Genomic DNA, 144179 nt, shown 5'->3' on the forward strand with positions numbered 1-144179 from the left:
CTGGCGCAGGAGGAAAGCCTGGGTGATCCTGTGGTTGTTGTGGTGCATAACTCTGTCCATGCCAACTGTACTGAGGAGTGGACTGATTATAGGTGGGAGGGGCTTCTTGAGGGGGGTATTCCTGGTCAGGATAACCTGCAAGTAAATTAATCACATGAGTATAGGTCGAAGGAGCTTCTTGAGGGGGTACTCTGGGTCAGGATAACCTGTAAATAAAAATAATCACATGATTTTATGATGGAGGGTCTTCTTGAGGGGTATTACAAGTCAGGATTACCTGCAAATATATTAATCACATGATTATAGGCAGTCATGGCAATAGGTGCTTCCTAAGGGGATAATCCTGGTCAGGATAACCTGCAAATAAAAATAATCACATGATTATAGGCTGGAGGGGTTTCTTGAGGGTGTATTTCTTGTCATTGCTTGTCAGGATAACCTGCTAATAAATCAATCACATGATTTAGGCAGTAGGGGCTTCTTAAGGTATTAATCCTGGTCAGGATAAAGTGAAAGTAAAAATAAGCACATCATTATACAAAGTATCATGTAGGCTGGAGGAGCCTTTTCAGGGGGTATTCCTGGTCAGGATAACCAACAAATAAAAAAAATCACATAAGTAAATCCTAGTACTGCTTCTTCATGTTCTTGAGGGGATATTCCTGGGCAGTATAACCTGCAAATAAAAATAATGGATAGTACATGTTGTAGGCCAGAGGGGATTCTAGAGGGATATTCTTGGTCAGGATTCTTTTTTTCGGGATGTCAGGATTTAAATTTATTTAAATTTGAGACCTCAGGATATTGTGTTTTAAGCCTGGGATTTTGGGATCAGGACCCCTCCTTCTCCCCCCTAACTTACAAATAAAAATAATCACCAGTAGTCAAGACTCTTTAAGCATGTTAAGTATGCTTTAAGCATGTTAAGTCTGATGCACAATCTGAAGTAGACTCATTTCTTTTTGGGGGATTTTTTCATTATTTCAATTGTGGCCATTGCCATTGGGCCAGGGAAAAGAATACTAAGCTTAAACATGTTAAACAGTGTTAAATATTTATTTCTGCAAAATCATTGAAACAAAACAGGAACTAATCATGCTAATGAATTTCTAATGGTGTATTTTTTATTTTGAAAGTGTCGACCATTTGTGTAGTTTAATTTGAACATGTACTATGTACATTTTTGTACATGTACGGTATTACACTGGTAAAAAAGTCATTTAATACAGTCGTGTTTTCCTTGTCGGAAGTAGTTAAGTTGCCATTTGGTTTCATGAGGTTTGATACTGCTGATTTTGATTTCACTTTACTTTTGACATATGTCCAAAAATGTTTTGGCTCAGTTTTAGCTTTTGATGCCACTAACTTCTCATATTCCTTTTTTGCTTTTCGAACGTTCTCATTTGCCCTGTTTCTAGCAACTTTATAAAAATCAAAATCTACTGCTCGTCTAGTAGCCAAGTATCTTGACCATGCCTTTTGTTTGCGTTTTATATTGCTCAGACAATCAAATGTTAGCCATAATGGTTTAGGTTGACAACCCGGTTTAGGATTAGTTTTCGGTACATACGTTTCTACACATTTTTTATATTTTTCAGAAAATATTTTCCACATCTCGCTTATGTTTTTATCTTCAAAAGAACTATCCCAATCAAAATTGCTAAAGTCTTCAGAAAATTTTTCAAAGTCACATTTGGAATACTTATATTTCGATTTACCAGTTTCATATTCATTGAAAGAGTACAAAAAGTCAAATGTAATGGTAGCATGATCACTAAGTCCCAATGGAGCATCAATATTAATATTGTCAATATTGCTTTCATCTTTTGTAATAACTAAATCTAGAGTTCTACACATCTGATTTTCCCTAAATCTTGTAGGTTTATCTATATGTTGATATAGAAAATTGTCGCGTAAAGCTTCAATAAAAGTATGTTCGTAATGGTCTTCAGAGTGAGGTGTAGTCCAAAAGTTCCAATCAATATCACGCATATTAAAGTCTCCCGTTATTAAAATATTGTTATACAATCGAGCTGCTTCATTCAAAAGTCCAATAATATTTAAACATGAGTTTTGATTTGATGGGCTTCTGTATATTGAGCCTATCAACACAGTCTTATTGTCTTTTACCCAATTACACCATGAGGCATCATCATAAAGCGAATTCATATATTCATTTGGTGAGACACAGAAATGACTTTTTGCATAAATAATAACTCCCCGTCCTGTATTTTTACTCGGATAAGCTATAAAGCCTTCAATGTTAAATAATGGAGAAATGCAATCTATATCAATATTTGTTTTTGGCAAAACTTCTGTTATAAAAATAAAATCTGGTTTCACGACCTGTATTTGTGCTTCAAGTTCATCAATTTTATTACGTAATTGATCAGCATTGGTGTACATACACTTTACTGTGTTTACAATTAAAGGGTTAATATTTCGATCTAAATCATCAATATTATTTTGCCTGTTATTTTCTGTACTTTCGGAAGTACTATCACTTATCACACTACCATCATTGCTTATATCATCAGAATCACTTGCATTGTCATTTTCTGCATTATCAAAATTATTAAAAAATGCATTATCTTGCATACTATCTTTAGCACTCTCAGATGTACTGTATCTTATTTCACCACCCTTTTCGCATATATCATCAGATTCACTTGCTGAATCAACATTAGATGTACTTGCATTGTCATTTTCTGCATTATCAAAGTTATTAAAAAAATTAACTGTAACATTTGAACTGTAACAAAAACCAACTGGAATTAACATATTTACATGTTGTTTGATCTTTTCTATAGAAAGTCTACGGTCGAAAATTGGCAGTCTGACCTGAACCGCCACTTTCAACACCACTAGCTGTATTTGTCATAATAGACTGACCAGAAATGTCTTTTCTTTCAACGATTTTCCCCCGGAAAATTACCAAGTTTGCATTGTTTGTTGCTTTTTTCTTCCTCTCTAGCTCTTTTCTCAGCTCAGTGTTAATATCTCTCTCCTCTTTTGTCAAGTCAGGGGTAATATAAATATTGTTCCATTTATGTACAGTATACCCATCACTGTTTTTCCTTCTTAACAATTTAGAGTTCCCTAGAACTTTATGCTTATTAACAACAGTTACTTTCATCAGTCTTGGTTTACTCTCATTTGGTTTACCCAATCTTATAAATGATTTAATTTCAACTTCATCACTCTGAACAGTGTGCAATATATCTTTCAATGAAAGTTCATCATCTCTTTTCTTATTATCAGTACTACAATCTGGTTCTGGGACATTGTGAATTATTAAATTACATTTTCTTTCTTCTCTGTCCCTAAACGACTCAAAGGCTCTTTCAACTCTTTGGTCAATTTTAACATCCATGCTGGATTCAACTACTTTCAATTTAGTATCAAGTTCTTCAAAAAGTACCCTTTGTCTCTCAATGTGTAACCCTAACTCATTTAATTTTGGTAATACACGGACACATCCATCACAGTTAAATGGCAAATTAGGGGTCGACTCGGTTTTCAGTAACTCATATAATTTTGCTGAAACGTGGCTACACTCTATGCAGAACCAATATCGGCATATATTACAGTTCATACATTTTTGATTTTTCTTAAATGTTTCTTCACATTGGGCACAAGATTTGTTGTTAATTGAGGTCGGCGTGGTGCCTGTCTTTGGAGTTGCTGTTTTACTCATTATGTTTTTTCTGAATGAAATGTTAGTTAAAAAGATATGTCAATGTTGTGTTTAAGATAGCAATGCTGTAACATGATAACATGTAAAGAACTGTATAATAATACAATGTAACTGTATAAACATCTTTTTGTATTTTTTTCTTCTTTAGAAAACGGTATATTTACGGACACAAATTACATGTTTACCTCTTTTTTCATACGACATAGTTCTTGCTTGAGCCTTGGCTTGTTGACAAAATGTAAGTCAAGAAAGACAACTCTTAAATTAATATAACCAATCACCAAACACCAGGAAGAAGATAACAAACAGAAACGACACTTAGTCTGGTAAGAGCTAGTATGCAAACATCCTAATCTCTGTATTGATTGATGTTCACCAGAAGAATTGACGAATATTGCCGTCTTTACACAAGTAAATTTATTGCAAGTAACGACAACCTACGCACCTAGAAAAGGTTAAAAGACATGCAAGATATTGGAAAATGCAATTACCGTCGATAAAAAAAATCTTTTAGAAATCTGAGACTACTATAACACATAGTTATATTAGTCTCAGTAGAAATTAAAAAAAAAAAGATTTTTATTTGTTTTAAACCTGCAGCTTTGTTGTTATTGTCTGAGTTCACTATATAAACATGGCAAAGACTCTCTGAGGATAAAAAGTCTCAGTTATCGCATTTTAGAATTAGTAGCTCTGTACCTGTATATTCCAAAGTGATCGATGAGCCGGGGCGTCAGAGGCGGATTTAGGGGGGGGGGGGGGCGGGCCCCCCTTTTTGTGAAAAAATTTGGTTGCTTATATAGGGAATCATTGAAGCGTGACTGGAGCGGGCCCCCTCTTAGGTCAGTCAGTGGGCCCCCACTTATGAAAATTTCTGGATCCGCAACTGGGCGTGACATTTATCATATGTATATATATACCAGAGACATCTGTGTATAAATCATGGTATCTCTGGTTTATATACACACAAAGCAGAACGTATTGATTTTTTTTAGAAAAAAGAACAACATTTAAATGAAGTATAAAATGTTCATATAACCCAAACCTTAATATTGGTCTTCATATTATAAATCATGTAGACCATAAATTACCGTCACAACAATCATCGTTAACTAACAAAGTATATCAATTCACGTTTCGTCTAACATTTAGACATTTCAGTGATAATATGGTTCCGTAAATACATGTAGGACGTACAGAAAAAAAATCGGTTCAAGACGTTGAGACTACTATAACACATAATGTTGTAATAAAATAATTCGTATCTATGTATGTTGCATTGGTGTCTGGATTTTGTCGCACTTCAGTGTTTCTGTGTGATAGTAGTCTAATGTTGAAACCAAAGTTGTGAATGTGTTAATAAAACCTTAAAATTATATATAAAGCCGAAATTGGAAGTTGTAAAGTAACGGTTGCAAATTATATTAAACACATATTTTAAAAAACATTATGATTCCAATATACTGTTTGAATATGATATAAAGAATAAAAGAAATGACTGACAGTAAGAACAGAGTACAGCAGAGAAACCATTAAACATGTTAAATGCTTACTGGCATTGTAGCATGGCAGTAAAATTTATAATGCAATGAAGCATTTAACATTTTAAAAGGTTAGTTCTTTTTGCACCAGTGTATACCAACTAACTTTTCTCCGCTGAATTTATTTTGCGCAACGATACTTATAAAAATATATATTCGAATACCTCAGTGTCTATATAACCTGCGGCTTTAAGTATGATAGTCCCAGCTAATAGTTTCAAAGTGAAATGATACAATCTGAAAAACTGTCCCTAAAAGAAATAAAATGTCCTTTTACAGTTTAAGACTTAGGTGTATAGTGAGAAAATCGTTTGCGCCAAAAATGCGTCGATTTGCGCCACAAGTTTTCAAAATCATCTAATTTCATTTAGGCAACAAATGGTATACGATTGTGTATTTTTTTTTTAAAGTTGCCTCAGTTTACAAGATAAGATTTGAAGTTATTGACTAAAAGCACATATAAAGTCATTCAGTCAATTTACTACCAGGCAGCATAATTCACGACACAAACACATGTATACAGCCAACATATACGGCCGAGTTCTCTTCTTGTAGAATTCTGGTATTTTACAATTCGGGAAATGTTTCTGTTAATTGCTGTATTAGTATTACCAATTCAAATAAGTTGTGGCGTTGAATTCAATTCACAGCATCTTCTATAAATGCAAAAAAAGGATAGGTGCGAAGAAATGTTGTGCGTTTGCAATGCCTCTGGTCCAAATGCTATCTAAAAGTGAAATGATTGCCTTCTCACGGAATGTTGTTATTTTCTTATCATGATGCTTTATTGTCCGGATACATTTGTACTTTACCGAACCACATACGTAGTTTCAATAAGCTTTAACTTCCTCTGGTTTTCTGAGTTTTACACAAACCAACTGTTTATCTGCGATGATATTTTGTTATATCTTTTGAAATATTTATTTATTTATCTCTTCATTTTTTTATTTAAAGTCATATGAAACGAGTGACCGGTGAAAAATAATGTTATTCCAATTCTTGAACCAATGCATACAAACATCATAAACTTAATAGTCTTCTGTGCACGATTTTAATATCATTTTTTTCGCATCAATTTCGTATTATCGTCAATTTTTTTTCAATCAGTCAGTGTTGTTGTAAAAATATGGCAGGTAATTAAAGTTCGTGTTTTGAAGCCGAAGTTTAACGACTGTCACCTGTTTGTCAACAATCAACAAAAAGTCAACAAAAAAGCATGGCTATTGAGCACGTGTTTAACATGTAAATTCAGATAATAGTTTATTTTAAGGACATCCATGCGTATTGCGATCACCGGATTTTTACGAGATGGTTCACACTGAGGTCACTTTTCATACGGAAAATATGTTGAATGAATTGCTTCCGGAAGGAAGCAATTTAAATAAAGTAAACTTCTTCTAAATATGAATAAATTAAGAATTTTCTTCAGAAAAAAGTATATGTACATAAGTTTTATAATGAAAACTATCCATTGAGTTATAAAAAAACATATGCATTATTTTTTTTAATATAGAGGTTTCTTATGACTTTAATTTATATATCATTTTAAAATGAATAAATTACAGAATGTCAAACATCATTTATCCCCATTTTTTTTTTCTCTCAACTACTTTAGACATTTAAATACGTACACTTTCCCCATGAATGTATCTTTAATTTCCACTTACTGCCTTGAATATACATGTAATCATCATGTTTATGGCATAATAAAACACGATTTTACTCTATAAATATTTGATTTGATCCGTCTACACGCACACATTGGTTTTACGAGTCTACAAAAGTGCATTAGATTGATATGTGTGTGAATCTATAAGTTAAAAACTGACGAGTTCGACAGTTTGTACATATTTGGATTATTCTTTTAAAAGAACTGACTTTCGGAAGTCGCCTCAAGAGTTATCTGTGCCAAACCAAAGGTTTCAAGGTAAGAAGACCTAAGAAGGACAATTTTACAATCCATCCTTGGATATTTCAACTTATCATATCATTTAATTAGGTCTTTCCACTTTTCTGTGGAAAAACCTATTGTTTTTCTTCTGATTATTAAGTCTTTCCAATTTTCTGTGGAAAGACTTATTGTTTTTCTTCTTCTGATTATTTTTTTTTTCTCCGCCACATTCTGAAATTTTTGTTTCGCAATATGTCGCTTAGATATTTTGTATATTGTATCGTATAGTTTATACGGTTTTAAATCTCACCCTGCTAAGACGAACAATTTTCTTTGTAAGAGTAATCTCCCTATTCACTGTTTATCATCTGTGTGCATCTCCTTCGTAACAAAAAAAGATATCGACAGAATTCTTTTTACAAATTGTTCGTTACATCCTCAGTAAATTTTGGCTAATTTGGATCGAGCAATTCGATGAACTTTTATAGGAGTTATCTACCTTTACAGAATAAATTTGTCGGTATGTTTTTTTAACTCATAAACAGTTAACAGTATAACCCTTGAATGTTTTAATTTGCGACTCCTAGGTCAGAACTAAGAAAATGAGGTCAAGGTCAAGTTCTCAATTGTGACTTTTGCTTGTTTTTGCATTTTCTCCGACACTTTGAGAGATACATATAAAAGAACAAGTGCAAAATGTCTGCTTTATTGTAATGAAGATATGCTACATTTAGTCTTATACAATTAAATGGCATCTTATAGGAGTTGGTGCCCCTGAAATGTCTTGATATGACGTTATTTGATTATAACTTCAATTTCATTATAACGACATTTGACCTGATACAAAAGGTTAAGTGACAAATGACCTTGAAAAATGGCTACCGGAAGTGACCTTGAGAAAACCGGAAGTAGTTTTTTTTGCAATTTTTTCACATATAAGTACTCAGAATCCATATAATTTGTCATATCGATACATAAACTGATTACTGAAGACTAAAAATGACTTCCAGCAAACCGGAAGTGGCCAATTATCTCCCATTCTACATACAAAAGTATATAGAAAATATATATTTTTGGAATCAGTGTGAAAGAAGCTATCATATGAGACTGGAAGTAGCATATTATCTCCATTATATCACTCAAAAATATAATTAAACCATCATTTATCGCATCAGTATGAAGAAACTACCTACTTATCCAAATTTCTTTGATGTGGAAAGACTTTCAATTGTTCTCTGAACAATTGGTTTTTAATTTTTTGTTTTTTTTTCTTCCGCCAAATTTTGTTCTTGCGATAAACATTTGTTTCGCAATATGTCGCTTAGATATTTGGTATATGATATCGAACAGTTTATGCGCTTTTGAAATTTACCCTGGGTAACCGAATACTTTTCTTTGTAGGAGTAATCTCCCCAAACACTGTTTTCCTTGTGTCCACAACTCCTTCGCAACCGTAAAAGATTACGACAAATTTATTTTATAAAATTGCTCGTTATATCCTTCGCATTTCCAATTTCGACCGAAGCAATATGATCGCTCCATATGAGAGATATTTCCCTTTTTGTATTTAAAATTTTAAAATGTATTTTAAACTGGAACACCATAAGTGATAGAGACCTTGGATCTTTTGATTTGAGGTCCTTGGTCCAAAAAAAATGAAAATTAGGTCAAGGTCAAAGGTCAAGGTCATATTCTAATTTTTGAATTTGTCTTATTTTCACTCATTTTCATTAACCTTATAAGATATCGACAAATTATTTTGTATAAATTGTTAGTTGCAACATGTTGTAACTAAATAATTTTAGTTTTAAAGGGTGCATAAACAATGAATGGGAGTTTTAGCCCCTATCATATCTTAAATTATGTTTAAAGTGATATAACTTATTAACCATACATGTTAGAGACTAGGGTCTTTTGATTTGAAATCCTCAGTTTGTGACCTTGAAATTGAGGTCAGGGTCATAGGTTAATTTGACGTTCTAGATTTTGACCTTTGCTTTAAATTCATATCTATACATCATAAAGCCATATGAACTGACATTTTAAACTGATTATTTATATTTTAATATCAAAATAGATATTAACTGGTGGAAAGACCTTCAATTGTTCTCTGAACAATTGGTTTTTAATTTTTTTTTTTTTTCTTCCGCCTAATTTTGTTCTTGCGATAAATATTTGTTTCCCAATATGTCCCTTAGATATTTGGTATATGATATCGAACAGTTTATGCGCTTTTGAAATTTACCCTGCGTAACCGAATACTTTTCTTTGTAGGAGTTATCTCCCCAAACACTTTTTTTTTTTGTGTCCACGACTCCTTCGCAACCGTAAAAGATTATGACAAATCTATTTTATAAAATTGCTCGTTATATCCTTCGCATGATTTGTCTAATTTCAACCGAAGCAATATGAACGCTCCATATGAGAGTTATTTCCCTTTTTGTATTTGAAATTTTGAAATGTATTTTAAACTGGAACACCATAAGTGATAGAGACCTAGGATCTTTTGATTTGAGGTCCTTAGTCCAAAAAAATGAAAAATAGGTCAAGGTCAAAGGTCAAGGTCATATTCTAATTTTTGAATTTGTCTTATTAGGTCTTTCCACTTTTCTGTGGAAAGACCTCTTGTTTTTCTTCTGATTATTTTTTTTTTCTTCCGCCTAATTTTGTTCTTGCGATAAATATTTGATTCGCAATATGTCGCTTAGATATTTGGTATATGGTATCGAACAGTTTATGCGCTTTTGAAATTTACCCTGGGTAACCGAATACTTTTCTTTGTAGGAGTTATCTCCCCAAACACTGTTTTCCTTGTGATCACAACTCCTTCGCAACCGTAAGAGATTACGACAAATTTATTTTATAAAATTGCTCGTTATATCCTTCGCATGATTTGTCCAATTTCGACCGAAGCAATATAAACGCTCCATATGAGAGTTATTTCCCCTTTTGTATTTGAAATTTTGAAATATTTTAAACTGGAACACCATAAGTGATAGAGACCTAGGATCTTTTGATTTGAGGTTCTTGGTCCCAAAAAATGAAAATCAGATCAAGGTCAAAGGTCAAGGTCATATTCTAATTTTTGAATTAGGCTTATTTCCACTCAATTCCAGAAACCGTATAAGATATCGACAAATTATTTTGACTAAATTGTTAGTTGTAACATGTTGTAATATAATAATTTTAGTTGAAAGGGTGCGTAGACAATGAATTGGAGTTTTTGCCCCTATCATATCTAAAATTATGTGTAAAGTGATATAACTTATTAACCATACGTATTAGAGACCTAGGGTCTTTTGATTTGATATCCTCAGTTTGTGACCTTCAAATTGAGGTCAAGGTCATAGGTTAATTTGACGTTCTAGATTTTGACCTTTGCTTTAAATTTATATCAGATATTAACTGGTGGAAAGACCTTCAATTGTTCTCTGAACAATTGGTTTTTAATTTTATTAATTTTTTCTTAATGTTTTTGAGAGAGAAAACAATTGTTACACATTCACTCTTGTGACAATATAATTTTTTTTTATACATATATTTCTTTTTTTTCATTACTTCTTAAAACTCGTTCATCATGACGAAAATGCACCCTCTTTCTGTCTGATCGTTTTTTAAACTACGAATAATTACAATGTTTGTCTTTCATGTACATGTACATGTATATGCTGACCATCAATACATGTACACGTATTGAAATGTTGAGTTAAATTTTAATAAATGTATCATAATAAGAGTTGATTGATAACAATTAAATTACCAAAATTTACGACTGTCGATATGTACATGTATGTTTAGTTGAACTATATATATACACTTATATAATAATGATACAGTGAATAAACACAGTTTAAATGTTCTACCGTTGGAAATCAACTTTTTATTGGTTGATTATTTACTTCGTCATTTGTTTGATAACTGAGGGTGTAGATGAGCTTGTACATAATACAAAAATATAAAGAATAGAGAAAAGGGACGCCAAAGAAATGTGAATAGAGAATAACGAGGTGCTAAAATATAAAGAATATAGAATAATGTTCTAAAAAGTCAACGAATACAGTAATGAAAGATACCCATATCCAGAACTCATTACTTTCTGCAATTTAGACTAAAACAACACCGTTTGAAATGACACAATTTTCCTCATTTGTTAGCTGCGTAACAGAAGCTCTCGGTCCTTGAGTTCTTTTTTTTTTGACTATTTGCGGAATAGCACAAGGACTTAAAAGAGCTACGTTTCCGCAACTTCTCATTTGTCTGAGAGTTATCTTATTTTTCATTGTATGAAAGGCAATGTCATAGAAGAAGGCAACAGAAAAGCGTTAAATTTTTTAAAGAAGATCTTAAAGTTTCTGTATTTTGAAGTAGAAAAAACAAGCATCACAATGAAGTAGCCAGTTTCAAAGGACAGGTTTATCTTTTAAGTCTGTATTTTTCTATGGTTTTCACGGCTTTCTCTCGACATATGAGTTTTGGAAATCCCTTTGAAATTTACTGCCTCAATTATTTTTCATGTATAAGAACATTTTAAAATTATTCTAAGTCTAAATAAAAAATCGAATCACACAGATTTTTATAAATCTGCATAATTCATATAGTGTAATTTTTAAACTGCAAAGGAATATCACTAATGGATATGAGTTTCATATCATTAATATGCTATGAGCCTCGGTTTACAAAATATGTACAATTCATACAGGACAATTATGAAACGAATAGATTCATATATATTCATAATTATATTTTAGCTTTCAATAATTTGTAATACCTTTGTGCATCAAGTATTTGTAAAATGTCTACAAGACAATTTTGCCTGATCCAGTCAAGATGTCCATAATAAGGTATGGCCATTTTTTCATAATAAAATAAAGTGATAAATAACGATGATTAATAATAAATGACAAAATTATAACAACCATTTATGATTCCAATAATGTTCTTGAGCTTGAATTTCACTGTTCAATGTCTTGAAAACCGAAACGTCTTTAAGATAATTCATCCTATAATGATAATGTTACGAGACTCAGCTGTGTAAATATTCATTATTTTCTATGTGAAAATAAATCATTTAGTTCCTTTTATTGGAACTATATGTAATAAAGGTTGTTTTTACAGAATTTATTGATTTGTAAAGTCAGCCTTCCAGACTTAATTCTTATCGAGGTTGACAATCATATTAGGAATATCCGTTCTTCACACTAAAATGGGCTGCAGTCAATGCTTTTACAACCTAATACAACTGGGTCCTCAATGCTTTTCAACTTTGTACTTGTTTGGCTTTATAACTATTTAGATCGGAGCGTCGCTGATGAGTCTTATAAAGACAAAACGCGCTTGGCATATTAGATTATAATCCTGGTACTTTTGATAACTAGTATATTCAATTGTTAAAATAACTGTTATGCTAAAACACTGAAAATACGAGTTAAATCTAGTCATTCGTTTCCGATTGTCGTTACTACAAACCCGTTCCCTTTTCAACGATGTGATCTACCGAGTAAGACTTATCACCGGGTTTGTACTAACATGAACAACACGATGGGAACCGTATTCCCCATACCTCCTTTTCAAGTGACAGCCTGGATTCCCTCATTCCAATGAGATCTGTCTTCTTTAAAGAACCCATTCATATATTACTGATTCGCTCTCTTCCTGAATATCTGAGTATGCATGAAATGTTTGCAACTGGACGTTCAACAAACTACAATTAAACATTCAAAACAAGTTTCAAGAAAATCGTATCAATAAATGTTTGATTTTGACAGTTAATGAAAATGATACCCAATGCAAAAAGCCAGCAACATAACTGAATAAAAATAGAAAGAAAATAAACGTCGTCTTGGTAAACGAAAAACAGATAACATGTGACTAGGAACAAAGTGACAATCTAAATTTGCTTGTATTCATCCTGACTTAAATTCAATAGTAAATAGTTCAACATTATATTTAATTTTGCTATTTCAAACAATTTAATTCATTACCTTAAGATAAATTAAGTTTCCTTAATTTGCTTTTAAATTATTTGTCGTTAGATTAAAAGTTTTGGCACTCCAGTAAGAAATGTTTTTAAAGTGGATTTTCATTTAAGAATAAGTTATATTTTAACCAAATTACGTTAGGTTCTTTTGTCTTCCTGCAAAACGTGTTTGTTCTAGATACTATATAAAAAAATCAATGGTTCCAGGAAACATTCACTTCGGTTAAACCTGATTACTGGCATAAAATACACGACAATATATTATTTAACACAAATATTGAATGTTTCACATCACTTCGTACGTTAAATATTCCAATTGTTATGCTGAACAATACACACCGGTCAACAAATTTGAATAATTCATTAACCTATATTGGTTAAAAGTTGAGATATTCAAGGATATGAATACTTTTTTTGGTAAGTCTTCTTTATTTTTCATTATCTTGGTATGGGAAGATTGGTTGATTGTTACTCGCTCTATGAAGCACCAAAGGAACATGTTTACAAAGGATTTAAAATGGCCCTAAGAATTTGATGATTATGGATAGAAATAATTGTGATACGAATATCGTATAGTAACAAAATATGTTTTAAAAGAGGGACGAAAGATACCAAAGGGACAGTCAAACTCATAAATCTAAAACAAATTTAAAGTGCATCACATTGGAAATGACGAAGATATTACCCCTTAATGCATTTTTTGTTTGTGTTGTAATGTCAGTAATGGTCAAAATTTCAATGATTCTTAACAGTTTTTAACATAGTTCACTTTGGCCGCCACCAAGGATCAACTTTTGTGTGTTTCTAGGGATTCAATATCATCCTTTGCAACTTGTGGCTGCAGAACATTTGAGGGCATACATGGTGGTTGCGGCCAATGATTTCAATGCACAAGCTTGGAGGTCAAATTATGGTAATTTTGATATTTTATGAGAAAGTTGAATATCAAGACCATATTTGCCATTAAATGAACCTTGTCTGTAATGTTTCTTAAATAAACATGCTGCATTTAGGATTATAAGAAAAAAGTTTTCGGCCCGAAGTCCGAATAGAATTATATAGTGATGACTCGCGTATTTCTGAGGATTGTTAGCTTTTGAACTAGCACGATAAAAATATAAGCGTGTTGGTTCAGTATAAAGCACTGTTAACGTTTAAATATGCCGATGATTTATCTTGACCCTCAACGGTAAATCACTATATATTTCCTTATATCCATATTCTCAAAACTACAAAATAACTCGTTAAGATAATTTAGGACGCGTAAACAGAACTGCCATTTCTATATTCACTATCTAATACTATTTTATTTGTATTATTTTCAAATGCAAGTTCTTGTCTATTATTATTATTATTTTTTTTTGCAAATCACCAACCGCCCATACATCTCTAGCTGCTGAACTGTGTATGTTTAACATATGCTACACTATTTATATTTCATTATATTCTTTCTAAACCAGGAGCCTGTTATATTTGTGAGGAGTCTTAACAACACACTAATACTTCTTTTGAATTCTAGCAATATACAATTTATACACAAACAGAATAAACGAAATATTAACCAACTATATTGCACATTACATCAGACAACATCAACACTAAAACCCAACTCTTACAATAAATAATAACTAATTCAGCAGTTAAGATTAACAAGTGGCACTTTAAATAATTATAAATGTGTATAATATCCAAATTGATTTAAAAAAAAAACAACAACACACACATCACTTATATCAGGATTAAAATTTAGTTCTGCATACGCGCGTTTCATCTAGAAATGACTCGTCAGTGATACTCAAATGAAAAAAGGTCAAATAAAAAAAGAAATTTAAGGAGGGACGAAAGATACCAAAGGGACAGTCAAACTCATAAATCTAAAACAAACTGACAACGCCATGGCTAAAAATGAAAAAGACAAACAGAAAAACAATAGTACACATGACACAACAAAGAAAACTAAAGAATAAACAACACGAACCATTTAAGGGACAAATTTCTTAAAGTTTTTAAAAATACATCTGAGGTAATCTATTCCTTTGGTAGTAAATCTTTAGGATTTCGTAAAATTCAAGGATTTGTTATCATTTAATCTATAATTATAATGACTATACTAGTAATACAGCTTCACATTATCCAAACACATACCAATTTAATCAGTATGATAATGATGTTAGGAAGATATTTTCGATTTAAAATGTGTACTGTCCTTTTTCTTGAAAATGTCTTATAATAGTTATCAAAGGTACCACAATTGTAGTTTAGTACGACAGACGCGCATTTCGTCTACATAAGACTCATCAGTGACGCTCAGATCAAAATAGTTATAAAGCCAAAAAAAAAAAAAGTACAAAGTTGAAGAGCATAAACGGTGTTTGATTTTTACAACCGATAAAAAGGATATACAATGTAATAGCATACAATATATATAGTTATAATCACCGAAAAAACATCGTACATTTTCTCCATCAACGATGATTGTATTCTTTTTATTTGTCAAAAGTAGGATACGATTATAGCTGTTATATCAAACTTTGCTCATTATCGCAAACTTCATCTAAAATCGCCTCAGTTTAACGTTTACGTAATGTTTAATGCATAAACGACTGACCAAATCTTGACTTCCATCGCAAGACACAACTTATTACTAGTACTCATTTATGCTCTTATATATGATCGTTTAAATGTATTAACTCCTAGTCGTGAAAAATGACCAGATAAATATTTAATTTATTTTTCCTTCTTTCATTTGATCATAGTGGCAATAGCAGAATGTATGGACGTTCGTCACGAATGATAGAGCGATACATGCTATTGAAAATGAATTTTCCAACCGATATTTGGATACTTTTATCGCATCTTATATACTATCATAGTGTCTCTGATATATTTTTCAAATCACATATTAAACAATGTATTTTAAACCAATGATATATGTTAAGTACGTCCATGTAAAAAGTAAAATCACACAAATACTGAACTTAGAGGAAAATCAATTTGGAAAGTCCATAATCACATGGCAATTTCAAATAACAAAACGCATCAAAACGAATGGACAAGAACTGTCATATTCCTGACTTGGTACAGGCATTTTTTAAATGTAGAAAATGGTGGATTAAACCTGGTTTTATAGCGCTAACCCTCTCACTAATAAAGGATCGATTGTTGTAGTATTATAGTATTATAGTATATCTAAAATCGTTAAAGTTTGAAGTTGACGTGCTGTTGATTTAAAAGATCAATCAAAATAACATGAATAGTAAAATTAAAACCCTAAGTAAACTTTTGTCATGTTTTTAAAAACAAAATCTAAAATATCCTTGCACATATTACATGTGAAATCAATTCTCAATCTTTATGCAAAATCGCAGCCCTGCACTGTATATCAAGATGAATCCTTATACTCAAATGAAAAATTACAAGAATAAGTTATTACAATGGTACATGAAGTTCAAATATTGGATTCATTCCATATTCAAACGTGACACCCAGAAGAAAATGATCATTATGTTTTATATTTATAGTTCTGAATACATTATGTGTTCTTCTCGGTAAACCAGTTTTGTCATTCGAAACCAGGTTCATGTATAATATATACGCATTGTGTTCTGATTGTCCTACTTTTTGAACGTATACTGTAATATCAAACTCGATACTGATTTAGAAAGATCGAATGACGATCGGTATATTCCTAAATTAAACACATATTGTTCTCGATAATTTAAACAAAAAACACGCACTAAATTTAAAAAAAGAACGGCTACTCATTAAAGAAGTTCAATGACAGATCAAAGGAATTAGGATGTTTGAATTGACAAGAATTATCAATGTATAAGTGCTTTAAACTTTTTTAACTAGTATGTCAATAATTGTGGTCAAGTGGTATCGAACACGGACCGGATACGAAAACACACAAACAATATGTAAGTCATTTATTTTTTTTAAAGAAAAAAAATCGTACTACTAAGTCCAAAGTTAGATTTTAATGTTTTATACTGTTTTCTATGTAAACCTAGGACGTACCTGTTAAAGATTATTCCAAAAACACCTGTTATACCTGGTTATACATATATATCGTTCCATTTAAGGATTTTTGTGAATTTAAAAGAGTATCCCGTAAAAAGCCGGGAGGTTTTCATCTCAATTTGGATTTTTGAATATTAACAGGGAAAACAGCAGATGTATTTGTAATTTTGTAAAAATCAACTAGGCCTCTTTATTACACCTCGAGCTCGTTTCGTGTGCAGCACTCTTTGTCAAATTGAAAAAAAAACAAAAAACAATTACACTTTTTTCATCATGTTCTAACACTTTTATATATCGACTTTTTTTTGTATTTTAACTTTGTTTTGTTGATAATAAATGTTTCATGAAATTAATTGAAATTTTGACTAAGTGTAATCGACAACTAAATTCGGGTTTATTTTGATTTTAGGGTTTGGTAATTCATCACTTTGATCTTTGAGGTGATTAATTATAGAGAACATTAAAAATGCTATTTTTATTGTGTGTTTCGAACAAGCAAACATGTCTTTTCAGATTAAACATTCCTTTTGTATCTTCCGCCTCTCTTTTAGGTTCGTATATATTAAGGTGGTACCAAACACTTTCACTAAAATTAATTTGGCTCGTTTAATTTTCATAAAATTTTGTCAAAGTATTTACTTTGAGACTTTAATAAAAATATATGAATTTAAAAGTTTTTGAACCAACCGTTTTGTCAGAAAAATTACACTGGTTATATAGCAATTTGACAAACACCAATTTTGATCATTGAGAAGTCTAATATTCCTTTTACAACACAACGTAATTAAAACGTTTAGATGACTTCACAGAGTTATCTCCCTGTAGTGTTAGGTACCACCTTAAGCAATGGATATTCCAGAGTAATGATCATTGATTGTTTTGCAACGTTAAAAGTTAATGATATTGATATTCTAAAGGAATGTATTGGACTACTGACCAGAGGTTAATATTTATAAATATCACCTATGCTGTCTAAGTGTAGTTAAGATTATTGATTGTTTAGAAAAAAAATAAGAATATGTTGTTTTCTGTAACCATCTGGCTATATGCTTTTCATTGATCTTGTGGTATCACCCCAGTTAATCATTAAATCATTATGCAACTAAATCATCAAAACTCCATGTTTATTATTGTCTAAAAGGGAAAATACCAAAAATATCTATATGGTGTATAAATCCATGGCCTTCATTACAACAACTGCAATTTGACTCTCTCTCCAAATGGTTATACGTTTTATGACGTTGTTCATTGAGATCAGCTCCATGTAACATCGCCAATAGTTCTGTGTAGGACAGTCTTAGAACGTTGAGGTTATAGTTTCTAATGATTACTTATCACTGGAAATAAATTAACTGGATTTTTTAAAAATTCTAATCAATGCTCTCGTCAAACACTGTTCCAATATAAATCGCAATAAAATCATAGTTTTTGGTGATAAATAATTGATCAAAAACCAATTCTAAACAACTTCTACGGCTCTGTTTTCTTGGTGAATGGATCATTGCTCATTACTACACTCCAAAATTAATAAAGGTACCAAGCTTATAATTTTCTGGATCAGACTGTTGCTAGCATTAAGCTATACGGGTAGTTTGAAAAATAAATAAAAACGAAAGTTTTGATTTAAGATCTATTGCAATATTTCAATTTTAAATGTTATATATTAATACTCATAATTAGAATACTTAAATAACAGAATGAAAATATATTAATCAAAACAAGCAAATATTTGATATAAATTTTTTTTTTGTTATATTGAAAATGATAAATGATGCATTAATATATCCGGCAAAAATACATAATTTGGACCTCTTAATTATTCCATAAATATTTTACTCAGTTTTGTAAAATTCAATATTTACTGCTATCATGGCCATCTTTTGTATTAAACTTTGTCGTGAAAGGTCAATATACAAATTGTAAAAAACATCAAATTCATAATTAATTGAATTCACGGAAGGATTCAAACAATGAGGTATATAACAGTGCTTTCAATATTAAAGTCAATTAAACAAACAGGCAAACAATGTTCTGTACATGTAACATCCAGTTGTAAAACGGTAATGTATAGTTCGTTTAAATGCTTTATTGTCATCTATAATGAACAAAATCAAGTAGGTGTATCAGTTTGAAAAATGATGAATATACTAAATAATTTAGAGCTTTACTTTTAATATCAATTTTATTTCAAACAACTATGGCAAATTCGGTGATCCCTCTACTCCCCCTTAATTGTTACAGTTTTATCTAGAAAACCTGCTTCAATAATGCTTGTATAAAACCTTAAATTGATTTCACTTTCATTATATCAAAACATTTAATCGAACTACGTTTCAATAGATAGCATCTTAAATGTTATTTTAATTGTTTGATTATCGTAAGAACCACCAGTTCAGTAGACAATTGTTCAACTTCTACTCGGTGACATTGTTATTATAGATAATTGCTCTATTGACAAGAATTCGATTAGTTGTAGTTTTTTCTCCATGTAGCAATTTAGTTTTCTTTGTTACCTAAATTTATAAGAATCGTGAGGGGATGAAATGAACATTTATCTGATGAATAATTCAAAAATCAGAATGCCAACATTGTTAACATTTCTCTCTATATGTATATCGATCATGTTATTTCCCTTCCCTTTCATGAATGTGACCTACCGAATTATACTATTTACCGCATTTGGTATCACATAAGCAACACGACGGGTGCAGGATCTACTTACCATTCCGGAGCACCTGAGATCACCCCTAGTTTTTGGTGGGGTTTGTGTTGCTTATTCTTTAGTTTTCTATGTTGTGACATGTGTACTATTGTTTGTCTGTTTGTCTTTTTCATTTTTAGCCATGGCGTTGTCAGTTTATTTTCGATTTATGAGTTTGACTGTCCCTCTGGTTTCTTTCGTCCCTCTCTTATCCCTGTTAACAAATGGTGTTCCAGGTTAAGGTTATATATATTTTTTTTAAATCAGACAGGAAAGTTATGTTTGGTTCGAGATACAAGCTGTACCAAGTTTTTTTAACTGTATACTTAGTATAATATCCATCATAAAAACATCTTCATTTTCCAACATAAACTTTCATGATAGTTCAAAATAATATTTTACCATTTTCAACCGTGATTATTAAAATTGGAACTAATAGGAAGATTCCATATACATATATATATATAACTCGTTAAAAAATCAACCAATCAATGTTAGATCTGTAAATTTGCTTTCGCAAATTTTTGGTTCTTCCCTCGCCGGGATTCGAACCCATGCTACTGTGATATCGTGACACCAAATCGCCTGCACTGCAGCCTTCCCGCTAGACCACACGACCACATGGGCTCTCAAAAAAAGAGCTTTCGCTGGCCGTGTGTTACATTTCCTCGTCAGTTTTAATCTAGCGGCGTACTACAGTACATGATATATAAGACATGAAGATGTTATTGTTACAGATCAGCTAAATTATCTATAGTAAAGGATCCTACAAATTAATGTAATATACAGTCACAGAAAATAATTATATTTATAAGTACGTCAGAGTCAGTGACAACTCTACAACAGATGTATCCATCGGATCGCCATCAATGATGGTGATACATGGCTGTGTACATAATGTATATACCACTCGTCTAAACATCAACCCAACAATGTTAGATCTGTAAATTTGCTTTCGCAAATGTTTGGTTCTTCCCTCGCCGGGATTCGAACCCATGCTACTGTGATATCGTGACACCAAATTGCCTGCACTGCAGCCGTCCCGCTAGACCACACGACCACCTTGGCTCTCAAAAAAAAGAGCTTTCGCTGGCCGTGTGTTACCTTTCCTCGTCAGTTTTAATCTAGCGGCGTACTACAGTACATGATATATAAGACATGAAGAGGTTATTGTTACAGATCAGCTAAATTATCTATAGTAAAGGATCCTACAAATTAATGTAGTATACAGTCACAGAAAATAATTATATTTATAAGTACGTCTGAGTCAGTGACAACTCTTCAACAGATGTATCCATCGGATCGCCATCAATGATGGTGATACATGGCTGTGTACATAATGTATATACAACTCGTCTAAACATCAACCCAACAATGTTAGATCTGTAAATTTGCTTTCGCAAATTTTTGGTTCTTCCCTCGCCGGGATTCGAACCCATGCTACTGTGATATCGTGACACCAAATCGCCTGCACTGCAGCCGTCCCGCTAGACCACACGACCACCTGGGCTCTCAAAAAAGAGCTTTCGCTGGCCGTGTGTTACCTTTCCTCGTCAGTTTTAATCTAGCGGCGTACTACAGTACATGATATATAAGGCATGAAGATGTTATTGTTACAGATCAGCTAAATTATCTATAGTAAAGGATCCTACAAAAAGGTAACACGGCCAGCGAAAGCTCTTTTTTGAGAGCCCAGGTGGTCGTGTGGTCTAGCGGGACGGCTGAAGTGCAGGCGATTTGGTGTCACGATATCACAGTAGCATGGGTTCGAATCCCGGCGAGGGAAGAACCAAAAATTTGCGAAAGCAAATTTACAGATCTAACATTGTTGGGTTGATGTTTAGACGAGTTGTGTGTATATATATATAGCTACTTGTGCGAAGAAGCATGCAATTTTAACAATGATTGTATATAAATAAATGACGAGGTTACAGCTAAAGACCATAGAATAGGGATCGTAAATCTTAGGATCTTAGAACCAACGTAAAAATCATCAAAGAGACAAGAAACTGCATTAAGTACACCACACGCATGTCTTGATATAATTGATGGAAATGTTGAAATCTTCCAATTTTGAAAGATGTTGTAAAAATCAATGATATTATTCCTGGTTGTTATAGTATATCTCAATTACAAGAAAAATGTTTGATAAAGATTAGAAAGGACTGGTGTAAAAAATGTTATGATATAATTACTGGTTTCAAATTGAGAACATATAAACGTTTTAAATATATTTTAAACACTGAACAATATCTGCTACCGATAATACAACACCAGCCCAGTAGTCATGTGTTGACATGAATTATCATTGAATCAGATATGGTCATAGTTGTAGATAAACCGTTTACAAAACTTTGGATGTTTTTAATAATAAGGCTTTTATACCTCAGCAATAGATAACTTTAGCTTCATTTGGCAAAACTTTTAGTTACTTTTGGTCCTCAATGCTCTTCAACATCGTACACTATTTAGCCTTTTTAACTTTGTTTTGTATTCCAGGGTCACTGTTAAGTCTTTTATTGACGAAACGCGCGTCTGGCGCAAATACAAATTTTTAATCCTGTTATCTAAGACGAGATTATTAATCTTTTACGTCATCATAGTGCTTTTTATAAGATTTAGATGTGACGAATCACAATTGAAAATTAGAATTAATCTATAAAAAGTGGAAAATGTACTATTGAATCTGAATCTAAGTGCATTAATCATCTGATAGAAAGTATAATTGCATAACAAAACTCAAACAAACAATCAACTATTGTCATTTATGAATGACTAATAACATGTATTATTTATCAGAATTTAAGTGCGAAACATCTATGATCTTTCTGAATGGGGAGAGTTTTATATATAACGTTAGTAAGATAATCATGGTTTTAGAAATTTAATTGAGAATCTAATCAATAATTTATCGTTCTTATTCTATTTTACAATAATTCTATTAGCAATAGCTCAATAATAGATCACATGAAATAGAAAACTAGTATGAAGTATTGCAGTTTTCATCTCAAACAGTTTAGTAACAAATTGCAAATTTACCTTTAATACAAAAGTCGGCTCTAGAAATATAGATTTTGAGTATATTGGTGATTGAACTGTGATATGCAAAATAATGGTAAAAAGGGTATATAAAAAATACCGAACTCAAATATAAATTCATTAAGCTGAAGCCCATAAACAATGAAAGAATCAAACATTGGACTAAACCAACAACCGGAACGAACTGAAAATTCTGTCATATTCCTGACTTGGTGCCGGCATTTCCCGTAGAAATGTCGGTTTAATCGACTGTTTTTTTTTTACATTAAAAAAATGCTTGAACCAAGTCAGGATTTTTATTTATTTGTTTGAGCTTTTGATCGTGTCATATGATTATATATAGGGACTTTCCGTTTTAAGTTTTCCTCGGAGTTCCGTATTTTTGTGATTTTACTTTTAATAACCTGGTTTAGAAGTAGTTTAACCTTTCACTTGTATTACAAATGTAAATTGTTCCGTGAGAAAATTGCGACTCCTGTGTCATCGATTGTTTTAAAAAGCACGAGGAAAACTAATGTAGTAATCAGCTAGTTGTCCTAGACAATTTACAATACAGGGGAGTCCTAGGTAATTATTTGTTTTACCAAAACTGTCAACTAAATATGTTAAAAGACATAGCCAGTACACAAAGAGAATAAACCAACATAACAAACAACAGTCAGTGCACAGCAAAGAACTATACAAATACTTTGCCGTCTTTGTACACAATTTCTAATTTCAAAGTGTCGACAAGACTACATGTGCATGTACGTAGTATTCTTAAAAACCTTATATTAGTGATACGAATATGTTTTTAGTTTTCTAACTTGCAAGAAATAAATTAAAAGACATTCGGTATTTCACAGCTTCCTGTATTTTGTTAGTCTAAACTTTAAGTTTTTTATCTTTTTTTCTGGAATTTTCTATATTTATTAATGCAGATTGTAATTGTACCTTTATACTAAGTATTGCATCTTTAATAATGGGATTGAACAGATTACAATAATGCATTATTATTTGATACGGAATACATCAACATTTTTTATGATTAATTTCCGGCTTGTGTCTGTACTGGAGGTTGCATTCATTTTCTGTTCTTTACTATATATTTATCAGCTTTATCCAAAAAAGTGAAATAACAACAATACCATACTCCGAGAAAATTTCAAAACGCAAAGTCCGTTATCGAAAGGCAAAATCAAAAGCCTTAACACATCAAACGTATGAAAGATTACTCCCTTAAATATGTTGGCTAGTACTTTTTGATATGCAATGACTGTCATATGTCTGTGCACTATTTTGGTCGCCACAGCATCATCGGCTGTTACTGTTTACTTGACGACCTGTCACATTGATATCTAATTTTACAAAACATTTAACTCATGATAATTTATCCATATTGTTTCGAAGAACAAATCGCTTGGGGAATTTTCCATATAATTACTGTCTTTATTGATGTTGATGATATTTTCTATTCACGCCATAAAATACAATATAAACTACATAGGTGATTCAAACGTTGGATGTTGGGTATTTAATACCAATTCCAATCTTACAGTCATTTCTTTTACATCATGATGAGCCAACATTCATTGATATTGTGTTCAACAAAGAAACCATTAATTTCTTAATTATCAAAATGGATTAAAATTGGAGATGTTCTTCATATGTCATCACTATTAAATCATTTGGTAAGTTTTTTGTACTTGTGAATTATGCTTATGTACTTGTTGGGCACAATTTATTACAATAGTAAAGCCGATATGGATGGTGATTTTTCTTTATTCGGTTAACGATTGTCCCATAAATAATTAAGAATACGATGTTCGTTGTAGAAACTGGTACACACTTTACCTGTAAGGTGAGAAAAGCTGTTTTATGTGGATTTTTTTCACAAACTGCAATAGAAGATGTTAATATATATTTGTTGTCTATTAATTTAATGACCGTTCTACAAATTATTAAGGATCCGATGCCCTATACAAAAACTAGTACAAAATATACCTGTAAGATAGATTCCAATAAAAAAACATTATTGACCGATATATATATACGATTTGTGTTTGTTTTGTGTAATCAACGATAAAACTCAAAATATCACAGCTTGTTAAATATAGAAGTTCCAATGATGCATTGAAATAGCACTACAATAGGGATCCATAATGATCCGCTTTGTAGGACAAATGTCAAGATTCATATTCCTATAAATATCAATGTCGAAGTTTTTTCTCTCATGTGTATGGGTATTATTGAAATGTTAAGAATATCCTTGTAAATATATAAAACAAGTGAATCTTTATTTACTAATTCATTGAGGTATTACGAGATTTAAATGTAACCATATCGTTGTATCAAATAAGTAGGCTATAGTTTGAAGTGTAGATTTCCTGTCAATGAAAACATTGATTTTCATTTACTCGTTTAAACTATTTAAGAAAACAGGACAATTTAACAGACAGGTTAAAGAACAACATTGTATACAGATTATGATTTCCATATGTAAACATAAAGATTGCTTGTTTTTTTTCTTCACCCAATTTAAAAACAATAAAGGTAAGTTAGGTTAAAAAACCAATACACATTATTTATTTAAGGCTTATATCTATGATTATAATAATATAATTTAATTTGATAAGTCTCAAAAAGGGGTTTTCAAATGAAGTCTCTTAACTTAGAATAACCATCACAGAAAATATGTTAAAATGATCCTTTTTCCTATTTGTTATCTTTTTGACTCAGCACACAATATATTTATTCTGGAATAAAGATTCTTAAGGTTTGTTGTTTTCAAACTATGTGAGAGGGTAAAAAATGTGTCGTCTGTTCAAGAATTCTTCCAAGAAACACAATAATGAAGACTGTAACTACTACCGAGAAACTTAAATATGAACTCCAGTTTTCAGAGTATTTCCCATAAAGTGCTTAAAACTCCCACATTAGGAAGCGGTTCGGGGATTTTCGAGGAAGGCATTTACTCGGTAAACAAAGAAAGATGTTGTGTTTTGATGTTTCAAATATTTCTAATAACTTACGTTTTGACTATTTGTTCATAAGGTTTTTTTCTTTTCAAACTTTCTTTTCCTTTTTTTCTAATGGGGCATGCAGCGAAGATAACTGATTTAATTTGACCAATTAGTATACTTGCATTTGTCATAACAGCAAAGAAAAGTGCAATAAAGATATTATTTTAGGGGGGGGATAAAAAGTATACTTGCTTTATTTATTGGATGACTTTCTAATTTCCAATTTCTTTTAAGTGGTGCTACTCCATTTGTCTTGTATTTGATATAAGTCCAGAATCGTTATGGTGGTCTGACTATATTTTCTGTCATGTCTGTATATTTTTATCAGGCTTGTCAGTTGTTTAAATGTTTTTTTATGTTAATATAATAATAAACAAAGTGCATTGCTATTTCAGTAATTATAATAGTTTGTTATTTAGGTAAAAGGATGTATCCACACATATTTACTTGTACACGATACTTATAAAAACTAGAAAGTCAAACAAAATAGATAAAACAACCTTATTACGGTGATAAGCTGTCATACTTAATTTCTTTGATATTTCTTTTAAAAATACTTTAAAGTTCCGTTGAGTTAAATGTCTAGCTCCAATAGTAGAAAGGCTTGGATTTTAAAATCATTCAGGTTTCTCTTCAAACTGCTGATCACTTTATACTAATTTCACATTCATTACTAGAACCGGAAATTTGTGATCATATGGTTTTTCATTGTTTATGAGATCGATGAAGCTTAGTTAATTATATCAATGTTTAGTCACACTTACAAGACTTGTTGTACCATAATCAATAATACTAAAGAAGATGCAACAGTATCGATCGGTTACGGTGAGTACCATTTGCTTGATAAATAAATATTTTGATAAATACAGAGCTGTATAATTGTATATATTTAAGTTTTTAATTCGTAAAAATATAATATTGTTTCAATAAGATTGATTTCAATTATCTAATTTAATAAACATTTTCGAGATGCAATAGAGAAAATGGAAGCCAATCTCAGAGGTTTTTGTCCATCGTTAATAATTTTTATAATAGATTACTTCTATAAAAACAGCTATCACACAAGGCCATGGTGGTAAATCTTTACACAATTATACGGGTCACTGTGCAGTATTCTAAATGGGTTTTATTTAACTGTGTTTAAATTTGTCATATATCATACCGTAATTTTGAGAGAAGTGTTCTTATTGTACGTAAAATATTGTACTATTCTTTATTGCAATGACCGAGATTAATTAGGGGGATGCACTCTAAACAACCTAATTATCCTGGCAAAATAGTCTTATGCACCTCCATAGTCAGAATAAACAATCTGTGTTTCCAAGTAATAAAATTGAGAAAGGAAATGGGGAATGTGTCAAAGCGACAACAAGCCGACCACAGAGCAGACAACAGCTGAGGTCCACCAATGGGTCTTCAATACAGCGATAAAACTCCAGCACCCGGAGGCGTCACTCAGCTGGCCCCTTAGAAATATGTATACTAGTACAGTGATAATGGACGTCATACTAAACTCCGAATTATACACAAGAAACTAAAATTAAAAATCATACAAGACTAACAAAGGCCAGAGGCTCCTGACTTAGGACAGGCGCAAAATTGCGGCGGGGTTAAACATGTTTATGAGATCTCAACCCTTCCCCTATACCTCTAGCCAATGTAGAAAAGTTAACGCATAACAATACGCGCATTAATTCAGTTCAAGTGAAGTCCGAGTCCGATGTCAAAAGATGTAACAAAAGAAAATAAATAAAATGGCAATAATACATAAATAACAACAGACTACTAGCGGTTAACTGACCTGCCAGCTCCAGACCTCAATTAAACTGATTGAAAGATTATGTCGTCATCATATGAATATCAGGCACAATCCCTCCCGTTAGGGGTTTAGTATCATACTATCATAAGATATATGAGAAGAACATAACCCGTGTCATGCCAATAACTGTTTTTTTTTTTAAATAAATGTGTTTAGTTCCGATGCAAAGACCCTATAAGTGAATCAATATTAAAGCCAAAATATGCAATCTTTAATGACCTGACAACAGTATCGTAACTATATCCTTTCTTAATAAGTCTGTTTAAAGGTTTTGTAAGCTTTTGAGGTGACTATATCTTAGTTATCGTTATTTTGGAAATCTGGGTAAAAGCATATACTATAGCATATATGTAGTATTTTGATTACTTAACTCACCACTTTTCTAGATTCGGGACGATTTGAGCTCAACATATTGTCATGACATTTGTGTATAACTGTTGAAGACCATTTACTGGCCATAAGATATATTGATGTGATTTTGTATTTTGTGTCGTTTGGCTTCCATCTCATTTGCACATACCCTTCGTCTATTTTTTTCATATGTAAGGGAAACTAAAATATATGACAGAAAATAAGAAAACAGTAGATACATGTAGTGGTAACCGCTAGATAACAGACACAGACAATTGTGTTAGTGCTCACCAAGCAGATACCTAGAGACAAGGTATTACAGCAGAATTAAAAGAAAACCTCTGAAAACTGTTCTAACCGTAAAAAGAAATACTAAAACTGGTTTCTAAATGCACTTTTAGGCCTGAAGTTAAAATAGAGATGTCAAAAACAAAATAAACACAATGAGTTAACTTTTCAGAAACCTGCATAAAAAACATCAAATACTCAATGAAACTGTTAATGCGTTTGTGTTGTATACTAACCATGGAATCACTTATACATTCACGTACAAAATGTATGTCATGTATTTACCCATTGCATATTATCTAGAACAAATACTGGTATGTATCACAATATTTTGTAAATCAATAAATCCTTCGACTGGTTTGGAAGCAATTAATGGGTTTTGAAAGATGTTTCTTTGTTTTATCTATTTAATTAATGATCCAGTAATGAGTTCGATTAAATCACAGACATACATAATACTGCAGTCTATTGTGATTGACGCTTTTACCGATTTAGAAAAAATAAATGACGAAGTCTTTGTAAAAAAAAATTAAGAAGACCCATGCAGGCAGGTAACTGAACAGATATTTCTTTACATTTTATAAAATAACAGTGAAGAAATACTGAATAGTCATCATTGTCTTAAAAATAATTTTTATTATTCTCGACAAAAAAGTTTCTTTGGAAATTTTATTTTCCAAACCGGCAGTTCAGTAGATATAAGTGTTACCTTCTCACGTCACTGTTGAGACAAAACCGTGTGGCCGCGATTAAGGAGTGGAGTTTTTTTTTTTGGGGGGGGGGGGGGGTAAAGGGGTTGAGGGTGTGATACAGAAGAAATCTACTTGTAAATGAAAATTCTATTTCTATACGTTTGATTTTACTAGCTCATATCCGTACAAATTGAGATGAGCATGAATATGATAGTTTTAAGATGAACAGAAAAGTAGTCTTAGTTACACAGTGTGCTAGGTTTCTTATACAATATTAAAAAACGGTACAAGTAAATTTCATATGTGAAGAGAGCATGCAAAGCTCGAGCACTCTATGGAGTTTACTGACCCGTATATATAGTATAAGGTTAATAGATCAATGTGTAACGATCAAACATAAATATAAATAGACAAACAAGCACGATCAATCGCATGATGACCCTTTTCCAGGTCTAGTTTGATTTATAATAATATAATAATAGATTTAAAAAATGTGTAAATTACCGTGTACCCTTTATAAAAATGAATTTAGTAAACTGAAATGTTCCTTCTGTTTTCATTATTTAATGTAAATATCATTCTTTTTATGAATAACTGAATATGCATAACCCATCACCAGATAAATGTGAACTTAAAGGTTGCCTAAAAATTAATACAAATTAGGTTATATTACTGATAACATATAATGATACATCCGCAATGATTTTAAGCATATTAATATGACAAAATTGAACCAAACAGCTAAAACAGTAAAATATTATTTCAACATTCCATTTTAACGAAATCAATGTTTGAAACAAACAAAAATATGTTTCAATTTGTACCTAAATCGTAGATAATATCCTTTTAACAAAAGAAAAAACACAAATGAAATCATAATCAAAAGTTATATATAAAATGAACTGTAAAAAGGAAATTGTATTTCACATCGATCAAACATTGACTAAATGTAACATGGCATATCAAATAACATACGATTTTAGTTAAGTCATTATTTATAGCATTCTCACATTGACTTTAACAACAATACTTTTGTTTGTTCAAAACTTCAAAAGTTTGTTTTAATCATATTTCACAATAATACAGTACCGAAATTTGCCACTGAAAAGAGTACTACAATTATAAAATTTACATGTATAATACATGATGCAAATATAAACAACCGTTCATCTAAAATAAGTTAAGCTACATACACCGGATTTCCGTCTTTTTTTAAATATATCAATCTATTCACAATCAGCTATTCTATGTAAAGTGTCTTCATTAAGGAGTTAATGTACTGATTAATGCATGGTAGTGTAGTTTTAAAACCGTTATTTGATACAAAGGGATAAGATGACAGGTAAGTTATAGTGTTTCACTATTACTACATCCGCAATGTTCTTCAACTACTTTATTTGGCTATTTCATTAACTTTTAATTCGAGCGTCACTGAAGAGTCTTTTGTAGACGAAACGTGCGTCTGGCACAAACACAAAATTGCAATCCTTGTATCTATATGATGAGTTTATTTACCATATACAAAATATCTATAAGATACGTAAGAAAGACGGCGGGTAGGGACATTCAGCTGTAAAACACATTTTTTTCCTAAAGAAGTTTCATCCATCTCTGCAAATAGCTTTTTTTTTCTAGCGTATTGAATTCTTTAAAAAAGATATTTAAGGACAGTTATGTTTCACAACAATGATAGATTGTGAACAACACCTGTCGGGCGTCCATCCTTTTACTATGAGAATGTTTTGAAGCTTGCATGTACCACTTACTGATTTTGACGTTACTTTACGTTTTTTTTTCTATTTCATATAAGTAGAATTGGAAAACGGTTGTCGATTTTGAAGAAAGTGAAACTTTTTTTAAATATAAAACATGAACGTGTTCGTGGTCTGTCTTGGCTGACCCAAACTTATTATGAATCGACTACTTAGGTAAAGATTAAAAATGATTGAAAACTGCTTCATATATTTGTTGTCTGAGGGTGAGTTAGGGTAATCGGCTTTACTTAAAATCTACAATTTGCTGGTTTATTACTTTTATATCGTTGTTGAAATACAGAAATTAAGAACTATAATCATACAATATATATTACAATTTGTACAAAGTTAAAATACAAATTATAATTTGTACGATCTTTTTGTACAAATTATAATTTGTACAAAATGATAACTTGTACACAACATATATAATATAATATACAATTAATGATATAATCAAGTTGAATACAGTAGTAGATCTGATTAATCAACAATTTATGGAGAAGAATATGAAAGGACAGTTATCGTACAACAAATTGCTTTATATAACACATTCTGTTAATAAGTCGCATCTTAAATTTTAAAATGGAAATGATATTATTTAATATTCTACTACATATACATATTTAGGTTTAGTTTTAAGTTAACTTTTATATTATTATGTAGTTGCTAAAGCTGTGGCAGCTTCTGCAAATAGTCTAAGAGCACTTGACCGTGTTCTAGCTAAGTTAAAATGTTCGGTTGTGCTTCTCATAATGTCTTTTTAAATTTATATGAGAGTTTAGTGCTTCCAATTGTTGAATATGGTGCTGGTACTTCGGGTTGAAATTTTTTTCTTTTATTTATGCCATACATAATAGAGCTTCAAATGTTGTCTTGGGGTTGGTAAATATACTCCAAATGCTGCAGTTGCAGGGGGTATGGAGTGGATACCTTTATTACAAAAACAATGTCAATGCTTCATTCGACTATGGTGCCCTTTGAACAATATGAGTTCTCATCGTTATAAACAGAAAAAACTCATATGGGCAGACATTATGAGTAAAAAAATAAGTGTATACAAAAATTGGAACTTTTATGTGAGGAAAACATTTTCTGAGTGTAATGCAAAACATTTGTGTATCATTACAGTATATGTTGATAGTACCTCAGTTGCCAATTATTGTAAATTTTTAATGCCATTTTTGCAAAGGAGTACTTTTGACAAATTTCGATGTTGTGTAGCACCGCTAAGAATCGAAACGAGGAGATTTGAAAAAATACTTTTAAAAGATCGAGTTTGTGATAATTGTATGAATATTTTAGAAGATGAAACCCATGTTATAATATCGTGTCCTTTTTATGACTATTTTAGAAAATAGTTATATGATGAAGCAACACAATTTTATAGTGGTTTTGTGTCTTTTGATGATGAACGGAAATTAGTGTTTTTTTTATTTACAGATACTTATATGATTCGTAGCTGAGCCAAAGCATGTACTCTTATTTTAAATAGACGTAGCAATGTTTTATACTGTAAATAATGTTCTTATAAATATGTTTTATAATAGATGAATTATTAATGTAATATTTTTAATGTTATAGTCTCTTATAGTTCTGTAAAAAATTTCTTTCTTTCTATATCTATATATGTTTCCACTAAATGTAAAGTTGTTTTATATGTTATTGAGAGATGAGACTTTAATCAAATATTGAATTGAATTGAATTGAAATACAAGAGATTTGATAAAAATTACATCATATCCAATTTTTTGGTACATACATGTGAAAAGGGTTAATGCAGAACTTTGGGATAGGAGGGGATAGGAATTTCTTTTAAAATGTATCTAGGAAGGTAAAAGTCCTGCGCAAAAATGAGGTAAAACTAATATAGGAACGCCTCTAGGAAAAAACAGTTTTCAAAGTGAGAAACATCGTCGGATTCTAGTTTAATTTCGTTGTCCCTAACTCCTAAATCTAAATGATCCTTTCTTCACCTTAAATGATTATTACTGATTTATAATCTAACTAAACTGACAAGAAGATTAGTAAAGGGGAATATTGGAATAAATATTTTTTTTTAAAACCAGTAATTTTGAAAAAGATGATTTGTAATGTATATAATTGTGTTTTTGTTGTTTTTGTTGTTTGTTTAAATGTGTTTTCATGGCCCTTTTTATTCTTTTTGAGTATTTTTTTTTATTGTCGTACAAATATTAGTAAACATTACCTGCTATTGTTTTCTTGTATATTGTCTTCTTTTCTTCATTGTGGTTAAATGGCATATTGTTTATATTTAAAGGATACATGTCTTCTATTTTATTTTTCCTATTTGTTTCTTTTTATTTTAGGCATGTAATCAAAACAAAATGTACCTTTTAATAACTATGCGACTATCAGTTTTGTTCGTGCTGTAGCACAGATACGTTCAACAAGAAAACTATCTTAGTCTACGATAGATCGAGTGCATCTTTATATTTCTGTTAGTGATTCCTTTAATTATTTTTTTGTCCCATCTACTATAGTAGAGGAGCATTATGATTTCTGGTCTGTGCGTTCGTTCGTCTGTTCGTCCCGCTTCGAGTTAAAGATCAAGGTAGTTTTTGATAAAGTCCAATCAAATTGAAACTTAGTATACATGTTCCCTATGCTATGATCTCTCTTATTTAAATGCCAAAGTTAGAGTTTTTAACCCCAATTCACGGTCCACTGAACATAGAAAATGATAGTGCAGTGGCGCATCCATGTACAATGGACACATTCTTGTTAAAAAAATTAAATAGATAGTGGTGTTAACGACATATGTATCCAAGAAAGCATAACACATGGCGTTTTATCTTACTCAAAGGAGTGAGTCCTTTATTAACTATTGAATATTCAGGGGTGGATCATGCCATTTTTAAAGAGTTGTTCAACCATATGTCACCATTCAATGCTTTGATCGTCAAAAAAAGGGGGTTCCAATCCCCGAACCCCCTGGATCCGTCATTGATAGTGTCGAATAAATAAGGGGATGTATGAAGCAATTGAAATGTCGTTAACACAACAGTTTATGGCTATGTTGAGAGATTTCATGTACGATTTTGTAATCTGCCTACAAGTAAACCATGATGCTCTTAAAACCTAAAAGCATACCTAGTAAACTTTCCTGGTGTTGAATTTAATGAATATTAAAAGACGTTTAAAAAAAAAGGCCATATGTCGAATAAATTCCTGGAAATTAGCACTACCACCTTGCCAAAATCTAATAAAATTGTATATCAGATACATCGGTCTAGCTTTAAAATTGTGTTATAACAGCCTGAAATCCCCCATATTAGTTTAAGAACCTCAAAGAAAAGTCACGAAGCTGTTCTACAAAACAGAATGATGTACATAAATGAAAAAAAAACATATCTCAAAAACAAATTACAACCGTTGCGTAAATCTTGGAACAGTATATCTGTCAATCTGTAATTGTTATCCTCTTGTAGCACAATACGTATTTCTGAGTTTTAATGAATTGTTTTGTTTTGTCTTGTCTTGTCAAAATATGTTCCTACTTAAAAATTTCGTTTAATATTACGAATTGTACGATTTTTCTTTTTCTCATTGGTTTATATAAATACGTGTTTTCCGATATACATTGTATGTTTTATTTTCTCTCTCGCTATTTTGACATATTGACTCAACGTTACTATATTATGAAATGATATTGACTCCATGTTACTAAAAATAGTAACATAAAGTCATTATTATTTCCAAACTTACACCATTTGCATATATTATATAGATTAAGAACTGTCACTCAATCATTATAGGCGTTAGCTTATTGACTAGGATTTAAGCTTAATGCCTAATTTCGCTTATTGCCGCTAACAAATATACGGACCTGTTAGATTATATCTTTGTCCTGGGTCAATATAATTTGAACAGATTCATATATAACGTATCCACGTCCATAGTTGATAAACTTTTTAAAATCAACCGCTCGACATAAACGTTTACATTGTGTCTCGCGCTCGCGGATGATATTTTAATATATCAATGGCAAAACAGTTTAATTACGTGTTACAGTGCTCTGTTTATTTGTGTTTATATATTTGTAACATTAATTGTTTCGTCCGCTTTTGGCGTGGTTGTTTCGTCCACTTTTGGCGTGGTTGTGTCGTCCACTTTTGGCGTGGTTCAGTATGTAAACATCCCACCATTGTGCTACTGTGCAAAGGCCACTTATATATCCTTGTCTTTCATGTTTTGCTTATGTTCTTAATTCATATACGCCATTTTGATTTTTGTTTGTTGAAAGATTTATTTATTTTAAAAGTTATTACGATTATAACACAATGGTGACTGCTTGAATCCAATTTTTGAGATTTTTACCTATTATATGTCTATTAGTCTTGCTCACACATTGTTGCCAATATAATGAAATATCCATGTACAAGTGAGAGGTATATCTAGCTATAAAACCTGGTTTAAATCCACCATTTTACATGTACTAAGTGACAAATGTGACAGTTGTTTTGCATTCGTTGGAAGTGTTTGAGCTTTTGGTTTTGCCATTTGATAAAGGACTTTTCGTTTTGAGTTTAACTTGGAGTTTCGTATTTTTGTTATTTTACTTTTTTTCCAATATTCTATGCTTTAAGTGAAGATTTAGTTTTTTTGAAAATTGTCCGTTAGTGTAATAGATTTTGGAGATATTCCTCTTTCCATAAAATTCAAAATGACCAATACAATCTTCTTATTTTGTTTAAGTTGTATTTAATGGCTATATATGGGTCATTTACAAAAAATGTCGAATTTTTAGCACACCCATGCTACAATTTTTATTTCTAATGGAAATTTCAGTTGTAATGGTTTAAATGAAAGCTTGTCGGATTTGTGATTCAGAACATTAATAATAAACACACCTTACATCTATTTTGATAAGATTAAACTGAATTTAAGTCCTATTTTGGGGTATTTGTGTGCTTACAGTGTCAGAAAAACACATTTCAAGTGATTTTTTCCGATTTTCTGATCGCCTTGATATCTGCAAAAGGGACTTTTTAAGAACGTTAATTATTATTCTAAGGAAAATCGTAGCTTCTTTATCATTGTGTGTAACAGATTATCTACAAACTAAATTCAATCAGCGTACGGGAGGTTCATGTCTATCCTGTTACCGCTACTTAAATCAGTCGTTAAATTATTCTCCCTATGAATATTGAATCAGTCAGTGTTGATATCAAAAGTGCAAAGTAATCTTTACATTTAAAACGCCTCGTTTCTTGAACAACAGTGTAGAGAAAAAATAGAGTGTACTTTTTTCGATGTCTATGCGGTTACCATGCAACCATTTTGATTATTACACTAACAGTATTGTTGTAAAAAATTTGGAAACCAAATTCAAAATAGAAAACCATAATCACCTCACCAAAGGGAGTTGTTATTTCACAACAGCATTCAAAAACGACGAAATTTTTCTATCCTATTATGTTCATCCTGTTACTATGGTTTGCCATGGTTACAGTAACAGGATAGACAATTGTAGACAAAAACGTCGTTAAATTTTTTATCTGAAAATATAGGTAGAAAACGAATGAAATATTTCATTGTTTCAACTCATTTTAAGGTTATGACGTTTTAATCTTCCCAATTAAGCATTTGCAGGTGCAATACTGATATCGGTAACAGGATAGACAAAAAGGTAACCGGATAGACTTTCATATAGTGATATATCAGAAACGTACGTTCCTGTTACCAACGAAATAAAGAGAAAAGTAAACAAACTTATGAAATAAAGAGAAAAGTAAACTAACTTATGAGGGATTTACTTGATGTTGGGTTTATTTGAAAGGGTGAAAAAATGCCGAACAATATAAATTGCGGTCTTAGACTTGCATTACTGGTGGTAATTTTTACAACCTTTGAAAACCAATTTTTAGTCGTATGTGACGTCATTTTCATAATTTACTGCGTTAGGACTGGACTGAGTCGGGTGTGTCTATTCTGTGTTGGTCATTCATTATGTATTCGTGTTTGTTTTATGTAATGAGTTAATACTTCAGTTTCATTATGTATATCTGTTATATTCATTTGATAAAATTTAATGTTTGCAATAGCATTAATTGTTCTAAATAATTAGGATGTTCTTATCCCAAGCATACAAACTTAGCCGTATTTGACACAACCTTTTTCAACTTTTGATCTTCAGTGCTGTACAACTTTGTACTTTTTTTCGCTTTCGATCTTTCATATCTGGGCATCACTGGTGAGTCTTGTGTGGATGAGGCGCGTTTTTGGCATATTCAATTTTTAAACCTGATGCTTTTTGTTATTCATTAATCATATGTTTCTTTGTCTAATGCGTTTTCCTATTTGTTTGTATTGTAGTCCTGTAATATTGTGTTGTCATATCTATGTTATATTTAACATTGCCATTAAAGTGCGAGGTTTGGCATGCCACAAAACCAGGTTCAACCCACCATTTTTTCCTTTAAAAATGTCCTGTACCAAGTCAGGAATATGGCCATTGTTATATTATAGTTCGTTTCTGTGTGTGTTACAATTTAACGTTGTGTCGTTTGTTTTCTCTTATTTTGAGTGTAAATTGACATTGCGATAAGACGTGTCACGGTACTTGTCTATCCCAAATTCATGTATTTGGTTTTGATGTTATATTTGTTGTTCTCGTGGGATTTTGTCTGATGCTTGGTCCGTTTCTGTGTGTGTTAGTTACATTGTAGTGTTGTGTCGTTGTTCTCCTCTTGTATTTATGCGTTTCCGTCGGTTTTAGTTTGTTGCCCCGGTTTTGTTTTTTGTCCATGGATTTGTGAGTTTGAACGGCGGTGTACTGCTGTTGCCTTTATTTAGAGCCATTTTTCAGTACAACCTAGAAAATTGGCATACGTAAAACAAGCTTAACATTTCACCTAAACCTTTTCTTAATAACCCAAAATTTCTTTTGAAAATGGTAACAGGATAGACAAAATATTGTACCACCGATCAAAAAATGTTTCAAGATATTCTTTTATGACATCATTAAGATTGCATCTTTTAATATGTTGTTCTTAACGTACTGTTTGTTTTGATTTGCTTATGTAGAGGGTTGTTTGAATTAGTAACTTTTATAACTTTTTCAATTTCAAAATTCGATATGATTTGAAAATGACCCATATATATATAATTAGACATTGTTTAGAAATACACGAAATACTGAATCAATAACAAACATTATTATGATCCCACATGTTGCATAATGAAAGAGGGACGAAAGATACCACAGGGACAGTCAAACTCATAAATCGAAAATAAACTGACAACGCCATGGCTAAAAATGAAAAGGACACACACACAAACAATAGTACATATGACACAACATAGAAAACTAAAGAATAAACAACACGAACCCCACCAAGTTATGAAATACAGGACTACAGCAACAATATGTTAATTCTATTAATTATTCAAAAATCATGCATCTTAATTAACTATTTTTAACAGTTTTTAAATATTTGATTTATGTACTCTTTCCATTTATAACTACAACAAAAAATATATGGAAATGCTTTAAAAAATAACACAAAAAGTCAAGGTGTGCATTAATTTTGGTTTTATGATAGAAAATCATTTGGGAGTTTTGAGAAACTCGCCAAGTCAGACCGTATGTTGCTATGCCAAATAAATGCCCCTCTTACTTCTTGTGTGTAATACCAGACAGAAAAAGATAACACGATCAAAACTATATACCACAATCGACATTACATTCTACTTTCCACAACAATTACAATTTAAAACGAGACACACAAATAAGAGGGTCAAATAAGGGCTTTAATAATTGTGCACAGTATGATATGCCCCCAATATTAATATCAATAACTTCGTTTTTTCCCTGTATTTCTATCCTCTGGGATACATCAAAACTATGAGACTCAGAAGAATCTTAAACATCAATTATAACAACTCATGACTTTAAAATATGGAGATGTTGTATAATAGTAAATGAGATAACTGTACACACCATTTAAATAAAGTTTATTTTACCTAAATTTGACCCGGAACGAATTGGGTCATCAATTTTAAAACTTTAAAAATTCATACAAATAGACGAAATTGTATCACGAATGGTTGATTTTTTTTGTTATTGAGGAAGAAATTAACACAAATTTGTGTGGATTGATAATGTTTCTACGTAAAAAGACCTAGTTTATTACATAATGGATTCAGACAAATAATGTCGTTGCTAGCACATCTTATATCAATTATGAATGATTTCTGCGGAAGAATTTTGGATAAACAACGTTTCATTGCTAAAGGTAAATACCTTCAGACAAACCTTCAGACTGATAGATAATGAATTATACTTTGGTTATTGTTCATTGATTTGACACGTTTGTGTAAACGAGCATATTTTTAAAGTACTTTCGTTATGTATGGAAATAATGTACTATACAAAAAATTAGACAGTAACACATATTTAACATTCTTGTCCACGGTTCAATTACAAAAGTATACACCTATCTATACCAGAGTTACAATCGTAATTTAGATTTTTGACCTCATGGGTTGTGTCTGGTGCATATAAATTGTCACGCGAGTTCTCCGATTCGTCCATAAAAGCTATGTTACATGAAACAAGAAGCGTACGTTTGGCTGTGTGTCATGTATAAATACGAAGCCAAGTTTGACCAGAATGGGACCGACCGTGCAAGGGCTGTATAGCCAGTCAAGGTCGTTAAAAACATCCATCTTCGTCGTCAGCATTGGAATTTACAAACCAAAGGCTTTTATATAAAGAGTGCCACGCTCCTACATGTACACATTAAAACATCTTTGCACCATTTATTCAGGTAGGTCGGTATGATTCTTAGCGTTTACCTTTTTATCCTATAGGAATCTCAATTTTTAAAAATCCTATTGGAGAAAAATATTATGCTGCCGTATGTTTGCACTATTTTTACTCGTTTGTATTGCTGGGCGTGTTACGTTTACGCATTTTTAGTTAAAATTCCAATTTCACGTTTCCGCATTTTTTTGTTGCCTTACTTTTTTACCTGTATTTCACCTGTAACAAATGGTAATAATGATTTCGGCTGTTTCACAATATTTTTAACACAGCCTTAACAATTTTTGTTTTATGGATGAATTGCCATGAAAATAAGTCTGTGTAGGTTAAAAAATGATGGAAACATAATGTCTGTTGAAGCTTGAAGCTTTACAATGATATATGATACTCTATGTCGAGATTCATATTAGAAAATTGATATTGTAAGCACTCAAACCATGGGGAGGGGGGGGGGGGGGGGTAACTCCCTATTATTGGGTATACGGGGATGTACCAAAAATATGGGTCATAATTTTGCAAGATTTTATATAAAAATTACCCTCCTTTTTAATGACATCCTATATTAAAATGCATTTACGTTTGATAACTGTATATTGATTTGGGGTATGATCTACATATCATATATAAATATGCTATTGAGAACCTTACATTATTAATGGTCAATTGTTATATTAAATTAAATCAATTCATTTGAAAGTTCACCTTTCAAATAAGTTCCCATATGAGTGATGATGAGTTATTGCTTATATAAGCATGGGTCATATTTTAAATGTTGTATATAAATATAGGTAATTCATTCTTAAATATTTATATAACTATAGGTACTGAATTTCAGTGAATGTTATATTAAAATGGGTACGTTTTTTGAGGCAAAAATGGCACACCCCTACCAAAAAAATATCGAAGTTACCCCCTCCCCACCCCCCCCCCCCCGTGACTCAAACAGGGGATTTTTTGACGTTATGCTGTAACATTATAAAAAGAGGTAACTTTAAATTGTTTTATATATATAAAGTGATAACAAAATGTCAGGTATCAAAAGTTTCACAAATATCTATTAGACTCGGCTTAATTTTGCACTTTGCCAAAATAAAATTGCACAAAAATTGGCAAAATTATGAATAAATGAAGTGATCGACACCTTCGTTATGCTTATTATAAATAACACACCATCTCTTGCTTAATAGACAAAACAAAAATTGTTCATCATATTTCCATCAAATAACTATTTAATATATCAAGTAATTTATATGTACACGTTAAAAAAAGTTTTTTTCAAGGTTGTTGTGGGGATGCTTTTTTGTAGTGTCCGCAACGTTGTGAAATCTCAGAATCTATTGTAGCAGTAAAACTGATGTTTTGATTAGCTTGTTTTTTAACATTGCTTTTCCTCATTTTCAGCCAAAATTGATTGAATACATCTCTACAGATTTAACAAGAATATTATAATGCTTGAGACAGTGGCGATTCTGAAAAATAATCATTGTCACAAACTTTAAATCCACCCATTTATGCACAATAAATGTGTAGTGGCATAGGTTCATGAGTGTATCTCAAAACAAACAATCAGACTTGTTATAATAGTTTAATGGTTATCCTTTTCAAAAGGTGATACTGACAGTCAATATAAAAAAGAAGGTATGCTTGCCAATGAGACAACTCTCCACAAGAGACAAAATGACACAGAAATTAACAACTATAGGTCACCGTACGGCCTTCAACAATGAGCAAAGCCCATACCGCATAGTAGTCTTTCTACTGTGATAAATGTAGTAGTTCTTTTTTATGTTCTTTAGTTCCAGTAGTCATCTGACTAATTTGCGCTGCTTTAATATTTATTATTGTTTTAAGTCTTGAAATGTGATTTTACTGTACATGTTTTTTTCTATATATATATATATATATTAATTAATGTGAAAGTTGTCACTCATGGCTACGAACACTGTGGTTGCCATATAATTCTAATAAGAATGATTGTAAAAAGAAAACAAAAAAAAACCATATATATATAAATATGGTGTTCAATCTCTATAGGTTTCAGACTGTTGAACTGTCTGTTCAGGCATCAGTATTTCAATATTTACATGTACACCGTCTTCTCTGATAATAAATAGCCCAAGGGAACCGGCATCAATTTCGAAATAACCTTTAAAACTAAGCAGAGCCAATGGATCCCCAAAACTGTATTTTCAAAATAGGCCGTAATATTATGCTATTAAGCCCCCGCATGGTATGGAATTGTACTATTAAAAAAGTACATGTAATGTTCTTTAGAACTGCAACATACTGTTAGGTAAACTTTGATTAGATGCGTGTACATGTATGTAAGTAATTGCCATGTAATGGAACACAATAATCAACATAATATTATATAATACTAGAACGCATCCGTGATATCACAGGTCCGTGACTGAATTAAAGTAAATAACTATGCGTAAGCCTTATTTTAGTATTGGTATTGTCATCTGATAAAGTCATGCCGATTATAAGATATACAGTTTTCTCTGCTATCAAAATCTTTCTGTTTGAACCCGTCGACCTGGAACTTATCAATTATTGGTAATATTAATTATTTGGAAAACAAAAGGTCCTGGAATGGAGTATTTTTTAATCAACAGCATTGTCCTATATTAGTTATAAATAAAGTTGAATTATTTTATTCGCTGTTTTACGTCATGCCCACTAACAAATTGAAAACTGTATCTATACATAAAGTTGAATTCTTTTAATCGCTGTTTTACGTCATGCCAATTAACAAATTGAAAACTGTACCTATACGCCTTATTTTAAGTCCAGATTTTTAGTATTCGTATTGTTATCTTAGAAAGTCTTACTGGTTAAAATACTACAATAGGGAACAATTTGACAATGATTGAATTTAGTAGTGTCAACCCTGTGATTATGACTTGTGTATATAGCAAGATCCTAAATACACCGTTTGGTGAATGTTGGTGCGCCCGTCAGATGCGGAACGTACAGATAAGGTAATAAATAGGTAACTGTTACAGGTGAATATATTACTATCGGTATCGGTATCGGATTCGACCCGGAACTTGTTAATTATTGGCAATTTTAATTATATGGAAAACAAAAGGGTCTGGAGTGGTGTAATTTTTAATCTACACCATTGTGTTTGTGTCCTATATTAGCTATATATAAAGTTGAATTCTTTGATTTGTCTTTTTCATCCCATGACGGCTGACAAATTGGACCTCGTTATTTTAGTATTATAGATAAGTCATTTACCTTACTTTTTAAACACTTTGAAATAATAAGTACTCTTGAATTACTTAAAATGTCGCGTTGTTTAAAATATATTTGTTTTGTACACACGTTTTATGTAAGACGAATTTCTGGGCGGTTGATATTAATGAAAAGCATGTAAATTAAAAGGTTTTAATTAAATACTTAGAACGAAACAAACTCCTCGGGATATATCAGGGGATGTCTCCTAAGGGTACAAGAATTATCTTCTTATTTACCAATACTTGTACATGTTTTTTATAAATTTTAGCCCACGCCCTTCTCATATCACGAATCTACTTTAACACTCATTGTTAAAATGAAACCTTTTTCTTTATTTAAACTTCTTCAGAAAAAATCTCACTTAAATTGAATTTCCCCAAAACTAAGGCTCAATTTATTTCAGTATCACGATTGGTGCTTGGGCCATTTTTGCTTTTCACATGCTGCATGTGAAATAAAATTTATCAAATTTACATGATTGCCATTGGGGCCGGTTGAACTATCCATCAAAGTTCAAATAAAATGGATTTAAAACAATAATATAAGAAACTGTATGACCTTCAACAATGAGTAGACCAATACTAAATATTCGGCTATAAAAAACTCGGACAGAAAAAATGTAAACTAATTTACTGAGAAAAACTAATGGCGATTAAAATACCTAACTGTAAAACAACACTATTTACCTAAAACAAAAATGACAGATATGAACCAACAACAATCACTGAACTATATGCTCATAACTTGGGACATATACATGTAGCGGGGTTGAACTAGTTTAAATAACTTGATAACAATTTAGCTTCGATCATCTGTAACTATTAAAGTTAAAATAAATATAGGTAGTCACACGTACTCTGTTATCATAATTTTCAGTATTAAATGCTGTGAAAATTAAGAGGCCAAAAATGTCTTCATTTATGGTGAAACCGTGATTAATGGCAGACAGCAATCAACGAAAACCATTCGGTAACATTCTCTCAACTTTGGAAATTGACTTAAATAATGTGGTGGGGTTAAACATGTTTGTGAGTGTTCGAGTCTCCTCTAGCCTGAGATTTTGGTGTGACGACTCATCATAATACTAAACTGGTGAAATTCAGTTTGAAAAGACTTGACCCTTGATGTTGCTAATTAGCATCAAACAGAATGACAATGGGTGAAAAGTACCAATCTCAAAAAGTACTCTTGGGTTTCTGAAATCATAGATGTAAAATGAATATAATACTTCCATGCTGAAACTAGTTCAAATGCCTATCTTTACTAATGAATAAACCATGTTTTCCCAGACTATAAATGTTTCATTAGTACCAGTGTTTCGTGAGACCTGAGATGAATTATTTACAAACCCTTTGAGAAATAACAGGATGTTGTGAGATATATTGTAACAACGCAATAACCGCTATGATAAAGATACATGTACATATTCAATCTCTTATTAAGAAGGTGAAAATATCGATAATTGAATAGTTGAACATTTATTTTATTTTTACACCAATAAGTCAATGAACATTTTGTATTGTTTCAGTCCTCATTTGTATCTTTTAGATATACATGGATATTGTATGTTTAGTCATGAATATAAAATATCGTGCAGTCTATAGGGAAAACCTCAATCTTATTATTGATATTTGATTTAATAGAATTAAGCTTCAATCAATCTAATGAACCACCGATTCCGAAGAACAAAAGAAAAACAAGTAAATTAATTGTTTTTATTTCATAACACGGATATAATGATTTTCATCATGTTTTCAATGTTCGTTAATTTTAATTTCATCATGTTTTTAATGTTCGTTAATTTTAATTTCAAATGTAAACTAATACTGAGTGTAATATGGTGCTATTAAATGCTCAGAAAACCCATTACAGATTACAGAAAACAACATTTTAATCATGTTATTGAATTTCCAAATCCAGTTGCACAATAAAAAAAAAAGTCTTGTTGGTTAATGTATCATGTATGACATTTCAAATTGTGTATTATACAGTTCAGAACTGTCTTCACATATCAATAAGCTACAATTGATTATAATTTCATCTAAAATTATACCAAACATTCGTAGTCCAATTGTTGAAAAGGTCAAGTATTATGCAATTTACTAAAACTAATATGTCAACTAAAACAGGGTAGATTTAGTAACGTTATGTAAATTTACACAAATTATAATTAAACTAGAGAGTCCTCCTGAATAAATGTGTATTGCTTATTTTGTATATAAAAATAAAATTGAAAATGGAGATCGGAAATTTGTCAAAGAGACAGCAACCCGACCAAAGGGCAAAAAAAAACAGTTGGAGGCCACCAATGGGTCTTCAACACAGCGAGAAAATAAGCACCCGAAAGCAGGCTTCAGCTGGCCTTTAATATATAATACAATACAATACAATATATTATTAACGTCTCACCTTTTACAAAGCAATACATAATACATTAATTAAAACAAATTACGCATATGTAAAAAGCCATTCATATAGATGAGAGACGATTATTTACACATTAGAAACAAATTTTTCACCCCTTCAAACATATTTTTTTTATATATATACATATATATTAAAAAACAAGCAAATACAAAACTATCCACATGTGTATAAAAATCTACGTCTCCTATCTTAAATGTCTCTGCAGGTTTTGGCACACAAACTGATATTGCCTACACCACCTAGAATTACAGATAGCTTATCTTGACTAGAAAAATTATCAAAACCATCAATATTTAAATTATTAAAACAACTGTCCCTAATATCATCATACAGTGGGCAAAATAAAAGTACATGTTTTTCGTTTTCAATGGAGTCAGGACAGCAAAAAGTTTGTTCTAGCAATTTTAAAATACTCGTATCTCCCGGTCTCGACGCGGACTGGCGCTACTCCACACCTAAACCTGGCGTGAGCACTTCTGTACGATGTTGGCCTGTTCACTTAAAGGGATGACTCAGTCTCAAAAGTGTTTTTAAACTGTCTGTAGATTCGTAGCTTGTTTTGTCCGTTTCATCTAACAGCGCCAATTCTGTTTAAATCTTCATGCCATTTGGAAATAATTATTTTCATTTAAAACAGAATGACAAAAAGTGTCTTTTATTTCGCAAAAGTGTAGGTTTTCAACATTTATATTGTAACGCTCTAAAATTCCACACGTTTTAAATTTGTCTTATATTTTAAAATTTTAATATTAATATTAATATGAATATAAAATTAATATACCGTTTATAACTTTTGGGGTCCTTTATAGCTTGCTGTTTGGTGTGAGCCAATGCTCCGTGTTAAAGGCCTCAGCTTGACCTATATTGGTTTACTTTTATAAATTGTTATTTGGATGGAGAGTCGTCTCATTGGCACTCATACCACATCTTCCTATATCTATTCATAGAGTTTGAGTACCGCTTTTGTTACTTTGTTTCGAAAATGCAAACTTACCTGGAAATTTATACCGAGGTCGACTATGCTGATGCCCGAGATCAATATTACGCCTGTATTGCAGATTGAACCAGCCTGAGGGAAGAAAAAAAACCCCACCCAAACAACACAATACAATACAACACAAATACAAAACATCACATGTAAAAGTAAATACTGAACAACACGAACCACACCAAAAACCGGGGATTGATCTGAGGAGCTTCGGTAGGGTTAGCAGATCCTGCTCCTTATGTACAAATGTAGCACCCGTCGAGTTGCTCATGTAAGAACATACCCATTCATAAGTTTAAATCGGTAGGTAAAATTCAAGGAAAAGGAGGGCGGGAATTTGGTTACGATAATGTGAACATAAAGCAAATGTAGTATGGAGGACATTCAGGCGTGTTGGCAATACATTTAAAAAACGATTCAACCATAAATTTCTATTTCTATTTCTAGTTATCAACGTAAAGAAAGACAGATTCTGTTACATGTATTGAGTGCGACATCAATAAAATAATAAGATTTGTTGTGATTACTCTACTTTTAAGGTGGTAAGTATCTTAAACGAAAAACGACAGAAACTACAACCAAATTAATTTAGTTAAATCTCACGGAAACACGCAAGTTTACTTGGATAAAAAATAGCACCCATCAATACATTATATAGAATCCGTTAATATTAATAGTCAGTGCTTTCTTAATCTTACTTGCATCTACGAACTCATCTTTCGACAATTTCATTTATATATCGAATCAATATCTTTTAAGCTTATCAAACGATCATTTAAAAGTTTTTTAGAATTTTGCGCTCAAATATAATTTGTATTTTTTTATTTATTTAAAAAAAAAAAAAAGATATACAGCTTTGATGTATGGGACACGGTACGTTCTATGAAGTAGATACAATGGATACGCATTGGGTAGTTGAAAGGATACCACAAACTCGGAGGGTGGGTGTTATTCACTTATCTTCTCAACAATGCAACGATTGTCCATTGTGTGTATTAAATGTAACTTTTTTCTTTGAGACATCTTTTCAAAATTATAGTTCGTGCACAATCTTAGTATGTTTTTGTGTTTTGTTAGATTGTTCCTTTTAAAATTGTTATATGATGATGACTGATGTACCCATATTTTGACTATTATATTTATTGTGTCTGTTTATTTAACGCATCAATGTAAATATGTCAGAAATTAATGAGACTGTCATTAAAGTGAGAGGGTTAGCGCTATAGAAACAGGTTTAATCCACCATTTTCTACATTTGAAAATGCCTGTACCAAGTCAGGAATATGACAGTTCTTGTCCATTCGTTTTTGATGCGTTTTGTTGTTTGATTTTGCCATGTGATTATGGACTTTCCGAATTGATTTTCCTTTAAGTTCAGTATTTTTATGTGATTTTACTTTTAGCCCTGTAACCAGTGAGTTCAAACCATCCCTTTTTTTCTTGATATAAGAAGATGTGGTATGAGTGGCAACTCTCCATCCCAGTCAAAATTTGTAAAAGTAAATAAATGTCAAAGTACGGCCTTCATCTTGCTCACACCAAACAGCAAGCTATAAAGGGTCCCCAAAATGACTAGTCAAAATCCATTTAAACAAGATTCAAAAGAAACAACCAGTAATTAGAAGTATACGGGTAGGGGATTCAAATTATACAATAATTAAAAGAAAAACGCATTTACTTTCAGTATACTTTATACTGAATTTCCAATGAGTTATTATGAATCTGAATATACATCCATAATTTACAAAATAAGATAAGAAAAAAAAGGTCAAAGGGAATGTTATCATTTTCTTTTGAAAACGTGAAATAGGCAATGATAAAGCAAACATCAAACTAAACCATCGTTTTAATTGCAATAATATCAACAAAAGCATACAAAATAATAATTAAAAACTAAAATTAAGAAAGGAAAAATCTTTTGTTTTCTATGTGCTCTCTTAATTCGTATTTTATTTGGCCTAATTTAACTGCTTTTATTAGTGTAAATAATGAGAACTGTGGTCGAAACGCGCGTCTGTCGTACGAAACAGTATCTTTCATGACTGTTTTGTTGTGTTCATCTTTTCGTCGTTTTTTTTCTGTCATTTCTTGTTGCTGCTTGAACATGACGAATATTTATTTGTGCAAGTTTTGAAATTATTCACATTTGAATATGTATTACTTATCGTCCTGGAATAGTAAATCGACCATTATTTATTTCCGGTTTTAGTGTAGTTCATTTTTAAAAATGGTATAGTAATTGTTTGCCGCGTTAATCGTTCAGGTAACGACCTTTTTACCTCAGGGGGATGATTTTTCTTAAACAATATATACTGATCCCTATTTTGATAAAAAAAAAAAAAAAAAAAAAAAAAAAAAAAAATATTGTGGTCAAGCAGATGGCCAAAAAAATCATGAATCCAGATTTCCCCCCATATCTTATAATGTTTAAACTTTTGTAGAGAAAAAGATTGGTAGAAAAAAATATTCTAACTCATTCAAAACAACATTACCCCTCCCTCTTTTTCCTCTTTTGAAGTTAAGGATTACTCCTTTACCCTTTTCCATCACAATCATGACTGCAAAATTGATGTTTGAACTGTGAGAATACAATCAATTTTAAGATCAGAACAAGGACGTCTGGCAGACAAATGTTAAAGTGGAAAATGGACAAATTTTGATTTTGAGACATTTTGGATATTTTGTAAGAGATTTTGTAAAATCATTGTTTTCTCGTATTTGAAATGATTGAAATTTCGTATTCAATACTATAATCGGCGATATTTTACTTTGTTCTATTGTTAATTGTTATCTAAGTGATATTTTTTTTCTGTAATCCGTTAATTGAATTTGTCACTCATTTAGAAAAAATATTTGTCAAGTCTATTTAAGTAATTTTTGGTTTAATTGTTTATAATTTCGATATGACAAATTGGATTTAGTACTACACTGAGCAGGTCAAACTCTGTACAATTGTATTCCATGCATGCTGAACTATTAAGTTATACATCGCTCTAACCAGAGTGGTCTTTGGTTGCAAAAGTTAGTCTCCGAGTCAAAGTCGGTACAGACTCGAAGTATTGTTAGTATTGTATGTGTGGTTCCAGGCCTACACAAAACCAGTCTCATGATACACCCAGTTATGGGTGGATTTTACATAGATAAATAAAATCGTATAATATAAGCAAAATGAGGATGATAAATTTGATGTATAACTGTTTGTGCTTCTTCGTTACATTTGTTGTTTTATAGTGATTAAGATGATAACACAATGTTGACTGCTGTACCCCTATTTTTGACATTTTTACCTATTGTGTCTGTTTGTTTTGTTCACGCATCGTTGACAATGTAATGGAATTTGATGCGACTGTCATACAAGTGAGAGGTTTAGCTAGATACCAGGTTCAATCCACCATTTTCTACATAAGAAAATTCCTGTTCCAAGTCAGGAATATGACAGTTGTTATCCATTCGTTTGATGTGTTTGAACTTTTGAATTTGCCATTTGATTTGGGACTTTCCCTTTTGATTTTTCCTCGGAGTACAATATTTTTGTGTTTTTACTTTTTATTATTTGTGACACAGAGAACATGGCAACATGATAAAAATCTCGTATTTAATAACTAAATGGATACCGAAGAAATTATTCCCCACAGATTCCAATTGATACGTAATAATGATTGGTGACATTGTCGATTATTGAAGAATTTAAATATTGATAATCACGATATATAATCAGGGTAGTAACTATTAAAGCATCTTTTTCAGCGTGACTTCTCATCAGGTAGGATTTTATTTATTTCATTGAAAGTCGTGTAATTCCCCCTTCTCTCCGAATTATTTTACCTGAATGTTGTAGATCGATAAAAAAAAAAACATTAAGAAAATGTAGTTTTAAGATAGACACTTTATACATCAATGATATATGTAACTTTTTTTTTTCTGGAGTAACATATGTGTTAAAAACCTATTCATTTGATGAACGCAGGCGGTAATCTAGGTGTTCATTTAACTGCTTCTTACTACTTTATTGCAGACACAAAATGCGAATATTGCCTCGTGGTAGGAGAAGAGAATCGTTTATCCTATTTTTGAGTACATGTAGTGTAATAGGATTTATAAAACTAAACAGTGTTATAGATGGATACCCACATACGTCTATAAACCTTGAAGGTCAGTTTAAATGTCAGTAATTTATTTTTAGATGATATATTTTCAAAACATAGGTGTCTGAACATTATGCTTATTATACAATTTATACATGTTACAGCAGTCTATTCCTCTAGCTTTAATAGTTCGACTGATAATTATTTATCTTTAACTATTGCTTATTCCAATCCAACGTGTAGTTATTCCACTTTAACTGTTTATCTTATACCTTTTTAACTGTTCATTATACCTCTTTGACTGTTCATTTTACCTCTTTGACTGTTGATTGTTGCTCTTTCACTGTTGATTGTTACTCTTTCACTGTTGATTGTTACTTTTTCACTGTTGATTGTTGCTCTTTCACTGTTGATTGTTGCTCTTTCACTGTTGATTGTTGCTCTTTCACTGTTGATTGTTGCTCTTTCACGGTTGATTGTTACTTTTTCACTGTTGATTGTTGCTCTTTCACTGTTGATTGTTGCTCTTTCACTGTTGATTGTTACTCTTTGACTGTTGATTGTTGCTCTTTTACTGTTGATTGTTGCTCTTTCACTGTTAATTGTTACTCTTTGACTGTTGATTGTTACTCTTTTACTGTTGATTGTTGCTCTTTCACTGTTGATTGTTACTCTTTGACTGTTGATTGTTGCTTTTTCACTGTTGATTGTTACTCTTTCACTGTTGATTGTTACTCTTTGACTGTTGATTGTTACTCTTTCACTGTTGATTGTTACTCTTTGACTGTTGATTGTTACTCTTTGACTGTTGATTGTTGCTCTTTCACTGTTGATTGTTACTCTTTGACTGTTGATTGTTACTCTTTTACTGTTGATTGTTGCTCTTTCACTGTTGATTGTTACTCTTTGACTGTTGATTGTTGCTTTTTCACTGTTGATTGTTACTCTTTCACTGTTGATTGTTACTCTTTGACTGTTGATTGTTACTCTTTCACTGTTGATTGTTACTCTTTGACTGTTGATTGTTACTCTTTGACTGTTGATTGTTGCTCTTTGACTGTTGATTGTTGCTCTTTCACTGTTGATTGTTACTCTTTCACTGTTGATTGTTGCTCTTTCACTGTTGATTGTTGCTCTTTCACTGTTGATTGTTGCTCTTTCACTGTTGATTGTTACTCTTTGACTGTTGATTGTTGCTCTTTTACTGTTGATTGTTGCTCTTTCACTGTTGATTGTTACTCTTTGACTGTTGATTGTTACTCTTTTACTGTTGATTGTTGCTCTTTCACTGTTGATTGTTACTCTTTGACTGTTGATTGTTGCTTTTTCACTGTTGATTGTTACTCTTTCACTGTTGATTGTTACTCTTTGACTGTTGATTGTTACTCTTTCACTGTTGATTGTTACTCTTTGACTGTTGATTGTTACTCTTTGACTGTTGATTGTTGCTCTTTCACTGTTGATTGTTGCTCTTTCACTATTGATTGTTGCTCTTTCACTGTTGATTGTTACTCTTTGACTGTTGATTGTTGCTCTTTCACTGTTGATTGTTACTCTTTGACTGTTGATTGTTGCTCTTTCACTGTTGATTGTTACTCTTTGACTGTTGATTGTTGCTCTTTCACTGTTGATTGTTACTTTTTCACTGTTGATTGTTGCTCTTTCACTGTTGATTGTTACTTTTTCACTGTTGATTGTTGCTCTTTCACTGTTGATTGTTACTCTTTCGCTGTTGATTGTTGCTCTTTCACTGTTGATTGTTGCTCTTTCACTGTTGATTGTTACTCTTTGACTGTTGATTGTTGCTCTTTCACTGTTGATTGTTACTCTTTGACTGTTGATTGTTGCTCTTTCACTGTTGATTGTTACTCTTTGACTGTTGATTGTTACTCTTTGACTGTTGATTGTTACTCTTTGACTGTTGATTGTTACTCTTTCACTGTTGATTGTTACTCTTTGACTGTTGATTGTTACTCTTTGACTGTTGATTGTTACTCTTTGACTGTTGATTGTTACTCTTTCACTGTTGATTGTTACTCTGACTGTTGATTGTTACTCTTTCACTGTTGATTGTTACTCTTTGACTGTTGATTGTTGCTCTTTCACTGTTGATTGTACTCTTTGACTGTTGATTGTTGCTCTTTCACTGTTGATTGTTACTCTTTGACTGTTGATTGTTACTCTTTCACTGTTGCTCTTTGACTGTTGATTGTTGCTCTTTCACTGTTGATTGTTACTCTGACTGTTGATTGTTACTCTTTGACTGTTGATTGTTGCTCTTTCACTGTTGATTGTTGCTCTTTCACTGTTGATTGTTACTCTTTCACTGTTGATTGTTACTCTTTTACTGATTATCCTGGTTATTCCTTTTCAAATTGTGATTGTTCTGGTTATTAATCTTTAAACTTATTTTCCTCTTTAACTTTTGGTTATTCCACTTCAAATGTTGACTATACATTTTTTTGTACCTGCATTAATGTTGATTATTCTAATTATTTTTGTTATTCCTCTTTATCTTTTAATTTTGTGTGTTTCCTCTTTACCTTTTGATTATTCCTCTTTAACTTGTAATCCTATACTTTCCTCTTTACCTTTTTATTATTCCTCTTTAACTTGTAATCCTATACTTTCCTCTTTACCTTTTGATTATTCCTCTTTAACTTGTTATCCTATACTTTCCTGTTTACCTTTTGGTTATTCCACTACAACTGTTGACTACACATGAATTACTGTTGATTATTCAACTTTTATTGCTAATTATTCTGGTTATTCCTCTTTAACTGATTATTCTTGTTATTACTATTTCTATTTAACTGTCGATTATCTGTTATTTTTGTTTTTACATTTCATTTACAGTACGTAACATTAATAACGTACTCAAACCCTGTGCCATTGAGGTCGAATTACAACACACCTTCTCCGTAGTCTCGACCTCGTTTTGATTGCGTGAGGTCGTCTGTTCGAACGCCGATCGGGTCAAATGAAAAACTTCAAATTAGAACTTGCTTCTCCTCTTAGCACTCGTTGTGTAAAAGTAAGAGCAAAGACTGGTCGGTACGGAGTAAGTGTTAAAATGTGTCTGGTCAGGTGACTGGTCTAGAGCTTCTTCTGGTCTTTTACGTTGGGAACTCGCTCTTTTAAGATATGGCTCAGTGTGTCAGTCTTGTATACAAACAACAGAATTAATGTTCATGTCATATTTTATAATTCCGTCCTGAATATGCATTCAACTTTCTACTTGACGTTCAACAGCCACCCGTCATCGTCATCGAAATAGAACTCATCAACAATTTCGCCTCAAAAGAGAGATAGAAAAACCATAATCGCATCTCGATATCAAACATGTTTCAACATTCTTTACATACATGTACCTCGTGATAGACATAAACGACTTTTCTAACCAAAAGACACTTAACGTCAGGGTACCCAAATTGCACCTATTTTGACAGTTTTTTAACCTACGTTCATTTATACTTCAGACAAAAGTTTTCATTCTACGTTTATTTTGTAGATGTATCATTATTCATTATATGGTTTCACAAATTTAATTTTGAATCCATATGGAGTCATAGAAAAATTGGTCTAAACTGACCTCCATACCATCAATGATTCAGAAATGAGGAGTACCCAAATTGCATCCATGCTTAAATTCGCATCGTCAAAAGTATAATAACAGAGCTTTTGTTTAATTAGGGCCCCGCCAAAGGCGGGTCGCCCTATAGTGACCAGTCTGTCCGTCCGTCCGTCCATCCGTCCGTAACACTTTGTAATAACTTTGTGTCCGCTCCATATCTAGAGAACCATTATGATTTCTTACTTTATACTTACATGTTTATTAACCACCACCAGAGGGTGTGTCATGATGTATGTACAACTTCCTAGGTCAAAGGTCAAGGTAAAAAAACTTTGGTTTCAGTTGACAACCCTGTGTCCTGTGGTGAAGATCGTGTCCGCTCTATATCTTGAGAACCGTTATGATTTCAAAGTTTATACTTGACATGTATATGAACCAACACCAGAGGGTGTGTCATAATTTATGAACGACTGCCTAGGGCAAAGTTCAAGGTCAAAAACTTTGGTTTCAGTTGACAACCCCATGTCCTATGGTAAAGATCGTGTCCGCTCTACATCTTAAGAACAGTTATCATTTCAAAGTTTATACTTGACATGTATATAAACCAACACCATAGGGTGTGTCATTATTTATGTGCAACTTCCTAGGTCAAAGGTCAAGGTCAAAAACTTTGGTTTCAGTTGACAACCCCATGTCCTATGGTAAAGATCGTGTCCGCTCTACATCTTGAAAACCGTTATCATTTCAAAGTTTATACTTGACATGTATATAAACCAACACCAAAGGGTGTGTCATAATTTATGTGCAACTTCCTAGGTCAAAGGTCAAGGTCAAAAACTTTGGTTTCAGTTGACAACCCCGTGTCCTATGGTAAAGATCATGTCCGCTCTATATCTTGAGAACCGTTATCATTTCAAAGTTTATACTTGACATGTTTATAAAACAACACCAAAGGGTGTGTCATAATTTATTTACAACTTCCTAGGTCAAAGGTCAAGGTCAAAAACTTTGATTTCAGTTGACAAACCCATGTCCTATGGTAAAGATACAATTTTTTAATGCACATTATTCACAGTGGGTCCCACAGAGATGGCTCCCATCTCAATGATATCTAGTTTTTTCAAATATTTTGAACAATTGGATATTAGTCCATGCTTACTCTTCGTTTTTTAAGAAAATGATACTTGTAACATATTGTATTTGCTCATTTTAAAAAGATGACGTTTTGATGACGTCGCATGGTGATTTTTCAGTAGATTTTGCTTTTTCAGTAAACACTTCATTTGTTGATAAATACTTTGAACAATTTGTGCATATCTAAATATTTTTATCTATGTTGAAAGATGTGCATAGTATCAAATTATAAAAATACAAATTGTTTAGTCTCTAGGAAATCTTGTAAGATTTCCGCTTCTTAAATACAATGCAAGTATTTCCTGTCTAAGAAACATTAATGTATTAACATTTTACCAAACATACTACATTATGTTTATTTTGTTGATCCATTTTCATTATTGTCTTAATTTAATAATGTATTGAAATTTATATTTAGCCTTTTAAGAAGGAGATTATTTTTGAAAAGTACAAGTCGAAATAATTCAATATATAAAATAAAGTTTTTTAGTCTGCACACTGATTAATACAACAAAACTGTTTTTTTTTTCTCAGGCACAAGATTGCATGTATGTTTCATTTTTCTTATTCATTTATTTTGGAGTAGGGGTTTATATCATAACACGTTTATTTTAACACCAAACGCAATAGAACGGTTTATTATGCATACCTTAAAGAAACATTTCCTAAGATCAGTTCATCTACAAAATGTCCCAATAATGTTAGAAATTTCTATAGTTAGTTATATACTATACTCTAAAAACTAAAGTTAATCCAATATGCACATCTTTATTGGTACTTCACTCAAGTTTCTTTACACTGCACCAGTAGCCTTATATCTCCTACTTCACTAGAAAAAACACACAAGTTAAGTTAGGGAGAAAATCAGTAGCTTACATAATAGTTACTTTATCGCCTATTTGGGACAAAATTTTTATTATCCTAGTATAATTTCCTTATACCTTAATAGAAAAATAATTTCTTAACTTAATAGAACAACTTAGCCATTTTTATCAACCCTTAAGTTTCCTTTACAAACTTAAATATAAGTATTTCTGCAAAAAATATCAGAACACAAGGCTTACTTAACATTAAATTATCATATTAAACCTTAAACTTTTGATTAATAGTAACTTAACAAATTTATTTATTTTATTTTAAACTATTTAATGATTTTAAATGACTTTAAATGATATCCAATTAAAATAAATAGAAAAACGTAAACAGAGAGAACGTATGTTTTCCGGATTTTATTGTTATGCAGATTTTTTTGTAAACTATATAGATTGTAATAATATATTAACCACTTTTGAAACTTATAACAAGTTTATCTTGTGAATCCCCTGGTTCATTTGATAATTCACACACAGGGATAAACCTATCTGGGATAGTTGTACCTTTTAGGGTATTTGTTAACAACCAATAGTGCAATAAACTGAATAATTATTAAAAAAAAAAAAAACTGAAAAAAAATATTAAAAAAAAACCATGTTAAAGTTGACTTTATACAATCATAACAGACTATATGCGTAAAAACTGTCGTATTTATTATGGGAGTAAATACGCACACAATAATAGACGTCAACCCCAATCCCAGTGACTAACTAAAATGTATATGTTTTAAATTGTGTTTTTTTTTCAGGTGAAAATAAAGATGTCTTGCTGAATAAGGTACGAATTAAACCCCAGCATTTAAAAACATTTTTACTTGTGCATTCACCATAATTCTGAAGTAAAAAAGAAATATTTGCTACTACATTATAGTTTTTTTGGGGCTTAATTCTGATACATGTCAAGTTGGAATTTATAATGAAACTTATACCTTTTTCTGTAAATATGAAAAGCTTTTTTTGAAACCTGTACTGTATTAAGACATCGAAAATAACCATTATGACTATCGAGTTGAATTATGACTTTGTCTTTATTATTAAAAAGCATTGTATTTAAAATACTTTAATAAAATATCAAGTTCGAAATGGATCTCTGTATATAAAGACAACAGTAGTATACCACTGTTTGAAACCCTGCAATGATATCAAGGTTCAAATGACGACTAAACTTCCGGTAGAAATTGAATCGGTACAAATCAGTGACATACAATCGTACTACAGACGTTCATATATATACATTGTAAGAAGATGTGGTATGAGTGCAAATACACGAGATAACTCTCCATCCAAGTCACACTTTGTAAGAAAAGGCAAATCATTATATGTCAAAGTACGGTTTTCAACACGGAGCCTTGGCTCCCATCGCACAGGAAGCCATTAAGGGCCACAAGAATGACAACTGTAAAATAATTCAAACGAGAAAACAAATAGCCGAATCTATATAAAAACGAAAAACGCTTATAAAACACATCAATAAACAACAACCATCAAGTTCCTGATTTAAGACAGGTGCAAACAAATGCGTTTTTATAGGTACCAACCTTCACCCTTACCTGACACAATAGTATATTAAATAGTTATCAAAGGTACCAGGGTTATAATTTAATACGCCAGACGCGCGTTTCGTCTACATAAGACTCATCAGTGACGCTCATATCAAAACAGTTAAATAGCCAAACAAGTACAAAGTTGAAGAGCATTGAGGACAAATTGATGAACTAAGGTCAAACTTAATGTATTACACCTGCTGGTACCAGCATTTATCTGATAGCCTCTAAAATTTAATATAAAACGTGTCAAATATATACCTGTGATAACTATATATATACAAAGCTACCGTTTTTTTACAGAATTACACAGCTATAGTGATTCAGAACAGTACTAAAAGAATGAAAACAAGTATAAATGTAACCAGTCAAAGTACAACAAGCAAAGCACTATTACAATTGGTTACAAAATCGCCTCATTCTGAAACATTGGTAATGTATACAAGTTTTAAATATTTATGTCATATATCCATAATTTGTTAAAATTGCAAATTACACTTTAATGTATAACTGTACTATACTTTGAAAGAGTCAAATGCACATTTTCATCTTCATTATTTCTAGTATGTACACAAATGATTTATTATTAATTTATAGAATTAATTATATCCCTTATAGTTCCTAATGTAATATGTTTTACAAGAATGCATGAATGCGTCAGGTAGATTGATCGTAACATAAACCAATCTCTGAATAAAGGCAACAGTAGTATACCGCTGTTCGAAAGTCATAAATCGATTGAGAGAAAACAAATCCGGGTAACAAACTAAAACTGAGGTAAACACATCAATTATAAGAGGAAAACAACGAAACACCAGACACACTGAATTTCAACAAAAAAAACAACACGACAATGCAACACACACAGATAAGATAACAACTGCTATCTAATGCATTAAATAGTATTAAGAGGAGATAGTACAAAACATGCTGTTTTATTCTTCCTATTATTTTAAATGTTGACAGAAAACAACTATACTAACTCCGGGATCCACAGAGTTCACGTTAAATTTCAGTGTTAGTGCATCATTACAGTATGGTCATTTCAGACCACAAAAAGGTATGTACATATTATGTAGTTCTGAAATCTTAGGGTCCTGTATACGATTCGTTTCTTTGTACATGTATGTCAAAGAATTGTGTTTACACAAAATGAATGATCTAATTATGTTTTTGAACCCCATTGAAAGAAATAAACTTTCATATGAATTTGAGATTTAAACTGAAAATGCTCATTAGGACCCAACCTTCTGTTTAACACCAGAAAAAGACAGAACAAAGGTATGACTATTCGGCACTTATAACATTATTTAACAAAATTAGAAACTAAAAAATGCCAACCTGCTGAAACTTGCAGTTTAATAAACGAATTCCAAATCCAGAGTTCAGCTGATAAATGAACCAATAGAGCAACTTTTTAAAAATATTACACCTTTTACATTTTTTTTAAATTTAAAAAAAAAAAACATTTTCCATTCTGACCACTATCCAATCTTTCTCAATGATGTCAAGTATCTGAATTTGCTTGTATTGAATACACAAAGTGAGTTATTTGAACATTACCAAATATGTTATGATAAAATTGAGAATGGAAATGGGGAATGTTTCAAAGAGACCACAACCCGACCGTAGAACAGACAACAGCCGAAGGCGATCAATGGGACATTCAGTTTCAACATATAGGTGGATGTTAAGCTATTTGCTAAACTCAACTTTGATTTAATATTATTATGGTTCAACCTACCTTTCTTTTTTATTTTTTTGCACTGACACCATTAATCATTTGAAAACTTTTGTAGGTTTCCTTACGATTGCCATCCCATCAGTAAAAAGAGAAAGATATAACTACATCCATAAAACGATCGACTCGTTATTAGCGAATTCGTCACCAAAAGATAAGGAAACGGTTACTATAGTGATAATGTTTAACGATGATGATACTGAATGGAACAATGAACGAGCATTAAACGTTTCAGAAACGTATGATGAATACATACAATCTGGACATATTCAGGTCATAACTTTACCGCCACAACAATATCCGGATTTTAATATAATGCCAACGACGTATAACGATAGCGTCGAACGTCTAAAGTGGAGAAGTAAACAAAATATTCACTATGCATTTTTATTTAAATATTGTCATAATATCTCAGACTTTTACATGCATTTAGAAGATGATGTTGTTGCAGCCAAAAATTATATTCAAGACATTAGGAAATATAAACGAATTTTTATGAACAATTGGTTTTTAATTAGATTTTCAAATATGGGATTTATCGGAATATTTTTTAAATCATCTAACTTATTGACAATTTCTGATTTCTTTCTATTGTTTTATGCCGTACAACCTTGCGACTTTTTAATGAACATAATTGCAAAAATAAAACTGCAAGAAAAAGAAATACGATATCGTCCAAGTTTGTTTCAACATCATGGTATAATCTCATCTTTAAAGAATAAAAAGCAGCTCATTGTAGACCGTTATTTCAAAGGATCAAAAATTACAAGACGCAAAAAGTATTACAATTTGAATCCACCAGCAGAAGTGGACACGACTATGGTAGTATACGAGACATATACAGCTGATAAAGCTTATCTTATAAATGATAAATATTTTTGGGCAGTAAGTCCTCAAAAAGGACAAACATATACAGTCGTACTGAAGGAGCAACAGACTTTAAAGGCTCTCGTTATTGTTGGAGCCTATCCAACAAAAAAGACAGATTATATTCAAAATGGAGAAGTGCAGATATCCTCATCCCAGCACTGTTCTGATTGGATAAAGCTTGGAGAGTTGACAAAAGGATCGTTTGATAGTGCAAAGGTAAAAAATCCAGACATTCCAGTTCTGTTGAGGAACATAACTTGTATTCAAATCGAGGTCACAAAATCGCAGAATGAATGGGCCATTATAAGTGAACTAGCATTGAAACTAGACGAATAGACGACGTAAATATGAATAAAAATAAATAATTGTTTTTATTTCTTATGACATTTACGATATCAATTTTTCAGTTTTATGAAAATGCAAATTACCTCTGCTGGTTTTTATGCTTTATATACACATGGTTTAATCGGTGCTTAAAGCTTACTTAAGCATGAAATAACATGACGGGTGGTGCTTTCTTAGCAGGATATGATAACCGGGTTTCGTCCCATTTGCATCGGTCTCTGTTTGCTACCTTAATTGACAGGTAAAAGAAATTCCAAATAAAAGAACAATTCTGGAACAATAGTAAAAGCATTTTATACTTTGTGTAATCTAACTTAAAGTTTCTATAGGAACTTTTGTAATGATGAACACATATACATAAACGTTAACAGTGTTTTTACGATCAGCTTTGAGTGTTCAAATTAAAAGTTATAACAAAATTGGTAAAAAAGAACATTTTTTCACTTGTGCTATTCAAATTCATAGATATCAGTTTAATTTTTAAACACAATTTGATATCATAAACAGAATTAATCTCTGTAAACTTCAAAATGATCAGATTTCACACAATTTGATATGCAGGTACAATATGATATCGTCAACTGATTTCTTGTGTCAAAACGTATCGTCAGCTTGTACGACCTTTAAAATTGCGAAAACCCCATCCCATAGGTAAAATGTAAACGAAAAGAAAAACGAGAAATAATTCAACTGGTTCTGAAATGCATCCTGATAAAATTATGTTGCCTGTAATAACAGCACATGACTTTTTATAGCTGACTTTGCGGTATTGAATCACTGTTGAAGGCCATACGAGTTTTTTGGAAAACTGACTACAGACTTTTCCATGGTAAATTTTTGTATTTTATGGGTGGATCAAAACGTATTGGACACATTACAGATGACTTGTTAGAGCGCAGAATAGCCGATCCCCAAGGCGCAGGAATCCAGGTATTCTTTATCCTGTATTGAATATGTTACGTAACCAATACAATGATGAGTTTATGTTATGTGCTGACGGAAAAAAAGATAACAGAAACGGTAGATGGCAAGAAACGAGATGTTGATTATGTTCGGTTTTGAAGATTTAAGGAAAGCAAACACTACTAGTAAACCAAATAAATATTTTGAATGAAATTACTAACTTTTTATAAGGCAAACTATTATTTGGTACTGTTTTTGGAACTTTCTCTTTGTAAAAGGGTACATGCAGACCTTATGTTGAAGGTCTACGACTGAAAGACTGTGAAGAGCTCGCCATACGCCAGAAATTGTGTCTTCAAAAGTTTGAAAGAATGGCAGGTGACAATTGGCGTTAATCGAGATTTGTTTTTGGATTACAGGCGTCATTGTGTCAGCTAACGAAACTTGTGGGAAATGGCCTTTCTTGTATCAATTCGATTCTTTCTAGTGCAAGTGCAAGTGACATATTTGGAACACATTCACATTATGTTAATGAAAGCACAGTAGACATACATCTCGTATCGGGGAAACCATGTGTTTCAACGTTAGAACCAAGATATCTAAAGCAGAGGTCAGACTTTTGGATATCAAGGTTCAATAGCGATGAAGTCTGATAGTATATTTTGCCTTGGAATTGCAATATTAATTCCTGCGTCTTGGGGCTCGGCCATTCCGCGCTTACACAAGTTTTTTGTAATGTGTCTAATAGGTTTTTTGTCCACCCATAAAATATAAAAATTTACCGTGAAAAAGTCTGTAGCAAGTTTTCCAAAATCTCTTTGTTGTTTCCCGATACCACATTTCCGATGCTATTCTTTTGGACATAAATCTGACCGTCTCCAGGAAAAGAAGAAGAGAAATATTATCTAAACATTTTTATTTTTATTTTATTTTACCATTTGGATAAAATAAGAATAGTAGTGTCATCGTCTTCAGGTCTCCTTGATGATAAAGATGCCGGTGAGTGTTTCATTAGAGAGAGTAATCAAAATTGCTTATGAGTAAGTATTTTTTGTGGCGTGCAAAAATACTTTTGAGAGGAACCTGATGATGAACGTTGATGGAGTTTGACTGGTGGCTTCAGACAAATCTTATATGGAGCTTTGCTCTATGTTTCTGTGCCTTGAGCCACAGTCCTGACTTTTTTCTGACCACGATAGTGACTAAAATGGAAACGAAATCATTTTCCACGTTTAAAAACATTTACTTTTTATGAAATCAAAAGCAAAATCTGACACCCCGAGCAACACTTTGTATTTTGATGAAAAATTAGTTTTAAAACCAATTAATTTAAAGTAAAAAGCTAGTACATTGTATTTGGTTAAATTCCATGATATGAATTCTATTCTATATAAATGATACGTGGGGAACTCGTCTAAAGTAGTTTTTATCCTGAAATTTGCATATGAAGCCTCAAAATCTGCAACACGGAAAAGTATGTATTTCAGAAAACAGAGCATAAAAATAACTGTTTCTGCTTGCAGGCAATAAATTATGCTTCAGTTCCTAATAAAGAAATAGTGACTGATTTCATGTATATTTTTATAGTAACGCACCAATTACTTACATGCTAACTAAAAAGTGAAATACTGAACTTTGAGGAAATTTAAAACGGAAAGTCCCTTATAAAATGGCAAAATCAAATGATAAAGCACATCAAACGAATGGACTAGAACTGTCATATTCCTGACCTGGTACAGGCATTCTCAAATGTAGAAAATGGTGGATTGAACCTGGTTTTATAGCGCTAAAACTCTCACTTATATGACAGTCGCAATATTTGCCCACCCAAAATCAAAATGCAGAAATCGATGGGTCTCTGTGAAAACTGTTAAAATATGGAAAAATAAAGGTTGGCAGGTAGGTGAAACTTACATAAATGAAGAGATAAATGAAAAATACACAGATTGATGCCCGATTTATATAAATCCAAGGCCCTCAATCGGCACCAGAAGCGACGAAGCAGCGCATCTATTTTGGGTGGGCAAATATCAACTTTTTGATATGGGACGAGCTCTGACGTCCCACGACCCCAGCTTGTCTGGCAAAACAGCCGTTGGACGTCAGAGTAATCTCGGACTATCTTCAACAGTACAGAAAATAAATAATTTGTCCTCTTAGTTAAAAAAATAAATAAATAACCGATCTAAAACAAATCCTCTCCCCCCCCTTCCCAATTTTTTTTTTAATTAAATGGTCCTCCCCTTGTGTAAGTAGTTACTACTAGCCAGTCGACACTTAGGTTGTGAGTACGACCCGCTCGTTCGGGTGCACTCGATTACAATCTCAATTAAATATGATTGTCAACTTGATTTTCATATCGAAGGTCTGTGGTTTTCATCGGGCACTGGGGATTCCTCCACCAATAAAAACTGGCCGCCACGAAATAGCGCAAAAGTGGCGTTTAAACACAAAAAATCAAAAACTTTTTTTTTTCAATACACAGTCTCCAATGTTAAAAATTTGGTGTTTTTTTTTTTGTTTTTTTTTTTTTAAAGTAAACAGTGTGTTTGGTTCGGCAATGAGGTATTTTAAGTGCCGATCTATATAATTTTGACAGTTAATCTGTAAACAGAAAATATCCGATTGTTTTTTATTCACATATTTTATTAGATATAAAAAAAATGTAGTATGATTGCCAATGAGACAACTCTCCACAAGAGACCAAATGACACAGAAATTAACAACTATATGTCACCGTACGGCTTAAAAAAAAGCAACGCCCGTACCGCATAGTCGACTATAAAAGGCCCCGAATTGACAAATTTAAAACAATTCAAACGAGAAAACTAACAGCCTAATTTATATAAAAAAAAATGAACGAAAAACAAATATGTACATGCACATGAACAAACGACAACCACTGAATTACAGGTTTCTTACTTGGGACAGGTACATACCTATACAGAATGTAATGGTGTTAAACGTGTTTTTGGGATCCCAGAATCCACCTGTCTTGTTGAAGACTGTTGCCCTGCAATTTATCTGTCTTTTGAGGAAGACTGTTGCCCTCCAATCAACTTTTCGTTATTTTTTTTGCTTGGTTAATTTGTCACTGACGTATTCCCTACATTCCCATTTATAAATATAGGTTTTTAAACCATGTAAAAACGTAGGATCAGCTTTTTCTGAGTGCACGGCAAGTCTTTATTAAACCACTTAAACGAGCATAAGACCAATATAGGTAAACCAGCTTACATACAACAGTTGATAATAAAACGAAAAGTTTGAAGTAGAAAGAATCATTGGCTAAAAAAAGAAAAAAGGCAAACAGACAAAAATAGTACACAAAACACAACATAGAAAACCAAAGATTAAGCAACACGATCCCTACAAAAACAAAGGTTGATCACAGGGCGAGCAGATCCTGCTCCACATGTGGCATCCGTCGTGTTTCTCATGTAAGTACAAACCCGGAAACAAGTCTAATTCGGTAGGTGACATTCGTGAAAAGGGAACAGGATTGTAGTGAAGACATTAGGAACATATCCGCTATCATCTGTAAAACTGATATTTCATAAACCGTGATGTAGCTATATATATTCATAAGCTGAAAATGACAGTTAACTGCAATTGAATCATACCAATACCGGAGCACTTGTATTCGGTCTATGAAATCCTTTAGGACTGGTAATATACACGAACAACAGTACTGCAGATTTCCATCTTTTTTCATTTAGTTTGGTAGAGACAAAGAGTTTAAAAATTTATCAGCCTATTACATTTGATAGCTCAAACATGAAAAAATCTAATGAAAACAGCCAAAATAAACTTTTACTGAAACACTTTCGTCCTTAGATTGAGTACACCTATATCATTCATGAACTTAACATTAACAGTCAAATGTATTTTGAACCTGCCAGTATAGTAATAAGCCATTGTGTAAGTCAATGTGCAAATAGCTAGTTGCCTCTTTAATGATTGATTTATTGATGGTTGCTAAACATCCAGCGGCAATAACTTCATGCTTGTTTAGGACGAGAACAAATTGAAAATAATTCAAATATGTAGTTCCTTTAATAGAGGTCGTGAAGGATGCATGTCGGGAACATGTTGACATGAATATCAATTGCATGGTCATCTTTATAAATTTACTGTTTGCCAAAAAAAATGATTATTCGAAATACCGAGGATTTTCCCATCCAGGCATGATAGATTACCTTAGCCGTATTGGCCCAACTTTTTTGGAATTTTGGCTCCTAAATGCTCTTCAACGTGTTTGATTTTCTATCTATTTGGATCTGAGCGTCACTGATGATCATGAGTCTTATGTAGACGAAACGCGTGTCTGGCGTATTAAATTATAAGCCTGGTAACTTTGATAACTATATAGACTGACACTGGCAAATTATGGTATATTAGATGTGGACAGAAATTTTGCCTTGCAACAGGTCTTCTACGGACCCATCGTTAAAGTTGTTACAACGTGCAGAGCGTGGCACACTGTCTTCAGAAAACATCGGAATTAACGTCCCTACTCTGACCCGACGTGGATGTGTACTTGTACATCCCGCATGTCCAGAAGGACACACTTCGGGAAGAGTTATATAGCCAGACGAAAGAAGATCTATTGTTACCATATTTCTATTTCTATGAAAATAGCCAGTCAGACCCCATTTATAATAACAAATGATTCCTATAACGTGGAGTTTAGGTATAGATATTTTAAATTTCATACAATTTAGTCTTAGTACATGTATGGCATTTACAACCTGATATTTGTGGGAAAGCATATATTTTCGTTCATGTATCAATTCGTTGTTCACACTTACAAATCTTTAAAAAAAACATCTACAACAATTGTATGCATTTATTTCTTAAAACGAGGATTTTAAAACCTATTTTTTGCACTTTTGTTTATTTTATTTCCAACATTTACCGTTTAGTAAAAATAGATATTTCTTGAATGATCATCCATATCGCTTGTGTTCTAGTCACTTCTATTGTTACACATTGTAATTTACTTGGCCAATTCGAATAACTTCTATCCAGATTTATGACACTTTGATGTCCATGAATACTCTTAATGTATTTCCAGTTTTCACAATTTTGTGAAACTTTTAGCTTTCCTTCTGATAATATATCATCCGGTTGTTCTGGCAATCCAAATTTTATATATATTCCTGTAACTTGTTCGGGTTTATGAAATTTTATGGTGAATACGTCACCCTGCTTGGGGGAAATACCCCAGAAATATTCGTCCGTGAGGCCATACGGATTCTTCGGGAAATGTTTCTCGAATGTTTCAATCTTTGTTTCAATATCTGCTGGCGGATTGTCATTATAGAATCGTTTTTTAGAAGATTTCTTTTTTAATGTACCATCTTGCAAAAATTGTCTTTTACCTCTGAGTGATGATACAACACCAACATGTTGAAATAACGACGGTTTGTGTCTTATGTCTTTAAATTGTGTTTTTACGTGCTTAAGATATCCCAGCAAGTTGTCACCTGGTTGGTCGTTAAAAAACATTAACAGAAACTTTGCCAGAACTAATAATTCATCATTACGTACTAGTTTTCCAACGAATCCAAGATTACAGAAATCTAGACAAAACCATTTGATGCGTTTTTTATTCATCGTTGAAATAAAACTTTTTATTTTATAGAAATAATTTGGAATGGCTTGTATATCATCTTCCAACTGAATATAATATTCAGATATATTGTGGCTGTACATAAACATGTAAGCATAATCTATATTTTGCTTGCTTCTCCAAATAACTCGTTCGGTAGCATCGTTAAATGTACGATATAAACTGTTGAAGTCAGGATATATTTGTTCGTGGTAGTGAAATATATGTAAAAATCCTGAATCAAAATGCTTTTGGTATTTTTTCTTGAGATCGTTTGCTGTATATTCTACCCATGTTTGATTTTCGTCTGCCATATATAATGCAATCACGATTTCCAATCGTTCCTGCTCGCTTGTCAACATTATAAGGGATTCTAAAGTATTCTCCAAATAACTAATTCCTGGTCTTTGCATTGTCGGTATACCAATAGTAAGAAAACCTTAACAAAGATAAAAAAAAAAACACAGAAAATATAACATATAAAATCACAAAAGCAGATTGTATTTGTTTTGTAGTTATTGAAACACAACTGATGAGCTTTGTTTTGTTAAAAAAAAAACCTATCTTTTATGTCTCTTATTTAATTTGTTTGAGTTGGCATCTTGTCAAAATGATAGTTCTTTTCGAAACAAGAAGAACTCTGTAATTTGTGGGATCAAATAACCACCTACCATTGATTGGGAATTGTATACAGATATGAAATTTAATCATGAATAAATGCATTTAAACAAACTCTTACAATATTGCACGCACTATTAATATGCATTACTGTTAAGAAGAAATTGTATTGTACACAATAGGTTAAATCCCAAAATCGTTTTCACATATTAGAGGATTGAATACCCTTTTTTTATGTTTTTATTGATGTGTATACTGGGGAGATTTAGCTCAAACACTGCATAAAAGTTCGAGAGTTTGTGAGTGAGCAGCCCAGTTTACATCACTCCTAAAATATGAGAAAGTGTCCTATCTTCATCCACAAATATTATATGTTTTTCTTCTTCATCAATTAATACATGTGCATTTATGTAAGTAAATCACATTTGAAAGCCAGGGTGTATCAATACGTTTTGATATATGCTACATGTGTTTGGGTATGATAAACATGATATGATATACTGCAAAATACACATTTACTACCCGATACATTGATTATTGTATCAGATTTTCATCATATTTACGTAACTATATTGTAAAATATCCGTTGCTGGACACATGATTAAACCTCTTTTTGGCGTGTTCGTTGCGCTCAGTTCACAAAAAGTTTCATATGGTGACTCGCAGCGGACATTTAACAATATAAATAAGCAGACAACCTGATAATCGGTACATTGTATTTATCATTCGAGGGGTAAAAATGTGATAGCTTTCTCTACATACAACCCTCCTTAACATGCCTTTTTTTTTTTTTTTTTAATAAATGTATTGTTTCTGATATTTAACACGTTTTTCATTATATGAGTTATTTGTGTATATATATTAGTGGAATTTTCCTGAATAATTAGGATTATTTATTTTGTAATTCTCACCAGCATTGGAAGTCCGATAGCAAATGTCTTTTAAATGACTAAAATCCACGGTTTATAAGTTTGTGTGTGAATTTTTAAAGATCGTCTTATGTTATATCACATTTCTTTAGATTAAATAAGTGACAATAAATAATAAAACAAATGAAAAAATATTGAATTATAGTAAAGTTTAATGTTGAGCAACACAGGCAAACTTTGAGTATTTACATTCAAATGAATAATAATGAACAGTACTCACAAGAACAAAAATAGTATTAACCACTTGCAATGTTTTTAAATGGTTTTCATTCAAAGCATCTTTTAGTAATACATGTATTGTCAATAAATCAAACAAAAGTAAGAATTCCTCTCTTGGTATTTCGTTTTGGATAAATAGATATATAATTGATTAGAAAAGTAATACTTTTGTTTTCACATCGTTGAAGAAAATATCAATTCCCTTATTTATACTTTTGAAGACTTAATTTATTTAGTATTTTTCACATTTTGTCATACAGACCACTTTTTTGTTTTCTGTTTCTTTCCAAACTGATAAAATATAATGTCAGACAGTGTAAGGAGAAGGTACTTACTAGGTATATTTTCAGTTTGCTTAACTTGAAGTTTCTACCATATGAATTTAAAAATATGCAGAAATTATGGCAGAGGTTTCAAAGCAACACCACAAAAAAAAATTGTTAGTTTTATAAATAGTATTAGGGAAAAACTCAGTTGTGGACAACCACAATAAATTCTCGATTTTTCTCTTTCTTTATTTTAGTAAACGATTTAAGAATTTATGATATGTATAGATACAGTGGTAAATGTATGAATATTACGTTCAATGCGAGTTTTGTTCCTCTATTTCTTTTTTTCTTCCAGTGAATGTTTGAGTATCCGCACCGTTAATACCATCACATAATACTATCTTTTGCCTTAATCAAAATAATAATTCATTTCATTTCAAAATTGTTTTCATTCCCATGTGCTCACTTTAGAAACAGAGAATATCTATTTTGTATGACAGGTCAATGGGCATATATATTTTTTTAATTTTTTGTTTAATAGTAGCTCAAAACTAAGCACATTCTGTATGTATGTGCTTGTTGTTAAAAAAAGCTGACTATGCGATATGCGCTTTGCTCATTGTTGAAGACCGTACGGTGATCTATAGCTGTTTATTTATGTGTCAATTGGTCTCTTGTTGATAGTTGTCTCACTGGCAATGATACCGTATCTTTTGTAACTGTTCCGGACCATACGAGTATTTGGACCATACGCGTATGGTCATGACCATGTACGTATACACACAAAAGTTATACACGTAAGCTCTTTAATATTATTTAGTTAAAGTTCCATGTCTTCCCGATAATTATTGATTGATGTACTGTGGATTCATTATTGTTCGTGGAGTACCATTTTTTATTTTATTTCGTGGACATTGATTAACCATGAAATTCAATACAAATGAAGTACACACTTTTTACAGGCTTGTATGCAGACTGGTAAATTAAAACCTTGCAATCAAATATACACGATTGTAAGTTACACATGTCATTACGTTTTAATTTATTTTCACATTCAATCGTCTTTGTGACGCTGACCTCGGTTTATTATAAAGGTCGGTGAAGCATATGAAATGTAGATTATACTCAAACCGATGTAAGGAAACTTCACAGGGGAAATTAACTTCGTGTTCTGTATTTTGAACTCTTATAGTTCCCGATGTAAAGAAAATTCAAAAGAAAGTTAAACATCGTCTTCTTTATTTGTAATATTTCATGAACTCTATTAGTTCCCGGCTCAGTAGTAAATAAGTGTTTTGACTTACTAATTACTTAATATTTATAAATTTAAAGACTTTCAACTTGGTTATGAATGACATACTTCTTTGTTTAGTTAATTCAAATATTCGTTTAAACAAATTTAACCCTTATTAATATCGAATTAAAAAAAATGGCAAAAGATTTAATTAGCTTCTAGTAAAACGCTTTATAGATTATTAATTCAAAGCTTTCGTTAAGGGCATACGATACAGTTTTGAACCTGTATTTACAAGGTGATGAAAATTTGCATATAGGCTATTTTTTACCTCATTAAATCAAATATGTAATAAAAAATATAACATTATGTGCTACTTTTTGAGTAAAATGAGGTCGAAATTTTGTATATTTGCTCAAAATTCAGATTTGTGTCCGTATTTTCTATTTCGAAAGAAAGACATAACTTTTTTGTTTTAAAAGATAAACACAAAATGGTTTTTCTTAAATAATCGGTACTTTCTGTATTTTATAAGTATCATTAAAAATTATGCAATTTTGATTCCGAAATAACTCTATATTTATCAAATGTTCATGAATAGAGGTTACAAGGAAGTAATTATTTACATAGGCGACAATGGTAGCCTTATTTGGTCCTGCCTTTTCACTATCAAAGATCCATTAAAAAAATTTCGAATTCTGAATTATCAACACCTTTGGGTGTAATTGCAATGGTCAAACACATATGGTGCCGCAGCTTTTTTGATAGAAAAATGGCATTTTTTAAGGGTACTCAACGGTTCCGGAATTTTCGAAATAGTATGAATGAAGAACACCCCTTGCTTAATTTGGCACAGAAAATCTTGCTAGTCTTAGAGAGTTTTCTCTAAATTTCTCGCTATTTCTACACCAATGGCCAACACTCATTTCTCACTATTTCAATTTTAATTTCTAATTACCAAGGCAGCAGAAAATAAATTTACTTCTACCTATCATCTTGGATGTAAAATCTAGGTGGCGCCAGCGATCTATATTTACTTCCTTTTAACCTATAGGAGAACACGTCATTTTTTGCTGCATGTTTATCAAAATTTATAAACAAAATGCGCTGTTTACAGTTTTATAAAATTTGGGTCACATAATCTCCTTGCAAAATGAAACAAATTGCTGTTTTAAAAAATAGGGGTCCATGCACTCGTTTTCAAATTAAATCAGTTTGAATGATAAAAATCAGTCGAAAAATATATCTTTTCCCGATATGTCAGAGTTTGACGTCGCGAAAATAACATTTTACGTTAGCAACGTCATTACCTTCCCTGTAACTGTATCGTATGCCCTTAACAGAAATACGATAGTTATTTTTTAGCTTGTGTCATATTATTTTAAATAGACGTGTTATATACTGTAAATTAAATGTAAATATACGAATTTTCTTTAGTGTCTTAATATCGTAATATTACATATTCTCTTGTAATTTTGTACAGAATGGCTCTCTTTTTATTTTTATATATTTTTACACCTAATTATATTGTATTGTCATATATTATTAAAAGAGATAAAAATTGAATTGGAAAATTGGCATTGAATTACATAATTGAAATACTAGAAAATTCCTATAAAAAATTACTAAGATTGCCGTAAATGTTTTATAATTTATTTACATCTTTATCAAAAATTCCTATAAAAAATTACTAAGATTGCCGTAAATGTTTTATAATTTATTTACATCTTTATCAAAAATTCCAATGAAATATCAAGTTTTTGTAATTCAATCCTGAGGAAGTCGTAAAATTTAAAATTATCAATTAAATGCATGTTATAAATTAACATAATATGTAAAGCAAATCTTCAAAACAAATTATTTCTGATAACTCCTTCTAGGGCGTCCGTTTTATTTTTCATAGAAGCTTATCATTATCTTTAATAACTATTAATTTTATTAAACATAAACAAATTTTAAAATCTTATGTCATGCACATTTCCGAACATTTGATCGTGATTGATGTATATTTTACAGGCTCCACTCGAGTTAAAACATTGTTTATACATTTTACCAAGAACGATTTATACTGTGTATGTACCAAATTAACCTTATACTGACCTTGAAATGTGTTACGGTTTTTGTGTTGTTCGGATTATCTTATTGATGTTCACCAACCATCTCTTTACATTCACTTCAATCATATGAATAAAAGTAAACTGGACTTTTACTTACTTTTAGTTTTTCTAAAGTGACCGTAAATTAATGCGTCATCTCTGTTGACTTTGAGCTGGAATCCAACTGCAGTATCTGATTGTGTGTTAGCTGTATCCAAACGCTCTATTTTTGTTGCATTAGACTGTGATGTAAGAAAAAAGTTAGGAAACGGTTGTTTAAAATACTAGTAGGTTGTAATAAAATTGAGAACGGAAATGGGGAATAATGATGTCAAGCAAAACAACGATCCGGCAAAATAGCTGATCACAGCCGATGGCCGCCAATGGGCCTTCAACACAGTGAGAAAACCCTAATGAGGTGGTCCTACTGCCCAGCCACCCCCCCCCCCCCCCCCCCCCCCCAAAATGTGTACCATTTCAGTGAAAATGGACGTCGCACTAAACTCCAAAATCATACAAATGAACTAAAATTAAAAAAAAAAACAATATGCAAGACTGACAAATGCCAGAGGCTCCTGATTTAGGACGGGCGCAAAAATGTGACGGGGTTAAACATGTTTTGTCCGATTCCCCCCCCCCCCCCCCCTTTTATACCTATAGCTAAATGTACAATAAAGAAACACACACACTACGCCCAGTAAAACTCAGTTTAAAGAGGTCAGAGTCCGATGTGAAAATAACTTAGTGTCCTTTATATTTTGCTGTTCGGTGTGATCCAAAGCTCCGTGTTGAACGTCGTACCTTGACCTATAATGGTTAACTTTAATAAATTGTTACTTAGATGGAGAGTTGTCTCATTGGCACTCACACCACATCTTCCTATATCTATAAGATTAAGAATTCGCAGTTGAAATTGACTAAGAGATCCCGCGTCATCGTTTCGCTTAGACGTTAAGCACGTTATTGCGTCAATACCGTGTAATCAACCAGTCCGCACTAATAAACAGTTTTTCTATAAAATCATAACTGTTAAGTTATATAAAATTTATATCCATAGACTAGTCAGGTAAGTACTATTCCGAAAAATACTACAAATTGTTTTATCATATTTAACAGTAGTATAAAATATGGACAACATATTGACAAAACGTCAAAAATATGCGTGTCAGACGTAACAGACTATACACATAATAACCTTAGCAGGGGTGTTTGTGTTCTTCAAAACAGTGGTATATCCGCGAAAATTCGAATGAATTATATGCTTTATATATAGAGTATTACAATATTACTGAATATGCGTTCCTGTAACGACCAACGCTATATTTTGGCAAAAACAAATAGTTTTTCTTATGGTCAGATTTAGGAAAACGTTAAGCTATCAAAATTCATAGGTTAAAAAATATAAGATTATATGATATTTCGTTTGTGTAAATTATGCTCATAAAAGTATATAGATAGACCAAATCAAAATCGAATTTTTGCAGCACTCACACATGGCCAACTATTGTCCTCAGTGTAAGCCAGTACGAGTTATCGCGCATGATTTTGATTTCATATCCGTCTGATCAGTCTTTTCTACTGTTATATCTACTTTACGTGAGTCTGCATTTATGTATGCCGTCATACGACAAAATTATTTTTATGTCTACCTGTGCGAATTTCAAACGCGCAATTTTACACCAGTAATGAAAACCTTCTTTCATTTATGGGTAGACTTTACATAGATAAATTCAGCCGTATAAGAAAAGCAAAATGAGAATGTTAAATTTGATGTATGCCTTTTTGTGCTACTTTGTTACATTTGTTGTTTATGTAGTGATATTAAGATGATAACACAATATTGACTGTTGTACCCCTATTTTTGACATTTTTACTCTTTGAGTATGTTTGTTTTGTTCATGCATCGTTGACAATGTAATGGAATTTGATGCGACTGTCATACAAGTGAGAGGTTTAGCTAGCTATAAAACCAGGTTCAATCCACCATTTTCTACATTAGAAAATGCCTGTACCAAGTCAGGAATATGACAGTTGTTATCCATTCGTTTGATGTGTTTGGACTTTTGATTTTGCCTTTTGATTTTTGATTTTCCTTTTTGAATTTTCCTCGGAGTTCAGTATTTTTGTGTTTTTACTTTTTTCTGTGTGTGATATCTTATCAAGACAACATGCTGAGTTTGTAAAGACAATGTTGACACTCGTAAATAATTTGACTACCCTAAGTAAACAATATTATAAATATATGACACTGTAGCATGCTAGGTTCCGCGGCATGAATACGAGTTGTATAAAGATTATAAACTGACTTTATTTCCCGAAAGATATACAATTCGATTATACCGAATATCAAACCATGCAATACAAAATAAAAAGTAGAAAAAGGACAAATATGAGATCATGATTACCAAACATATATATATATATCTTTCGACGTAAACCCGAATATGAGACAGCGTAGAATTTGAATACTAGTATACATACACAAACACAAACTCATTGCAACATTTTGCTTTTTTATTTAAAGAATAAATTCAGTCTTTACTAAAAGAATAAATTCAGTCTCAGTTACCTCCCAGAATTGTTTGTTTATTAATATTTGCTCTAACTTTTCAGCCATGATTTCTGAGAGAAAAATTGGCCTCCAACACTAAATGCTTAATAGTACGTTTGCCCGCGACGATGCAGTTTTAATAGTACTTTTGCCCGCGACGATGCAGTTTGTTTATAAATCACAATGGAAAACACGCTACAGTACATCAACGTATTGTCCTTTAAATAGCTTTAATTTTGCTATGTGAAAAAAAAGACAAATGTCGTATTAATAATGAATAAGTATAAATGTACAGCTAAATTTTCAGATTTCTTTAAAAATGTCTTCAGTTACGACAAACTGTTTAACGATTTGAAAAGCAGCGTCTTCTAAGTAAAATAAGATTGCAGATTTTGGCACTTCTATCACATTCACTGGCTACCTATAAAACAATAGACAATTTTTCAAATTGGATTGTTTTTTTAAAGTTTGGATGTTCCGAAGTGACAAAGTTTTTCTATAAAAGATCAGTTTGCAGGTGATCTTAGAATGGACACTATATCAATACATATTTCTCAGTTTCAACAATATTTATACACGCTTCACATGTTCGTTGATGGATGGAAAGGTCTCTCACTTACAATAATGATATAGTCTTAGATTACTTTTTTTTAATATAAATATAAGCCAATCGAAGCACATACTAATGAATTTATATACTGATATTCTCAAATTTTCCTAAAACCGTAAAGAAAGTCCCACAGAAAAAGTGTTTACAATAATGTTCCGAGTATAATATATAAAAAAAGGGGGAGGGGGTACCTACCCGGAAAATAATATTACTGATATGTATAGGAAAGTTTAAACCACGGATTTGACTGAACTTGACAGTGTTATCTGAAATTCACAACAGGTGATCAAATGAATGATGAAATTTGTGAACTTCACACGGATATCTTTAGAAAACATGCTAATCGAAACAACAGGGGTCGCAGGCATCTGTTTGCATGTATAATACTAAGTTTTAACGATTCCAACTATCTCATTCATTCGATAAATAAATAAATGAAAAATTATGCAAATAAAAGTAAACTTTACCTTAACAGAACAATAATTATAATAAGTTTCCTTTTTAATACAAATTTTACATAAATGTTCAAGTATAAAATTAAATATATTTCCCGATAGAAACTTCTGAAAGGAGAGAGACAAATTAAAATTAATTTTATTTTGTTCTATGCGATTTATTTTTCTCAGTAACAGTTAAAATGATAAAAGGAGAATGTACATCAAACAAGCAATAGACTAGTATACATCACATGTACATAGTACAGCGATTCATATTGCCAACCAAAAGCAGTGAAAAGGTATAAAATTGATGAAAGAAAATTTGACGTTTAAAGATTTCATTCCAAATCAATACAAAAGATCTTCTGAAAGTGTTACTGCATCTGAAAAATTTAAGATAATGACACTTTTCCTGTTTCATCAAAACTTAATTATTGGTCTTTTTAGAACATGAAAATAATATATATAAAATATGTATCCATTACTTCTATGTAAATCAGATGAGCATGTTTAAGTATCAAAATTGTTTAGTTACGGTCGCCTAACTTATTTAAGGTGGTACCTAACAATACAGGGAGATAACTCTGTAAAATCACCAAAACGTTTTAATTACGTTGTGTTGTTAAGGGAATATTAAGCTTTTCAATGATCAAAATAAGTGTTTGTCAAACTGCTATATAACCAGTGTAATTTTTCTGATTAAACGATTGGTTCAAATTTAAAAAAAAATATATATTTTTGTCAAAGGGTCAAAGTAAATACTTTGTCAAATTTTTATGAAAATTAAACGAGCCAAATTAATTTTAGTTAAGGTGTTGGGTACCACCTTAAAAAAAACTTTTAAAAAGATATGTAAGAAAATTGCAAAAAAAAAAAAAAAAAATCATTTTAGATGGGATTTCAATTTTTTTAATACGCTTCACGAAAAACATCCAAAAGTCTGAGTTAATGTAGTAGTGAATGATTTTATATTATCAAAAATAAAGAAAACTGACGGCTGGACAAAAATATTCTTTTAAATTAAAAGTTACACTTCTTTTACTTTATTTACTAAATTTTTAAATTCATGATATAAAACATTGTATTAAATGTATAAATATTTTATGTGCAAATAGATTAAACTTTGTTTTGTGACTTGTGATCGAGCGATTTACTTGGTAGGACCATGGAAGTACTACATCAATATAATACTTCCATGGACTTAGAATTTTTCTCGCAATTTTCAAACAATGACAATAACTCCAGTTTTGGATAAAAAAGGCCCCGATTCATTAAATTTTCTAAAATATCAAATATATATCATTGGAAAGATTATAAAGCAAAGAATATATATTTATGCCAATGAATTTATTTCTAAAAATAGTGAAAGATGTAATCATATATGAAAACTCCTTTGCAAACGTTTTTGATTTTTAATTGTATGAAGTAATAGGGAATGAACCACTTTTTAAAAAATGAAAATGGCCGTAACTTCTGCTATCCCGATTCAATTATAAAATATGTCATTAGAAAGCTAAGAAAATGTATTTTCTAATGTGATGCCAATGAAAAAGGTATTTATTTTTGTTTACTGTCAGCTAACCAAAATTCAATATTTCCTTTAATAATCTATAGTAAATTTATCGATATCGATTGCGATCAAATTTAGCGCATGCGCACTGCGGGTGCTGATAATAGTTGCGTATGCCTCATATAAATATACAACGGTTTCTGGCAAATGCCTTGCAAGATGTCCAATGTTGGATTTCGCCTCTTTTTACAAATAAACTGTCATTTGCGACGTCATTTATTGAAATTTCAGATTTGTTGCATGCTAAATAGTGCTTTTCCGTAATTGTACTTGAACTCTAGATAACAGCTACATATATTTTGATAATTTGCGTAGACAAAATGACTTCGGTTTGAAAGAAATGAAATGTCTTGCAAGTTTGTCCACTGGACGATTTTCATACGTTTTCAACGTTGTCGATTCGGGACGCTATTTATATATGGTGAACCATCTGAATATATTTCCTCAGATAGAATTTTCTTGATAGTCAAATAATATCAACAAGACCATAAAGTATTAAAAAAAATCCGATGACTGGGGTTGTTCGTTTAGATGAGGTTCTTAAGTTTTGAAAAGGTTGTGTATTACGATAGATAAAAAATCATCTTTTTTTCAAATTTTCCAATTTGGGAAGCGTAAAACTGCGATTTTTTTTTCTCTACAACAAGATTCATATGTATAGAAAACTTGAAAGGGAAAATAAAATTGTGCCTGACGCGTGGCTATATACCTCTCCTTATCAGTTATCATACAAAGCTTATAAACATATGAGATGAATGAATATATAACTAACTTTTTTTTCTGACAATCCTTTCATTTCTTAATTTAATCGTACCGTTTTTAAAGAAAGTAAAGTGAATTTTATGACAAGACCCTTCTAACTTGTAATTCCTGTCAAACTTTTTCAATTAAAGCAAAATATATATCTTCTTTCTTTTCGGATTTAATTTGGAAACGTTTTATGTCAATTGGTCTTTAGGCCACACCAATTTATTTTCTTGTTCTACGGATTTTTGGACTCCAAAATTTGGGGCGAGCGAGCGATTTGAAAATTTTAATAAAAAATATTTAATTTGCAAATTTTTTAGGCGAAGCTTGAAAAGTAAAGGCGAGCGATTATAATTTTTTTTTATAAACATAAAATAGGAGGTTTTGACAATATTAAAACTTGATTTATCACTTGTACTTCTTTAATTTCTGAAGTATTTTTTCCCTGTTCACTTAGAAATGATTAAGTCTGGTCTATTTTTGTGTGACTGACAATGAGACAATTCTCCATTTAAGTCATAATCATAATTACTGCTGAACGACAGGCCCCTGAATCAATCAGGACAGGTGCATAAACAAGCAGCGTCTATGGATAGTTTTGTTTCGCCAGCATACAATATAATTGCAGGTTGAAGGCAAATCCTTCAGAATATCTTTGTACTTTATTTTTTGATAGGGAATATAAGTAAGGGGGAAAGAAACCATTTTTTTGTTCTTTACAGGTATTTCCGCTGTTATAAATTTATATCGGAGCACTCCTACTTTGGATAAATAGGTTTCATGCTGAAACAAATATTCTCACAGATATTTACACAGTGTGGTGGTATGCTTTTATGTTTAAAATCGTTATATACAGGTTAGACTGTGATTTAAAAAACAAATGTTGATGTTGTTTTTATAATATTTACCAAAAAAAAAATCGGGAAAAGGACATGATTACATTTCCGCATGCGGGAAGCGGGACTATAAAAAAAATAAAAAAAATTCTGTTTTGAAAAAAATAGGTGCGGGCGGGTCCGTCGAACATGAATCAAATTGGTGTTGCCTTAGTAGAGAGTTGTCTCATTGGTACAATGTACTCATCATACCGTATATATCTTATAATTTCATATAGACTTATGCATTACATAATTACGATATATTTTGTTGTTTGTTGCTTACGTTACTTTCAGTAGGAATATTTCATGCATATTCAGTAGAACCAAACATTAAGAAATATCCATATTGATGTGCAAAACAAAAATACCAAGCGAAATAAAAACATATTCCCGCAATAATCATTAATCGCCGTAAAACGTAAACATTTACGTTACCATTTGAGATATCGTGCGTAACGTCTTAACAAACCAAGGGAACCCAAAAGGTGTTTATAAACAGAGAGTAAAACGTAGCGTCAGATCCTTGTGGGCTAAATATGAAACAATAATCTATGATATAATCAGATTGTATTTGACTGATTTATATAAAATAAAAATGAGTTTTGAAAAAGTACAATGCTGAAATCAAACGTCACATAGAATTATTAGTGGTGTTATACAGAGATTCAAGATTTTGCCTTATTAACTTTTATTGTATGACATTTCGACTTACCAATAGCATATTCTGGTATAGTTTGTAATAATTTCTATCTTGAAAAACTGAAACAAAAACAATATCATCAGATATAGGATATTATCGAACTTAAAAGTTATAAAGTAAATGTTAAAATGACTAATTTTAGCCTTTTTCAAAAAGTAAGTCTGAAATCAAGTATAGGACAAAAGTTTAAATAGCATGTTTAGCCTGTTATGTAATTTCTATATAAGTCTAAGATTTAATTAGATTGTAACAGTTAATAGTATTTTACAGTTGACACGAATTTGAAGTTTAACTAATTTGTTTAACATAGAAACCAATGATTTTTCTAAAAAGGTTATCAATGAAAATAACGGTAAAAAAAAAATCCCAATTAATAGCATTTCTTGTTTAACTTGAATGTCCTTGTCAAATGTTCTATAATTATTGTCATAAATTAAAACAATAAAAAATTAGAAGTTTTTTCGATATCATAGTACTACATGTATACCTTGACCTATAATGGTTTACTTTTATAAATTGTTACTTGTATGGAGAGTTGTCTCATGACAATCATACAACATCTTCTTATATCTATATATGATATGATAAACTATATGTTTCTGACCTCTATTTGACTTTTTAGGGGGTTCAATAAATTCACTTACCTTTGGTTGAATTAACAGTCAAATGCATGTAGGTGAAAATAACCGTAATCTGCAGCATTAGCAATATAACAGCTCCTTTAATCACTTTTTGACCGTAAGAATAACAATAATTTCGCTTTGAACATTTCATTCTCAATTATTATGCAGTAGACATCCACAATATTACGATTCCAGCCCAACATAGGGAATACAGTTAATTTATTTTAGTATCATGGTACAGCGATTTTCATATCGACTGGGTTGATAAATATTTCATTCAAAGCAGATCATATTCATATCATGACAAATGATTCACTTTCGTAATTAATTTTTTTAAAGTTCACGGTCAATATCACAGGTAAGTTACATAATTCATTAGTCGAATAAAACTGTGACCGGGAGACTGGCTACTACTACTAGTAATCTACTAGCTCGGCGATGAAAACGAGAGGCTACAAGGCTGGTTGAAGGCTAACGATAGACTAGTCACTTGCCTGAGAATACCCACTTTAACTCCACTGGTAGAATTAGATACACCTCCTATGCAGTAGTTAACAGTAAAATGCTTTCAGGGTAGAATATACATGTAGTTTAAAAAATGGAGGAAGTTGTCAGTACGACTGCCTGACTCATTGTAGTAAAAACTTCAGAAAACATATTTAGTTACAAAAATTGCTTGATGACAATCTCATAATACAAAAGAGGTTATCGAACGTCAATTACATTGTAAATTATATAATAAGAATTTAAAGATTAACAAAAGAATGTAACAAAGATATGTCGCTTAAGTATTAGGCTGAATAAGCGCTAATTGAAATGATAAAAGAATTATTTGATTATCAGAACTATATTTAAAGCTGTGATGTTATTATCTATTATTTATCAAAATTATCATCTAGACAAACTGTCCCGCAAGCTTAAGGCTGTATATGTCGAACACGAGAACAAAATGGAACTTGTCCTCAATACATTGAGCGTATACTTTGCACAAAATGTAATACCACCAATCACGAAAATAGGTCTAAAATATTTCCTTCAATTTGACAGTAACATTTTAAATTAGGTAATTAATCCTACATTTAATAGCAAGAAAACATTTCTGGGTCATACACATATATCTTGGATATTTCAAAACACCATTATTATTTTTATTTGGGGTTTCTATAGAATATTTTGAAAACTTGAGTACACAGGTTAAATAAGGGGGGGAGGGGCATTTGATTGGTCAACTTCCAGATATACTTATTTTCGTATATGCAAATCAAAATGTCATTTGAATTTTTTTCTTTAGTACTGGCAGAATAAAACTTCACTCATGCCAAGTATTTCTTTACTTGAAACAAAGATAAATTCTGCAAAAGTTTTTGAAAAGTGCAATTTAACAAAGACTAATAGGGAAAATCAATCAATTATTGTAATATTACACCTAAAGCCCCGGTCACAACAATTGTACGATTTTTTTGTCGTGGAAGATCTATAAAATAGTTGTGCAAAATGTCAAAAACATATTTCAGCTACGACATGTTCACGAAAGATAAAAAAGGATTGTAATTGTACTGTCGTGGGTCTGTCGCAAGTCGTTCGTGCAACAGTCGTATAATAATCGTAAGTTGTTTTGGGCTATTTTTCAGGTTTTTACTTCATGGAATGCGCGTGTTACTGTCGTGTCACTGTCGTGCCACTATCGTACGCCTGTCGCACAGCAGTCGTGGGTCACTTGCGCGTTTGCATCCGACCTACATTTGTACTTGTGTATGAAGAAGGCCCGATTTATTGCGTGTCATTTTCCATTTGTTTTCAATATTGTTCATTGTCAATATAAGTTCGGTCCAAGTAAACGACGTTTTTTTTCGTTTTCGTTTAAATTATAATTGTTTAGCGATTTTTAAACAAGGATGATTTAAGGATGCCCCCGAAAAGAAAATTTACAAAAGAAACGTGATAGCAGTAAACGTGGATGATGTTGACCAGACGGATGACCCACTACCACAAGCTGGAACATATTAAGATTCTGAATCTACTGGAGACGTCAGGGACGAAAATATATGGGGCACGGCGAATGTACAACTGTCGTTCGACAGACAATAAATGTTGTGCGAGTAAGTTGTATCGTACGAAATTTGGTATTCGTGAGACAATCGTGCAACTTTATTACGAGTGTCTTGCGATAGTCGTGAGATTGTCGTACGACAGTCGTACGATTGTTAACTCATTACATTTACTGCTTGATAAAAGAATTAGGTATTGACAATTCACTTGGAAACTCAACATATACCCTCACGACACTTACCAAAGAGGAAATCCTGGATAATCATAGGTCTGTTCTATGTTCCTTTGGAATTTCAACCAAAGATGAAGAACTGGATCTTCCATCACTGTATTGGATACCTAAACTACCTAAGTGTCCATACAAACAACGGTATATTGCTGGGTCTTCCAAGTTCTCCACGAAACCTCTTTCTAAATTATGAAACTATGAAGTCCAACAAAATACTGGGCATAACATTTTTGAATTTCTGAAACGAAGATAGATTTGGAAATTAGTATGGCGTTCATTATTTAACATCTATTTTATCAGCAATCAAAGACGGGCTTCAAAATTATTGTGAAACTGCCTATTCTAAAGGTGGCGTGAATCAGATGTGGACTTAAAAATTCCAAGAGTACATACAATCTCACTCCCTTTCATCTGGTTACAGTATTAAAACATTTGACTTTTCTACTCTTTACACAAGTATTCCACATTCCAAACTAAAAGACAAATTGAAAGAGTTGGATGCTTGATTTCTTGATTGAGAACATATTTGTAACGTTCGAAGGACGTGTTTTTCAACAGACTGTCGGTATTCCAATGGGAACAAACTGTGCCACTCTTCTTGAAGACTTGTTTCTTTATTATTATGAGGCTGACTTCATGCAGGAACTTCTTAGGAAGAAAGACAAATAGTTAGCAATATCCTTTTACTCTACTTTCTGCTATATAGATGATGTTCTGTCACTAAATCATTCAAAATTTGATGACTGTGTGGAACGCATCTATCCCATCGAACTTGAGATAAAGGATACTACTGATACCGCTAAGTCGGACTCATATCTTGACTTGCATCTAGAAATTGACAATGAGGGTCGGTTGAAAACAAAACTTTACGACAAAAGAGATGATTTCAGATTTCCTATTGTGAATTTTCCATTTCTAAGTAGCAACATTCCAGCAGCACCTGCATACGGGATATATATCTCCCAATTGATACGATATTCCTGTGCTTGCATTTCCTATCATGATTTTCTTAATAGAGGGTTGCTGCTCACAAGGAAGCTATTATACCAACAGTTCCAAATGGTGAAGTTGAAATCATTCCTTCGTAAATTTTACGGACGCCATCACGAGTTGGTTGACCGTTATGGAATAACCGTTTCACAAATGATATCGGATATGCTCCTTACGTCGTAACTACAATCTCCTTCCCTTTCATGAATGTGACCTACCGATTTAGACCATTCACCGGATTTGTTATCACATAAGCAACACGACGGGTGCCACATGTGGAGCCGGATCTGCCTACCCTTCCGAAGCACCTGAGATCACCCCTAGATTTTGGTGGGGTTCGTGTTGTTTATTCTTTAGTTTTCTATGTTGTGTCATGTGTACTATTGTTTGTTTGTCTTTTTCATTTTTAGCCATGGCGTTGTCAGTTTATTTTATTTTGAGTTTGACTGTCCCTTTGGTATTTTTCGTCCCTCTTTTAAATATTAAAATGGTTTATGTTGGTACCCACAACAATGTGTTTATCGCACGACAGTCGCACTGCTGTGTTAAAACAATCTCACGACAGCCACAAGACAGTGACACGACAAAAAAATCGTAGAGCAAAAAAGGTGCATGTACAATTTTCGTCCCAAGACACACGACAGCGCCACGATGCTCAGAATATCGTGCGACCGTCGTACGACGATCACAGATGACCAACGATTTGACAAAATTTCATGTCGTAGCGCTGCATAGATGTGCCGTGGGTTCGTTGTAACCATGGCTTAAAAGATCGACTACAGGTATAACATATGAAAAACGACTAGTCTTTAATGAAGGCGAAGATAGTCTTTAATTTTTAATAGTGTTCCGAAATAAAGGAGGAATAAAGCTAGTTAAGTAATATTGTAAATCTAGGTTTGTGATTATATATGTCTGTAAATAGCACATATTTGCTACTGTTTTCCAGCAAAGAATATATATGTCTTGTGGTTTTCTGTTTTATCAATGACATTTAAAGGTATTTTCAAATGTCAGTCCAGTCTGTCGTGGCCACATTTCACCAATTCCGATGTTGTATAATTCATCCTTATTTAGTTTTATCTTATTCATCGACCTAAGAATATTTGGTAATTGGACAAGAAGCTCTAAAATCCTCGTAGACACCTTTCAGAATACCGTTATTAGTATTCAAATAAACTCATCATATATACGCCAGACGCGCGTTTCGTCTACAAAAGACTTATCAGTGACGCTCGAATTAAAAAATGTTTGAAAGGCCAAATAAAGTACGAAGTTGAAGCACATTGAGGACCAAAATTGCTGAAACTTTTGCCAGACACAGCTAAGGTAATCTATTCCCGAGGTAGAAAAGCCTTAGTTTTTCAAAAATTCAAAGTTTTGTTAACAGTTAATTTATAATTATGAATTCGAACATATCAATGATAACTCAAGTCAACACAGAAGTGCCGACTACTGGGCTGGTGCTACCCTCGGGGAAATAAATCTCTACCAGCAGTGGCATCGACCCAGTAGTTGCAAATAAATTCATCCTAAGATTGAGCCAAAATTTAAACATCTGCAGTGAACGTTTCACTGTAAAGGGAGTATGTCTTAGCTCAAAATACACCATAACAGTATTGGGACTGCTCCACTCTGAGTCATTTTTTACAATTACAGAAATGGACTTCGATTTCGTCTGCTTTCAAAAATCCCAAGAGTCTTCACAGTCATAATTTAAAACACTACCAACGTAAATATAAGAAAGTGCCAAGAGAGTTAAATACGTTCAGTTGACAGTTGCTGCAATTAAAAAGGAGTGTAAACATTTTTTTTGTTCAGCAGGTTTCTTTTGTGCATTTGTTAATTTAAGTTTACTCACAAATACTTATAACACAAAAGAATTTATAATTAAGAATCGGTACATGTTAATAAAATTACGTTGACGGACAAATATTTGATTTGCAATAATTGTCCGTAGTAGTCTAGAAATTAATTTGGTACAATATCGACCTTTTCTTTTGAAGTTTAAGTTTACTAACACGTAATTGTTACTTTTAACACAAAAACGCTTTATAAGGAATGAATCGTTATAATAATTTATGTTAATAAAATTTCTTTAACGAACATAAATTGCAAATCAAAAGATTTCGATAAGATATACTATTTTACAACCCATCATGCAGGACTTGAACAGCAAGTCCTACTACTCAATAAACATAGATGAAACAACAGACATTGCTGTTATCAAGCAGATACCACTCACGGCAAGATTCATCACACCAACATGGGACTCAAGACAACTTTCCTACAACTCATTGATTTACCAGACGATTGAGCAGATACGATCATGACAGCACACAGTATTTTCCTTATAACTCCCCAACTAGAACAAGCTCATTTATTTTGGTTCTGATGGGGCAATCAGGGGTAATATTTGTTGATCTAAAAATAAAATTAAAGACTCTATTAAATCTGAAAACAAATATAAATATATATTTAACATAAAATTTTATAATTTCAATATACAAAGATGTGTTATAAGTGCCAATGAGACAACTCTCCATCATTAATGTATACATATTTTGAAATTATATAAATAATGTCTTCCAGGTTGTTACCAGTTGAAAGCAGTCAACCATAGTTGGTCAATATACAATGCAATGCACACAGACTAGTCAAGCCAGTACCAACATCCAGTACCTGACGAAGGCAAAAGACATCATGATGCAGCTTTTCTTCTTCCACCAGAATTCAGCTGTCCAAAAACATGTTGTAAAAGAGATAGAGGTATACTCCTTTAAATTTCATTAAATGTTAAATTATAAACTGATACATGTATATCAGGTTTAACAATAATAAATATTTTTCATTTTATTTGTCAAATAAAGTTAAGTATTTGTGTTACAAAATGTATCCATCATATCAATGAAATTAATTTTCTTTAACCATTACAGACCATCCTTGGTGACAAAGTTGTAAAACTTAAGGACATTTGTTACACCAGATGCATCTAACACCTCCACTCAGTAGAGGCAGTCAAGCGTTTCCACACAACATTCATTTCCACACTCGCTATTAAGATATTTATATATCTATTACCTTAGCTGTATTTGGCAAAACTTTTATGAATTTTGGTCCTCAATGCTCTTCGTACTTTATTTGGCCTTTTAAACTTTTTTGGATTCGAGCGTCACTGATGAGTCTTTTGTAGACGAAACGCGCGTCTGGCGTATATACAAAATTTAGTCCTGGTATCTATGATGAGTTTATTTCTTATATCTATTGACAAATATAATGCTTACCCATGTTAAAATGAGCATAGACCATGGCATGAAAGAATTATTTCTTAACTGAAATTGAGAATTGAAATGGGAAATGTGTCAGAGACAAAAACCCGACCAACGAGCAGAAAACAATCGAAGGCCACCAACGCGTCTTCAATACAGCGAGAAAATCACGCACCAAAAGGCGTGCTTCAGCTGGCCCTAAACAAAAATGTATACTAGTTCATTGATAAGGGACGTCATACTAAACCCCGAACTATATACAATAAACTAGAATAAGAAATAACACAAGACTAACAAAGGCCAGTGGCTCCTGACTTTGGATAGGCGCAATAATGCGGCGGGTTAAACGTGTTTGTTTTTTTTTATCTCAACTCGCCTCTATATACCTCTAGCCAGTTTAGAAAAAAAATAAACACACAACAATACGCTTAGTAACACTCAGTTTAAAAGAAGTCCGAGTCCGATGTCAGAATACGTAACAAAAGAATCTAAACAAACTTGATGACAATGTTACATAAATTAAGGGGGTTCGCGGGTCTAAATCATTTATATAGGATTTCTCTATATTTTTCTATAAATGAACTTTATCTTATAGTTATTCGAAAAATAAAATAAAAAAATGGGGTCACCGTTCATTTGCGCTCACAATCTGCCTTCGAAAGAAGCATAAAAGTGGTTTTTGTCTGTTGAACTAATAGGAGAAATAAAGGTAATATCGAAATAAAAAAAGAAATTTATTACAGAAATCGCTCAAATTTTACAATAATTTTGTTTTAAGTACAGCATATATCAAAATTATATTAAAAAATATAGGTCACCGATGAGTTAAAAGAGATATTTCAATGTTAAAGCCAAAAAATGGCATTATTCCACCAAAGGGAGATAATTTGGAACTTTGTCTATGATGTTTACATTTTAAAAGTCATCTGGGGCCAACAAGAGTTTATTTTGTTGAATGTTTTTTGTACCATATGATAAAGTAACAACTACAAAAGGTAATAAATAAAACTGGTAATGAAAAACAAATGTTTAATTTTTTTTCTGAAATTTTTATACCCTCGAGCCTCCTTAACAAGGACTACTAGCAGTTACTGACATGCCAGAAGCTCCAACCCTCAATTAAACTGATTGAAAGATTGAGTCTTCGTCCTATGGATATCAAGCACACTTCATCTCGTTAGGGGTTTAGTATCATACCACCATATAGTATATGTAAAGAACATAACCCGTATCATGCCAACAACTGGATTTAGAATAAATGTGTTTATTTCCGATGTAAAGATCCTATAAGTGAATCAATACTAAAGCCAAAATATTACATGACCTGACAACAGTATCGTAACTATATCCCTTCTTTAAAGTCTGTTTAAAAGTTTTTTTAGCTTCTGAGGCGAATGCCGACATTTTTGTGCTTCAAAAGAAATATTTATACTATAAAAATTGGACGTGAAATACCCGGACGTATAAGATGTCTTAATGTTAACTTATATTTACATGTACGAATGATTAAGTTTAGTTTATGTTTTGACCAGTTTGTGATGACGAAAACCCTAGTGTTGTAATATATTTTCTGTAATACATAAATTTCTCTCAAAAATTCATAATAAAGTTCATCGAAATTCCAAAATGAGTCTGTTCTTTTCGGTTTTGTATTTTGCACTCAATTTTAATATCCGATCCTTCATACATTTTTGTATTATTCAGAATTGTCAGTCGATATGTGTTTTACAAGGATCACCAGTCCTTCACCTTTCATTTGATACCTTAATAACTAAAATATGTTCTACAAAGATTTATATTAACACCTATCCGTGGGAACTTCCCTTTTTTTAATATGTACTATTTTCGTATATGTTATTTCGTCGCCGGGTCAGAATTATGAGTGGGTCTATACCTCCTGGTAGTCTAGTTATAAATAAAAGAATTTACACACAAACGATTTTCTACGAAATTAACGCAGACATTCTTGCACGCTCTATGTTAGTTCTACTAATTTTTGGAGACACATTCAACTAAGCAGTCACTTAACGAGAGGAAATTAAAAGAGAAAAAACCACACCTTTTGATATGAGCAATAATCAGACTCTTTTTGAAAGTTTTCGTGGCTCTTACAAGGCCTGTTTTCATATATGCAATTTTGTTTGTTCTGTAATAACCTGTCTGAGTGTAATAAATTTTAACCGCTTCTTCGTCTGACAGTCTGTAAAGAAAAAGATAAAAAAAAAAAATACACTTCTTGTTTAGTGATTAACTGCTACATTGTATGTTATTTTCGTTTAATGTACTGTGTTGTTTTGCTTTAATTTCAAAGTTGTTGTGGATGACGCCTTTTTTTTTTATTTCGGCATATTGATTAATTTTTTTTTAATATACTGTAGACAAAACAACACAACTTTGAGAAATGTAGTTTTCAATTTGTAGTGTATAGGTATTTAAAATGCATGTTCAACAATATTAAGTTCCCTTTTGTTCAATTGATATAAAACATTTTTGAATTGAACACCATTTTATGAACTTTAATTTTCTCTTTTAATCATGTGTTAATGATGCTTTTTCTTTTTATACTGAATATTCATCATTCTATTTCGGGGAATTCGATTAATATTTCTTCTGATTTGATCTGGATGCTGATTCGCTTGTTTGAAATTGTTCGCAGCAGGAAATCTCTGTTGAATTGCGGGCATTCCTTGAAATAGTTTGTTATTCCGACCACCTGTTTTCCGAAAAATTTCTTCTTGAAATTGCATTGCATTAAAATGCATTTTTTGCATCTGCTGTGCATAAATCGGATTATTTTGCATGCGGTTTCTTAACTCTTGAGCTACAAACTGTACTTTGTCGAAATTTTTGTTTGAAGAATGTGACGGGTTTTCGATCACAACGTCTCCTTTTCTGAAGACAGATATTTCTCTTATGACAACCCAGTTACTTTGATTGGCTGTCACATTCAAAATAATACATTTTACATTGGCTGGAAGATATATCTTTTGGTCGTCTGTGTCAAACAAATTCCCATTTGCCTTCCCAATTATAGACCAATCTTTGCAGTTTTGGGATATTTTGACATCGCAATTATAAAAAATATCATTTGATCGTTGTGGAAGACCAAATCCTATATATAGACGAGTGATATTCTCTAGATTTAAAAATTTGATGAAATATTGGTCTCCTTTCTTTGGAGACATTCCCCAAAAGTAATCATCTGAAAGATCGTAGGCTTTCTCTGGTGTATGATCTTCAAACGTTTCTATATTGGTTGAGACATCGGCTCGAGGATTTAGATTGTAGAATCGTTTCCTAGAAAATGAACGTTTTGCAGAAGAATCCTGTAAAAACTGATGTTTCCCAGTAAGGGATGAAATCACACCTTTGTGTTGGAAAAGAGACGGTCTTCGCCTTATATCAGTAAATTGTGTTTTTATTTGTTTTAGATAATTGAACAAATTGTCGGCAGGTTGGTCCCAGTAAAACATCAGTAAGAAATTTGCTATTTCTTGTAGGTCACTGCTACGAACTAATTTACCAAGAAATCCTAAATTTGAAAATTCCAAACAAAACCATTCTTTTTGTAAGTTTGCATTTGATATGAAAAATTTCATATTTGCAAAGTAATCAGGAGAGGCTTCAACGTCATCCTCGAGCTGCATATAATAATATGATATATTTTTACAATACATGAACATAAACGCATAGTCGATATTCTGCTTGCTCCGCCATTTAACTCTGTCTTGTGTGTCGTTAAACGTTCTAGGCAGAGACTTAAAATCTGGAAAAAGGTTTTCACGATAATGAAATACTTGCATAAAGCCTGATTTCAAATGATTTGCATACTTGTGCTTTAAACGGTATGCTGTTTTTCTTATCCATGTTTGGTTTTGATCTGCCAAATATATAGCTAATACAATTTCTTGTCTTTCATTTTCATGGGTGTTCTTTATTAGTGAAGATAATGTTCCGTCCAAGTAACTGACGCCTTTCCTCCAAACAGTTGGTATCCCGATTGTTAAATAACCTGCAAAAATTTTAAAAAAAATACGTAACATGCAACATATTATTTTTAATTGGTCAATAAGTTCTTTATTTTTTTACTGCATGAACTGGAATATGTTTCACTTGACTACTGTTTATTTAATGCACGAGTATGACCATGCTTAACGAACACACAGTTTCTTCGTATATCCGTTTTTAAGTAAAAAAAAGTGATCGTTATACAAATAAAACCCTCAAAACCAAGAGGGTACATGTAAAATAATGTAGAAACAAAAGCATAACAAAACGTTTTAGGTCATCTTTGTCCTGGGGAGTTACTGTTTTAAGTAGTGTTGGTACATGTAGGATTATTGCATAGGTTTAATGAAGATTTAGATAGAAGTACATCATTGAGAGTACTGTTTTGTGCGCGCATATAACTTTTGAGAACTAATTGTCAACCAGCACCTTGATAGCGTTTTTACAATGCGAGAATATGCTTTTGAGTAACCGTATTAGACCTCCTACAGTACCCCTTAAACGATTGTTTCAAGGTTTTTTTGAGTGCAGATACCTTAGCAATCTCTCTTTACAATGGATTTAATGTCCCCATTCTAAACGGACGTGGCTGCGTACTTGTACATCCCGCAAAGTTGACCGGACGCTCTTCTTTGGAAAGGGGTTTATTGACGATCTGACAAAAACCTTCAGTGATCATATTTCTATATCCAAGTCACCCCTGTGGGTGTTTAGATGGTGACATCCGATACTTTGAGTCGGAGAAACATGTCTCATAGAAAAAAATATAATCTTTTAGAATGATAGCAAATCAAACTACTTAACTGGAAATATAGCAAACTGGCAAACTGTTACAAATGATAGGATTTTATCATTTACTATAATACATATAATATTTTACTTTTGTTTTGTCTGAAATGGCCGAGTATCAAAGCCGTTTTTCTGTTGACTTGTAGTTGAAAGTAGTTGACACTTTCCAAATCAGTGTTGTTTACCTGAAATGAAATGAAGACGAAGATTTTCACTGTAGTGCTTCCTTTCACTACTTAAGATATGTAGAAACGAGTTTGGAAATAAAGGACGACTGTGTTATGTAATTTTATTCATTAATTGCAAACATTCGTCTAGTGGTTCGTGACCTCAGTAGCCGAGTGGTCTATGTTGTCTTACTACTATCAATATATTGCCAACGCTGAGGTTGTCAGTTCGGATCTCGCATATGGCAGGTGCATTCGACTCCTATCTTAATTGACTAGGATTGTCGGTTTTCCTACCGCAATACAGTTGTTTTCTCCACCAAGAAAAAACTGAGCGTCACGAAATAGCACATTAGTGCTGAAAAATGCGTTTAACACCAGCCAATCAACCAATCAATCTATTGTTTCTTTTTTATTGCAGTCTCTTTCTCTTCTATGGTGTGTCTTCTGTACTATTATTTTTCTGTTTGTCTTTTTATTTTTAGCCATGGCGTTGTCAGTTTATTTTCTATCTATGAAATTGACTGTCCCTCTGGTATCATTCGTCCCTCTTTCACATATACTAATGGTTTTTTTCTGTATTCAATATATACAAAAATGGTCTCAAGGGAAACGAGAATTGTTACATGTCATAGACGTTTGATCCTCGCTATTCAGATATAAAAAGATTCTCTAAATGATCTTTTAAATACTTTCCCCGTGTTGTTTCCCTTTGATTGAACCTGATTCTTTCACTAGTTTATTTATTTTTTACAATGTACACATCGACTGTGTACTAATATATTTATTTTATCGGTTTCCACATTCGATTTCTTTTGGTGCATGGCTATATGAATTATATGTCCATATAAGGATTTAATTAAAACCTACTTCATTGTCTTCTTCATACACGTGACCATATCCTTTGCATTGTATCACTAAAAGATAATAAAACACATAAATCGTAAGCTGAGACTATTATATATAAGTATAATAGTCTACGGTCATAAATTTATTAACTAACTTAAAATTTATCTGAGAGTTTGCTTTAAAAGTTGATAATGGTCCCGTTGTTATAAAATGGAACTAGCCAGAATATAAACTCTGGGTTTGACAAGACATAAATATTGCTGAAAATATGATAGCTGAAATTCATGTAGTCTAGCTAGTATTCAAGATTAAAGTTAATTATGTCCACCCTCTAAAATTGTATATGAATTATGTCCACCCTCTAAAATTGTATATGAATTGTGTCCACCATCTTAGATTTAATATGAATTACATCCACCCTCTAAAATTTGTATATGAATCTGTTATCTCCTAGATGGGACATTGGTAGTTGGTATGCTGCAAATTCGGAAAATAAAGATATCTGACATTTTTGAAGAAATAATTAACATTTATGATCTAATGACATGGTTTATCACAAAAGCTTGCTGAACATTAGTTGTTCTTGAAATGTATTGTTTAATGTAACACATGAAAATGTATTGATATTTGTTTTCCCATAATGATTGCTGTTCTGTTTTTTATGTGGTTTAAGTTTTACGTAACGTTTTGAGAGCGTACCAAAAGATCATAGCCAATCGCGGATGGTTATATACACAGTGAAACTGTACAGTTGTTTAACAAGTTACTATGATGTACACACTACCCGATGTTTAATAAATCGTCCTGATCATGCATGAAATATTTGCTACTGGAAGTGAAGTAATCAACAATCAATCAATCAATAAGTTATACAACTGGGCCTAGATTGATCACTGTGAGAGTTTATACAATTCCTACATTATTATTGAAGTATGGATTGTGACCGTTTCATGATAAACTTACCTTTACTAGATGTTTCAAGTAAATACACGTATAGCAAAGAGTTTAAAATCTGCAGTACGAAAAAAATAACAGCAACAGTTATTATCCCTTGTCGGCATTTTTTGAATGGCTGCCATTTCGAACTTCTCATTTTATTCTTTCCTTTTCACTGAACCCTTCAAATGGAAATAACACTTTAAAGAATATATATGTCGTGTACAAGTTGCAATTTTGTACAGGTTATAACATGTACAAAAATATTGTACATGTTATAATTTGTACAATGCCAAAATACAAGTTATAACATGTACAAAAGTACCTCGTACATGTTATAACATGTACAAAATATTGCTTAAAAATGGTTTTAACCTGTACAAAATTTAAAATAATAATAAAGCATAATATACATTCCCGATTGAAATTATCAAATATTAAAGAACAATAATCAAATGCAAAAAAAGGTGCATTATCTACAGCATGCATAAAATACCTAATTTTCATACATTTTAGAAACAAGTTTGTTTCTATTTGTTGCTACAAAGCAGAGAAATGTGACACCTTTAAGTTGCACAAAACTTTCATTCTTTTACATTTACACATACCAGACATATAACTACCTTTCTTACCCTCACACTCATATCACTCGTTGGGATTTCAGACACATTTAAAGTTGTATTTGCAAGAAATTAAACCGGGTTTCTACTCAAGTATCCCTTTATTTGTCCAACTAAGTCTTTAGTTCCAATTTTATAGTTGCCATGTTCATTCATATTCATCACAACGCCTGTTCTGTTTTTCTCATCGGCAGGACCCATATTAATGGACGGAATAGGAATGCTTACGTTATCACCTTGGGAAATAACAGTTAATCAAGTTTTTCAGTTTTTATCAAGGCATCAGCTTGTACCTGCTGGCCAGATAGGTCCCTCGTTCGTGATCACTTGATGTCAATATTTACAATTTCAAATAAAACCCTCACTGGTATTGACAGCAACAATATCCCCACCAGGAAGTGCCCTCTTTCGGGGTAGTTTACCAGTAGATGTCATGCTGAAACCTCCTCACCGACCATGTAAGCGTCACATCATTTCATTCAATTACCATTGTTTCTGTTTCTTACTCAATTGTTGTTCATTGCTGTCTGCTGAATCATGACCATTTGTTTCACCATCAGTTTTAGTGATTGTGTCAGTATTAATGTCCGTCTCTGACCTTATCTTGTCAGTTTCAATTTCAGTGTCGGTATTATGTTCTGTCTTGGTAAAATGGTCTTCACGATCATTATTATTGAATACAGAACTTGCTTCAAATATTGCTTTTAAGTCTCCTTCTGTTTAAATGCCAGGTAAGAATACCGAATAATGTTTATTGACTACATGTGTATTTTTAAAGTCTTTAAGGTATGAAGTAATTATAAAAATACCCTATTAAACTGGTCATTAACTGTATCAAAAAGGTATCAGACTAACACGAATGGACAATATATAAAACAAAAAAAATGATTGAATAGCATTGATGTTAATGGCATGTGTTGTAATAAAAAAAAACATATTTTTTGTTTCAAATTTTGTACAAGTTAAAACCATTTTCAAGCAATATTTTGTACATGTTACAACATGTATGAGGCACTTTTGTACATGTTATAACTTGTATTTTTGCATTGTACAAATTATAACATGTACAAAATTTTTGTACATGTTATAACCTGTACAAAATTGCAACTTGTACACGACATATATATTAAATATAATGTACAAATGTATAGATACATGTATAATTATCGCTAAATTTGTGATTTAAAATTACATAGCTTGAAGTGTTTCTTTGTAGTCGTGATTTTGTGGAATGTTATGAATACAAGAGACAAGATTTATACCGATGCGAAGTTTAAAAGAGGGACGAAAGATAACAAAGGGACAGTCAAACTCATAAATCTAAAACAAACTGACAACGCCATGGCTAAAAATGAAAAAGATAAACAGAAAAACTATCGTACAAATGACACAACATAGAAAACTAAAGAATAAACAACACGAACCCCACCAAAAACTAGGGGTGATCTCAGGTGCTCCGGAAGGGTAAGCAGATCCTGCTCCACATGTGGCACCCGTCGTGTTGCTTATGTGATTACAAACCCGGTAAATAGTCTAATTTAAAAGAATACGAGACCTATTTTCGAGGAAGTGGGGAATCAAGAGTAGAGGTCTGCATTAAGTCTGGACTTTTTTAAACCCTTTTACGAGATTTATTCAAGTAAAAATCGTGAAAAATGAGACTTGAAACCTCCATTTCGTATTGATGTCAGTTTAACATCCAGCGGCAAGTATTTCATACTAATTTAGGAGGAGAATAAATTAACAAATTGAATTATTCATGCGTCAGATATTTCCATGTCATAGCGGATCGTCAATCCCGAAAAGAATGTAACTATCAGATTTTGCATGTTTTATGCAGCAAGAACTCAATGAAATGTACACATACTGTCAGTTGTTAACGTGTGTCACACTTTACCAATTAGTGTTAACTGTCAAAACAAAATTAGATTGATCGTCCAGTAAAACGTCATGAAAATCGAAAGGGAAAATAAATGAGTTGTGGACGAGATTATTAAAATTTATCACAATGGGAAATTCATGTAAATCACCATCATCTACACCATTAAATGTAACATCAGTTGTTAGTTCGATCTAAAATGTACTTTGAATTGAATACATGTCGATATACTCCAATTACTTTATGAATGAAAGGCCAAATGGGGTATGCCAAAAGCAACGACCAAATGCAAAAAAATAATTTAAATCAATCTATAGTCCAGCATAGTACAGTCGTCAAGAAAAGACATGTATCTTTATAATATATCAAACTCTAAATCATGCCTGTTTCTCCATAGAAGGAAAAGTATTGCTATGACCAGGGAACAATTACCACGTAGGGTCTTTTCCAGTATTAAGGTATACACAGACGGCACGGCTGGAATGCGTCCCGTTTTGATACTTTGAAAAGTATCGATGGGTTGCAATGCAATGCGTCCCTTTTTTCTATACTTCAAAAATATCAATGGGTTGCAATTTCACAAATATGTGATAACTACATGTAAGAAATATGTGAATGCTTATTGATTATGCGATGAAGTCAATGTTTATTTATGGGTCTTAATACTAAAAACTTAATGATTACTGTGAGTTTTGGTCTGTTTTAAATGGTTCTTTTTTCAGTAACAGGCTTTAAAAAGATAATTTGTAAGCCCAACGCAGCTCATTTGTGTTCCTGATGCCAACATACGTTTTGACAATTTGACAAAATAGAAATAAGAAGATGTGATTTGAGTGACAAAGAGACAACTCTCCACACAAGTCACAGTGTGTTAAAGGTACAAAAATGTAAACACCTGTTCAAATGAAGTGGATGTAAGCTATTATAAGCAAACGTACGGTCTTCGACAATGAGAAAAACCATAACCTGCAGTGGTTTTTATTAAGCAATAACTGTTGTATTATAAAGAAATATACCAAGAGAATATATTTGTAACAGTATATTGAGATGATAGAAACGTACATTGAAGTAATAAATTTAATATCTTTAAATTTGAAGACTTCTTTGGTTACGGTTATAATGACATACATCCAGTCGACAAAAATATAAAGGACTTTACTATATAGTAAATGAAAATGTTATTTAGAAAAAGTATAAAATTTCAATATGTCAGTAGTTTAATTGTCTTTATCATTTAAATAGTTCAAATAGGTCACGCATAGTTTACCTACTTATTTATATATATCAACAATTAGTGACGTATACTAATAATGTGTACATTAATAATAACCTCCAATAGTTCATATATTTGAAAGTTAAATGACGAACACAGCAAATATGTAGAAAAAGAGTAGAACGACATGCTATTTTATATGGTAGACAAACAACTTTGAAGACTTAACCGTTTTATGTAAATACATGTAGATAATTGGCATTTTGCCTATGTCGTAAAAAAAATAAATGGAAATGATTTTGGGCTTAAAGTTTTTATTTCTGCTTTGAAAAAAAATACACAAAGGTCTCCTTCTAACTTTATACATGTACATACCTACACAACTCAAATTCATTCCATTCAAAATATACTTAACCATCCAATGTTGATGTATAATACACGAAATATGAAGAAATAAATTTCCTAACAGTTTAAAACTACTAGGGGGTCTTAGCGACCTTGAATGGCCATTGTTCCGCACGGTCGACCAATTGTTCAGTTGTTTGAAAGTAGACGTTATATGCTCCAATTCAGATTTCTTCTAAAAATACACTTAATTGTTATTTTTAAAAGTTAAGTGACCACCCTTTATTTAAATCGCGAAACAGGTGGTCTTTAAAAGTCTGTTGTTGATATTTTCTTTAAGGCCAAATATATACTACAAAATAAACTGTGTCAAATATCATGGATATAATGTCTTTAAAAAGAAGTCAAGTATTTTTTTTTATAGATTTCTAGCTATTTTAGTAAAGAAAAGACGAGAAAACGGTCTTTTTATTATTAAAGTGTATTAATGTACGTTTTTTGATTGAGTTAAGCCGGCCAATTGATATTTTACCGTGATTTTTTCTATTTTGTGATGTTATGCTATTGTTTCAGACAAAGGGCGAAGGTTTGGATGCATTAAAACGTTTAATCCCGCTGCAAATGTTTGCACCTGTCCTAAGTCAAGAATCTGATGTACAGTAGTTGTCGTTTGTTTATGTAATTTATACGTGTTTCTCGTTTCTGTTTTTTTTTAATTTTATGTAGATTATACCGTTGGTTTTCCCGTTTGAATGGTTTTACACTAGTAATTTTGGGGCCCTTTATAGCTTGTTGTTCGGTGTGAGCCAAGGCTCCGTGTTGAAGGCCGTACATTGACCTGTAATGGTTTACTTTTTTTAAATTGTTATTTTGATGGAGAGTTGTCTCATTGGCACTCACACCACATCTTCCTATATCTATTTATATTATTACAAATATCATTAAAAAAAAACACGTGTTGACAAAGTTACTCAGTTGAAAGTTAAATTTAATTAAGGAGGGAGTCCATTAAACCTAACACATTCAAACGTTAATCTTTGTCAACAAATAGAATGAACGACAACTGTCATATTCCTGACTTGGAACAGGCATTTTCGGAAAATAAAATGTCTGGTCGAACCTGGTTTTAATACCAAGCTAAACCTTCTACCTGTCTCACAGTTGCTTACATTTGCGTTATATTGATAAAAAGCGTTATATTGATACAAAAGCATCACTTAATAACAAAGGATTGAGTTTTATGTGACAAAAAATAAAATTCTCCGTGAATATTTTAGATAATAAAATGGGCTATCAGAAGGTGCCATTCCGGCCGATCTGAAAATTATTTTGAGAGTACAAATAAAAATGATAAAGTTCCAGATATAATCAATTTTAATGATAAATTTGGAAGCCGAGTAGTTTATTACGAAAGTTATACAAGAACGAAAAGACATTGGACCACTGTGCAAGTTTAAGGTTCAGACCAATTTAGACGAATGTTGTTTTTTTTTTAAATATAAAATAACAAAATACCGATCTCCAAAGATAATAAAAACATGAAGTCCCTCATCAAATGGAAGAATCAAAATCTCAAAAAAACTAAACGAATGAATAACAACTTTCATATTCCTGACTTGGTACAAGTTTTTCCTTATAATAAGCAGAGAAATGTTGGATCAATCCTAGTTTTAAAGCTAGCTTACATTTTACGAAATTTGCATAAAATTCAGACAAAAAAAGGTAAAAAGGTAAAATAACGGGGAACAGCAGTCAACATCGTATTATCATCGTATTTAAATCACTAAAAAATACTATGTCAAAAAGAAAAACTAAATGGATTATAGACAAAGCACATAAGCAAAATTGAAAGACAAGAATACAATAAATGACTAGAGCACTATGATACAACGTTTGGACGAATATGAACCGAGTCACTACAAAACCATTACAAAAACGCAAGCTCTCATAGATCAGTAAAAGAACTTAGTAAAGGGTTTTAGAAATTTCTAACTTAATTATTTACCAGTTTTGTCTCAACCGAAAACGTCATTTGAATCTAAAACGAGTCTGCAGACCGTCTCGAGAATAAGTTCCGAAATATACAGAAAAGGGAGAAGGGTCATACCGTCCTAACATCAGCAACAGAAAACAATTATTCATGTCTATTGGCCAAAATGTTGGTCACTTGTGAAACTCAAAGATACAAAATGTTATGTTATAAAAGGGTTACATTAGTGCTCATAGGGAAACCGAGCGAGCTTACAATTTATTTAAAGTACATTTCTTTAACCTGAACTGTTTTTATTTGATTTTTTATCCATGTATTCATTTCATTATTTTATTACTAAGCCTTCTAATACACAAGCACTTTCCATGAAATCACTAACTAAAATACAATTATTTTTAGTATTCAAGTTCAAGTGTATTTTTTTCACATCAACTTGTGACATTTCAAAATAATATTTTCACTATAATAACATATTGTCATCACTGGTAATGTCACCATCCAATAATTCTTGAGTTTCTTCAATCTCTATGAGACGAGAGTTTTGTTCTTCGGACCCTCTATGTCTGTTAGTTGCAACACCCGACTCGTGCAAAACGAGACGTGGATTGTTTCCATGAGCCTCTCTATCAGAACCAGAAAAATCGACGGTACATTTGAAATTAGCTTTGTAAAATTCAGGTATGAACGTCAGAGGATAAAGTGTCACTAGAAATACAAATATCCACTCCATGATAGCTGCATTTTTCCTCATTGTCATATCCTGCAACAACTAATGTTATTAAAACAAGAATCTATTTTTTTCATTGTCCCTAATTTGATGGTTGTAATTGTTATTTCGGTGTAAAAGCAGAATTTTGCAAAACTTAAAAAAAAAAAATGGTTTTCAAGTAATTTATTCAGCCTGCCAGATTTTTACATTCAAGTGTACTTTTTTGGCTTTTAAAGACGAAATGACGACACAACGGTGCGTATTACTTACTCTTGGGTTGATATTTTGTGTAGTTGTCTTAATGCTCGTTGTGAGCGTGCTTCGTGTTAATCTGATGAATTGAAACTTAAAGGTTTTGTAGTTGATTCTAACTTATATTTCGCTGTTACACCGCTGTCCCAGGCTAGGGGAGGGATGCTGCCTGTTACACCGCTGTCCCAGGTTAGGGGAGGGATGCTGTCTGTTACACCGCTGTCCCAGGCTAGGGGAGGGATGCTGCCTGTTACACCGCTGTCCCAGGCTAGGAGAGGGATGCTGCCTGTTACACCGTTGTCCCAGGCTAGGGGAGTGATGCTGCCTGTTACACCGCTGTCCCAGGCTAGGGAGGTATGCTGCTTGTTACACCGCTGTCCCAGGCTAGGGGAGGGATGCTGCCTGTTACACCGCTGTCCCAGGCTAGGGGGGATGCTGCCTGTCGTATTGGTTTTCGTTAATTCTTTTTTTCTTTTCCTATATTATTGTTTATTAATTTCGGTTGAATAGTTTCATAAGTTGACATTTTGGGACAGCATAATTCGGGTTTGGTTTTAATCATTATCGGAAGCCGTACGCTGACCAATGGTGGACTAAATCTACTTTACTTGTTTCTTTATTATTATAAGGCTGACTTCATGCAGGAACTTCTTAGGAAGAACGATAAGAAGTTAGCAATATCCTTTAACTCTACTTTTCGCTATATAGATGATGTTCTTTCACTAAATAATTCAACATTTGGTGACTTTGTGGAACGCATCTATCCAATCGAGCTACAGTTAAAGGATACTACAGATACAGTTAAGTCGGTCTCATATCTTGACTTCTAGAAATTGACAATGAGGGTCGGTTGAAAACAAAACTTTACGACAAAAGAGATGGTTTCAGATTTCCAGTTGTGAACTTTCCATTTCTAAGTAGCAACATTCCAGCGGCACCTGCATACGGGGTATATATCTCACAACTGATACGATATTCCCGTGCTTGCATTTCCTATCATGATTTTCTTGATAGAGGGTTGCTGCTCACAAGGAAGCTATTGAACCAAGAGTTCCAAATGGTGAAGTTGAAATCATCCCTTCGTAAATTGACGGACGCCATCACGAGTTAGTTGACCGTAAGGAATAACCGTTTCACAAATGATATCGGATATGTTCCTTGCGTCGTAACTACAATCACCTTCCCTTTCATGAATGTGACCTACCGAATTATACTATTTACCGGATTTGTTATCACATAAGCAACACGACGGGTGCCGCATATGGAGCATGATCTGCTTACCCTTCCGGAGCACCTGAGATCACCCCTAGTTTTTTGGTGGTGTTCGTGTTATTTATTCTTTAGTTTTCTATGTTGTGTCGTGTGTGCTGTTGTTTGTTTGTCTTTTTCATTTTTAGCCACAGCGTTGTCAGTTTGTTTTAGATTTATGAGTTTGACTGTCCCTTTGGTATCTTTTGTCCCTCTTTTAGTTGTGCTCTGTCAGCGGTATTTTTCTTATTGCCAGTCATACCAAACAATAATATATAAATAAGCTTGGTACCTTTGATAAATTTTACAATACTATTATATACAATTATTTAACACCGATAACATGGAATCTGAGATGTATGACGTGTTTCGTATAAGCCTGCTTATTATTAGATGTTCGCAAACATATGATGGAACTAGAATGTGTCCTTAGTACACGGATGCTCCATCCGCACTATCATTTTCTATGTTCAGTGGACCGTGAAAATTTAGCATTAAAATTAGAAAGATCATATCATAGCGAACATGTGTACTAAGTTTCAAGTTGATTTGACTTCAACTTCATCAAAAATTACCTCGACCAAAAACTTTAACCTTAAGAGGGACAGACGGACGGACGGACGACCGGACACACAGACCAGAAAACATAATGTTCATAAATGGGGCATACAAACCCAAAGTGGAATACTTACAAATGTGTTCGTATAGTTCTGCAACAGGACCATGACTGCATGACATTAAGGAACGTATTGCTTTGGATCAGGTACTGAAGTGTTACATTGAATAATTATGTCAGTATTCTAGAACTTAGTTTACAACATCCTGTCTCAAAGTAGACCTTGGACTTTTTTTAGCTTTACATTGCTTTATAGAAAACTTAAGAACGATATCATAGTTCAAGTAAATACTCAAATATAATTTTCATTCTATTTTTTTTGCTTTTGCAACATAACATAAAATGAACTTTGCTTGAATGATTTAATTTCAAATGGCGAAAAATACATTCCCTGTATGCATATTAGATGAAACCTTTATAACTTTAACAAATGCATTTGCTTCATTTGCATTATATCTGATATACACATTGATAGCCATCTTATAAAAGGCTATTTTTATTCCTTTGAGAAAAAAGATTCTAAAACCCTTATAAATTCTTGTCACTTTACGACAGCATGACATAACACTGCATAATTGCTCGCTCCTCTCTCCTAAACACACACATAACAGATCATTGGATCGTGGTATTTGACAACTTGCATATCAAATATGTGTACCTTGAAACAGAAGTTTCTGTACTTATAACTAAAGGATACATGCAGCTAAAAATGCAAAATGCAGACTCGAAAATATTCCTCTGCAAATGTTGACAGCAAGTGTTCTGCCAGGAACCTCCTTCCAGAAAAATGAGAATATTGTCTGTAGCAAAAAGTATATTGTTCCCAATGCAAATCCTATCACCGAACCTGCATTATGTACTTTCATGAGTTCTTCGGGTGCAGTTTTCTGTAAAGATATTTATTGAGATGAAAATGATAGATACCTCGCACAGAGATTTGTAAAGCCTTTGATAAAGTGCTTCACGTTAGTATCATGTTGAAATTGTTAGAGGAAAATATTGATGTTTTTTTTCTATAGAATTCTTAAAAGTATGTATAACAATGACATACTCTGTGTGAGGGTAGATAATAAAATAACTGATTTTTTTTAGTTCAAAAGTTGGAGTCCGTCAAGGGGATGTTTTTAAGTCCAAACCTGTTTCAATTTTTCACAAACGATTTGCCCAAAGCTTTAGAGAACAACTGTGACTGTTTACAATTAAATAATTAATGTGCACATTGCCTTCTCTATGCGGATGACCTGGTGTTATTTTCAGATAATAAAAAGGGGTTACAAACCTAACTTAATATTTTATACCAATATTGTAATGACTGGTGTCTTAAAAATTAAAAAAACACAAAGAAAACACAAATTATAATCTTTTTTTTTTAATAAAAATGGGAGACTACTGTCAGATGAATTTAATATAGATGCAAACAGAATAGAGTGTGTGAAATTCTATAAATACTTGGGATTAGTTCTTACTAATACTGGAAAATTTAATGCAGCTAGAAAAAACCTATATGACAAAGGACTAAAGGCTTCTTTTAAATTTAAAAAAAAACATCAAGTTATGTTCTCCATCTGTTAAGACTTTACTTCATATATTCTAGTACTATATACTTTAAATGGCTGTGAAATATGGGGTATATTAAATTTGAATCCAAAAAGAAAAGCCATGCATCTTTTTGAAATCTTCAAAGATTAGGAACCTGATAAATTAAATCTTATATTTTGCAAGTATGTTCTTGGTGGCTCCAAGAATTGCATAAATATTGGAGTTATATCAGAGCTAGGTAGATTTCCTTTATATATTAACATAGTAATTCAAATGTTTATGTATTGGCACAGCCTTGAAAACTCGCCCACTCATCTCTTAAGTGATGCTTATATTGAAAGCTCCTCTGATAAAGCTGTGGCTAATCAATCGTGGTATGCAAACATAAAGCTTTTTAGTGAAAAACTTGGTTTAAATTTATCACTTTGTATAAAACTCAGTAAAAATAAATTCAAAATTTTACTTAGAAAATGTATCAAAACTGACTTTTATACGCCCGTCGTCTTTTAGACGGGACGTATTATGGGACCGTTGTCCGTCCGTCTGTCCGTCCGTCCGTCCGTCGTCCACACTTCGGACAATAACTCAAAATTTCCATGAAACTTAAATGAATTGTTTATATCTATTGACGTAAGCTCCCTTTCGTTTTTTTTTTTAATTTCAGATTTTAAGTTTTGGATTTATGGGGCTTTATTCATAAAAAAGGGGGGATTTTCAACACTTCGGACAATAACTCAAAAAAGCTTTCACCAATGTCCATAAAACTTTGGTAAATTGTTAATATCTATTGATGTTAGCTCCCTTTCAATTTTTATAAATTTCAGATTTTAAGTTTTGGATTTATGGGGCTTTATTCATAAAAAAAGGGGGATTTTCAACACTTCGGACAATAACTCAAAAAGGCTATCACCAATGTCCATGAAACTTTGGTGAATTGTTTATATCTATTGATGTAAGCTCCCTTTCAATTTTTATAAATTTCAGATTTTAAGTTTTGGATTTATGGGGCTTTATTCATAAAAAAGGGGGATTTTCAACACTTCGGACAATAACTCAAAAAGGCTTTCACCAATGTCCATGAAACTTTGGTGAATTGTTTATATCTATTGATGTAAGCTCCCTTTCAATTTTTATAAATTTTAGATTTTACATTTCCGTGTTATGAATTTTTATGCTTAAAAAAGGGGTGATTTTCCAATTTGGGACAATAACTAACACTTTCACAAAATTTTATGCAACTTTGATAAATTGTTTATATCTATTGACATAAGCTCCCTTTCCATTTTTATAAATTTTAGATTTTGTATGTATATTTCTAGTTGATCATATAAATTCATTTAAAGCATAAAATACAAGTTAAAAGAGCAACGGGCGTATCATGCGCTAAAAGCGCAGCCCTTTATTTTAACATATTGGAGCCATCAAAAAGACTTAATAAAAAAGATAGTAAATTGAGCAACTACTTTAAATTTAAACATAATTTCACTTTTGAAGATTACTTCAATATTAAGAACAGGGATAAGAGAGTTCTACTAACTAGGTTTAGAATTAGCAATCATTGTCCCCGCATAGAGAGAGGCCGTAACGAACAAAAAAATTGATGAACATGGTAACAATATAACACTGCCAAGATCAGAGATAACATGCCAGTTTTGTTCAATGAACTCGGTTGAAGACGAAGAACATTTATTATTTAAATGTGCCCTTTATAATAAGGAAAGAAAAACCTTTCTGGATGAACTCTTTACAAAATACCCATATTTATCCCAAATATCCGATAGTAATCTGCTTATTGGGTTCATGTCAAACGATAGCCTTGATTTAACTCTAAATTATGTGAATTGCTATCCTCATTTTACACATTTATTAAACTTTAAACCAAGAATAATTTGCATAAGGTTATATCTTACATTTTGTATTTTGATGTAAATGTAATATTCAGTTTAAATAGTTAAAACTTAGTCGTGTTCGGAATTTTTAAAGACCTACAATAAAAATATTCCATCACTCGAAGTGGTTTGCGGATGATACATTTGGTTAACTCGCATCAAATTTGAACTTAACTATCTCTTTAATACGTATGCTTTCTGTGTCATTATTTATTTAAAGTTTTATATGCATGCATATAAACCTGCATATAAACCAAGCAAGACCTACACATCATTTCGGACGACCTATATTTGCGTGGAGAAATGGCAAAACGTTTGCGCGATCCATTTCATTATCTTATATAATCCGTGTACTTGGTTTCAAACTTACATTAAAACTTTTATCATAAAAACCTTTAATTTGATAAATTAATTTAATCGTTTACTTTTTCAATTAATTTACCTCTCTAAAGTTTGCTAGCAACCAAACACCTGCACAAGCTAGCATTCCGATACAGTATGTGACTGTGTTAACAGCATGTAAACATTTGTGACTCCTGTTGCTATATACTGCCTTAATCTGCTCAAATCTCAGTGTTAAAATTATGAAAACTGCAAAAGTTAAAAGAACACAAAAATGCAAGATATAAGGGACTTTCAGTAATGAAATTGAACTATTATAATGACAAACTAAAATGCTGTTTTAAGTCACAATGTAAAAGATCTGCAAGGAAAGAATATATTCTTTGCTTGCATGTTTTCGTCCACATCGCGATAGATATTTTAAATTATTCAACTAACTACCATAGTCCAAATGAAGTGCATGGATGCAAGAAATTATACGCCATCATACGTCTTCAACAATATTTATAATCTAAGCTAACTTTATGTAAAACGAAATCAAAGTTCGAAAAACATGTTGGTTCAGAGGCCAGATACAAATGAAAGAAAACAAGACCGGTGATGGATTCAATAAAATAAGATGCATACATAAACGATAGGTGATAAACAAACTAAAGCTCGACTCCCTTTAAGCCGGGAGCAGTTTGCAAAATTGGATGCTCCGAAAGAATTTCAACATAGCTTTTTTGCATGCACATTGTTGTACATGTACTTGTCAGTGGTGGAATTTGGTACAAGAATTTAAGGTATATAAGGTTAAAATCAAAGCAAATCGTAATAGCGACTGGACAAGCTTAGTGACGTAACCGAGTTATATTATATTGAGCGGGTGCTATATATGAAGGTAAGTATGCTACTGCACGAAATTCTCTGAAATAGACAAAAGGCGGCTCAGTTGAAAACAGGAAATTATGTTCCATACGCAAATAAACAAATCATACAAATCAAATGATACGTATGTGTTACATAATTATTTACGTCAACTTAATACCAGTCACTTGTTAACGGGCCTTATATGTCATTTTCAAAATTAGTGGCAAACATTTGGTGCAAACAAAGTAAGATACAATTTTTGTTTAGAAAAATGTAGTATGACAAAAAATATTATCATATACATATAAGGTAAAAATATCTTACAAATGAATGCGTAAAGTGTGAAAAACAAGCTGAACAAGGCTGCAGCAACTCCTTGTCGTCCACTGTCACTGAAACAAAACATCAATAATAAAGAATTTAGAAACATTTTTTAGATTAATTTGTGATAACCAAGGATACTTTTGAATGCGTATAATTATAGAACATATAACGAAATTAGAAATCACATGCAGATTCTAGTTAAAAGTTAATGTATTATGCACGTGGTAGAGATCAATTTACAAATACCATGCGTGCAGTGAGTCTACTCTTATTTCAAAGCGACAATGTTTTCTCTTCTGTATTCCGTCAGGACATACACAAATGTAGTGAAGCAGCGAACATAGATAATTAATCTATGCCATACTCAGTTAGCGCGAGAAGGAAGACGTAGATACTCTTTCCGAATGGATTAAGGCAGTGAGGTCGTTGATACAAATCAGAATTAAGAAACTGAATGGGTCTGTCAATGCCCATGCTACGTCAATCTTTAAAGACCCAAATAATGCAAAACACCTATCCTACCTCTATGACAAATATGTTCCCGCAGATAAAGCCCCAAACAACATCGTTTTTGTGTGTAAAACTCATTACATTAACTTCTTGATAAACGAATTAGGTATTGACAATTCACTTGGAAACTCAACATATACCCTCACGACACTTACCAAAGAGGAAATCCGGGATAATCATAGGTCTGTTCTGTGTTCCTTTGGAATTTCAACCAAAGATGAAGAACTGGATCTGCCATCACTGTATTGGATACCTAAACTACATAAGTGTCCTTACAAACAACGGTATATTGCTTGGTCTTCCAAGTGCTCCCCGAAACCTCTTTCTAAATTATTAACATCTATTTTATCAGCAATCAAAGACGGGCTTCAAAGTTATTGTGAAACTGCCTATTCTAGAGGAGGCGTGAATCAGATGTGGATACTTAAAAAATCCAAAGATCTTTTAGAGTACATACAATCTAACTCTCTTTCATCTTGTAACAGTATTAAGACATTTGATTTTTCTACTCTTTATACTAGTATTACACATTCCAAACTAAAAGACAAATTGAAAGAGTTGGTATTGCTTTGCTTCGTAAAAAAGAATGGCCAACGTAGATATAAGTATCTTGGTTTAGGGAGGGACAAATCCTACTTTGTAAAGGATCACTCTGATTCCAACAACAGATTCTCTGAAACTGATATTATCAAGATGCTTGATTGACAACATATTTGTTACGTTCGGAGGACGTGTTTTTCAACAGACTGTCGGCATTCCAATGGGAACAAACTGTGCCCCTCTACTTGCCGACTTGTTTCTTATTATTATAAGGCTGACTTCATGCAGGAACTTCTTAAGAAGAAAGATAAGAAGTTAGTAATATCATTTAACTCCACTTTTCGCTATATAGATGACGTTCTTTCACTAAATAATTCAAAATTTGGTGACTATGTGGAGCGCATCTATCCAATCGAGCTAAAGATAAAGGATACTACATATACAGTTAAGTCGGCCTCATATCTTGACTTACATCTAGAAATTGACACTGAGGGTCGGTTGAAAACAAAACTTTACGACAAAAGAGATGGTTTCAGCTTTCCATTTCTAAGAAGCAACATTCAAGCAGCACCTGCATACGGGGTATATATCTCCCAATTGATACGATATTCCCGTGCTTGCATTTCCTATCATGATTTTCTTGATAGAGGGTTGCTGCTCACAAGGATGCTATTAAACCAAGAGTTCCAAATGGTGAAGTTGAAATCATCATTTCGTAAATTTTACGGACGCCATCACGAGTTGGTTGACCGTTATGGAATAACCGTTTCACAAATGATATCGGACATTTTCCTTATGTCGTAACTACAATCCCGATCCCTTTTATGAATATGACCTACCGAATTAGACTATTTACCGGATTTGTTATCACATAAGCAACACGACGGGTGCCACATGTGGAGCAGGATCTGTTTACCCTTCCGGAGCACCTTAGATCACCCCTAGTTTTTTGGTGGGGTTCGTGTTGTTTATTTTTTGGTTTTCTATGTTGTGTCGTGTGTGCTGTTGTTTGTTTGTCTATTTCGTTTTTAGCCATGGCGTTGTCAGTTGGTTTGGATTTATGAGGTTGTCTGTCCCTTTGGTATCTCTCGTCCCTCTTTTATTCGCAAGTTTTAAAGTCAGAAGAATGTCAATGTTACAATATTTAGCAATTTCCATAAAATATTAAGATTATGTCTATGCATATAAAATTAACATGCAATGAACTGATTTTTAATGTACTATGTTAAACGCGCATTTATCTAAACAAAGAAATTACCATCTAAATGAGAAATCTTTGTATTGTCTCTTCGGCTGATGACAGACAGTACCTATACATAACTATTTATCACACAGGTATGAAACACTACCGTGAATGCTATGTACAACAAAACATCAGAAATTTCATTTTACAATGAAGTCACCTATGTTGCACAGAAATGTATATATCTAAAATAAAAATTACCTTATGAATGGGAAATCTTTGTGTATTGTCTCTTTAGCTGATGCTAGAAAGTAGCTAAAAGAAGAATATACAAAGTGAGCTTTAACTGTTCGCAAAAGTGACAAACACTATTACACAGTTATCTCGACCTGTCCATGGAGTCCTGGGCAACATAAATAATGTCCAAATGGTATTTTCATGAATATTGTGTTTTTGTGTTATGCTTCTAATATGAGCTACCTTATTAAAACTAAACATGCTTAATTTCGCTTTATAAGTTCATAATTCAGGATTGGTCATCCTGGCGGTACGCTCCTAAGCGTTGTTGATTCGTGTAAGGTTTTTTCAAACAATACAACTGAGATTTTCATGTTTTGTCTGTTGCTTAAGTATGTGCAAATAAGTTAAAAACAAAATCGTAAACTATATATTGTTGGTTTTTTATATTTTACGCATGTAGTGTATTAAAATATTAGGTATACAATATTTCATGTAATTTTTTTTGTCGATCATCTATACCTAACAGTAAAGCATTTCCGATGAAAATTAATGTGTTTAAAATCTATTAAATGACATGGCTTTTAGTCAAGACTTAACATTAATTTTCAAATTCAGACGACTTTATCTACCTTACAACAGAATTTGTGGATGCATATACAATAGTTCATTTATCCATTTTTCCAAAATATATGTATTTATATCAAATAATCGTTAACTGATTTTGTTAGCTTTAATTGTTTTAAAATGAAATACGCAGACAAGTACTCACGGAACGGTACAGGCGACAATTGCTATTAAATTCAACAGCATCGGATATATGACAGGCTTTATAAAGAAAATCATCTTGTCTACCTGCAATATAAAAATCCTATTATAATCATGGTTAGGCATTCTGTTTCACTCTTTCATATGGAGTGTTAAAACTACAAGATCAGTGTTAACTGGCTGTTGAATTTTACCTTGCCAATCCACAAGAACTGGAATATTATGAAATCTGTCACGGTTTCGTCTAGAAAAATGCTTCTGATTTTCAAGTCTAGTCTGTAGATCTTTTATTTTGTTGTATTGTGAATCGATTTCCTTGTCCTGCTCATTAATTTGTTCGGTACGGTCTTTGCAACATCGTTCCATGCGGTGAACTTGAATAAATAGTTTACAAATATTCTGATACTAAAGTAGTTATTTGCTATTTGTTTGTTTTTTATATAATAGATTATTTTTTCCTCGACAAAGGTTTTCATTCCTCTATTATTGGAACCAGAGCTAAGCTTAACCTTTGCTTCAGAACTGAAGTGCGGTGTCTAGAGAACTGTGTCAGCCACACTTTTATTCAGACTTGTAGGTTTTTGTATGCCCCATTTATGTGCATTATGTTTTCTGGTTATTGCGTCCGTTCGTCCGTCCGTCAATCCTACTTCAGGTTAAGGTTTTTGGTCAAAGTAGTCTCAGATGAAGTTGAATTCCAATCAATTTGAAACTTAGTACACATGTTCCTTATGACATGATCTTTTTAATTTAAATTATATATTTCATCCCATTTTCACGGTCCGCTGGACATAGAAAATGATAGTGCGGATGGGGATTCCGTGTACTAGGGACACATTCTTGTTTTAATGTACTTTAAGGGTCAGTTCGTTTACCACATTACCAAGGTTATGTATTTATGGAGTTGTATCTGGGTTTGGTTGTGAACATGTAAATAAAACTTCTTGCTCAAAGACGAGTTTTATATGCACATCTACACAATATGTCCCCATAAACTATATATCCTCATAAACTACAAAGTTTCATATAAATCTGTCGGGTGGTCAAAAGAGTTACGCTTACAAAATATTTACGGGGTGCCGAAAGAGACTTAATTGCGCTTTTGGTAATTAAAATTAAATTTGTGTATACAAAATTCAACTCTGTCATAACAAAATCATTTTGTCTTACAAAACTATGTGATACAGACTTGTTTTATGAGAACTTCAATTTTGTAATGACAAAATTCATTTTTGTCATGACAAAAGTAAATTTTGTCAAAAAGGTTTGCAAATATAAACTGATTTGCATACAAAATTTACTTTTGTTACCTGATATGGAAATTAAAACACAAAAGTCAATTGCGTGAGACAAGATTCAACGTCGTGACGACAAAATTCAATTTTGTGATGACAAAATTCAATTTTGTGACGACAAAATCGACTTTTGTGAGATAAATAGACTTTTGTGAGTCAAAATTGCCTTTTTGAGACAAAATTTAATTTTGTGACAACAAAATTCAATTTTGTTTCAATTTTGTCTCACAAAAGTCGATTTTTTATGCAAATTAGTTCACAGAATCCAAACTTAACTCATTGGCATAGAAAATTGACTTTTGTCGCCCAATTTTCAATTTAGGTAATAAAAGTCAAGTCTGTGATACTAAAATGAATTTTGTCATACTTTTGTCCACTGAAAGATAATTTTGTATGACAAAATTTCAATTTGTAGTATACTACAAATTTTGTTAAACTGAACTCATTTTTGTTGAACAAAACTCACTTTTGTCCTTATAAAATTGAATTTCGAGTACAAAACCACAAGAGTCCCGTTCGGCTCCCCGTACTATTTGCTGCAGCATGATTATGGATAAAAATATGTAAATATCTGCAAAGTTTCATAAAATTATGTTGTTAGGTTTCGAAGGAGTTGCGCAGGCCAACTGATGCAGTGGTACATGCATATCATTTCTAACATACTAAATTCATAGGAGTATGACTACTAGAAAAAAATAAAATGTCATGTCGTTTTGCACATCTATATAATATGTTCTAAATATCTGCAAAGTTTCATGAAATTCTGAATTGTTGTTGTAGAGGAGTTGTGATGACAAGGACAGGACGAATGACGGGCCACATTTAAAATATGTTGCGTGGAATATAATACACGTCTAATCACAAGGGGAGGTAAATTCAAACCACATTGAATGAGAGGGAAATATTTTGCCCTATCCAACTTACACCAATACTCATGGAAGTCCCGTGTTCTTCGTTCTGTACGATTAGACTGAACATAACCTTCTTGTTTTATTGTCCTGAATGTGCATGATATATTTGCAACTTCCCTTGTATCTAGCAACACTTTATACATCGCTTTCATGGCGGATTTCTTAATTTTATACATGTTTCCTAACTTTAATTTAAGGTTGTCATTTGTAAATATTAGGTCAATCAAATTAATAGTAAAATCAACTTCGAACTAATTAGGTCGTTAGTTTTCTCGTTTGTATTGTTTTATATTGTCAATTCGGGGCCTTTTATAGCTGACTATACGGTATGGGGTTCGTTCAGTGTTAAAGGCCGTTCACTCTCTTTTTTAATGTAAGGCCTAATTTGATAGCTTCCGTAACCAGAAACTACATCTTAATACAATAATGAGACACTACGAGTTTTCTCTTATTTACTTTTAGCATTCCTAATTTAAAACATTTTTTTTACTACATTTTTTGTATATCACATTCAACGGAAATATAGTATTTTTATTATACTTCAAGAGTTTTTTTCCTATATATAAAATAAATGAAATAGTTCTGCTATTTCATCCTAAAGACAATTTTGCCAGTTAATAGTTTCAAAGACTATTTACCCGGTGAATAGTTTTGTAAGTAGATTTCCCGAACTTTTCTAACTTTCTTTTCATTGGTAACAAATGACGTCATTTATCATTCGCGTTTCTCTGACCTTTTCGCATGGTCAGGTAAAGCACTGAAATATCGAAAACAGGAAGGCAACATCAGACGGTCAAAACAGAAACATACAGAAGTAGTACATGAGTATTTGCATCTTTAGAACATGATGATCTTACTAAAATATTGAATGACAGAAATTCGAAAAATACTAAAAACGTAATTATAGGAGTATCAAAAAGGATAATAGGAGAATATTTGCTAGAAAAAGACGGTTTATATAAAACTATCCAAGACTTAGACCAGGCCACCACAGAAGACGTCGTCAAAACACTCCGACAATTTTATGTTGAGGTCAGAAAAATAGATTGTACTTTATATGCTAAAAAATCTTTGATTACATTCAAATTTGGCTTACAAACACATGTACATTTCGTTGAAACATCTATGGTTGAAACAAGGAATGAACACATAATCAACAATGCAAAGTATCAAGCTGCAAATGATTTGTTCAAAGCTATGATGGTGGCGATAAAAAAAAGAAGGGAGGGCCAATGTCAATCACAAAGAGCCTATTTGTCCTGAAGACTTGCAGAAATTATATAAACATGAACAATATTCCCTTAACACACCTGAGGCATTACAGAAGAGAGTGTTTTTTTGAGTATTTGTATCACTCCTGTAATAGAGGCAGGGAGAATATAAGGGATGTACAAAGGGATGATTTCGAGTTGAAAAGAGACGCAAAAGGGCTGGGGTATGTCAGAGTTAGAGTTGTACGGCAGAGCAAAAATCATAGAGGGGATAACTTGACAGATGTTGATGATAAAGACGGCAGGATGTATGAAATTCCAGGTAAATTATTCATTGGTAATAGATCAATAGATTAAATGCATGCTGCTTAAACCATGATAAAGAAGATTACGTTCAATTCATTCTATAATGAGTCTTTCACATATGAAGGTCACATACGCGTCGCCAGTAAAACTGCATTTGCGACCGTCAAATCGGCAATTGACGGTGGAAACTCTTCAACTACAGTACTGTTATTCCTTAATTTTACCATTGTTTACTTAACTCACTGATGAGACATGTTAATTACAAGCACATGTATATATATCTTTCTCAATGAGTTACAACAGTTGACCAGATGTCAATCAAATTAACTGACATCATGAAACATTGGTTTTTACTGTGATTAATACTGTAACATCAGCATTGTGAGATAGGAAATTACGAGAAAATGTAAGTTGTTTATTTCTTTGAACTGAAATTTAAAAAATCAAAACTCTCTCAAACATTGCAGGAACAGTGTTTAAAAAATCTAATAAACACACCAAAAAACAATTTTCTGTTTAACTTAAATTATCTATTAAAAGTGTCTATCCTTTTTTTCTGGGAGTGCTACTTAGTAATTGCCCTGTTATATCTTTTACCAAGTATTTTAGTAAAAGAGGGACGAAAGATACCAAAGGGACAGTCAAACTCATAAATCGAAAATAAACTGACAACGCCATGGCTTAAAATCAAAAAGACAAACAGACAAACAATAGTACACATGACACAACATAGAAAACTAAAGAATAAACAACACGAACTAATTCAAAAACCAGGGTCGATCTCGAGTGCTCCGGAAGGGTAAACAGATCCTACTCCACATGTGGCACACGTCGTGTTGCTTATGTGATAACAAATCCGGTAAATAGACTAATTCGGTAGGTCACTTTCATGAAAGGGAACGGAGTTGTAGTTACGACGTAAGGAACATATACGATATCATTTGTGAAACGGTTATTCCATAACGGTCAACCAACTGATAGCGTCCGTAAAATTTACGAAGGGATGATTTTAACTTCACCATTTGGTTTAATAGCTTCCATGTGAGGAGCAACCCTATATCAAGAAAATCATGATAGGACATGCAAGCACGGGAATATCGTATCAATTGGGAGATATATACCCGTATGCAGGTGCTACTGGAATGTTGCTACTTAGAAATGGAAAGTTCACAATTGGAAAGCTGAAATTATCTCTTTTGTCGTAAAGTTTTGTTTTCAACCAACCCTCATTGTCCATTTCTAGATGTAGGTCAAGATATGAGGCCGAATTAACTGTATCTGTAGTATTCTACTCTAGTTCGATGGGATAGATGCGCTCCACATAGTCACCAAATTTTGAATTATTTAGTGAAAGAACATCATCTGTATAGTGGAAAGTAGTGTTCAAGGATATCGCTAAATTCTTATCTTCCTTAGAAGTTCCTGCATTAAGTCAGCCTCATAATAATAAAGAAACAAGTCGGCAAGTAGAGGGGCACAGTTTGTTCCCATTTGAATGCCAACAGTCTATTGAAAAACACGTCTTCCGAACGTAACAAATATGTTGTCAATCAAGAAATCAAGCATCTTGATAATATCAGTTTCAGAGAATGTTTTGTTTGAATCAGAGTGATCCTTTACAAAGTAGGATTTATCCCTTCCCAAGACAATATACTTGCCCTTCTTTTTTATGAAGCAAAGCAATACCAACTCTTTTAATTTGTCTTTTAGTTTGGAATGTGGAATACTTGTGTAAAGAGTAGAAAAGTCAAATGTTTGTAAGGACACTTATGTAGTTTAGGTATCCAATACAGTGAAGGAAGATCAAGTTCTTCGTCTTTGGTTGAAATTCCAAAGGAACATATAACAGACCTATGATTATCCAACCCCCAAGGGTGACTGGGGAATAGAAATATAGTCACTTGGTCTTCTCCCGACCGGCAGTAGAACGCTTGCCGAAGTGGTGCGTCCGTTTGGCTATGCGGGATTATCAAGTTCGCAGTCACGTCCGGTCAGAATGGGGACGTTAACTCCGATGCCTCGTGTAAACAGCTTTGCACGTTAAGAACCCTTACAATAACTCTTTAAGGGGCCCGTAGGTGGCCTGTTGTAAAGCAAAATTTCTGCCCCTATCCAATATTCCCTCATTTTCCAGTGGCAGTCGAAATTTCTCCGACCATCATCCCTTATGGCCTCTTTTATGGCAAGACCTACCTATTGTATTTATTGTGAACTTGTTCTCGTCCTGAATATGCATAAAATATTTGCCACTGGACGTTAAGCAACCAACAATCAATCAATCAATATGATTATCCAGGATTTCCTCTTTGGTAAGTCTCATGAGGGTATATGTTGAGTTTCCAAGTGAATTGTCAATACCTAATTCGTTTATCAAGCAGTTAGTGTAATGAGTTTTACACCAAAAAAACGATGTTGTTTGGGGCTTTATCTGCGGGGACAACAACATATTTGTCATGGAGGTAGGATAAGTGTTTTGCAACATTTGGGTCTTTAAAGATTGACGTAGCATGGGCATCGATAGACCCATTTAGTTTCTTAATTCTGATTTGTATCAACGACCTCACTGCCTTAATCCATTCGGAAAGAGTGTCTACGTCTTCCATCTCGCGCATAGTTCATTGCCTGGCTTAATCCTCGACTGAATACATCAAAATTTTAAAGTTGTATTTCCAATTGATGGATTTAGGCTCACGATATTTCGGACCTTTCGATAACAAATTTCGTAGTGAAGTGTTTTTAACAATGTTGAGATCACCGGTAATAACGTGGGCAGCCGGATTATATGTGAATTGGGAACTAGCACAAGTGCAATCAGGAAGTTTAGACTTGAAGTCGTCAATATCGAGATCCTGCAAAACGTGTTTGTAATTGAAAATCTTAGTTGCAATAGGTTTGGTATAGGTATATTTAAGCTGAATCCAGATAGAACAGAGTTTTGGCAGCGTCCAAAGCGTGCATCCAAAACTACAGAATCAGCAGATGTATGGTTTGACAATAGTCCAGTTGGAAAAAATACTCTTGGAAATCTAATGGCTAAATAAGTGAAGAGTGTGATTTGTCTCGTCGGTACACAAATCATCGCATACGCAGTACATGTATAACTGTCTAGGACAAGGGGGGTATTGAAACTCGACACATTATGGAACTTAGCGGCCACAAATCTGAATCAGCAGTAAAGTCCTACTGCAAGCGTTTCGGTAGTACTTAAAAAAATAAAATGTCAAACATTCTAAGTGAAACTATTCAGAGTGCAACAAGTTTGAATGGAGAATTATCAGAAAAGAGAGTTAAAACTCAGGATACAACAACATCAATATGTGATAATAGCGTTGACCTCCTTTCTAATGACATTGAATTTGATCAAATATTACAGGAAATTTCAAGCTACGAGTCAAATCAGACAAACATTCAAAATATTGTTCCTCCCTGATGTAGTTCAACAGTTGGTGTCAATAATAACTTTCGTAGTGAACTTTCGCCTCGAGCAATAGTTGGTATCCCAGGGACAACAAACTTGCTATTACCCTCACACCCAGTCAATAGGTTATACTATTTGTGGGGGTTAAGTGAATACACATACGCCTCATGAATTATACATGCATTTGCAAGTTGTACATTCGTGGCTCATTGCCCAGCAGATTTAATAACGAGGAATCCATTGATACCTTTTTGGTATCGTTCACACATATACATATATAAAACAAATTATATATTCATATAATATATTAAAAAGAGTAAATCAATACTTTCTCCTCTTAGAGAACAATTAATGTTGACATGAGGCCATTTCGGTGAGGTAGTAATTGCATATCCTTCATCAAAAGTTTCATTTTTTTTCTACTTTGACTATGGAATTAAAGCCAAGCTCAACCAATACGTCACATTCGGTTGGATTTCACTCTGTATAGCTAAATTAATCGACAATATAAGATAAAAACACTTACAGTTTTGTTCCACAGAGGCTATACGGACATTCTTTGTAAGTAAAATTCAAAACAGAAATCCATTTCTCTATAAATAACCACTTCCCTGTATTGTAGTTTAACACAGGTGTATGATAATACTTCCCTTTTGATTGTAAGATTCACTTATCAGGTAGAATATAAACTCGGTTTTGTCGACGATTGAAATAAAAGTTAAAAACTTGCATTTTATTGGTTTTATAATCACAACAAACTCTTTTATTGAAACCACTTTGTCTCAACCTTAAAGTTAACAACATCGTGCTAGGATACAGCAAAAAAAATACCGTTGTTTGGGTAATGTCTGTATCCGATGATACCATTGCCAAATGAACATTTTTTTTTGCCCGGGCCAAAGATGAAATAATGATAAAAAAAGATAAATTGTAAACGGCAAAAAAAAACACACAACCAATAGCATGACCATGAGAGTAAGGGGTAAACGAAAATAATGTTGTTATTATATGAAATTCTATGCCTGTACAGAAGCGCTGACTGTCGGTATTAAGTAGTTTCTGTTTTAATCTAGTGACACACGTTTAACTTAATAAAAGTTAAAATCTATCAACAATGGGCCAATTGAAAAAGAGGAATCATTTTGTTGTAGTTTCTCCAAAGGACATTTTTTTTTATCATCCGTAGATATCCATGTATGTGACAAATATTTCAATAATGGTCAATTACATCATGATGGTGTATTTGAGAATTGAGAACATTCCACAAAGAATGTTTTGATACATGTATGGCCTTCTTCAAGATATGTCAGTGTTTGATGATATATTGTCTTAGCTTTCGTGTGCGTAAGTCGTACTAGGTGGACAAAACCAACAGAATTTCCTTTTTTGCCATTCGGATTTGTTTTCAAATCTTTTGTTATTGCCTCATTTATACCGAAGGTTTTTCTTTCTTCTATAATTTCTTTTAAATAATTTTTAACACAACAGTGAAAGAAATTGAAAGTACCGACTGCTGGCCTCCTTAAATATATATATGCGCTAAAACACTTCCTTAAATGTATTGTTTAGTGTATTATGCGAAAGAAATTACTTTTCAGCGTATGAATTTCAGTTTTTCCCTTGAATTATTTGCCCCTTTATCATACTTAAGCCAGAATTTGATGAAAACTATCTTTATTAGTTATGTTTCTGGTTATAGTTTAACTTCAATGTTGATGAAAAATAAGTTTCAAATCACATATCTATAATTGTAACAACAGTTGTTGGGCTTAAAACGATCTTGGTAGTTTTATTCATTGAAAAGTTTTGTGGTTTTTTTTTAACCCTAAGGGATTGCATCAATGAAAAACAAAACAATACCTTTTCCCAATCGGAAAAAAGTAATGAAAGAAAAACAAAAACCTACAAATAAGGAGATGTGGTGTAAAAGAGGGACAAAAGATACCAAAGGGACAGTCAAACTCATAAATCTAAAATAAACTGACAACGCCATGGCTAAAAATGAAAAGGACTAACAGAAAATCAATAGTACACATGACACAACATACAAAACTAAAGAATAAACCCCACGAACCCCACCGAAAACTAGGGGTGTAACTACCAATGAGATAACTATACATCTTAGTTCAAATGTAGTATTGATAAGCAATTACAGGCAACCATATGCAACTGCCTTCATTTATGAGATATACCCATATCGTTTCAGACATAGACCTACACATAAAAATATGTTACAATTCAATTTAGAAAACTAACAGATCGACCAATTCATAACAAAACACTTTAAGAAAAAGCAACAATGACAGACACGAAAACACGACAACTATATTGAACTACAACTACTGGCTTGGGGACAGGTAATAGAATGAGGCTAGGTTGCACATTTTCGGTGGCGCAAACTTCATCTTGGCCAAGACGGAGCAACACGAAACTACAAAAAAATGAGGGTTCCCGTATGCCAATAAAAATTGTCCGCTTTTTAATTTCTGATTTTTATGTTATTTTTTAAATTATTATTATATTTATTTTGTCTCAGATGAATAGGTTGATTAAAAATAATTGTGTTTTTACGCGACTTTTAAGCACCGCACTAAAGCTATTTCGTGGCGACAAGTTTTAATTGGTGAAATACGCCTGAGTACCCGGAGAAAACCACCGACCTTCGATAGGAAAAGGAAACTCTTAACTAACACGACTTTCGTCGAAGGCATTATAAAATAGTATACTATTTTTTTTCTATAACCATTCACGATAACTTTAATTAAATATGACAGCACAGTCCTTTTCATGATAACTATTTGTTAAACATCTCACAGCCGTATACTACTGTGGCTTGTATTTATTCGCCCCTTATTTTATGGATTTTGTATTTACATTGCACTACAGATTAAATTCATTCGTTCAATGTAATACTATGTTCACTAGTGTTAATATGTCTTTTTGTTAAATCGATATTTGACAGTGTATTTTGGCTTTGCACAAGGTCGTGTTTTTCTCTCCCTGTTTATGACGTCTTTACACTATATGCATTTGATGTAGGATATGTGTACTGATTGTTACTTTAGTCTTTATTTATCAATTCTTAGTGACCTTGAACTAGCTGTTAGAAACTGTGAGTACTTTCAGAGCAGTTACTGTACTACGTGTCTTTTTGTTGTTGGGATATTTAAGTACCCCCTCACGTCCAGTGTTTGTTTTTGTTAGATGTATTTCTATTTGTAGCCATCTGATGAGTTAAGCCTTTTTCAACTATTGTTTATAGTTTGTTCTTATGTTGTACTGTACATACAGAGTACGGCGGGATTAAACCTTTTAGCGTGATGTACATATTTTATTTTGTTTATTTTGATTAAATTAGGCCATTAGTTTTCTCGTTTAAATTGTTTTACATTTGTCATTTGCAGCTCCTTCTCAGACTAAAACGTCACCAGTGTCTGGGCAGTAAACTGATGAACCATGGGTATGTAAAAGAATGTCTTGTCCTTTTCCTAAAAATTTCATCAGAAAGTACCTTGACCTTGTTGATAAATATTCCGTATCAACTTCACAAATAATACATAATGGTCTTGATGTATAGATTCTGCGTACTGACGTTGTTTATCATCTTAACAACGTGTTATATTGTTCTTTCGTTTGTCTTTGTTCTCTTATAAGTGTTACTTTAACTGTTTGGATTATTTTCCATTTGACGTGGCTCCGTACTTATACATCCCATCAATGATCAATGTGTTTGTATTATATTTCATTATTGCTGGTGTATTTGTATATGATACTTTTTTTGTTTCTTTTGTTCTCATAACGTGAGCTTGTACTTTGAAAGATCCCGTCATCAGTGTATGTAAAGTGCGTATCCTAAAATATCATTTTCACTGTAAATGCCATAAATTTCTGATGTAGAATGATAAATAAAGAGACGATTTTTTTTTTGATTTTTGAAGAAAATGAATTAAAATGTATATGTTTAGAAATAAATAATACTAGTAAGACAATGTAAGAGATGCGAACGGGGTTTTATCGCGCCTAAAGCCATCCAGCTGTGAAATATATACCGAAATAGGTAAATATTTAGGACATTTCACGGACAGATCGTGCAGGTGATTTAAAACTAGCAGGTAAGGTGTTGTTGCAGAAAAATATTCATTTCAACACAATTATTAAAGTTGTATAACGTAGAATAGGTTTTGTCATTCAGTTTCTTCATATTGAACTAAATTCCACTATGATGCTTTCTGTATGCGAGTCATGTTAACTGTCGAATAATTATACTTTACTTTCATTTTCTCTGTAGAGCGATTCATTAGTATTGTATATGCGGTGCATTTTCACTATATGAATTTTTATTTTTTTTTATCTATTAAAGCTTTAATTTAGCAGACTTGCTCAAACAATAGATAAAGTAAGAGAAGGAAATGATAAAGTTTAACTTGCGGAGGAAAGTTTGATTTAACACTAATAAAGTCAATAGAAACAAATGTATTCCATTTTATTGCTTATAAATCGTGGGGATCTTTTATTTATCCTTGGTTTTATTTGTCCATTTCCATGACACTTCATCACTAATTACGTACATCTTGATATAGATTAAATCGTTGGTTTTCCCGTTTGAAAGGTTTTACACTGGGGCCCTTTATAACTTGCTGTTCGGAGTGAGCCAAGACTCCATGTATTTTGACCTATAATGGTTCTACTTCTCAGTATCTATGGCTCAAACCGAAACGGAACGGGATAAAAAAAAAAACCACACTACTTGTCTGATATATTTATAATGGGCTTGATATGTGTGTGGTCAAATCGTACAATTTTGCCTAACCGGTTACTTGGATAGTCGTTCGACCGATTAAACGGTTAACCGGTAGTTTTAGTTCATGTTTGAGAGCCTTTATAGTTACCTATTGTACACTTCAAATGTTAGTTTTCATAATACGATGAATTTTAAAAAAAAAATAGAGAATGGAAATGGGGAGTATGTCAAAGAGACAACCCAACCAAAGAGCATACATATAACTGCCACCCATGAGTCTTCAATGGCGTTTGTGCGGAATACTGGCGAAGTTTGACTTTAAATAATCCAATACCACCGTATATGCTATGGCGTTTGTAATATCTTCATATTGAAAAAAAAAAAAAAAAAATCTTGATCTCGTGTCGAATTAAAATGATTCTTTCTCTTTCTCTTGATGTCTCATAAAATAATGTGGGGTGTTTCAATTTGAAATTATTAAGCCAGTTGCATCAAGTATACATTAATTACATTCACCTTGATTTAAGTACATTTTTTTTAGTCGACATTTCGTTGATAGTATGACAAAGTCTTGCATATTCAGATGTAGGTCTACGTAATATTACATCAAAAATAAAATAATGAAGTAACTCCTAAAAACAAGTGCACTTAAAGTCCGCCATATCAATCTTACACTTTTTAGAATACAGTATGACATTTTGAGAAGCGTTTTTGTTACAAGTTTGAATATCTATATATTTGATGAAGAATGAATGAGGAGTTTGCATTTCAATTTGAAAATATCACAAATACTAACGTCATCATCTAAGTTTTTTTCATATTTGTTGCAAGTCCATTTATCCCATAAATCTACAATAAAAATTCCTCGCATCTTCGGAAATTCTACATCAGAAATGATTGCACTAATAGTGATAATTCATCGCATCTATAGTTAAAATGGATCGCTTTCAATAATCGATATGCTATATTATGTTGCTTTTATATCACTTATTTGAACTTTATTGCTATGTTTGTACATTAAAAAGACATATCAAAATGAAAATATGTTGAAACTTAACTTCAAATCAATTATTTTGGTATTTTCGAAACGTAATAAAATACAGTTTTCCCATGATCCTTTATTATACAATAGACATACTCGCATATGACAGTGAAAATGAACTAGCTGGATTCGCACTTTATATATATAATATATTGATCTTCTATCAAATAGCATTGAGTTGTAGTTCAATTATAAATTAGAAAATACGTTGAACGACAAAATTATTTTAATCGAGTAGTGGTATTAACCATTTTTGGATTCTTAGACATTCTACAGAAGTTCTGGACGATTTTAAATCTCGGTCTATTTCTGAAATTAATTCTAACATACTTTTAATTTATTAGCCCTGTATCTGCTAACATTTCCCATGTGAAATTATAAAATTGTTTTGTGTAAACATTGAACATTTTTCAGACACGTGTTTTTAATTTGAACGATGCTTGTGTGCTTTTTTTTGTAAAATTGTTTGTTCTAAGATTCTAACACAGTGATGACTACTGTACCCATATTTAATTTGACTATTATATTTATTATGTCTGTTTTGTTCACGCATCGTTGTAAATGTAACGGAATTTGATGAGACTGATGTAAAAACGAGAAGTTTAGCGCTTTAAAACCAGGTTCAATCCACCATTTTCTACATTTGAAAATGCCTGTACCAAGTCAGGAATATGATAGTTGTTGTCCATTCGTTTGATGTGTTTTGTCATTTGATTTTGCCATGTGATTAGGGACTTTCCGAGTTCAGTATTTTTGTGATTTTACTTTTTGATTTGCTCATTGTTGAAGGCCGTACGATGATCTATATTTGTTATAATTTCTGTGTAATTTGGTTTCTTGTGGAGAGTTGTCTCATTGTCAATCATACCACATCTTTTTTATACTTGCAATGTTGTGATGTTACACTATTGTTTTAGATAATGGTGAAGGTTGGTACCTGTTAAAATGTGTGATCCTGCTGCATTGTTTTGTAACGTAACGGTACTCCAATTGCAATTATTTTGACAGTTTTTTCACCTTCGTTTTTTTTTATGATCAAGACAAGAATTTCCATTCTGTGTTTATTTTGTAGCCGTTTCCTTCCTTATTATATAGGAACACCAATTTGACTTTTAATCCATATTGAGTCATGGCAAATTTGGATAGAAACAACCTCCAAATATCCATGATCCCGTAATGAGGAGTATCCAAATGCATCCATGTTTAAATTCACATCATTAAAAATCGAATAACAGATGTTTTGTTATATTTTTTCAAATATTTAGAACAATTTGACATTGGTACAAGTTCACTATAATAATTCATTTTTTTAATGGATGTTTGTAACATATTTGTTTTATTCATTTTTAAAAGATTACTTTTTGTGAACGTCGCATAACGGAGTTTTCGTAAATTTTTCTTTTCCGGTGAAAGCTTCTATGCTGGAACGATTTCCGGAATTTTGTAAAGCTTTTTCCGATTTGATTTTTTTATTATTGAATTACGATAACTTCCTTGAAACTATCACGTTTTAATTCTATCATCTAAAAGTAATAATCTGTTAATCCAAGCACAATGTAAGTAAATTTTTCATGTCTTTAGTGCACATTTAAATAGTTCTTAATGCATATTAATTGTAGTTTTTGTATGCTGCGCGATAACGGCATTTTCAGATTATTTTGTCAAAGGGTCAAGTTGCGAGATTTTTTATGTATGGAACGCCATCCGCGTTATTATATTATGATTGTTTTTGAGAATTATGATATTTTTTAACATGTATTTGAAATTTAGAAATAATTTCATTTATTATTTACATTTAATTGTGTAATTAAAGTGTAGATTTAGGTAATTTCTACTGATAAGCCATATTTTTCTACTTTGAGATATTTTCATGGTACACCAGGTATATAAACATGCAGTTACAATTTTGTCTTTTAATATTTCTATGTGATACTGGAACAATGCACACTTGCTATGTGCTATATAAATTGCTAATTCAGACATTTTCATCTAATTATGTTCTTAGCATGTTGCTATTTTTATTAAGGTATTTTTTCTGTAACAAATTTCTACAGTATTGTTTTATTTTTATATTGTAGCTTTTCACCGCATTCAGTATATGACAATTGTACAACAATTAACAATAAAGATATACCATGGTTAGCTGTGTTTACTTGTGAGACAGCACAGTGAAAAGATTACTTGAAGGATCCTTACAACACACTGGTACATGTCCGCCATGTTTACAGACAGTCGTGAAGGAGACACAGATCAACGAACTAGTCAGATGACTGAAAAGGGAACTCTGTTCCACCAGGAACAAAAGGACACTCACATAAAAAGGGCAAAAGCGTCAAGTTTCATGTTATCAAATTGTATGAACAATCTTAATACACTACCAAAGTCTTTGTCAGCATTACAAAGTGCAGAAACAGATTTAGACACTGTGTACAAAAGATATGACAAAAATGCAAATGAGTACATTGATTTTCTGTCACGTTCAAGAGATTCAGAAGCCCAAAACGAATTGGAATCATACTGGGTGATAATGACTGATGTTAAAAACAAATACAGTATGTTAATGGACAAAATTCAATTTGCAAAGGAATCCATAGAAACAAAATCAGTTAAATCGCACACGTCACAAAGATCAGACAGAACTCGTTCGTCAGCATCTGGGAGTCGTACAGTTGGGCTAAGAGCCAAAGCAGAATCCGAAAAAATAAAGCTCAAATATGTTGAAAAAGAAGTGGCATTGAAAAAAGAACAATTTGAAAAATCCTTACAGCTAGAAATTCTTGAACAACAAAAAAATGCAGCAGCGGCTGATGTAGAAGCAACTTATCTAGAGAGACATTCTCAAGGCGGATCTGAACATGATGGGTCTGATATCTTACCTAAAGAGGAAATTGGTGCGTTCGAAAGAACTTTAAACTATCTAGATGGATTGGGCTCTACTTCTCCACAAGACAAACCTCTATCAGCTGAAGCAAAATTGTTTGTACCTGCAGTCTCGCCAGACTATTTTCAAAAAGATATTACTGCTTCTACACCAATAGTACAAAACATTGTTCACACTATTCCTAAACAAACAACTACTGCAAAACCAACAATGCCAGTCCAAGGGCCAACCACTTTAATCTCAGCTTCACACAATAGCGCTGCTGCAGAAACACAATTTACAACGTTTCTTATTAAGAAAAACTTATTATTAGAAAGTTTTCAACAACAAAGATTTGACGACAAGCCAGACCGTTACATCGTGTGGAAAAAACAATTCAAAGTTATGGCTGCTGACATTCAATGTTCTGCATTAGAAGAAATCACTCTGTTGACAAATTGTGTAAAAAAGGATTCCGATGCTTATCGTCTGATCATGAGCACCAGGGCTTCATGTGCCGACAGTCCAGACTTGTGTTTAACCAATATTTGGAATAGACTAGACCAACGTTTCGGTTCAGCAGAGTTATTAGAATCTGCTTTGAAAACAAAACTTTCAAATTTGCCAAATATGATTGACCGTAAAGTTCTTTATGACCTACACGATTTGCTAAATGAAATTCAGGCTGTGAAAACACTCCGAGAATATAGTGTGATATTTTCATACTTAGACTCCTCACTAGGCATTAGACCAATAGTTCAAAAACTGCCAAAGTTTATTCAAGATAAATGGATCACACGAGTGGTGAATTATAAGAAGCAGAACCAAGTGATTTTCCCGCCTTTTAGCGAGTTCTTAAAATTCATTGGTGAAATAAGTGTTATTCGAAATGACCCAAGTCTCCTTTTTGAAACACCTATGAATCAGTCAACAAGAAAACCAAGTTACAGTAAACCACAAAACACTATGTACAAACAAAAAGATCAGCATCTTATAACGGCAAATAAGATGGAGGTAAATTCTACTCCTGTAACAAAGTCAAACTCAAACTCAACACATGCCTGTTTGATTCACATTGGAGCCAAACACACCATTAATGAGTGTAAAGCTTTCCGGAGCAAAAGTTTAGAAAACAGAAAGACTCTGCTTCGAAGTCATAACATTTGTTTACGTTGTTGCGATACTTCAGACCATTTTGCAAACCGTTGTCGGGCTCAGATACAGTGTGACATATGCAAAGCGTCAACGCATTGCACTGCTCTTCATATAGACTTTAACAATAATAATGCAGACATTAACAATAACTCAAATCAAAGAACTGGTAATGCTGCACCAAAGCATGGCGAGGAGACACCAGCAGAAGTAAGCTCTCGTTGTACCGAGATTTGTGGTATTCCCAGCTTTACAGGCAAATCATGCGCAAAAATTCTTCCAGTGCGAATATTTCCGGAAGGACAATCGGACAAAGCTGTACTCGCATATGCAATGCTTGATGACCAAAGCAATAGGACTCTAGGAAAAACTTGTTTGTTTGATAGCTTATCTGTTGAATCTGAAACAATCGAATACAAGATGGAATCATGTTCCGGCAGGTCGACAAGTAGTGGACGGATTGTAGGAGGACTGGTAGTTGAAAGCGTCAGTAACAATCTGCAAATGAAATTACCACCTGTTATAGAATGTGACAATATTCCAGACAATCAAACTGAAATTCCGACACCGGATGTTGCTCGCCATTACCCACACTTGCATGACATTGCTCATCAATTACATGAACACGACGCTTCTATGAAAATAATGTTACTGATAGGCCGTGACCTTTCAAGTGCTCACCACGTTCTTGAACAAAAGTTAGGACCTCCACGGTCACCTTTTGCACAACGTTCACCACTAGGCTGGACTATCATTGGTGATGTTTGTCTCTTTGGACAACATTGTCCTTCATCAGCGGAGTGTGATCAGAATTTCATCATAGATAATGGGCGCCCTACGAGTTTGAAACCATGTGAACAAATTATTAACGTTCGAAAAACATTCATCAGAAGTGAACAACCCCAATTGACAAAATATAACATTTTCGAAACAACTAGTCACGACAATAAGCCCGGACTGTCAATTGAAGATCGTAAATTTCTAGACATAATGGACAAAGAATTTCGCCTAGACTTTGATGGTAAATGGGTAGCGCCTTTACCTTTTGGTTCACCACATTATACTATGCCAGACAATTATCTGCTTGCGCTTAATCGTGCCAAATCTCTAGATGCTTCACTGCATAGGAATGAAACAAAGAAGCAGCATCTACTCGAATTCATGCAGAAAATTATTGACAATCACCATGCTGAAATTGCCCCGTATCTACCTCCTGATAGAGAACGTTGGTACCTTCCATTATTCGGGGTATATCATCCTCGCAAGCCAGAGCAAATTCGCGGCGTCTTTGACGCATCTGCAAAATTCAACAATGTTTCACTGAATGACCAGCTGCTTCAAGGTCCTGATCTCATCAACAGTCTTCTCGGAATACTTATTCGATTTAGAAAAGAGATGGTAGGAGTAGTCGCTGATATCCAGCAAATGTTCCATTCGTTCCTGGTACAGGAAGAACATAGAGATTTCCTCAGATTTCTATGGCACAAAGATAATGTGATTGAAAACCCACTTGTTACTTACCGTATGCGTGTACATGTCTTTGGGAATCGACCTTCGCCCTCAATAGCTATGTATGGATTACGTCGAATAGGAGAATTAGCCACTGAATCTCATGGTGACGATGTGAAGAATTTTATAAACAATGATTTCTATGTTGATGATGGCTTGAAGTCTTGCCCGTCAAGCCAAGATGCTATAGACTTGATTCTTAAAACCCAAGAAGCCATGAAAATGCATGGAAATCTGCGACTTCATAAATTTGCGTCCAATAGCAAAGTTGTTATGAATGCGTTGGAACCCGGAGACTTAGCAAAGGGACTCGTGGATATGGACTTTGAGAAAGACTCACCTACTCAGCGTAGCCTAGGTCTGCTGTGGGATTTAGGATCCGATACCTTTAAATTCAGCATCTCTAATGAAACTAAATCAGCAACGCGTAGAGGCATACTCTCAGTTGTTAATAGTCTTTACGACCCAATGGGATTTATCTCCCCAATAACTGTGCAAGGCAAAATCATACTTCGAAAAATAGTGTCTTCAACATTTGATTGGGATGATCCATTGCCTGAACATTTGTTGACTGAATGGAATAAATGGAGTCAAAACTTACCTGACTTAGAGGATTTGCGCATACCCCGTATTATCGTGCCAAATCTTAGCAATGCTGTAAACAAGGAACTATTTATTTACTGTGATGCGTCAGAACTTGCCATTGCAGCTGTGTGTTACCTTCATGTTAGTTATTCGGATGGTTCTACTTCTACTGGATTCGTGCTAGGTAAAGCCAAGGTTGCTCCAGCGAAATGTACCACCATTCCAAGACTAGAACTCTGTTCTGCAGTGCTAGGGGTTGAAATTGCTCAGATTGCAGTGGACCACTTGCAGATCAATATTGATAACATCAAATATTTCAGTGATAGTAGAGTAGTCTTAGGCTATATTAACAATGAAAAGAGACGCTTTTTTGTTTACGTAGCCAACCGTGTTGCAAGGATCAGAAGTTATAGCGAACCTACTCAATGGCTCTATGTTCGTTCTGAAAAGAACCCTGCAGATATAGGAACTAGAGGTATTCATCCCGCAGACTTACAGAATAGTCTCTGGCTACATGGGCCAAGCAGAATCGAAGCACCTAATGTATCTTTGGATAAAGATTCCGACTTCTCACTCATTCAGCCAGATGTTGATGTGGAAATCCGTTCGAACAAAGTTGATATTGAGAATGTTAAACCGAATGGTCTTGGCAACAGTGTATTTGAGAAATTCTCTGATTGGAATAGATTGAATTTTGCCTTAGCTACAGTTCGAAAATTCATTCGGCGTCATTTAAATTTGAAGCGATCAGATGGCTCAAAGAACATGGACAATGTTGAATTGCTGCACAACACAGAGCAGCTTGTTCTAAGAGAGGTACAGCAGCAATTTTATGAAAGTGAATTAAATGATATTCGTGACTCAAAGCCTCTAAACAAACACAGTTCTATCGTACAACTGGATCCATTTATCGGCAATGATGGGCTCCTACGTGTAGGTGGACGCTTGAAACATATTAAATTTGATTCTTCCTTCAAGAATCCTATCATCTTACCTGCAAAACATCATGTTACAACTCTTATCGTCCGTAAATACCATGAAGATGTGAAACACCAGGGACGCCATTTTACTGAAGGCCGAATTCGTTCAGCAGGATACTGGGTAGTAGGTTGCAAAAGACTTGTTTCATCCATTCTGCACAAGTGTGTTACTTGCAGAAAACTCAGGAAAGAATTTCAATGTCAAAAAATGTCAAACTTACCTGTTGATCGCATTGAGCCTGAACAACCACCTTTTTCGTCTGTCGACGTTGATATGTTTGGTCCGTGGGAGGTGTTAACAAGGAAAACCAGAGGCGGTGCAGCAAACAGTAAACGATGGGCTGCTCTCTTCACATGTCTTGTAACACGAGCCGTCCACATCGAAGTCGTGGAGGAGATGTCAGCTTCATCATTCATTAATGCGTTACTCAGATTTCAAGCAATACGTGGTCCCGTCAGAATATTTCGTTCAGATAGAGGCACAAATTTTGTAGGTACCGTGAATGAAATGAATATAAATGTCATAGAAGTGGAAAATGGACCGATTAAGAATTTCTTACAAAAACATGGAATTTCATGGATCTTCAATTCACCACACTCTTCACACATGGGAGGAGTGTGGGAAAGGATGATTGGTGTGACTCGTCGTATTTTGGATGCCATGCTGCTTGAATATGGATCTCGTAGTTTGACTCATGAAGTACTCACAACATTCTTAGCCGAGGCTAGTTATATCATAAACTCTAGACCACTCGTTGAAACATCAACAGATCCTAACAATCCATTTATTCTTTCACCGTTGACATTACTCACTCAGAAATCTGATGTATTGCAATCTAACATCATAGATTTTGAAACTGTTGACAAAAAGGATCTTCTCCGTAAACAGTGGAAAAGGGTTCAAAATCTCGCTGCAATCTTCTGGAAGCGTTGGAAAGTTGAATACCTCAATACACTACAAAATCGAAGGAAATGGACTTCTGTAGAAAAGAATGTTTCACTAGGTGACGTTGTACTCGTTCGTGACAAGGAACTCTCTCGAAATTCTTGGCCTTTGGGTATTGTTACAAAAGTCATGCCCAGTGATGATGGACTAGTCCGAAAGGTAGAACTCAGAATGATCATAGATGGCAACCCAAAAACATTCTTGCGTCCTATCAGTGAAGTGGTTCTGCTTGTAGAACAATAATCAGTGTTAAAGTACATGTGAACTTTGAACTTTGATATTTTTGCATATATTTTGACATTATTAATGAAAAAAATGTTTAGTCTTCTAAATATGAATCAATGTCTTATAAACACTTGTAAATATGTACGTTGCAAGTTTCTTTTTTGTTTTTATTTTTGATATTGTTGAGTTTAAGGTGAAATTTTCAATATCAGGCGAGGAGTATGCTGGAACGATTTCCGGAATTTTGTAAAGCTTTTTCCGATTTGATTTTTTTATTATTGAATTACGATAACTTCCTTGAAACTATCACGTTTTAATTCTATCATCTAAAAGTAATAATCTGTTAATCCAAGCACAATGTAAGTAAATTTTTCATGTCTTTAGTGCACATTTAAATAGTTCTTAATGCATATTAATTGTAGTTTTTGTATGCTGCGCGATAACGGCATTTTCAGATTATTTTGTCAAAGGGTCAAGTTGCGAGATTTTTTATGTATGGAACGCCATCCGCGTTATTATATTATGATTGTTTTTGAGAATTATGATATTTTTTAACATGTATTTGAAATTTAGAAATAATTTCATTTATTATTTACATTTAATTGTGTAATTAAAGTGTAGATTTAGGTAATTTCTACTGATAAGCCATATTTTTCTACTTTGAGATATTTTCATGGTACACCAGGTATATAAACATGCAGTTACAATTTTGTCTTTTAATATTTCTATGTGATACTGGAACAATGCACACTTGCTATGTGCTATATAAATTGCTAATTCAGACATTTTCATCTAATTATGTTCTTAGCATGTTGCTATTTTTATTAAGGTATTTTTTCTGTAACAAATTTCTACAGTATTGTTTTATTTTTATATTGTAGCTTTTCACCGCATTCAGTATATGACAATTGTACAACAATTAACAATAAAGATATACCATGGTTAGCTGTGTTTACTTGTGAGACAGCACAGCTTCATCTGTTGATATAAGTTGTGAACGTTTGGTGTATATTTGAATATATTCATATTTTTTGTAAGACATGTATGAGACATGTCAAACTAATCCAAATACAAATTGTTTAGTCTTAAAGAAAACTTTAAAAAATTTCTCAGCTGTTTATGTTGAATAGGTGCAATTTTGGTACTCGGTGCAATTTGGGTACCGTGACGTTACCTTTCCCAAGTCATAAATTATCTGATGTTCAGTAGTTGTTTGTTGATGTGATTCATAAGTGTTTCTCGTTTTTATATAGTTCAGACCGTGAGTTTTCCCGTTTAAATATCTTTACACTAGTTATTTAGAGGCCCGTTATAGCTTGCTGTTCGGTTTGAGCCAAGGCTCTGTTTTGAAAACCATACTTTGACCTATAATTGTTTACTTTTACAAATTGTGACTCGAATGGAGAGTTGTCTCATTTGCACCCATACCACATATTCTTATATATATCATTCCATTATTTGGCTCCTGAAATTGTAAATCCTGAAGTCTAGCAAAATTTTTCAATTGATTGATGAATACGGCGATATAAAATGGGCGCTTATGTATAAGAACTTGTTTAGACTTTTAAGAACATGTAAAAATTTACATAATTTAACTGAAATGTTTTGTCAAAAAAAATAAGAGGCAAGGTTTAACAAACATAGTTTATATATTTTTTTACATTTTTGTTAAAAACAATCATCTTGTGACAAAATATTTTATTGGGAAAAGCAATGAGTCATATTTAGATAGTAATTACAAGCACAAGATCCGAAATGACACTATTCCGGCATTGTTTTAATGTTTTGCCTGAATCTCATTATGTTGCAAGCCTATATGTAAATACATGTATATGTCATGCATGTGTGAGAAACGCAATCGTTTATCAATGTAAGTTTCATTCATCAATTTCAAACTTAAGGATCAGTTTGTACAAGTCCGGCATTCTTTACTAGAAAACTCACAAAGAACACTTAATTACAAACTTTTATTGGAATTCTTAGCATTGATTTTTATAGATTTAGAACCGCAAATAACAAGCTCCCTATTGAACTGGCTAGATAGAATAATATAGTTACAAACAAAAGACTTTGTGTCCTAGCCCCCAAGGGTGACTGGGGTATAGAAATATGGTCACTTGGTCTTCTCCCGACCGGCAGTAAAACGCTTTCCGAAGTGGGGCGTCCGTTTGGCTGTGCGGGACGTATCAAGTTCGCAGTCACGTCCGGTCAGAAGGGGGACGTTAAATCCGATGTCTCGTGTAAAGAGAGTGCCACGCTCTTTGAACGTTAAGAACCCTTGCAACAACTCTTCGAGGGGTCCGTAGGTGGCCTGTTGCAGGGCAAAATTTCGGTCTCTATCCAATACACCCTCATTTTCCAGTGGCAGTCCAAATTTCCCCGACCATCGTCCTCTATTATAACAACCTACTTATTGTATTTATTGTTAACTTGTTCTCGTCCTGAATATGCATGAAATATTTGCCACTGGACGTTAAGCAACCAACAATCAATCAATCAACTTTGTGTTCTGTGTAATAAAAATGATACTGGCGGTGAATTGCATTATTCCTATTAGAATGTAAATACTTTGAAGTAAACAGGAAACATTGTATGTCACACTATTGTTTAACAACTGCAAATATTTTTAAATACAAGCAATGATTATGTCTGCAAAAATCAAATCAGAATTGATTAAACATTGTAAATTTATCAAGATTATTCACACAGGTGTATTCAGCGGAGGACATTTTAGCGCATTGATAGGACAAAAATAAAATTGCCAATGCCCATTTTAGCGAAATATTTTTACCCATTACAATATATTAATAGATAAAAAAAAAAAAAGCAGCACTAAATGTCTTAAAAGATTAAATCAAATAATAAAAGTCCGTTCCAGCCTGAAATGTATATCCCAGAGAACGTAGGTAATGAGCCCTGAATATACCCCTATACAATACGGTTACATTAGGAACTGTTCTAAGACTTTCTCTTTATCATGTCTAAATTGAGGTGCACATTCGTTTTTACTTTGTATTTTTATATATGTTGTTGTTTCCAATTTGATAATATTGTCAAGAAAAAGCAAATAGCTGGGTGGCAACTAGTATTTGCTCATTATAATGGGCATGGAACGACTCTGAACCATTTAATATTTGTTCGCTTTGAATTTCACGGAACTTCTGCCCAAAGCTTAGTGTGTATTATTCAATCAGGTAAGTTTTTGCTAAAATGGACTATTGAAAATACAGGTGAATGGATTAATCCGGCGCTAAAAAGTCCCCCAGCAGTTCAAATTTTTCACTAAAATGTCCTGCGCCCATTGCCTTAGCAACTGTTTTGTTATGTTTTGATGTAAATATTGTATATAATTGTGTTCTCTATACCTTTGTTTATGGTTTATTGATATTAAAGATATATATATAAGAAACCATTCAAAAATATAAATAATGATGATTAACAGTCTCAATTAATTCGAACATTTAGTATTCTTCAAACTGTGGATGTGCTTTAAAAGACGTTAGGTTCACTAAAAGTCATTGCCATTTTCATTTCGATCCAACATTATAAATCGAATCGCTATTTATATCTACTTTGTTAGATTTAATATTTGTTTCATCTAGTTGTATTCTCCAGTCGTAGTGACGAAATTCTGGTATAAAAGTCAAAAAGTAAAACGAAACTAGGAAAGCTAATATCCATTCTAAAATCGCTGCTTGTCGTTTGATTGAAAGATCCTAAAAATAAACAATAATAAAATATTATGAATTACAACAATTTTTTTTTTACGAAATATTTACATTTAGTTAAGTTAGTAACACGATAATACGAAATTTAATCTTAAAGAATTCTTAAGCCGGTTTCACAAAGATATCTTACATTTTAGAACATGTCTTATGATCCTCTTATGCCTATCTTAGGACAAATCTCAGACCTCGTCTCGAGGTTGTGTTATGATGATTTTTGTAAAGATATCCTGGTGTAAGGTCTTTAAATTTATAGGTGTGGTTCCCATAAATTACTTAACGATTCGACAAATATTCCATACGATAATTTGTAAAATTCCTATGAAAAATAAGTGCAAAATATATAAATAATACACCAAAATAAATTTGAAAATTCAAATACAAAATGAAGAAAAAATAAAATAAAAATTAAACATTTGTTTTTACAAATGTGTTGAATTCAATGTGTGACTGTCGCTGTTCGGTTAAAATAAGGTTAAAGGCTAAAATCGTGCATTCGTGATATTTATACATCGAATGATCATTGCTTGTAAATTGTCAATAATCATTGGACGTGACAGCCTTATTGTGTATTGTATTGCTATTTCTGCATCACATAAGTGATCCAAAGGATTGTCAGGGTCTCTGAGTATTCTAGTTCTACCTCTTGCTATTGTTTGAGGTGAATGATAATAAACTCATCATCGATACCAGGATTAAATTTTGTATTTACGCCAGACGCGTGTTTCGTTAACAAAAGACTCAACAGTGACGCTCAAATCCCCAAAATTCAAAAGGCCAAATAAAGTACGAAGTGTAAGAGCATTGAGGACCAAAATTCCTTAAAATGTTGCCAAATACGTATACAGCTACGGTAATCTATTTCTGAGGTAGGAAAGCATTAGTATTTCAAAAATGTAAACTACAGCAGTCCTATTAGTTTAAAACTCATGTAAGGACATCATAAGGATGTCTTAACTTATGACTATCATAAGACCATCATAAGACACCTTTCGTGTTGTTCTTACTCATTACATGTACCAACTTTACGAAATGTCCACTTTGTGAAACCAACTTAAGACTAAGATATGTCGTAAGACCATCCTAAAACAGTTCCGTAAAATTGGTTCCTTATTTTTGTAATTAACGAATATAACTTACTAAATGCCAATGATTCGATATAAGATAACTTCAAAACACAATTACATTCCATTGGCAAATCATATGTTAAAACAACAACATTGGCACTGTTCAGATGTTACAAAAATATAGATTAATACCTTATAGTTATTGTAATTCTAGTAGAAGACTAGTAAGCTAAAACTATTAGATATAATACGTTAAATCAAAATTCTCTATAAAGTTTGCCTCAATGTGTTTCTATTTCAAAATGCATCTTGTGGTGTTATAGAACTACATTTGTAAACATCAATACACTTACGCTGTTAGATTGTTTGTACTGTATAGTTACAATGAATGCTTTGTCTGGTTAAGGATAACAACTTCAAAAATGTGTTCTGCAATACTGGCGACTTCTCTCAGATACACTGAGAATAGGTGGTTAAAAGATCCAACTTATTTTTATTTTTTATGATAATTGTATGATTTATTTAAAGCAACAATCACATTCTGCATTTTCATAACAATTGATATTGGTAATACATGTACAGCCAACATTAAATTTTGTTTTAAACTAAAATGTATATTTCGTGTATATGAAGAACTTTAAAAAGTATACATATTGTGTACACAGAAGTCGAAGCATGCTTTTTGAATACCTTAATAGTTACCAGGATTACAATTTAATACGCCAGATGCGCATTTCGTCGTCATGAGACTCATCAGTGACGCTCAGATCTATATGGTTCTAAAGCCAAACAAGTACAAAGTTGAAAAAAAAAATTAAAAAAGAATGGCCAACGTAGATACAAGTATCTTGTCTTAGGGAGGGATAAATCATACTTTGTAAAGGATCACTCTGATTCAAACAAAAAAACTCTCTGAAACTGATATTATCAAGGTGCTTGATTTCTTGATTGACAACACATTTGTTACGTTCGGAGAACGTGTTTTTCAACAGACGGTCGGCATTCCAATGTGAACAAACTGTGCCCCTCTACTTGCCGACTTGTTTATTTATTATTATGAGGCTGACTTCAAGCAGCAACTTCAGCAAGGAAGACAGATAAGAAGTTAGTAATATCCTTTATCTCTACTTTCCGCTATATAGATGATGTTCTTTCACTAAATAATTCAAAATATGGTGACTATGTGGAACGCATCTATCCCATCGAACTACAGACAAAGGATACTACAGTTAAGTCTGCCTCATATCTTGACTTACATCTAGAAATTGACAATGAGGGTCGGTTGAAAACAAACTTCACGACAAAAGAGATGATTTCAGCTTTCCAATTGTGAACTTTCTATTTCTAAGTAGCAACATTCCAGCAGCACCTCCATACGGGGTTTATATCTCCCAATTGATTCGATATTCTCGTGCTTGCATTTCCTATAATGATTTTCTTGATAGGGGGTTGCTGCTCACAAGGAAGCTATTAAACCAAGAGTTCCAAATAGTGAAGTTGACATCCTTTCGTAAATTTAACGGACGCCATCACGAGTTAGTTGACCGTTATAGAATAACCGTTTCACAAATGATATCGGATATGTTCCTTACGTCGTAACTACAATCCCCTTCCCTGTCATGAATATGACCTACCGAATTAGACTATTTACCGGATTTGTTATCACATAAACAACACGACGGGTGCCACATGTGGAGCAGGATCTGCTTACCCTTTCGGAGCACATGAGATCACCCCTAGTTTTGGTGGGGTTCGTGTTGTTTATTCTTTAGTTTTCTATATTGTGTCCTGTGTACTATTGTTTGTCTGTTTGTCTTTTACATTTTTAGCCATGGCGTTGTCAATTTGTTTTAGATTTATGAATTTGACTGTCCCTTTTGGCATCTTTCGTTCCTCTTTTGAAGAGCACTGAATGTGGGATACCAGTCGGCCTCTAGTGTATCACCCCAAACTTATAGACTTACATATTTTACTCCTGAGTCGGTACCTTTGAAGGTTGAATATCAGTCACCTAGGGTGTCATCTGCCCAGTTGCTTTAACAAAATTCACCCAGAATCAGTACCGCTAAATAGACCGCTTTTCCTAGCTATAAGGTACAAATAGCTATTTCAGCATAATTTACCCCCCGAGTCGGTACCCTTCTTTAAGGAAGACTATTGATCCTCCATAGTACCAGCCGCCCATTAGCCATATTTTTTGTTAACTCCTGAGACAATTCCTCATCAGGTGGAATATTAGTCCCCTAGGATACTTATAGATATAATATAAATGCATGATTCATCCTTTAGTCGATGATGGACTTTCAGATGTATAACCAACCATCTGCACAGTAGCCGTATCACAATTTTATGAAACATTTTGTCTGTAAATTTATTGCTCATAAGATATTAATAAGCCAATGGTATTGAATTTCTAACGCGAAGTTACTAAATTCCTAAAGCCAAATTAACCTAATCACGGTTTTAATTCTTTCCTTAAACCAGTTTTCTTTTATGCTCTGATAATTATATTTTTCCATGCAAATGGTGTCGTCTCGATATATTCCATATATGCAATTTCCAAGCTCATAAACTCTCCAATCAAATATTGCTGTCATTGTGCTATTCAAACATTAGGAGAGCAGACGACCTTTCTCTGGAAGTTGATCAATATATTATGGGCAAAGAAATTATATCTATACTTTTCAACAAATTTAAATGTTTGCTACATGCTGATATTAACAGTATAAAAAGGATACTTCCTAGTAAAAAAGCAAACTGTAAAACCGACATCACTATTCTAATAATATTTATTATAATATTGCTCCCAGGAATGTCTTTTAAAAAAAATGAAAATAATGACTGCATTGCTAAATATGAAACTCCAACACCAAAGGCCAATACAGCACCAGTGTTGTGTACTCCTTCATGTGTACCAACCTAGAAAAGAGTAAACCAATCATTGATTTAGATCTGTTGACACATATATGACACAGGACAGTAAGGACACATCTTATTTTATTTTGTTTACTTGAGGTAAAATTTTCGAGGCTAAGCAGCCTCAATTGAAGAGAGTAACATACAACAAATATCAAACATGTGGAAATGAAGAATATGTGTTTATCTGCTTTCTAATATTATGTTTGTCTTAATTCAAAGACATATCTGAGATAGTACAAGTACCTGGCGTGCTATTATTTGTCCCACAGAAAAGGATGACTCTTTTGTTAACAACCTACATAGCTTCAGTTACATCGTTCTAGATCTATACCGGATGCAAGTTACTTGACTTGCTATGGACGAAGGTTTTCACACCAAAGGCACTTTTAATTCATAGCTTCAAATTCCAAAGCAATTGTCTGGATTATTTTCTCGGATGATATATAACTATAAGAAACACCTTTTTACAAATAAGATGCTGATAACAACTGCCTAAGGGCATACGATACAGTTACAGGGGAGATAATAACTGCTTAATGTCTTACCTGGAAGGTAGAAACCAAAGCCATACCAGACAATGATATGAGGCCAACTACTGTTGTAATTATGTTAACTATGTATCGAGGCCGACTTTTCTGGTAACTGTAGTTTACTTTAATCTGTTCAAATCTAATAGTTATATTGATAAATGCTGAAAAGCAAGTGGAAAACTATTAATATTATATAAAGTTGTTGCTCAACAATAATAATACTTGTTTTTATTTGTCTCAACTATTTAAGTCCCGGTTGTAACGCGGTGAGGGGGAAACCAGATCAGTGTGCACAGGCTTGTAAAATATAGTCGATAGATACAAAGGGGTCATTCAACGTCGAAAATAAAATGTATGGTGACCTAAACCTGTGAATGTCTGTGTCATTTGGTCTCTTGTGAAGAGTTGTCTTATTGACAATCATACCACATCATCTTTTTATATATTGACAACGCTTTGGCTAAAAACAAAGATAAAGAGACAAACAAATATAGAAACCATAACATAGAAACTTAAGACTGGGTAACATGAACCCCTACCAACAACCTTTAATGATAGCATGTGCTTTATAGGGGTATGTAGATCCTGCCCAACATGCGACAGCCGGCTTGATTTTCAAGTAGGTACAAACCCAGTGATTGGTATAATTCGGTAGGTCACATTAGGGGTAAAGGAGGACAAGACGAAACATCCGTCGTCATCTCTCAAGTATTTATTCCATAACGATCAACCATATCCTGATGGCATCTGTAAAATTGTGACGGGAAGATTTGAGCTTCACCACTAGAAACTTAAATTGTAACCGCTTGAACAATTTTTGCCAGACAGAATGGTTTGTCAGCCATGTCGCGGCGGGTGAATTTGATATTTTTTGCAGCTGATAAATAAATCTGTGGAACAGTTATTAATACATCTGTGTAATCATTTTCAATGAAAATGTAAATTCTTTATTTATATGAACAATTCTTGGTAAGAGCACAGATTTTTTTTTCAGGTTTAAAAAAAAAAGCAGCAACGCCTTGAACGAGTTTTAAAAATGATGTTCCTTGAAAAAAAAAATTTTAAGGAAAATTGCATTGTGAGAAATCTGGCACCTGTATTTCTTGTGTGAATAAAAATGGTAAGAAAAAAATGCATATATTAGTTATTATCCGTGGACAGATGGCATGTGCCTAGGCTGACCCATTAAATGGCTGTTCTCTTAATTCTTTTGTTTGTTTTAAAGGAGTGACTGTGCGTGCTTTTTTTTTAACTTTTATATGTGTGTGGTGGTATTACACATTGATTGAGCTATGTTTTTGGATAATTATTGGTTACTGTTTCATTAATGTTAGTTTATTGAAATGGAAAAGTTCCAGTTTAATTTAAAGATTCAAAGCATGGATCATATCTTTGCAATTAAGTGACAAGTGCAAATTATTTATTTTTTATCCCAACATTTGTGTTAGATCATTCTGCAATTTTTGATTGACGAAAGCGTAAAGTATTTTTTAAAACCTGTTAAAACTTTGCACTCACCTAAAAATCCATAAATATTGAAAAGTAAACTGAAAGCAGAAGCTGATATCCCTTTGTTTCCTGTGTCACTAAAAATATAATTACATTAAATCTGTAAAATTATATAAAAAAAGAGATGGTTTCAGAATAATCATATTATTTCCACCTATAGCGGGTTTCTAGATTATAGAAAACTCTTGCATTTTACACCTATGGTTTATTTTTTAGCCATGTGAACTAATTTGGTTAGAAGGTGGAATAATCGAACACATCTTTTTAGCGAGATCCCATAAGTTGAACGTGAGAAAGTAAGGTTCAAATAGCCTAATAGCTTCAAAGAAAATATGTTTTGTTGAAGTTAAAAGACGGTAACGGACGATGACAGACTTTCAGTCATTATATTAGTTCTTTTAAAATTTAGTAGAATATTATTGCAAAATGTATGCATATAAACTAAATGAACTTGAAACAAATGGTCAAATGAAAGGAAAATAAAAATTATGCATAAAAAATAAACCAAACTTTACTTTCTTTCCCAGCTACGCCAATTCCTAAGGAATAGAAAAGCACCGACATGAAAAAGCAAAACTTTTCAATTTTAAGGATCATGGAGAGTGTCATTCTGTACCCGAGGAAACATATTTAACATGACTGCGTACTTGTACATCCCTCACAGTCACTTTGACGAGGATTTTTACTGCCGGGTTGAAGACTATGAGTGACCATATTTCACTTCCCCAGTCACCTTCGGGGTTTCTAATGTTAATATAAAAAGGGAAAAACAAACATCTTTTTGTTAAATAAACACATTTAAAAATTTAAAGGGGCTGTTGCTCAGGCAATTGTCTCCAATTCCCCCCCCCTATATACCTTAATATAAAAAAAATTTCTATATACCTTAATATTATACTTAATATTAAGGTATATAGGGGAAAAGTCTTAAAACAAGTGCCCGTGGGCTGTTGTAGTAGTTACCAGAGTGTTGTTTGAACCTTTTAAGCACAACTTTGACATTAGTTTGTGCTACACCAGACATGCGTTTCGTCTACACAAGAATCGTCAAAGGCTCCAATATTAAAACTAAGAAAGTTTTAATATCAATATAGGAGACTGATTCATGAACGTACATATATGCAATTAGCTCTCAACAAGAACTTAAATAACTAAGCATTCATGGCAGAATCCAGGACGGGTCTGAACAGTGCGTTGCATTGTCGTGTCTTACGTTTTAAATTTCTCAACTTCCTCTCTTCTTGCAAAAAAAGTTTTTAAAATAATTTGACCAAGGAAACATTTTACCAACGAATATAGAAATGGGTCAAACCAACATTTTTTTAAACAAAGAATTCAGTATTGACAACCGGACGTGTTTATTGACTCTATTGACTCTATTTGTGAATTGTGAGATGCCAATTAAAATGAATTGATGACTTTTGTCGTTGAATAGCGTTTTAACGAGTACGTAAATTTAATCCCTCTTTCATCCCGACATGGTAACGATGAAACAACAGAATATGTATGCGAAACATTTAATCGAATCGAATTCTAATTAAGGGGTTTCTCGAACATAATGCACTCCTTGCTAAGGAAAATATCAAAACTTAATAACCCACAAAAACAATAACCTCTATTCTGTTTTCTACAAAGTTTCACCTTTTAAATCGGGCAAAAGAAGTACACATATTTTAAAGGTTAACTATAGAAACATCTTTACATACACAGTTTGATCACACCCCAAACCTAAATGTATATTACTCTTTGCAAGATTTGTGCACGGATCACTAATAAAACATTCCCATTCTGAACCTGCAAGTTAAACAAATACTTTAATAGTATCAATTGAGAATGTAAATGGGGAATATGTCAAAGGACCAACAACGCGATCAAATAGCAGCCAGCCACCAATGGGTTTTGTACATATGAATTTCTTCGATCTCTTTCAATTAACTTCTCGGAAAGCCTGTTATGATTCGTCTGTTTATAAAATATGACGACGGCACAACACTATACTACAAAAATCCTAACACAAACACGGTTTTTTTTTCAGGACAAAAACAGCCACGATTTAGCCAAAGAAATTGCGTTAGACATTCAATGGGACATATAAATGAATAAACAAAACTGTCTTGGTTATTCTCTGCTAGGTTTGAGCTTAAAGCAGTATGAAGTTGGAGATTGAAATACTTGTGTTACCGTATGTCAACGTACTATCCTATCATTGTTAATTTAAATACTATGATGAGTTAAGCTTAATTTGCAGTTGAGTGGATACTTAACACGACGGGTGCAACATGATCTGCTTATCCTTCCGGAGCACGTGAGATCACCACTAGTTTTTGGTGGGGTTCGTGTTGTTTATTTTTTAGTTTTTTATGTTGTGTCATGTGTACTATTGTTTGTCCTTTTCATTTTTAGCCATGGCGTTGTCAGTTTATTTTCGATTTATGAGTTTGACTGTCCCTCAGGTATCTTTTGTCCCTCTTTTTTAAACAAATGTGTTTTATATTTGTTCGATTAAATGTTGGTCA

The 144179-nt window shown here is 32.6% G+C and overlaps 7 protein-coding genes across 17 annotated transcripts in view; 2 read left to right on the top strand and 5 right to left on the bottom strand.

The window, feature by feature from the left end:
- Positions 1 to 4032, bottom strand: part of LOC139481378 (proline-rich transmembrane protein 1-like) — a 13472-nt gene extending 9440 nt beyond the window's left edge. For 2 of the 3 annotated variants that reach the window (XR_011654604.1, XM_071264680.1), the window contains exons 1-2: positions 3883 to 4031; positions 1 to 135 (exon numbers count right to left, since the gene is read on the bottom strand). The exon at positions 1 to 135 is cut by the window's left edge and continues 29 nt beyond it. Coding sequence is in view for 2 of the 3 variants with exons in the window: in XM_071264680.1 (XP_071120781.1) it covers positions 1 to 135; positions 3883 to 3901 (154 nt within the window). In the remaining variant the exon portion in view is untranslated. Of the gene's footprint in view, positions 136 to 3882 lie in introns of all 3 variants that reach the window. The other variant, XM_071264681.1, reaches the window with a different exon arrangement.
- A 3111-nt stretch (positions 4033 to 7143) lies between these two features.
- On the top strand, positions 7144 to 60417 carry LOC139481379 (alpha-1,3-mannosyl-glycoprotein 4-beta-N-acetylglucosaminyltransferase C-like). 8 transcript variants are annotated; one of them, XM_071264688.1, is made up of 7 exons: positions 7144 to 7165; positions 46675 to 46769; positions 50243 to 50379; positions 56642 to 56670; positions 57740 to 57868; positions 58403 to 58496; positions 59236 to 60417. In XM_071264688.1, the coding sequence occupies exons 3-7, from the start codon at positions 50250 to 50252 to the stop codon at positions 60381 to 60383; spliced, it is 1530 nt and encodes a 509-aa protein (XP_071120789.1). In that variant the 5' UTR covers positions 7144 to 7165; positions 46675 to 46769; positions 50243 to 50249; the 3' UTR covers positions 60384 to 60417. The 8 variants fall into 8 exon arrangements, with proteins under 8 accessions (XP_071120789.1, XP_071120787.1, XP_071120788.1 ...); XM_071264686.1 differs by lacking the exon at positions 7144 to 7165 and adding an exon at positions 13348 to 13523; XM_071264687.1 differs by lacking the exon at positions 7144 to 7165 and adding an exon at positions 16936 to 17026.
- A 5713-nt stretch (positions 60418 to 66130) lies between these two features.
- LOC139481380 (alpha-1,6-mannosyl-glycoprotein 4-beta-N-acetylglucosaminyltransferase-like) lies at positions 66131 to 81024 on the bottom strand. The gene is made up of 4 exons (XM_071264691.1): positions 80412 to 81024; positions 79780 to 79826; positions 72393 to 72516; positions 66131 to 67348 (listed from the first exon to the last, which is right to left on the bottom strand). The coding sequence occupies exons 1-4, from the start codon at positions 80539 to 80541 to the stop codon at positions 66210 to 66212; spliced, it is 1440 nt and encodes a 479-aa protein (XP_071120792.1). The 5' UTR covers positions 80542 to 81024; the 3' UTR covers positions 66131 to 66209.
- An 8296-nt stretch (positions 81025 to 89320) lies between these two features.
- On the bottom strand, positions 89321 to 97897 carry LOC139481381 (alpha-1,3-mannosyl-glycoprotein 4-beta-N-acetylglucosaminyltransferase C-like). Its single transcript, XM_071264692.1, has 5 exons — positions 97764 to 97897; positions 93704 to 93858; positions 92762 to 92808; positions 91816 to 91909; positions 89321 to 90939 (listed from the first exon to the last, which is right to left on the bottom strand). The coding sequence occupies exons 2-5, from the start codon at positions 93831 to 93833 to the stop codon at positions 89468 to 89470; spliced, it is 1743 nt and encodes a 580-aa protein (XP_071120793.1). The 5' UTR covers positions 93834 to 93858; positions 97764 to 97897; the 3' UTR covers positions 89321 to 89467.
- Positions 97898 to 100039: 2142 nt separating this feature from the next.
- On the bottom strand, positions 100040 to 118523 carry LOC139481382 (DNA damage-regulated autophagy modulator protein 1-like). The gene is made up of 8 exons (XM_071264693.1): positions 118400 to 118523; positions 110737 to 110819; positions 109989 to 110042; positions 107495 to 107562; positions 106419 to 106567; positions 103246 to 103435; positions 102625 to 102659; positions 100040 to 100483 (listed from the first exon to the last, which is right to left on the bottom strand). Exons 2-8 carry the CDS (start codon positions 110808 to 110810, stop codon positions 100184 to 100186), a joined length of 870 nt encoding a protein of 289 aa, XP_071120794.1. The 5' UTR covers positions 110811 to 110819; positions 118400 to 118523; the 3' UTR covers positions 100040 to 100183.
- A 6559-nt stretch (positions 118524 to 125082) lies between these two features.
- On the top strand, positions 125083 to 132611 carry LOC139481384 (uncharacterized). Its single transcript, XM_071264694.1, has 2 exons — positions 125083 to 125212; positions 125735 to 132611. Exon 2 carries the CDS (start codon positions 125866 to 125868, stop codon positions 131929 to 131931), a length of 6066 nt encoding a protein of 2021 aa, XP_071120795.1. The 5' UTR covers positions 125083 to 125212; positions 125735 to 125865; the 3' UTR covers positions 131932 to 132611.
- A 2664-nt stretch (positions 132612 to 135275) lies between these two features.
- The window catches only part of LOC139481385 (DNA damage-regulated autophagy modulator protein 1-like), a 14417-nt gene continuing 5513 nt past the window's right edge, over positions 135276 to 144179 (bottom strand). Inside the window, exons 3-7 of one of the 2 annotated variants that reach the window (XM_071264695.1) lie at positions 141673 to 141740; positions 140170 to 140315; positions 139444 to 139624; positions 137059 to 137096; positions 135276 to 135629 (exon numbers count right to left, since the gene is read on the bottom strand). In XM_071264695.1, coding sequence (XP_071120796.1) covers positions 135441 to 135629; positions 137059 to 137096; positions 139444 to 139624; positions 140170 to 140315; positions 141673 to 141740 — 622 coding nt within the window. In that variant the 3' untranslated portion in view covers positions 135276 to 135440. Of the gene's footprint in view, positions 135630 to 137058; positions 137192 to 139386; positions 139625 to 140169; positions 140316 to 141672; positions 141741 to 144179 lie in introns of both variants that reach the window. The other variant, XM_071264696.1, reaches the window with a different exon arrangement.

Source organism: Mytilus edulis, chromosome 7, assembly GCF_963676685.1.
Source record: "Mytilus edulis chromosome 7, xbMytEdul2.2, whole genome shotgun sequence".
In the NCBI taxonomy this organism is placed as follows: Eukaryota; Metazoa; Mollusca; class Bivalvia; order Mytilida; family Mytilidae; genus Mytilus; species Mytilus edulis.

Coding starts and splice junctions, on each gene's coding strand:
- LOC139481379 (XM_071264688.1), top strand. CDS start 50,250: ATGCGAATATTGCCTCGTGGTAGGAGAAGAGAATCGTTTATCCTATTT. Junction 56,671..57,739: donor AAGATGTCTTGCTGAATAAG/GTACGAATTAAA, acceptor GTTTTTTTACAG/AATTACACAGCTATAGTGAT. Junction 58,497..59,235: donor TCATTTCAGACCACAAAAAG/GTATGTACATAT, acceptor AAACTTTTGTAG/GTTTCCTTACGATTGCCATC.
- LOC139481380 (XM_071264691.1), bottom strand. CDS start 80,541: ATGAAATGTTCAAAGCGAAATTATTGTTATTCTTACGGTCAAAAAGTG. Junction 72,517..79,779: donor TATACCAGAATATGCTATTG/GTAAGTCGAAAT, acceptor CTTACATCACAG/TCTAATGCAACAAAAATAGA. Junction 67,349..72,392: donor TCACTTTAGAAAAACTAAAA/GTAAGTAAAAGT, acceptor ATCTTTGTTAAG/GTTTTCTTACTATTGGTATA.
- LOC139481381 (XM_071264692.1), bottom strand. CDS start 93,833: ATGAGAAGTTCGAAATGGCAGCCATTCAAAAAATGCCGACAAGGGATA. Junction 91,910..92,761: donor TGTATGAAGAAGACAATGAA/GTAGGTTTTAAT, acceptor ATTTCATTTCAG/GTAAACAACACTGATTTGGA. Junction 90,940..91,815: donor CCATTTCAGACAAAACAAAA/GTAAAATATTAT, acceptor AAATTTTTGCAG/GTTATTTAACAATCGGGATA.
- LOC139481382 (XM_071264693.1), bottom strand. CDS start 110,810: ATGATTTTCTTTATAAAGCCTGTCATATATCCGATGCTGTTGAATTTA. Junction 107,563..109,988: donor AAAGATTTCCCATTCATAAG/GTAATTTTTATT, acceptor GTTTTGTTTCAG/TGACAGTGGACGACAAGGAG. Junction 100,484..102,624: donor AGAACTATACGAACACATTT/GTAAGTATTCCA, acceptor TAGTTGTTGCAG/GATATGACAATGAGGAAAAA.
- LOC139481384 (XM_071264694.1), top strand. CDS start 125,866: ATGTCCGCCATGTTTACAGACAGTCGTGAAGGAGACACAGATCAACGA.